Source organism: Accipiter gentilis, chromosome 5 (assembly GCF_929443795.1).
Source record: "Accipiter gentilis chromosome 5, bAccGen1.1, whole genome shotgun sequence".
Taxonomy (NCBI): domain Eukaryota; kingdom Metazoa; phylum Chordata; class Aves; order Accipitriformes; family Accipitridae; genus Astur; species Astur gentilis.
This window is the reverse complement of record NC_064884.1, coordinates 40919826-41033376: the sequence shown is the minus strand read 5'-3', so window position 1 is coordinate 41033376 and position 113551 is coordinate 40919826. Positions and strand designations below refer to the sequence as shown.

General features: G+C 51.6%; 15 protein-coding genes and 1 pseudogene across 20 annotated transcripts; 8 read left to right on the top strand and 8 right to left on the bottom strand.

Annotated features, from left to right (window-relative positions):
* The first annotated feature begins 4687 nt into the window (after nucleotides 1-4687).
* On the top strand, nucleotides 4688-21754 carry GOSR2 (golgi SNAP receptor complex member 2). 3 transcript variants are annotated; one of them, XM_049801367.1, is made up of 8 exons: nucleotides 4697-4777; nucleotides 4977-5089; nucleotides 6835-6846; nucleotides 7347-7411; nucleotides 10102-10210; nucleotides 11292-11424; nucleotides 14232-14372; nucleotides 18453-21754. In XM_049801367.1, the coding sequence occupies exons 1-8, from the start codon at nucleotides 4697-4699 to the stop codon at nucleotides 18612-18614; spliced, it is 816 nt and encodes a 271-aa protein (XP_049657324.1). In that variant the 3' UTR covers nucleotides 18615-21754. The 3 variants fall into 3 exon arrangements, with proteins under 3 accessions (XP_049657322.1, XP_049657323.1, XP_049657324.1); XM_049801365.1 differs by lacking the exons at nucleotides 4977-5089; nucleotides 6835-6846 and having other exon boundaries at nucleotides 4688-4777; XM_049801366.1 differs by lacking the exons at nucleotides 4977-5089; nucleotides 6835-6846; nucleotides 14232-14372 and having other exon boundaries at nucleotides 4693-4777.
* LOC126038905 (gametocyte-specific factor 1-like) lies at nucleotides 11483-37505 on the bottom strand. 4 transcript variants are annotated; one of them, XM_049801370.1, is made up of 7 exons: nucleotides 37433-37505; nucleotides 35470-35567; nucleotides 33107-33233; nucleotides 32032-32118; nucleotides 31513-31573; nucleotides 30442-30530; nucleotides 11483-11522 (listed from the first exon to the last, which is right to left on the bottom strand). In XM_049801370.1, exons 1-7 carry the CDS (start codon nucleotides 37452-37454, stop codon nucleotides 11512-11514), a joined length of 495 nt encoding a protein of 164 aa, XP_049657327.1. In that variant the 5' UTR covers nucleotides 37455-37505; the 3' UTR covers nucleotides 11483-11511. The 4 variants fall into 4 exon arrangements, with proteins under 4 accessions (XP_049657327.1, XP_049657329.1, XP_049657328.1 ...); XM_049801372.1 differs by lacking the exon at nucleotides 11483-11522 and adding an exon at nucleotides 28146-28740; XM_049801371.1 differs by lacking the exon at nucleotides 11483-11522 and adding an exon at nucleotides 28146-28736.
* Nucleotides 37506-42696: 5191 nt separating this feature from the next.
* LOC126038923 (feather beta keratin-like) lies at nucleotides 42697-43270 on the bottom strand. Its single transcript, XM_049801375.1, has 2 exons — nucleotides 43172-43270; nucleotides 42697-43023 (listed from the first exon to the last, which is right to left on the bottom strand). Exons 1-2 carry the CDS (start codon nucleotides 43268-43270, stop codon nucleotides 42697-42699), a joined length of 426 nt encoding a protein of 141 aa, XP_049657332.1.
* A 2518-nt stretch (nucleotides 43271-45788) lies between these two features.
* Nucleotides 45789-46633, top strand: LOC126038922 (feather beta keratin-like; annotated as a pseudogene).
* A 4666-nt stretch (nucleotides 46634-51299) lies between these two features.
* LOC126038948 (feather keratin 1-like) lies at nucleotides 51300-52073 on the bottom strand. The gene is made up of 2 exons (XM_049801407.1): nucleotides 52002-52073; nucleotides 51300-51608 (listed from the first exon to the last, which is right to left on the bottom strand). Exon 2 carries the CDS (start codon nucleotides 51603-51605, stop codon nucleotides 51300-51302), a length of 306 nt encoding a protein of 101 aa, XP_049657364.1. The 5' UTR covers nucleotides 51606-51608; nucleotides 52002-52073.
* A 5286-nt stretch (nucleotides 52074-57359) lies between these two features.
* On the top strand, nucleotides 57360-58021 carry LOC126038947 (feather keratin 1-like). Its single transcript, XM_049801406.1, has 2 exons — nucleotides 57360-57431; nucleotides 57713-58021. Exon 2 carries the CDS (start codon nucleotides 57716-57718, stop codon nucleotides 58019-58021), a length of 306 nt encoding a protein of 101 aa, XP_049657363.1. The 5' UTR covers nucleotides 57360-57431; nucleotides 57713-57715.
* Nucleotides 58022-62398: 4377 nt separating this feature from the next.
* Nucleotides 62399-63172, bottom strand: LOC126038946 (feather keratin 1-like). The gene is made up of 2 exons (XM_049801404.1): nucleotides 63101-63172; nucleotides 62399-62707 (listed from the first exon to the last, which is right to left on the bottom strand). Exon 2 carries the CDS (start codon nucleotides 62702-62704, stop codon nucleotides 62399-62401), a length of 306 nt encoding a protein of 101 aa, XP_049657361.1. The 5' UTR covers nucleotides 62705-62707; nucleotides 63101-63172.
* Nucleotides 63173-68469: 5297 nt separating this feature from the next.
* Nucleotides 68470-69131, top strand: LOC126038945 (feather keratin 1-like). Its single transcript, XM_049801403.1, has 2 exons — nucleotides 68470-68541; nucleotides 68823-69131. The coding sequence occupies exon 2, from the start codon at nucleotides 68826-68828 to the stop codon at nucleotides 69129-69131; it is 306 nt and encodes a 101-aa protein (XP_049657360.1). The 5' UTR covers nucleotides 68470-68541; nucleotides 68823-68825.
* A 4370-nt stretch (nucleotides 69132-73501) lies between these two features.
* Nucleotides 73502-74163, bottom strand: LOC126038944 (feather keratin 1-like). The gene is made up of 2 exons (XM_049801402.1): nucleotides 74092-74163; nucleotides 73502-73810 (listed from the first exon to the last, which is right to left on the bottom strand). The coding sequence occupies exon 2, from the start codon at nucleotides 73805-73807 to the stop codon at nucleotides 73502-73504; it is 306 nt and encodes a 101-aa protein (XP_049657359.1). The 5' UTR covers nucleotides 73808-73810; nucleotides 74092-74163.
* Nucleotides 74164-79463: 5300 nt separating this feature from the next.
* On the top strand, nucleotides 79464-80237 carry LOC126038942 (feather keratin 1-like). The gene is made up of 2 exons (XM_049801400.1): nucleotides 79464-79535; nucleotides 79929-80237. The coding sequence occupies exon 2, from the start codon at nucleotides 79932-79934 to the stop codon at nucleotides 80235-80237; it is 306 nt and encodes a 101-aa protein (XP_049657357.1). The 5' UTR covers nucleotides 79464-79535; nucleotides 79929-79931.
* Nucleotides 80238-84026: 3789 nt separating this feature from the next.
* On the bottom strand, nucleotides 84027-84688 carry LOC126038941 (feather keratin 1-like). Its single transcript, XM_049801399.1, has 2 exons — nucleotides 84617-84688; nucleotides 84027-84335 (listed from the first exon to the last, which is right to left on the bottom strand). Exon 2 carries the CDS (start codon nucleotides 84330-84332, stop codon nucleotides 84027-84029), a length of 306 nt encoding a protein of 101 aa, XP_049657356.1. The 5' UTR covers nucleotides 84333-84335; nucleotides 84617-84688.
* Nucleotides 84689-89985: 5297 nt separating this feature from the next.
* LOC126038940 (feather keratin 1-like) lies at nucleotides 89986-90647 on the top strand. Its single transcript, XM_049801398.1, has 2 exons — nucleotides 89986-90057; nucleotides 90339-90647. Exon 2 carries the CDS (start codon nucleotides 90342-90344, stop codon nucleotides 90645-90647), a length of 306 nt encoding a protein of 101 aa, XP_049657355.1. The 5' UTR covers nucleotides 89986-90057; nucleotides 90339-90341.
* Nucleotides 90648-95029: 4382 nt separating this feature from the next.
* On the bottom strand, nucleotides 95030-95691 carry LOC126038939 (feather keratin 1-like). Its single transcript, XM_049801396.1, has 2 exons — nucleotides 95620-95691; nucleotides 95030-95338 (listed from the first exon to the last, which is right to left on the bottom strand). Exon 2 carries the CDS (start codon nucleotides 95333-95335, stop codon nucleotides 95030-95032), a length of 306 nt encoding a protein of 101 aa, XP_049657353.1. The 5' UTR covers nucleotides 95336-95338; nucleotides 95620-95691.
* Nucleotides 95692-100987: 5296 nt separating this feature from the next.
* LOC126038938 (feather keratin 1-like) lies at nucleotides 100988-101761 on the top strand. The gene is made up of 2 exons (XM_049801395.1): nucleotides 100988-101059; nucleotides 101453-101761. Exon 2 carries the CDS (start codon nucleotides 101456-101458, stop codon nucleotides 101759-101761), a length of 306 nt encoding a protein of 101 aa, XP_049657352.1. The 5' UTR covers nucleotides 100988-101059; nucleotides 101453-101455.
* Nucleotides 101762-105550: 3789 nt separating this feature from the next.
* Nucleotides 105551-106212, bottom strand: LOC126038937 (feather keratin 1-like). Its single transcript, XM_049801394.1, has 2 exons — nucleotides 106141-106212; nucleotides 105551-105859 (listed from the first exon to the last, which is right to left on the bottom strand). The coding sequence occupies exon 2, from the start codon at nucleotides 105854-105856 to the stop codon at nucleotides 105551-105553; it is 306 nt and encodes a 101-aa protein (XP_049657351.1). The 5' UTR covers nucleotides 105857-105859; nucleotides 106141-106212.
* Nucleotides 106213-111513: 5301 nt separating this feature from the next.
* Nucleotides 111514-112287, top strand: LOC126038935 (feather keratin 1-like). The gene is made up of 2 exons (XM_049801393.1): nucleotides 111514-111585; nucleotides 111979-112287. The coding sequence occupies exon 2, from the start codon at nucleotides 111982-111984 to the stop codon at nucleotides 112285-112287; it is 306 nt and encodes a 101-aa protein (XP_049657350.1). The 5' UTR covers nucleotides 111514-111585; nucleotides 111979-111981.
* Nucleotides 112288-113551: the final 1264 nt, after the last annotated feature.

Genomic DNA, 113551 nt, shown 5'->3' with positions numbered 1-113551 from the left:
AAAGAAGGTGCAATGTGTCTTTAAAAACCTTACTGCCCAGGAAGACCTGGGTCCAGCACATCACCCAACAGTCCAAGAAATTTGATAGATGAGTCGCCGACATTCTTGTCGTGTCTTCTGTACTCTTTTTCTCCACTTCCACAGCCTCAGAATGCTGAGAGGCGTGCTGTGAGGTCTGGCTTGTGTAAGGGAGTCTGTCAGAGCTGGGACATGCAGCCCCATGGCCTGCAGCTGGACTAAGTGAGGAGTCTCCATCAAGCATTCATCTAAATGTCTTGCCTCTGCAGCATGCCCTCAGGTTCGGCACTCCTTTGTTTTTAAAGCCACAGTTATTAGTATCAAGAAAGCATGCAAAGAGCTGGGGAATACTTTGTGTGCCCAAAAAAGAGAGGGAAGGAGGGAGAGAGGAGGGGGGAAGAGTGTTTCTACGCCTGTTGGGATCATGCTTAGAGAAACAGGGAGAGACACATTATTACTGTCTGTTTTTTGGGGGAGAGAACAAAGTCCTGTAGCTGTGAAGGGAAAACAGGCTGGTGCAGGCAGAACAAAGGAGACCCTATAAGGATCCAGCTTTCCCTTTGGTGCTGCAAGGCTTTAAACTACAAGCCAGAGAGCAATGGGGAATGCACCGATGGGGGTTTGAACGCTGCTGTTGAATGCTCATCATGTCTGTAGATTGTTTGATAGAGAAAATCCCCACAGTTGGCTTGGGGTTTCTAAGAGAGCAGTGAATATGAAATCCTTTTTCTCCAGTAGGTGCTACACAGGAATGACCTGGGGACACATTAGACAGTGATAAGTGACTCTCTCCATCCCCTTTTATCCTGTTTACAATACAGAGGCTTTCCTTGAACAAAACACTTTTTTTTTTACTCTCCATGCTCCTGGCTGTTGTGTCTAAACGAGCCAATTTGCTGAAGGACTCCTCCTGGAAGGACTTGAAGTCTAACAAGAACCGATGCTTGGTTGCAGCATGTTGTTTCGGGCAAAAATCAATTTCTTCACAAAAGAACAGAAATTCATTCTTGTATTTCAGTGCTTGCCACTTCATCAAAACTCTTGTGATACTTCTTAAAGCCCTGGCCAGGAGGGAAATCCCTGCATCTATTTTCATTCAACCTCTCTATTTCCAGAAAGTGTTTGAAAACAGTGTATAAAGACTCAGATAAGGGAGAGCAAAGAATGAGGACTGAATGTATTTGTTACTGCTGCAGTTAATGTTTTTTATTGATATGCTATTTATTCTTAGACTGATGTGTTTCTGTGGCTTGACTTACTATTAGACATCAAGGGAATAATCTTTTGCCAGAGACCTGGCTTGCTGCATGGCAGGGCAGAGCAAACAAAGAAAGTTTCATGCATCATCTGAGATGCAAGGGATGGATCCACAGGAACAAGAATCTCTCATTTTTTAGAGATATGTAGTTATTTCACTCATTTATATCTGTACGATGCTCAGTGACTTGTTCTTCTGTTACTAGACTGCATTCTTCAGGTGCACACCCTGTAAATGAGCAACAGCAGAAAAAACCAACACTTTGGAGACTGTTCCAGTCTCAAGGTTTCACATTTTGCCCAGTGTCACATAAGAAGGTGTCTGCCTTAAGCTTCCCCACCTCTTAAAAAAATTTCTTATCTTTCCTCCAATGCTTGCTGTCCTTCAGTATCTTGAATTTTTGCTGTAAAGTTATTTAGGCTTTGCCTAAGTGAAGAAAAGTGCAGAATAGGTCTGAGGTTGCTGAAGACAGCTTATGATTTAAAACATTGTGTTTAACTGTATTAGAGCATTTTATTTGGATGGACCCAGTTTACCACATTATTCTTTGTAATAGAGAGGGTTTCTCTCTATACCACAAGTGGGACAGGTAGCATGGACCCAGAAAAGGGTAGTAGCAGCCCAACATCAGGGATAATTCAAAGCTTGAGGAACAAGCGTAAAATGACAATGTTTAAGAGAGGGAAGAAAGAGTGGAGAAGGAAAGAGCTGAGTGCTTACCATGAGGGCAGAGGCTACTCCTACTAACTTTTAAATGACTGATCTTGTGGTACTAAGTTGAACGCTTTACAGAATACATATTTTTCCCAATCAAGCTCTTATTAGTATCAAGCGGTGCTTCTTGACAAGAACTATTTTCCATTAAAGTACACTGACAAGAATGAGTTATAGCCCTAATTTTAGCTTTTTACTCAATCAATTTTTGTATCTGTATTTCTAATGTCCTCGTGCCCTCACTAACATCTACCCTTTTTTGATAATCCACCTTCTCCTTGATTATCCCATACATTAAAAGGTTGCAGGAGTTCAGGTGGCTCAGCAGACTATGACCATAAAGCACGTCAGGTTTTGTGGTCCAGAACATATAAGAAAGGGTTGTGGCTTCAACTGCCACTGATTATCTGGTCAAAACAACTATGTGCAGATGAATTAACTGAAAGCAGTCTTTCATACAACCCCAGAGCAAGACCTAAACTACCAGCCCTGTGAAAAATGACAGAGGAACCTGCTGTTACACAATGAACGGGTGATAACCTGGTGTAGGGAATTTGGTGGATCTGAAGGTAAAGGGAAAACCCAGGACTATTAGGAAAACAAAGTTATTTGCACAATGGATGCCCTGAGCTGACCATGACCACTTGTGAACAAGACTTTGGGGTTAAAGTAGTTCTATGAAAATGAAAGACTGAATGGGACAGCTAGGCAAGGTTCAGAGAAGATGGTGTTGTGATTTAAACCCAGCCAGCAGCTAAGGACCATGCAGCCGCATGCAGCCGCTCGCTCGCTCCTCCCCCCTCCCAGTGGGATGGGGAGCAGAATAGGAAAAAAAAGTAAAACTTGTGGGTTGAGGTAAGAATGGTTTCATAACTAAAATAAAATAAAGTACAATAATAACAATAACAATAAAAAGGAATGTATCAAAAGATAGAGAAATAAAACCCAAGAAAAGACAAGTGATGCATAATGCAATTGCTCCCCACCCACTGACTGATGCCCGAGCAGCGATCTGCCCCTTCCGGCCAACTCCCCCCAGTTTATATACTGAGCATGATGTTCTATGGTATGGAATATCCCTTTGGCTAGTTCGGATCAGCTGTCCCAGCCATGCTCCCCTTCAGCTTCTTGTACATCTGCTCACTGGCAGAGCATGGTAAACTGAAAAATCTTTAACTTAGGATAAGCACTCCTTAGCAACAACTAAGACATCAGTGTGTTATCAACATTATTCTCACACTAAATCCAAACCACAGCACTATACCAGCTACTAGGAAGAAAATTAACTCTATCCCAGCTGGAAGCAGGACAGATGGTAATGATGATCAAAGAGCTGGAACAGCTATTTTAGAAGAGATGTCTAGGTGTAGAATTCATCTTACTTTTTGCTCCGTATCTGCATGCCCATGTGTGCTAGTCACCTAGACTTCTAGAGGTGACCTGACTTCTAGAGACCCCACTGGGAGTACTGTGTTCAGCTCTGGGACCCTCAGCATAAGACAAGGACCTCCTCAGGTGGATCCAGGGGAGGGCCAAGAAGATGATCAGGGGGCTGGACCACCTCCCCTGTAAGGACAGGCTGTGAGAGAGCTGGGCTTGTTTAGCCTGGAGAAGAGAAGGCTCTAGGGAGACCTTACAGCAGCCTTCTAGTAGTTAAAGGGGGCCTACAGGAAAGATGAGGAGGGACTCTTTATCAGGGAATGTAGTGATAGGACAAGGGGTAATGGTTTTTAACTGACAGAGGGCAGGTTTAGATTGGACACTTGGAAGAAATTCTTCACCATGAGGGTGGTGAGGCACTGGAACAGGTTGCCCAGAGAGGCTGTGGATGCCCCATCCCTGGCAGTGTTGAACAGGTTGGATGGGGCTTTGAGCAACCTGGTGTAGTGGAAGGTGTCCCTGCCCATGGCAGGGGGTTGGGACTGGATGATCTTTAAGGTCCCTTCCAAGCCAAACCATTCCGTGATTCTATGAAGTGGAAGCAGTTCGTATGACCAAAGGCAGCTGTCTCAGCTGACATCACCGACCACGGTGGGAATCTCAAGTAACTACTTTGCAGTGTGCATACCCGGCAGGCTCACGGACTGGTTTGGGTTAGAAAGGACCTTTAGAGATCACCCAGTCCAACCCCCTGCCATGGGCAGGGACACCTTCCACTAGACCAGGTTGCTCAAAGCCCCATCCAGCCTGGCCTGGGACACTTCCAGGGATGGGGCATCCACAGCTTCTCTGACAGTCACAGAAAGGTTTGGATGCCCCTCAGACCCCCACAGGCGGATGGTCCCTCTCTCCTGACAGCCCTGGGCTTGGGAGACATCACCGGGGCGGGGGAGGGGGGGGGGGGGCTGCGGGGTCAAGCGAGGAAAGGCGAGCAGGGGACAAGTGCCCGCTTCACCCGGCCACCGCTGGAAACCCGGCCGCTGCCAGGCCGAGGACAAAGCCACGGAACCCTGCCTGCACGGCCCGCCAGGCTGGGATCTAACGTTGCACACAGACCACCCGCCCCCCACCTCCCCGGCCGCCCCCGCCCCGACGCCCCGCGGATGGGCGGCGGCGGGACGGCGATCCGGCAGCGCCCCCTGGCGGCCACGCATGCCGCTGCGAGGGGCGCAGGCGCAGGAAAAGTGGGGGGGTGTGTGTGGGGGGGAAGCGTGTGTCCGCGTATGCGCGGCCGGCGGAAGCGGAAGTCGGCGGGGCCGGAAGTGGATGGCGGCGACGTGGGTCGGTGGAGCGGAGGCGGGCGGGTCGCGCTGCCGTCATGGAGGGGCTCTACCACCAGACCAACAAGTACGTGAGGCGAGGCGACGTGGGGCGGGCGGCGTGGTAGCGGGACGTAACCCCCGAGGACCCGCGGGACGACTGGTGCGGGGCAGGGTCTGAGGGCGGGCACCCGGCCTGCGGGCCAGCGCCCTTTCAGCGCCCTTTAAAAGCTTTTTTCCTCATAAAAATTCTCGTTTTCCACCCCGGCGCGTTGCCGTGAGGACAGTGCTTCAGCAGCAGAAGGAAGCAAAAGCCTGTCCCTCCGGGCTGGCCGTGTGTCTGTCCGGAGTCCCAGCCTGCTGTTAGCCACGTCAGTCCGAAAGCAAGCAAAGCCTGCTCGCCTCGGGGTTTTAAAGTACAAGGTTGCACAAGATTTCACTGAAAACAAGTGATGCTATTTTGTTAAATGTACTTACCTTTAAGGCATACTAGTTTAGTAGCATTTTTGTGGCAGTGGGGGTTTGAGATGGCTAGCAGACTCAGTTTAAATCACCTCGGGAAACGGGTGACTCCTTGATGATAAAAACCACTCAGTTTCACAGATAATGCTAATTTGCTGAGGTAGAAGTGGTATGAAAAGTACAAAATAAGGCAAAAATCTTGCAGCTCTGTGTGATACAGATAACTCGTGGGAAAGAGACCAAAGGAAGCAGTTAATGGAAATATTCCAAATTTCTGCAGAAATGGGTTTCTTCATTGAGCTCTGTTGAAGGAGGTAGTGCGGTAAGAGAATTTCATTGAATAGTGATATAGAACGACGCTGTAGGGAGAAGCATGAAATCCTGCCTGGCCTTGGACACATCCAGCAGGGATGGGGCATCCACAGCTTCTCTGGGGATCATATTCACTGAGCTGTGTTTCTGCTGCAGTTTGTTGTCAGTCTGCGGATACTCTGGATTTTCAAACTCTCTTCCCACCTTTTCCCCAGACTTGCTCTGTTTTCTGGCATGGGAAGAGTCCTGGTGAGCGTGAAGTAGTTTTTCTGATCCAGTTGCACATGATCTAATTTGGCTTCTACACCTGGGTTTCTAAACAGGCGCTTTAAGAGCATTTCAAGAGCAATGTGAGTCTCAAGCTGTCTTGGGTGTCCTAGAGAAATTGATTGGAAAGAAAACTATAAAACAAGTATGGGTTGCAAGATACTGGGTTTTGAATTGATTCTCTAGTTTATTCCAAGTAATGTGGTACTTATGACATACTTGATGATCTCTTTAGGAGCGCAGTATTGTGATTTGGAAGGTAGCCCTGATAGTTATTAAAAAAATCTCATAATAACTGAAGAATAAATATTTTATTACTCTGTAAGGTAAGTTGGTTTCAGAGATCTGGCTTCATAAACATTTGTGCTGTAGTTATCAAATGATACATATACCAGAAAAAGAATCACTAATGTGACCAAAATTATGATCTCTTAAATATATTTTTGAAAAAAGGAAATTATATTTTTGTAATTTTTTAAGCGTATTTCTTGAAGTCTGAATCCCAGCTGCGGTGAGATTGTTCACACCAAGTATGGCCAAAGGTCCATCTGTCCCAATGTGTGTTTAGCATTGCTTAACTGCAGATCTCTAGGAAAGACAGTAAGAAACGGGCAAATGTATGTGATACTTTCGTTGAATATTGTCCCAATCTCCCAGAAATGTGAGGCTTGGGGGCTTCTTGAAACAGAGGAATGTAACAACCATCAGTGTTTGGTTGTTTTTTTTTGTTTTCCTTTGCCACTGCTTGCCCAGCAACAGTAGTTCCTTCTCTTTGATTTTAAGCTTTAAATTCATTTGATGCCTCTGTAATTCATATGTTGTAAGAGGCAGTGAAAATCATTCCTTATTCACCTTCTCCTGTGCCATTTATGCTCTAGGGTATCTCTCTGCTATCACTTCCAGTCCAGACTGAACAACTTTCTTGTATAAAAGCTGTTCTGTACTTTTCATAATCTTTATTGTCCTTCTCTGAGCCTTTGCCAGTGCTTCTGTTGTCTTTTTGAGAAGGGAAGGGCAAATTCTGTGCTTAGTTTTGAAGATGTGTACTACCCATTTATGCAGTGACATAAAAGTATGGTGTCTCATCAGTACTCTTGACTTTAGCGGTGCACTTAAGTAGATCTATTACTAAGGTCTCACTTGTACCAACTCTCCTCCCAGTCAGGTCTTCCCTCTGCTATGCTCACCACTTGTGAGTTCCCAGTGTGAATCTGAAATCTCCATGGTTGTCTTGGAGGAGGTAGATCTTAGTGGCTTTCAGCATGCCAGGTGTGCGGCATGGGGGAGAGCCCCAGTTCAGGTTATAAATACAAAAAGGGAGCTAGAACTGGATTGGAAATCTCTGAAGAAGTAAAAACCCTTTCACCTTGATTTTTGTTTTTAAACTGAAAGTTATTTTGTAGATGCATATTCAGTGAAAGCACGGCTTTCTTCATACTGAAAAATTGGGTGTTTTTTTGTGTTCAGTGATGGGTTGTCTGCACTGAATAGCATGTAGCTGATCTTATTCTGTTCTAAAAAGTACTTAAAAGAAGCTGAAAATTGAGGTATTGAAAAATGATTTGATTTTATAGCTGTTAACTGATTTCTCCTGTTAATTTACTGTCATTTGATAGGCAAGTCCATGAGGTCCAGTCTTATATGGGGCGCCTGGAGACTTCAGACAAAGAGTCAGTACACTGTAAGTAATTAATTAGTGAGAAAAGTCCCACTCCAGTACTGATTTTATTTAGCTTGCATCTTTAACCTTGTATGGTTTATCATTGTATTTACAATCATTATTGGAACAAATTTGGCTCTTCAGTCATTGTGATCGACTGTTGAGATGCATCATCAATTTGGAATGCATTAAAGTTATTTTACTGTTTGACTTCAGTAGGGTGATGTTTTGTATGAAGGACAGTGGAAAAGACAGAACTCGCTGTCAGGGTATGCTGTGGAGGCCTTCAACATAAACAGGTTAAAAAAACGCACGCTGATGCAGTTTTGGAGGTGTAGTGAACACATTGATGTGGACAGAACTGCAAATTTGGAACATCACTGGGCTAGTTTGTTAAAAGCTCAAAAAGCTGAGAAATGTGGTTGTATATTCTGTCCTGTTATGTTGCTATTCCTTAAGCGTCCACTAATTGGCAGTCTTCCCCAAAAGATGCTTAGTCCAGTTTCTGGGGAAAATGCCGTGATTTGGTGTGCAGGAATTTAAGCAGGATGATTTTTATAGTTCTTGCTTGCATCAGAGTTGGAACCTGTAATTCCATCTGCTTATGAGAAATATGAGAATAACTAGGTCTGAAATTGCTTCAGTAAATTTGGACTATAACCCTGTGCTAATAAAATGACTGTAATAAAATGTTATGATATATTGTGGCAGGACTTTTTACCCCAGTGTGGAATTGGCAAATGTATTTTGGACCTGTGTTTGAAGCCTTAATTCCTGTTTGAGTAATTGCTAATGGACCTCATCAGGAACTTCTGAAGGGAAAGGACACTGCAATGGCTGGATAAATTTATGCACACATTGATTGACTTCTGTTACCTTAAATATATTCGTGAAGCACGACTTCACTGTAGAAATGGCTGTGATAAGTTTCCTATCAAAATAACGACTTGTCTACTGGTTGTGTTATCTGTGGTGGTTGTACTACTCCCAGTACAATGGCAGACTTCCCAGACTGCTGTTCACTGGACGTAGTTTTGGAACCTCTTGAAAATTAGCAGAATTTGCCATCTTGCCTCTGCTACTTGAGACCATTTCAAGAGATAAGATTATGTACCATCTTATGTAGTCAATAAATGAACATAGTCTCTCTCTCTCTATAGATACAGGTATGTGCTCTAGATGTTAGTGTATATTTTAGGATTTATGGAAAAGGATTATCTTCTGGTTGAAGAGCAGGAATAGGAGCCAGGAAATCAAACTTCCTGTTGCAGCTTTCCTTTTCCAACTTGAGGCAAATAATCCCTTCTTGCTCAGAAAAGCCAAAGGTGACTAAGATAGTAATACTATTGTTTGGACTAGCAAAAGCTAATGTAATTGTCTGTCTGCTCTCCTCATTGCTTTTCTGTTAAGTTTAGCTGTACTAAATGATGGTGAAATGAATTAGGACAATTTGATTTGTGCCTGTATACGTGGGTTAATTACTCTTTGATTGTGTGAGATCAAAGGGCAAAGAGAAGGGGTTGTATGTGCTGTTTGCTTTTCTGGGTTCTGCTGAATGCGATTTTCTGGAAAGTCCTGAAGTACCGTGGAGTAGTTAGCAGTTGGTTAATAATGCTTTTCTGTATACCTCTTTAGTCTAAATGCAAAATAAGAACAAATGGTGTCTGTAGAATTTGGCGATTATTTATATCAGTTCTGACCGTGGCAGTCTGAGACTTCAGGACTGTCTTTGTGGCTGCACAGACATGACGGTGCTTCTGTCCTCTAATAATCAGCCTGTGGACATGCTTTGGAGGGTGCTTACCTTCAGCCTTACAGCTCACCTTCTTTAAACACAAGAATGTCAGATGATGAATAGTGCTCATGTCTTTTGCCCTTCTGTGCAGTTCTTTAATTTGTGAAATGCTGGGTTATGACATGGTTAGAAAATGTGGTTGTCAGATGAGGAAGGGCGTTGTGGCTTGTACTGAGTTTTGCTATATGACTACAGTAACTGAAAGTGTAGGATTGTCTTTCCCCAGTTGTGTCAGTTTCCCACCTCATTAAAGTACATGTGTTTGTGTTGTGTACTATTGCCCCTCTACTATGCCTATGCAGATTATCAGAAGAAATTGCAATGTAGATGATTACAGAGGCAATTATTTTGTGGCCTTGTTTTCCCACTTGCAAGGGCTTCAGCCCTGTCTTGGCCATGTCTTTCTGAGCTGCTTGTTCAGTCTGCCAGTTCCTGTCAACTCTGAATCCTTCCTATTCTCCTTCAACCTTTGCTGCTCTGGTTATGGAATATGTATATTAACTCTGTGTTAACAGTTTTCCGAGGTTTAAATTGCCATTGTTGTGAGAATCATATTGGCTATTAGCTTGTGTAAGCAAATCCTGCTGAGGGAACAGGAAGGGGCTGCAGGGGGGAATGTGGGAGCTTTAAATCCTAATACATGTGCTGATAGGGAAAGAGGCTCAGGTGTCTTGAAAGAGCAGGGGCTTTCCTAGCTCCCTTCTCAGAGGAGGAGGGAAAGGCAAGTGTCTCAAATTACTGAGTTAAAGAAGTGGCTTTTCATGATACCTGTAGTTCTCAGTTATGATTTTTTTCATCCAGTAAGGATCTGCATGGGTCAGGTTTTAAATACTGGTTTGAATGCTTTTGAGCTTTTACCTTCACTCAGATTGCAGTTCTTTAATTCAAATCAAATCACATTTTTATTTCCTTGCAGTAGTAGAAAATGAGATTCAGGCAAGAATAGACAATATATTCAGCAACTTGGAACGTCTGGAAATCCTGTCCAGCAAAGAACCTCCCAGTAAGCGACAGAATGCTAAACTGTAAGTTCATCATCTTTGATATGATAATGTGCTGTAATCTTTGTAATTATTTTTATTAAATTTATTGAAGCCCTTTGCCTTTTGAGTGAGACTTTATACTTTGCATAACTTATCTCTGTGCTCTACAGTAGCAAAATTGGGGGACAGAGGCAAAATCACTTCCTTGCATTTAACCACAGACTGGTGATGGAGCTGGATTCATGGCTTTGTTCTGAGATGAGCAGAACATGGCACTTCAAGGCTTAAAAAAATTTCTACTCTCTATGGCGTTTGCTTTTAATGCCATTTGTGGAGGTAAGGGGTAAAATTACTTCAGCTGATGTCATTTTCTCTGGATCATCTTCCTAGTTGTTGGTGACTAAAATAAGGAGGTTTCTAAAGTTAACACTGGTTTGAACAGGAGGTTGGACCAGAGACCTCAGGACTTCTGTTCTAATTTATTCTGTAACTCTACTATTAACATTTAGTCCCAAAATGCCTTTGTAGATACTAGGAGTAGATTTCATGTCACCTGTATTAAAGAGGTCAGTACCTGAAATAGTCATCAAATATTTAATCAGATGTAATGGAGTTCTGGATGTTATTTTTTTTAGCCTAATGGAGATGTCTCCTGTATAGTTCACTGAGTTTTAAACTCCTTTTAATAAAAACTCAAACTTAAGAACATGGTGCTAATTAATGGAACTTGAAAGCTTAATCTTTTATGTGCATGAGGGTCATAAAATAGAAACTGTGCAAATCCTACCATCTTTCCAAATCTGTGTTAGATGAGGAATATATATATATATATATATATAAAAAAAATTCCTGAAGAGACTAGTCATGGGATAGCGTGTCCATGACAGCTCAAGAATTCTGCTACACATTCTGTCATTAACCTCCAGTTAAATAATCACCTGTTTAGTAGAAAAACGAGGCACGGAAGATCTAAGTCTGGAATATGGGCCTAACACTGAATGTCCTTACCTTCTAGGTAGAACCCATCATTTTTATTGTTTGTCACTGTTAATTTATAATGCTCCATTGTTCATATAAAAAACACCATCCCTGGGAATGTCTTCCTGTTGTTGGTCCTTTCTAGCCGAGTTGACCAGCTGAAGTACGATGTTCAGCATCTGCAGACAGCTCTGAGGAACTTTCAACATCGCCGCTACATCCGGGAGCAGCAGGAGCGACAGCGAGAAGAGTTGCTTGCACGTACATTCACTACAAATGTAAATATATTCTTTGTTTTAGATCTCTGTGTTCCAGAAGCCACAGTCTTTCAGAGAAGTTTCAGGCAAGATGTAGGCATGACTCTCTTAGATTGCTGCTGTGAGATGTAAACAGAGTAAAGATAGAAAAGAACAATAATACGTGTTAAAAAAGTACAACACTCTTGTGAGGAAAAGTTGGGTTAATAAGAGGCAGTAGTAAAAGACTCCAGAAACTGTTGCTCATATTTTATCCAGTGCAGTTCTACCTGACTATGTAGCAGTTTCAGAAGGGTGAATGAGGTACGTACTGAGGTATACATTTTACTTGGATTTGTCTCAAATGTCTCTGTCAAATCCTGAGATTTGTAAAAGCTAGATGTTTGGCTTTTGTACACTCTGCTGTCAGTAGATGTCAGCAAGCTTTAATTTGTCTTAATATAAATCACACAGCTGGCAAAAACCCCCTTGCTTTTTATCTATAAATGACTCAAAAGTTTTTAATAACAGGAATGTGTTTCCACCTGTTCTTGTTAATTCTTAGTTCCTCTACTGGGAAGTCACCCCAGTGCAAATTTCTAGAGGAATTTTACTCTGAATAAAGTAGGTTTGCTTTCAGATTTCACTTTTCTGTAACTCAAAAGCTAGTCTTTGTTGTTGTTGTTGTTAAAGGCATGTAACCTAACATTCATTATTTGTGTTGTCATTCATTGTTAATGGCAAGGAGGAATAAGCAGTCCTCTTGAGATTTGGGAAGTTCAATGTACTTTTCAAAGCCTGACATAAAGATGACATCTAGCATTTTATTGGCTATTTTGAAATTATAAGCAAGACTTGAAAGGAACACTGAAATTTGAAACCTGATTTGTTTTCAAAACACTGTGGTGTTCCTCTGCATATATGGAGAACTTTTCCTGTAGGAAAACTTGTTGTCCAGAAATAAAACCTGTATAAATGGAATGGTTTTGAAGAGCAGTAGCAGGCTTGCAAATGCAAAATAAATAGAAAATTGGTTTTTTTTCTCCTTTAGATCTTGAAAGGTGTCTCAAGATGAAAAAAGAAAAATATGATTATTTTGTATTTCTTTTACCTCATTACAAAAATGTGACTTGTAAAGTAGAATGACCCTTTAATAGGAAAAGGATGATTTATTTGTCAGTTATTGGCCTGTTTTGGTTAGAAGTTTACACAGTTTCTATTTTTATACTACCCTATTCTATTAAATAGAAATGTCAGCTGAGCATGTAAGCATCCTGAATAAATCTGTAACATAACAGCTTTTGAAAGCTCTAGCAGTTTTCTGAACTTTTTGCTTAACTCAAAGATAAATGTGGTCTTTATCTTTAAAACCTTCCCTTGTACCATTCTAGAGAAAATCACTAACAGCAAATGAAAGATATGATGCCATCTAGTCTTTCTGTGAGGAGGGTCAAAAATCTACTTCAATATTTTTCTTGCTGCCTTGTGGTGTATAAAAAAAATCTTACAAGCTCCTCGTATAGGAAATGGATTCCTTGCTGATTGGAAGTTTAATAAATATCTGAAATAATAGCCCTTCAGATGCAAATCCAAGTGCTTCTGCTCTGCAAACTCATTGAAGACGAGACACTTGTTTAAACCTTAGTGCTTCATTAACATTTGATCAAAGAGATGTATATGCTGTCATGGCTTCTTCATCCAGTAACTTTGACCCTGCAACTGCTAACAGCTCTGTCCTTTATTCTTCATTCTTTTACAGCAAGCAGAACACCCACCTAGGCAGTACAAGATCTAACACTGGATCGTACATGTCATTCCCATAATAACTTTTTTTTTAAAAATAATCAGCAGAGTCTACTCAGAGCAAGTTTGGTATCGTTGCATGCATATAACCTACAGCTGACAGTCAGATGTAGGATATTAACCATCTTTGGCCCTAAATACGAATTCTGCATTTTGGTAGTTCTTGTTCTGAGTACATGAAAGCAGGTAAGCCAGTGTTTCCACACTTCCCTCTTATCAATATCATGATTCCTGTTCATAAAACAATGTAGGAGCTATGAGCTACTATCTTGACTCTCTGGAGGGAATGGTGTCCAGAGAAGATTAAACTGGAGGCCTTGGAAAGATAAAAGTGATCACATCCTCTGACCTCTTGTGCAATCCAGATTACAGAATTTTATCCAGTTATTTCCATTTCAAGACTCATAGTTTCTAATTGAGCTAATGCATCTTTTCTGGAAAAACATTATTTTTTCATTTTTTTTTTTTTTAGATAAGGCTTTGGGTGTTGAGTGAGTCAGACCTTCAGGGAACTAGGTTCATGTCTGCTGTCGCTATCGGAAATTTGCATCATGTTGTAAATTAACAGAATGTCATCTCCCCGACATTGTGTTTTGCAGGCCTTTTGTAGCTTAGAAATCTGATAGTAAATCTTTCAAAAGTCTTTCACTTGCAATGATCAAATGACTCCATGTTAAACATCTTCTGTTAGTTTTGATGTTCTCTCTTGTAATACCCTTTCCAACATATATCATAAACTGAGATGATAAAAAATTCTCCACTTTTAATCTGACTTTTTATCCTTCATGATCTAATTGCAGTTGAACAGCTGATCAGCTTTGCCTTTTGGCTTGCTTCCTGTAGGCTTCTCTAAATTACTTTTTTCACTCAAATATTAATGTTGTGTTTAATATCCTTATAAAAAAAATATGTTTAAAATGTAATCCTTCAAGTCCTGTGAAGTTTTTGCCACGTTTATTTCTGCATGTTCTTTTTCTGGATCTAACTATGTATGGGCAGTATGAGTAAGTAGGCAAGGTAACCAAGACCCTGCATTTCCCCTACAGGACTCTGACACCACCATACCGATCGACGAAACATTACAGTTTAATGAATCCCTCCAGAATGCCCATCGTGGCATGGATGATCTTATTGGCAGTGGGACCAACATCCTTCAGGGGCTGAGGGACCAGAGAGTGACATTAAAGGTGGGGGCATCATTTTTTACCAAAAAGACCCCACATTTTTCTGTGTTTATGATGACCAGGCTAAGTAAAATCAATACATGAGTTTGTTTCAGTACACTGCTTTGAGCTGAGAATGCTGGGAAAGGCCCAAATTCCATTTTAACTAAACCTGAAATCTTTACATTTTATCATCTTACTGGGACTATCTTTAAGCTCTTTTTGTGGCTGGATGGCCTAGCAGTCTTCACCTGCATGGTAGTTAGTATCTGGAGTGCTGAATGTTATGTTTTGTTCCCTTATGGGTGTTTTTTGTTTGTTTGTTTGGGTGTATTTTGTTCAAGTGAAGAATGGGAAGTAATGGCTAGCTCACAGATAGATAACTGATTCAGATGAACATGACTCAGAGCAATCACAAAGCTGGTGTAAAGTACTTGTGTTTAAGATTAGTAATAAAGATAATACTCTCTCAGGTCTAAGGCACCTCAGCAATATATCCTTCCCTGAATACTGTTAATGACGGCTGTATTTCTTCATGTCTCTTAATAACAAATATTTGTCTTTTCTTTTAAAGACTGTTCAAAGTGATGTTAAATTTTGAGCGAATAGCTCAAAGATACAAAAAGTTTTTTAATAAGAAGTGTGTGTTGGGGGAAAGCTAGATTGCTGAAAAATGTGGGGAAATCCCTACTTCTGTTCCATTCATCTTCTGATGGGGATAAGTATTGTTGTCTATTTTGTGATATTGCTTTGTTTTGGGATGTATCTGCCAGAGGATTTAAGCATTTTTAATTGCTAACATAAATCCTTGCATTTGGTCAGATGAATCGCACCTTAAACTCCATTGATTGTAGACTAGGGTTTCACTGGCTATAAAGGCAGTTCAGCCAGCTTGTATACAGACAGCTGAACTGTACATATGTATGGGTTTCACTCTTAAAGTGCATGGGCATTTTGCCGGGGCAACTTGTACCTGTGGTACCCATTTCCTGGGAGTTACTAGAGCTGAGTGTCTTCACAGGGCAGAGTTGCTAGGTGCTTATTTTAATCCTAATGTCTTGTTGCAATTCATAAGCCAGGTACTTCCTATCCTGATCACGGAGGTCCAGGCTACCTGGTATTCCCAAAGCACAGGACCACCACAGGGTACAATGACAGAAAGCAGTGTTGTAACTCCTTTTCTACTCTGTAGTCTGGTGATCAGTACCTGCACTCACAAAAGTTACATGGATGCATTAAAGCAGAGTTTGAAGTTGAGTTCTTTCCTCTCTGAGGTGAAGGATAGCTTCTTGGTTAAGGTTACTTGTTCACTGACCTAGTGAATATATATTTCTTTTCAGGCAAAGTCAGTTACTGGAAAAACTTTGAATAAGATGTAGCTACTCAGTGTGGTAGTTAAGCATTCATTTAAGAGATATGTGGTAGCTGAGTAGTCTAGCTGTATGACTATTGGGTAGAAGGAGGGATTCTGCTACCATCTCATGAAGAAAAGGAAGGACTAGTTATTAGTGCCAGGAGAGGATTCAGGGTTGTGAATGCTTTTTGGAAAAAGTAGCTTCCTTCAAGTTCCTACATCCTTGCGGTTATACACATCTGTCCTCTGTGTTTAGCACTGGATAGCTTTGGTGGCTGCTCACATTGGCTTGGGTCATCCAGTCATTAAAGTGCACGAGTGTACCTGTGCTTCACACAGGGAATTTGACTTGTTGATTCTACAAGACGGTAAGTCACTGATTCAAGGTAATCTCTGATGAGTGACTGAAGCACTTGGTTTCTGGGGGTTCCTGAGAAGGAAGTGCGTACATCACAAGTTAGGAGAACTTAACCACAGTTGGCAAATATGATAAAGGAACAGGACCTGCTGCCTCAAAGACATTGAGAGGAAATACTGTTTTGTGTTATAGTCCATGGTCCTGTCTTGCTGCTTTTGCTAGTTAGATTGCAGTAATGTGACTGGATTTCTATTAGATTATGATGGGCCTTCTGCAAATGTAGGCATGCCTTGTCTTAGCTGACAAATTGTAGCAAGTTAAGCATATTTCGGGTCAGGATTGTAATAGCAAAGTTGTTAGTGTGTCTCTGCCCACTCCTCCTGATAGTCTGTTCTTTTGGGAGCATCATGTTCTTATGTTTTCAAGAGGATATTTCTTCTTGCTCAGAGATGAGGAAACATCTGCTCATATTCCTCTTCCCCTTAGGTTAGCTTTTTTTACACTATCAAAGACTTTGCCTGTTTACAAATCTGCCAGAAGCAGCTAGCATAGAGACAACTTAAAAGGTAAATGAGTTCATTTGGAAGCATGTTATTCTGTGTAACTTCTTGGGTATTGGAATATAAACAGACAGGTATGAACCAAGTATTCCCAAATTGTCACAGGTCTTTAGCTGTTCTAGTTGTACAGTTTGTTCCATGGACTGCAAGAATTGAAGAGTCTTCACTTTTCCTATTGTTTGCTTTCATTTTAAAGATTCATATTCGGTTTCTCTTCTCCAAGCAAGGTTTTCTTTTGTTCTGAAGTCGTGTGAAAAGATTGCTGCAGAGACAGGAACAGTGCTGAACTAGAAAGCATAGTATCCAGGGGTTTAATGTGAGGTGTATGAAATGAAGGTGAAAAATGTGATTATGTTTTCCTAGCAGAGACATAACCTGATTTCAGCAAAGGGCCTGAATACCTACACAGCCTTATACAGAAGAAACTGATTATCTAATTTGGTATTGCAAATCTGTCTGGTTTATGGATTAAGAAACTGTTCGTGCATGTATGTCTAATACAGTTGATATAAATTCTGTCCTCAGCTTTTCTGATCTTGGGTTTATATTCAGAACAATTCCAAGATTTCACCTTTTTATTCTTCTTAGACCAAAGATACAGTGGACTGTGAGAACAGAAGCTAAAGTTTTTATTTTAAAGTTAGAGCATGGTAGTAGAGCATTGTGCTATTGACCTTGCTCAGAGAAGAAATAACTTAAGTCTTACAGCTTTCTGAAGCAGGGTATTCTGTTAAGGACTTGGACCGAGAAGTCATTTTGAGAGATTAAGTTCATTATCATTGCCATAGCGTGACAAGGCTACTTTCTAGCAGTACCTGTCTTCGTGCAAACATAGGTGTGATGGAGGCTGGTCCTGGCCAGCATATCTCTGATTGCATGCTGTGAGCTGAGCAGTGGTGCTCAGTGCAGCATCTCTGCCTGCCCATCAGTAATGTTACCCATTTGTCTAGCTTATCTAGAAAGGTCCTTCTCGCCTACCTGTACTATCGTGACTCTGTAGCCATGAATTCTCTCCCTTCTTCCCAGATGGGACAATACCCAGCTCTGAACTGTGCCCAGAGTACATCTATGTGCTTGTATTTCATACAGTTCCCTTTGACTATTGCCCTGAAATAAAGTAGCAATATTCCTGCGGCACAGCAGTAGTGACTCCCCCAGCTCAATTCTGGTACCTCCAGTTCTGCAGCTCACTGTGTTTAACTGTCACGTACTTACTGCTGATGCGGTAACTGGTGGGATCAGCAGTGAAACAAAACTGAGGTGTGGGCCTGCCTGCAGTACATCTGCTAGCAGTCTTTGTTCAGTGCCTTTCTCCGGAAGGATTTCTTGAAATTGCATTAATTACACTTCTATATGTCTTTCATTGCACTCTACCATTAGCCTTACAAGTTTCTGGACTTCCTTTTCAATCTGTTGTTGGTTATGAACTGTACTTCAGTGGGAGGGAAGTTCTGCAAGAAAGGTTGTCTGATCAAGAAGCTTCAAGCTCTTGTTAGGCTGTATATCTGAAAAAGAACCAGAAAAGCTCTTAATGCCTCTGTAGGGAGTGCATTTTCTCTGAGCCACTCTTTATGATGTCTCTGTCTGGACAGATTGTTTTGTATCTTTAACCACATTCCTGTTCATGTACGTGAATGAATTAGTCTCATCATCCACCTATTTCCAGGGTCCTGTGGCCATCTGCTCTTAAATTGTAGGAACTGTTGGCTGATAGCAAGTTCCCTTGATCAGAATTCATCACTTGCCACCCATGATGAAATATTCCTGGGCTGTGGAGTAAGAAGTGTTGGACCATGACATTAATTGTTTCTTTGCTGTCTTTTTATTCTTAGGGTACTCACAAGAAGATCCTGGATGTTGCCAACATGTTGGGCTTATCCAATACAGTAATGCGGCTGATAGAGAAGCGAGCCTTTCAAGATAAATACTTCATGATTGGGGGAATGATTTTGACTTGTGTAATTATGTTTCTCGTCGTACAGTATCTGACATGAGCTGCTGAAGTATTGCCAGAAGAGATTGTCTTTTGGAGCAAGATGGACTGTCCTCCAAACTGTACTTCCCTCTGAGTGCTGCTTTGGATGAGCCCCTCCTGTGAACTTCAGTTTACAAATCACACTCAGACACATGTTATGTGGAAAGCATGTAGGGAAACAAATTCTTCTGGGGATGCTGTAGTTGAGAATGGCCCTATAAAAATAACCCTAGCCTTTACTGCTCTCACCTTATTGTCTGCAGGTTTAAGAATCTGGTTAAATAGGAGGCAGAACTGAAAATTTTGCCCAGCTGTACTGCAAGGTAGGAGTGTCTTTTTGGGTAGATAGGGATAAGAGGATGCAAAGGCAGAGCATAAGACATAGTGAGCCTTTCCTGTGCTAGCTAGAAGTGACCCTGATCACTGTATTTTGCAATGAAAGAATGCCACTGAGGAGAATTTCACATTGTGGGCACACTCCTGCAGTGTAAGTGTGCAAAAAAGAGGTGGGAAGTGAAAGGTTCCCATCTGCAAACTCACTGTTTTGCTTGGAGGGAGAAGGATTTGGGGAGAAGGGTCTTAAAGCATAGTTACAACCTCAGCTAACTTTTTTGTTTACACCTACAGTATTAACCCAAATCTTCCCATTTTAGGCTGAAATGCTTCTCATCTTATCTGAGGTATGTTTTGGTACCTTTTTATGCCCCGCTGCTTCCAAGTGGAAGCTGAATGCTGTACTTCTGCCCGCTTTCAGTCAGATGCACATCAGGCCTGTGTTATCTCACTGTGCCTAGTGCCAAATCCAGCCTCTGAAAACTGGAAGACTGACATTTTTAATGCTAATGCACATCACATTTTTGTGAGTTGTGTTCATTTTCTGAGGTGGTTGGTTGGGATTTTGTGGTCTGTAGCTGGTATTTTTTTAATCGACCAGGCAAGTCCTCACTGTGCTCAGATTCAGATTTGTGATTTTTACGTTCGTAGAGCTGGAATGGGGTCTCTGCTGTTCTTTACATGCAGAATAACGGTGGGATCAGGGCAACAGACCTTTCTCTTCAAATCAGTTGTCGTCAGAAGAGTTCCCTGAAGTTACGTGCCTTGGGATGTTAAATAAACATCCATCACCCTTGGGAAGGGTGTTCTTTGTGTTTTCTTTGTACCTGCAAAGTTACTGTGAAAGACATTCTTGTACGTTCTCGTACGTATCACCTCACAGATGATAGCCAACTTACATGTATCTCCTTGGTTGTAGGTATCTATCCACATTTAAACAATCACAGTTATGAAATGCCTTGTTTAAATATGGTACTCCTTTCCCTGCAGACTCAGGGGGTCTCTGTTAGAATGGCCATCCTGAGATTTTGGGCATCATCCGTTTCAATCAGCCTTCAGATACATTCCCATCCCAATTTGTCTAAAAGTCTGGAGCATTTCCAGATGTCTGACAGTGGCACAGAAGTGTCATATTCAGATGATGTGGCATAATACTGGCAATTCCTTCATTTTTTTCTGTCTGGAATGGTTGTGGATCTCTTAATTAGTAACAGATTACAAGTTCTGCATTCTATCTTTGCTGCAATAAGCTTTGCTTTTATTATGTAGCCTGTTGCAAACTTTTGAGAAATGGTATTAATAACTGTAAAAAATGAATTTCAGTTAACCTGGGCAAGTGAAACAGGCTTTAGCCGTGCTTGTTTACACTTGCATAACTGAACTATTGACTGACCTGTGTGCTGTGGCAGAGCAGATGAGAGTACCCAATTTGATCAGCTGTCACAGGCCAGTCAACTTCATGCCTGGAACCCAGAGCAAGAGAAGAGTTAGCAGTCGGAGCGCTACCTGGCTGCACTGCAGACACAGGGGTGGAGACCAAGATGCTGTCACTGCTTGGATAATTCTATTGGGTGGTTCAGCAGAAGAAAGCAGGAAAGCCTCAATGTTTGTTGGATATCTAGTGTGCTGCACGCCTGCTGTCTGTCTGTTTTGTGCTTAACGTGTTTGATGCTTCTGAATTGTTTTGTGCTCTTTGTGTTCAGTCTGCTAGGCTTTCCCAAGGAAACACATTAGCAGACAAAGTACAGAATCGGTTTTCATTTGAGCCCGAGGGGCTAGGGAATTGAAAGGAAGAGAGGAAGTCTGCAGTGATAGATCATCTGTCTTCCTGTATCTTTAAATCTTAACTCTAAATTTACCTTAAATTTATTGTAAATACGAAGTCTGATAGATTTGGCATTCTATGCACTTGCAAGATGATAATCTATGAGATCAGTTGGGTACCTTGTCAGGGATCCCTGGAAAATCTTTTTCTCTTCTCAGAAACTGGTCCAATTCCACATTAATTTTACAACTTTATGGTTTAGTGTTTAAAGAATGTCATTTGGTGGTGTTTGAAGTTTATATAGTTGTGATCTGGTGTAGCGGGATTTGTCTTATACCAAGGTGAGACTCTAGCCAATTTGTTTCCTTTTTTGGCTTGTGGCAGGAGCCATAAAATAATTGGAACTGGATTTTTTTTTCTGTTTTTGAGACAAGCTTGGCATTTTAATACGTATTTCTCTGTTCATTTAATTTGCCCTTTTAGAGTATCCTTGTTCTTGTGTAGGCTAATTTCCCTCTTGTAAGCAAAGTGTCCTTGGTATTTAGTATGTCTAAAGGTGAGATGTGGGGCTTGAAGGAATCACTTAGGTAATGATTTGATGATGTGCAAGTTCAGACAAATTTCTACTACATGTTAAGTCCAGAATTATTTACAAGAGTATCTGTGCTATCTCAGACGGTTAGTGTACAATCCTCAAAGCCTCTATCATTACAGTGTGCCACATTAGGAGCACAGGTAGGATCAAGTTCCCTGCTAACATGAAATGGGACAGAGCTGAAACCCTGGGTGGCTTTACATGTTGCTGCTACGGCTCTCTGTAAAGTTTCCTTTCTTACTAAGACTATATTTCCTTCAACAGAGCTGTTTTGCCTCTGAACAGCTGTGGCACAGCAAATGTTTCAGCTGTTGGATGAACTCTCTCACGAGAGGACACTGTGGAAATTAACTTGCCTCTGGAAAAAAACTTATAACCAGTATTTTATATGTAAAGGGGCAAGGGTGGGACATGATGTGATTCATGTGATGTGTTATGTGAATAAAGATTTTTCAACCAAAATGAAGTTTTTTACCTTGACTAACATGTAAGGTGCCCAAGTACTTAAGCTGGACAAATCCAATATTGTAATACTGAGGCAGGTAAGGCAGAAGGCTGGCTTGGCCAAACAGGGAACCCCTGCCTGAGCTCAGATCTGAAAAGGAAGCTCACAGAAAGCAGAAGCAGGGGTCAGCTACCCTGGAGGAAGAGATAGATGTTGCTCAAGGGTCAAAGCCAAAGCTCAGCTGGCATTGAAACTAGCGAGGGATAAGACAGGCTTGTATAGGTGCATTGGTAGCAAAAGGAACCAAAGCTCCCACCCAAAGGGAAGGGGACACTGCAGGAGGCAGCTGGGTGACCGTCTTTCCCCCTGCAGTCTCTCCCACTGTTTGCCCACACAGGAAGGTGTGTGGTGGCAGATGCCCCATCAGAGGGGGAAGCAGTGCCACAAGGGGAGCGGACTGGCTCTTCAGGCTTCCACGAAGTGGGGGAGTGTGAAGCAGATGGAGACATGCAGGGAGCCATAAAGTCCTGCCTACCAAGGGAGAAAGTGTGCAATGAGGAGGAAGGAGATGGGAAACATGGGGTGGATTTTCTTCCCAGTTCACTGAGAATGGATGGAGAGAGAAGGCGGCACCAGCAGGGAGACGGTTGCAGGGATGTTGTGGAGTGGCCCAGTCTGTGTTTCAGTAGGAAGTGGGTCCCACCACACTGTGGGGTTGGAACGTGGGGGGCGAGTGTGTGTGCTGGCTCCAGACCAGGCTCTCCCAGTGATGGATCTCACTGGTCAGACTGGTGATGGGACACAGGCTTGTACTGCCCTGGAACTGGTGCTGGCTCAGAAGGGTGGTAGAAATGGTGGTGGTGGTCTCTGCTGGCTGGGTGGTGGAACAGGAGTGTGGGGGCAGCTGGGGTGGCGGGGAGCTGGTTGCAGGTGGGAGCTATGCTTCTGGGAAGACACCCAGGACCTCAGCATGCTCTGCAGGCTCCCTCTGGCACTGCAGAGACCTTCCTCTCTCCTGCCCCTCTACCTGCTAATAATGCAGGTGGTGGGAGCTGGAGTCGTGGTGACCTCCACAACTTACTTTCTAGGTTCTAATTAAGGATAGCAAAGGAAGAACTTGGAGGGCAAAATGTGGCTGTTGATAAAGAGATCATGAATTTAAAATGTGAGACCAAGGGGTTAGCTTACCTTTCTTTTGCAATTATGTTTTGTTTTGTAGTAATTCAAGTTCCCCACAGCTACAAAACACTTATTAAATCAGAAAATATCCAGCAAAGAATGCAAAAAGTTAGAAAGTCATCCAGTGATGTAGGTATAAACTAGATACATAGATCAGATCAGCCTTTGGCAGTCTGCTGAGCCAGGTCTTCACAGTTTACCTTCTAGGGTGGTCCCCTGAAGGACTTCACTATGATAAGCAGCAGCTTAAGCCTAGAAATAGCATTGTTGCTTCAGCAGTGTGCTTTAAGGTGTGACTGCATGTGTAGAAGACATCTAGGAGGGTATAAAACAAGGTAAAATTTTTGAAACAAAGAGACCAAGTGCAGTCAGTATTTTAGCAGTTAAAAAGAGTGAAATGTCTAATGTAATAGGCAGATTGGAGGGAGAGATAATTAAGACATTATGATTGGGTGGGATGGAATTAACTTAGAAGGAAGATAGTAGAGATAAGTACTAGAGGATGTTTATACTTATCTAGTAACCACAGCTTAATATGTATGGCTATATATGTATACTGCTTCCAAATGTTAACCCTATAAGGCATGATTACAACAGATAGGTGTTAAAAATCATCACTGTTAGCCTAAAACAAAAACCACAGGTAGTGGTAACACTACCCATGACTATAGTAACGATATTGAATGTCTGAACTGTAGAAGAAAAATTTCTCTTCATAACTTAATCTAAAGGTGATGGTATCATGTTTTCACAGTAACACCGTGTAACAATTTTAATAGTTGCTCTGCAGAGGGTGCTCCTGCCTTGCTCTGTTTTGTCTTGCCCAAGGCCTGTGGGTGCTGAAGCCTTTCCCTGTACACAGCCCCCCACCTTCCCCAGCCCAACTTCAGCTCTCCCTGTACCCAGCAAGCACCAGCTGCTGCAGTCCTGGGTGGATTCTTGGCAGCAACCTGCCCTCTTCCTCCCCAGGCAATCATTTAGCTCTTGTTCTACCACTCTTGGTTATCTTTGTACCTTGATTGAGGGAGGTGAAAAGCTAAGAGGAAAAGAGAGGAGGGAGACCGTCATAAAATGGTGACAGGGGACCAGAGAACAGTAAGTGATCTCAACGTTCTGGAAACACGCAGTAGAAATTACAACCAGGCTAGATTTCAAATGGTATCACTCGCAAAATACAGGGCAGGTATATTATCAGACATCAGTTGTGCTGGACATACCTAGTAAAGAGAGTGCTGCTGCCCTTGGCCATCATGGTATCTCCAGAGTAATTCAGGTGCTGGCTTGGTGCATCCCCTCCTTATGGGCAGGGAGGAGGGCAAGGCCAGCCTGGCCAGTGGCAGGTGGGAAGAGCCCTACAGAAATCCTTAGGGACTTTGTTTGTCTGGAGAGCCTGGGATCCCTCCTGGTTTGGGGACAGGCCTCTGGGATGTGTGTGCAAGTGCCTGTCTACCTCTGGAGCCCAAGTGGCAGGGGCTAGCTGGGAGCAACAGGCATGGCTGCCTGTGCAGCAGGTGATATCTCTGATCCCAGTGGCTCACAGCAGCACTCCCGGCATAGGCACATCACAGCAGCAAGGATGAGGCATGATGGCCATGGTCCTTCCCATGGTGACCTGTGCACTCCAGGGAACAGGACAGCTGCCAGGAGGCACCCAGACATTGGCAGGGCTGGGAACCCTGTGTAGGAAGGTTCTTCCTGGACACTGGATAGGAGGTGGATGGGCCCTTTCAATCTACCTGCTCTGGCACAAGCATGTCAGGGCTGCATAAGGAGACACGTCATCTGCATGGTTTGGCTAATGCTTCGAAAGAAATATGCTCAGCTCTGCAGCTGTGTGGGCAGTCCAGACAGCCACTGCTTTCATTTCCAGCCTATTGCTGAGTGAGCACTTGTAAATGATCTCCAGGCTGAAACCATGCTTTTGGTTTTATGAGTTATAACCTCAACTTAAAGCCAGGAAAGGGGAAATGACTTCTTAAATGTGGTTTGGTTGTAAAGTTGAGATCTGGGGGCAGAGCCTGATCTGCCAGAAAAAGGAGACTTTGTGCCGCCTTCAGTAACCCCAGGCAGTCTTACCTGCTGGAACCTGAAGTTCAGAAGCAGGAGGTGGTTCCCTGAGGAGTTAAAGGAAACACCACATGCAACTCATCAGTGTTACTCAGGCTGAACTACTGCTGCAGTGTGAGGGGTATACCTAGAACACAAAGGCTGTAGTCTGGAGAGTCTCTGGACAGCCTGGTCCCCACCACCACCCAGCTCTTCTCCTCCAGCCTTCCTGACCACAGCACAAAGGAGCTGGACACTGAACTCCAAAGGCAAAACAACATGAGGAGCTTGTTCACCTTCCAGAACAAGTGTGAAGGGGCATTTTCGCAGCTAGTGTTTCCTTGCCCCACAAGATACCTCTGTTCCCTTCTCTCTCTCCCACCTCTAGCACTTTAATTGTAAACACCCCCATGATGGAAAGTCTTTCTTACTCCCTCTCTTTCTCTCACTCTCCTCCCTTTTGCACTGGGTAGTAGCCAATATAGTTCAGGACCCTGTATTTATGTGTGATGATTAGGTTACAAGAGTGACTAAGCAGGATTTAACTGATCAGATTCAAAGCTGCTTATTCACAGTACCAAGGATCCCTGCCCCCTTTGATGGGGGGACACTGGACAGTGCTGGTCTCCTGGCTTTCAGCTGGGATCAAATGCAACTACCCCAAATCCCCATTAGCTGAAAGTCAGCACTGAGGAAAGAGCACAGTCTGAACTGCTGGGGAAGGGTGAGACAGGGGAGTGTGTTTTTCCAGGGCTATACCACTGGATGTGAACCATGCATATGGACACACCGCAGGTGTGACTTCATCTCTGTGGGACTACAGGCACCCTGTGTTCATCTCTAGATCATGGGGAAAGTGGAGAGGAACAAAAGGAGAAAGGGGTGCCACTAGCTGTGACCAGAGAATTGTGTGGATTTCTGGAGTCAGCAACAAAGGACCCAGAGACCTCAGCAGTGCAAATCACTGAGTGCCAGAAGGGCAGTCTGAAAGAACTAAGGCCATCCATCCAGACCTTGACCCTGAAAAGACGTGCAGCTGAAGGCAGAACTCCCCCTTCTTCCCCCAACAGAGTGAAGTGAAAAATAAACAAATCTGTGTGCGGGCTTGGCTTTGGCCATGTGAGTGGGGAGGAAAGGGGCTTAGCCTTCCTCAGTGCTCTGGAACTGGTGGGAGGAGAGGGGAGGCAGGAGAAAGGACACTTCTTTCCTGTGCCAGTAGACTGCAGCTCTGCTGAAGGAAAGCCAGTGCTGTATCCTGCAGATAAAAACAGCAGGGACAGTGTCGGAGGTGGCAGAAAGCCCTGCTCCTGATGCCCTTACTCCAGCTGGTGGCCAAGCAGAGAAGAGCTGGGCATCCTAGACCAGACCACCAAGGCACAGTCTGACGCAGCAAGCATCCAGCAAGCAAGGTTCCCCACAGGAGGAACTGTAGGGAGCTGGCTGCACTGACCAGATCACAGCCCACAGGGAACACAGAGCCCACGAGGGGGAAGAGACCTGGTTTTCCACTGACCCACGTAGGCCTGTGCACCTTGCTGTGCTCCAGCCCCAGTGGGGCACAGCAATAGCATGGGGGTGTCCTGCAGCGCAAGCTCAGCCCTTCAGTGGGAGGAAGTCTGTGCAGCACCATACAGCGAGATGCAGGGACAAAGCAGAGCCCTAGACATCTGTGGGTCCAGGAGCTGCACCAACAGCGTGAATTACCACTGAGGAGAGCTGCTGCCCCTCTGTGGCTGGGTGCAAATCAGGGGTCAGGAGACCCACCAGACACCACATAGGGCTGGGGACACCAGGAGAAACAACAAGGAACTCCAGGGTGCCCAGGGTCTCCAACACAGAGGAATCTGTGCATAAAGGTAAATGCTGCCTCCTATCCTCCCTCCTGAGTCACCAGTAACAACTGCAGATCCAACCATTTCTATCCCAAATTTCCATAGGCATTTCTAGTCAGACCAGTCCTATTGCCACAGACCTGGTAGCTCAGTCAAGGCAGAAATGGCCCAGCAGGCAGGGTGCACCCACAGGAGTGCTCAGAGTGAGGACAGGCACTGTTGAGCTACCAAAAAACGGGCTGGGAGAGAGTCACACAGGCATATGCTCCAAACCCCTCCCTAGCAGGCCAAAAGGGGCTGATATTTCCCCTACATCCCACCAGCTTCCCCTGGCATGGGACACATTCAGCCTCTAGGGAAGGGGGTGAAGGCTCCAGCACTGCAGAGCCTGCCCATCATGAGAGAGACTGAGGATTTAACACAGGAATATGTGGCTGTGGCCACAGTGATAGTCACATGAAAGTCCTTGCTCTGTCATCTTGGAGTAGGTGCCATTTCGCATACTTTTTAAAATATTCCTTGTCCTGTGGTAAATACAAAACAGTCAGAGGGAGCCAACAGCCCAGTGATAGATGATACTGGGATTTTAATTAGTCATAATTCTGGAGGAGGGTCATCTTTGTGTTTTACATCCTTACAGCCTGTTAATCTCATTCCCAAATCACTGCAGGGAACAGTAAAATGATGGGTTTCCTGCTCTTCACAGGCAGTGGCACGTGCAGGACGTGCTTGAGAAAGTTGCCTAGAAGAGTATGGGATTTCAGATCTCAGAGCTCTGTCATGTGTTGGCTGCACCTACCCTACAAGACAAACCCACTTCTTGTGGGATAGGGATAACCCCCGATTATTGTGGCCAGGGGATGTTTTGAAGTCACAGCCATGACCTTCCAAGTCCATCTAGTCCTTCCAGGAAGGCAGGGCTATTGGAGAACAGTGCTCTCCTAAGACTCACCCTGACAAAGAGCTGGGGCCTGAGACAATGTGCCTCCTGCACTCAAAGCTCACCTCCTCTGCAGTGCAGACCAAGTGGCGAGACCCAACAAAAAGCAGGTAGTTACTGCACTAAGTACTGCCAGTCTTTCACCAACTGGCCATTAAATGAGCTTAGGATAATGGGGACCAATTATGGCATCTATCTGTAAAATTATAATGGTCTGGGCCACAAATCCTGCTACTACAGTCAAACCAGAAACAAACAGCTGACATTTGTCACCACTTTCATTCAAAGTGACCAAAATGTAATCAAATAAATGTTGAGTGGAGGGCTTACTGCATAAGCATTTACTTACTCAACAGAACAAGAATATAACAAATCACTGCAGATGTCTTTTAGAAATATAAAATAGGTCCAGGAGTATTCATAACCTTTTTATTCTAAATTGCCAACAAGAACCTTGACAGAACTGAACTTTAAAACAATCCTAATTTTGCATATTCTAGTCAACGTATTATTTTACATGGGTAGTAATACAGATGGTAAAAATACAGTATTTTGAGGAACATTCTTTTCAAAATGTAAAAGGCATTAATTTCTTTCTAGACAAATACTATGTCTGGTTTCTTAATGCTTTGTGTTTGTATATTTAGATGACATTTTGTACATTGCATCCATTTTTAACAATATACTGCTGGATCCACACATTTATACAGTCCCAAGCGTATTTTTAGTGATTTAAACCATTCCTGGCTTCTCCCTCCCCACCCCTCCAACAAAGAACAGTTACATTAGAGCTCTCAAACATGTTTTAAGTGTTAGAAAACTACAAAACCCTAATGGAAACTAGACAAGTATTTAAGTGTACTCTTTAAACTTCACCTGTTTGGTATTACGCATATTGTAAGGAATTCACAGAGGATTCCCCATTGTTGTATGACTTGAAGCACCATGCACCCATGTGACAAAGTTAACGTTTAAGGCTTGAAGCTGCAAAGGTGTGATCAGGATGCTTTCTAGGAAGAAAGACATAAGTGTCTGTAAATGACAATGTATTTTAAAACCCAAACTGTCCACTTTACATACCCTATGTGCACAAACTCAGATGCTGACAAGATAAAAAGCAAAAAGTGCATGCACAGAAAAAATACTTATAGGTTTGGCTGATCCAGATGATTTTAATGAAACATTATGCTGTGGGAAGTCTCAGCTTCTTTATAGGCTGGAGAAACTCTCAGAACTTACTTTATGCAATCCAGGCTGTAAGAGGCCCTCAAATATCCACACACTTGTTTTAAAGCATCAAGCTAAGGGACAAGATTTTAGTTGTATGTGCAACCCTCCATGCTGTTCCGTTTCCCACTATCACCTCTCTGATTAGGAACCTAATCAGACCTTACCTCCTCTACTTAAAAATCACCCTCCTTCCCCACCCTAGCCTCTTAAAACCCATCACCACTTCAGAAGAGTTCTCCTGCTGTTTCCAAATCTTGGAGCAAATAGAACAACTTCACAGATCATCATTGCTGCCATTTGACAACTGAACCAAGAGGCTTGCTAATTCCTGTGGTTTTTACTGTTAACTACTCACTGCTGTCTGAGGAGGGAAGGAGTTGGTGCTGTGTAAAATTATCAGTCCATTTACTCAATAACAGTAACAAAGATCACCACATGAAGATGAGGGCAACTTATGAAACAAATGCTTGGGAAAAAGACTTGGCAACCAAGGATGGTTTTACAAACTCAAATGTTGCAAAAACATGTCATGCAGCAACAGGCAAATCTACAGAGTCCTGCCATCAGGTCCAGAGAATATCTGCCATCTGCAGGAGCTATATGGTCCTAGAAAGGGAGCCATTTAGTGCTGGGGGGAACGAACTTCCAGGGGGAAGAGATGCTAATACTCCAAACTCTGAAAAGGGCAAGACACATTTTTTGCACAAGATGGAGAAAAATACAAGAATTTCCTCCATTCCCCCAAGTGAGAGTGGCCTTTGCTGAAACAGCACTTGTCACCTTGGCAACAAGGCTTATCTACAAATGACATTTCAGTTTGGTTTGGCAGATTTGGCCTGACATTATGGCAATTGCGCAGTTATTGCTTGTGCAGAAGCCATGCCTGCAGAGCCCTGAGAGTACTGTGTTTAGTTGCTCCAAGTGAGAAACAAGACAGTCATTCCCCAATGCACTTTTAAGCTTTTGCTTTGCTGCTAATGGCAAATAAACTTCAACACAGGAAGCTCCCTCCCTCTCTCCCACCTCCAGATGTAATTTGATAGTTTTCTTCCCCAGTAGTGCTGGTTTAATCAGCCCTAGTTTTACCTTTGCTCTGACTTAGCTGCGTCTGACAGTGAGCAGAGTTGCACAAAGCAAGGAAATAATTTGGTTTAAGTCTGGGGGAGGGTGGGGGGTGAAAGGGGTTAGTGTAGATAGTGTGGAAGGACTTGTTTAGAGACACAGAGCCAAAGTGGCTGGGGAGTAGGGCTGCTCAAACTGGACCACTGTAATGAAGGCCTGTCAAGAATATGAAATAAACAATACAGAGGATGCTCCAAGCACCAGATTCCCTAAGAAGCTGCTCTCAAGGAGGCAGGTGGTATATACTACCCTTCCTGTCCATGCAGCAGTGGCCAAAAAGCACTGCTGCAGCCAGTGATTTCAGCAACTGCCTCCATCTACAGAAGTCACAGTGCCAAAAGCACATGCACAGTACTTACATCCTTTCCATGATATGGCGTATGGCAAGGACTCAGGAGCACGTACTCTTGAAGGCAAGCAATTCTTTTGTTCAAAGGTGGTACTGGAACTGAAAGACTTTGGTTACTTCTGACAAATGCACTTGCTCAAATTTATGCATTCTACTACAGCATGGAGGAGAGCAGAGACATAAGGGCATGGTACTTTGCCACTCGGAGGTGGTGGTGCTTAGAAGAGCTATATATGCTCTAAACATGAGAAAGTTTTCCCGAAAGCGTAACAAGTGAAACCAGATAGCACTGTTGTCACCCCCTTATGGAAGGAGAGGTATACCGTGGTTGAGCTCATACAGAACTGCAGAGCTGTCAAGTACAGGACTGTTGCTGCATATGGGCTTAGACAAACCTTAAAACATGCTCTGGTAACTCTGGTGGTGCCATCACATCTTGTATACAGCCTGCAATCATGACCCACTATCAGATCAATGAAACCAGTCAAGGCAGCTCCATCCAGTTCACAGCTGGCCATTAAGCACCTTACTCCCCCAAAACCAAACTGTGATTATGCTTTGCAAAGGGCAAGAAGGGGAGATTTCTGCTAACATAGGACCCTAATGCCAGCACATCTGCCAAGTCTAAGGTGACAGTATGTCACAAGGGACTGCTAGCTAATCATTACCTCAACAGAAGCTCAGTAACTGTTTGAAAAGGCTCCAGAGGGAAGCACCTGGCCACATCTCCAAAGTCAGCATAAAGGCTCAGCACCTTTCTCCCCTGCACATTGGCCAGACATTCAGCAGGAACTGAATACAGGCCACTGGCAGGAGGAGCACCCTGCCACATGCATACAAGAGCAGAGAGCATATGTGTTCCTAAAGGCTTCCTTCTCTTATATGGGCCACTCATACAAGAAAGCAAGTAACACTGAAGCAGCACCCTAAGAACATTCACTGTTAATTAGTAGCCCTCCTCCCAGGGTTTGTACAGCAGCAAACTCAGCCCATCTCCAGCCATGGAGACTGGGTTGGGAGCAGAGTGCAATACTCCTCTATACAAAACATTGTTGTAAGGAATCAAACTTGTATTCGCTACCTGTTTATGCCAGAGTTGGTCATGCCCCAAACAAAAGGGGAATCTGACTGCTCCAATGACTCTGCAAAAGGAAACAGATGTTGTGGCTCAGAACTAAGAAACTCCAGCAACCACCATCAGATCAGGAATATGTCTGTCATATTTTTACATGTTCAAGAGGGAGTAAAAATTCATCTAACGATGAACGTGTCTGCTTCACTGTCATTTAGCTGAGGAACATAAAAGTTATCATGTTTCCATTGCTATCATTGCGCATAAGGTACAAAAGCTTATATGGGAAGGAGCAGATGCTTGGAAATGTATCTCCATGACAGTTATGGCAGGCGTGTTGAATAGTTCTCTAAACCAAGAAAAGCCTGCTGGGTGGAGAGGTGCACATTTTTAGGAATGCGCATAAGCAAGGTGTCCTACAAGTGAGACCTAAGCGAACAGCATCTCTGGACTCACACTGTCCCAAGTGGAGTTGAAGGACAGGACCAGGGAGAAGGCAGCAATGTGGCAGATTGGGAAGTTCCTCACCTGTTTCCCAGTCTTCATCACATGGAGGTGCCTGCCACATGCTCGCAGCATTCATCTGTTCCCTCTGGAAGCCAGAGGACTGATTCACTTCAGAAAGAGAGAAAACTCAGTGACTAGCAGTCAGTCCTGCTTCAGAGGCATTAAATGCTTTGGGTCAAGCTGTAAAACATCTCTTGGCTTTAGAGAAAACCTTGCACAACGCAAACAGGTTAGGTACGCCTGGGAGCCAGGTATTAATCTGAATTCACCTTTTTCAATGAACAGGAAAAGACTCTGCCCCCTGGAACTTTGCAGCAGGAATGCTTGAGTGAAGAAGAAAACTGCTTACATGAATGTAGGCATCGCTGCTAGCCTCAGCACAACTTTGCAGAAGATAGAAAACTATGTATCTGCTCTGTAATGCGGCAATAGCTAAAGAGCCACTGCAGGGGATGGAAAAGACACTGCATAGCACAGGATGCCTTCTGAAGTATTTTGGGGGTTTTGGACAGCACTCCTCCCACCTTGTCTCACTGGGCAGGAGACTGAAATCTTAATTGTATGGCAGACGAAGCATGTGCAGCAGCAGAGCAGCCTGGAAGAGGAGCTGCCCCATCTCTTGGTGGGAGTAAACTATTCAGGTTTCCCTGGAGGAGAACAGCTGCAGGAGTTTCCATAGCTTAGACACCTCTTTGGTGGAAATCAACTTTTCACATAACATCAGTGGTCAAGCCTCAACAAAGGGAGATCAGCTCTACAAAAATAAGGGCCTGTCCTTCTGGTAATTAAAGCATCCCAGCTCCTGCTGGAGGCACTTCAACATGCACAGTCTAGCTAGGGTATAACCTTTTTATTCAACAAGCCTGGTAACAAAACATGTGCAAGGCCTACCAGGAACATCTGCAATGTTCTTCTGAACCTACTCAATAAATCAAAGCAAGTAAGACTCAAGTTTCCCCAAAGCTGCTGTGTCACACAAAACTATAGACAATAATTTGACTCCCACTTTTTGGTTATTCTATGAGCTATCCTTACAAACAGGAGACTGCAGTCCCCAGGATGAACATACAACTTGGATCATGGGTGGTTCTCTTACCTATATCTTGCTCAATGAATCCTTTATCGTTGCACTTCATTATATGATCGCTGAGGTCAGCTTGAGGAACTAGATGGCGAGCATTGAAGGGGCATGTAGCCAATTCCTTTGCAACCTCAGGGTAGCTCTAGGCAAGGGAAAACCAAAATCACGTGCCATATCTCTCAAGTTCACTTATCTCTTGCTAATCCATAGAAAAATCCCCCAAGGATATTATGTGATGTTGCTTTTAAAAAAAGACTAAACAAGGAACGGCAATATATTGTTCAGACACTTAGTAAAAATGCAACGGGAAACTAACAGGACTGTTCTTTAAAACACAATTCACTGAGAAACTGAGCCACCCTTGAGTTGACTGAAATGAAACAACCTCAGCTAAACTCCTCACAATTTGCTACAACACTGGCAATATGGCTGCATGGTTTAAAGCACAGATGAAACTACTTTAAAAACAATATGGGACGGATGTTAGGCAAATATAAACCATTCAGATGTTTTTTAAATAAGTAGGCACAAAGGCAGAGAAATTCCTTAAACCTTTCAAAACAGCTAGGGAGTTGGCAGCATTCCACCTGCAGACTTTGGTGCTATAGGATTACTATTCAAGTAAAAATTTATCACAGGTTCTACTGGCAGTGCTCAGCTGTTACTATGGTAAATTAGTCCACTCCTTGCAAATGATACAGCCTTTACCACAAAAAAGCACAACTTTGCCACTGTACCAGTGCCTGCCTGGTTCTGGCTGATGCAGCTCTGCTGGTCAGGGATCAGACTTGCACCTGAGGTAGACGCAGAGGCAGAAGTGCCTCATACAGACATTGCTCACTACTGCTGATATGTGACCATAGCTTAGGCTGCAGGCATATCCAAGGCAGTTGCCATTACCCGGTCTATACAGCCAGGGTTGCTGTGTCCTCATGTGTCCATCATTTGCTTCATCTAGGTTAAGCAAGCTGTTCTGTCCACATAGCAGAAGCTTCTCAATACTAACGCAGTTCAAGCTGAGAGGACTCAACTTGCACTGCTTGCAGTGTCCCCATTTATGTGGCAGGGCTGCATTCTGCACAAAGCTGTGGGAAGCTGAGGCAGGTGGAAGCATTTAATTGAATTTTATGCATAGGGCACACAAAGGAAATTCAACAAACCACCAAGCAAGGACAATCTCCACCCAGATGCTTGCTACTGCAGATAATGACACAGTGGCATCTTCAGATGGATCAGATGACAATCCCCAAGCCCTTCTTCTGCTAATTACTTACAGACACCAACTGTGTCTGATTGGTGATCACTATCTCACCTCATCCTCCTAAGTAGGTAAGCTTGCCAAAACTGTCTGGTCATCAGTTATGCAACGCAAGGACAAAACCAGCATGGTTAAAAGTTTACTTGCTAACACTGTTCATCTAGCTCACATGCACATTCTTGCCAAAATCTGCAGAGGGTCAACAAGGATAATTTCAGTGCTTTTGAATGTGGGACAGATGGATGTACTTGCCACTTAGTTCTGCCCACCACTTTCACTAGTTACTTATTATTTTTTAAGGCTCTAGCACCACCAAAATTAATTGTTTATAAGTACTGACACCAAGACACACACCTTACAACTGTGCCTTAACTGGAAGGCACAGCACTGTTATACTATTTTAAAAACACATTGGCAAACTTATTGGTAAACTTAGAGGGACAATTGGGTTTTAAAAGGTCTCAGCAAAAACCCAAAGCTCAGCCAGATGCTAGCCCTTGACAGATTTAAAGAAAACAAACCATAAGGACAACAGAGGAGAATAGAAGAAGGAATGCTTCCTATTAAATTATTTTTATTCAAATTCTGGATAAAAGATGGAGAGGGGAAAAAACCTCCCCCATATGTGCTGAGCCCAGGATGTGCAGTTTCTGCCAGATACACATTAAATAATTAGCAAAACAAAACAAAAAAACCACTGCTATGCAGCTGCATTTCTAGCACTTAAAAGAATGAATTGCAACATCACAACACTCCTACTCTGACTAGCCAGAAGGGGTGCACATAACACGGACTGAGTTCTCTCTTCAACTTAAAGTGGAAAAATATATCTGACTTCCTTGTGAGCTGCTGGAAGAGACCAGAATTTCCTCCCTGACCTACCCATGGAGACTTTCCATCTCCTTTCAACACAGCCACACTAGTCTTGGGTTAATTAACATGTACTTGAAGCTATTACTAAACAAATAATAAAGTTATATGAAATAAAGGCTAAACAAGGGTATTTGTCAGGAACTTACTCCAGCCAGCCAGAAAATGCAACAAGAATTAGAACGTGCACGTCGTATTTACGTGCACAGAATTACTCCCATTCAGTGCCTTGTTTGGCAGTCCAGCTTACCTTCCTACACTTTACAAGGTGATAGGGAAACCGACAGGCTCTGATTCGATGATGTTTATTATATGGACATTGTATTAATCTCTCTGGATCCAAAACATCTAGTAGAACAGAAGAACAAAGAGAGAGAAAAAAAACCCCTAGTTAGAAAGACAAGATCTAGCACCACTAACACAGCAAAGTGGGAAAAAAACATACCACCACATCATGGCTGTGATCTTAGGGAGTCAAACCAGTTGTTCTTAGTTTGAAACCATTAATTAAGGCAGGCACCTGTTTTGCATAAGCAGATTCATGTTGAAGTTTCTGGTGACTGGGATGTTAGTCAAAACAGAGAACAGTCAGTAGCGCTCAGCATAATAACTCTTTAAGCTACCATATTAGGTAGGTAACCACACTTACTCAAAATGAATGAAGACAGTACTTTTCCAGCTATCTTAGAGGAGAATCAGTGGAATGATGACACACCTACCAGCGCTTTCAGGAGCATTGTCAGTCTGAACCAAATCTTTTTTGACCAACAGCTAGATTTGCTGGGGGAAGAATGCCAGGCAATTTAGTTTCATTTCTGAGGAAGCAGAGTGGCTGACGTGATGCATGTGACTTCTAAATGAAATTTTTCATAAGTCATGCAATTATTTAGGAGCTGAGGAGCTACTAAACCAGCTAAACCACTTCAGAATCTAGGCACTGAACAGTGAAGCAGCATGAATGCATGCATATATGATACAATTTTTTAATCTATCTATAGATAAAATATATTAAAATATGAATACTAATGTCTCTATTGAAAAACCACATTTCCATGTTCTCAATGAGGAAGAGAGGCAGCCAGAAGGAGACACAGGTCCCCTCTGCTGCCTGTAGGTCTGTTTGTGGGGTGCACACCAGGGAGACAGACCAGGCTGCTTTCATCCTTTCTGCTCTGCCACTCCTTTTAAAGCACAGGCTTTTAGCACATTTCAGATCTGATGACACAGTAGCTTAAACAGATCTAAGTATGGTCTGCTGCTGTTTAGCCTCTCCCCTGCCATCACATGCCCTTCTCTTACACATGCAGTGGTGCCCAGTTGTCTCAACAGCCAGGTCAGGGAGCTATATCAGCCCACAGGCTGACAGCTAGTTAGGATGTTGTTCCACAAGTCACTATGAGCAGACTTCATGCTGTGAGCCACTAGGAAGGAAGGACAGACCTAATCCTTCTTTCCACCTCAGCTCTGCAGTGCTGCTGCTATCAGCTCTGCCACCTGTGAGCACCTCTCACCTCCAGGAGCCAGTTCCTGTCATTAGAACAGCTGAAAACTAAAGACTCGATCATTAAGAAGGATTGACAAACTTTGTACTGATTCAGCTGCCCCAGGAAGAGCAATCAGAAGTAGTTTCTCTCCACGACCTGGTTCACCACAAGATCATACCAACTGCATTACCAGTAAAAGGACGGAGACAGAGACAAGTACCAGAGAAAGAGGAAATACCTAAAATAACAATACATAAAAGAGCAAACACAAAAAAATCACAGGACCTGGCTTGATCAGGTAAGCAGTTAACACAGGGCTGCAATGAGCAAAGCCTCCACAGCACCACAGCAATGCCGTGTGCAAATGAGATCCCTGCCCCTAGCCATACTGCATGCAAACACAAATCCACAACAATCCTAAAAATGTAAGTCTGGAGTCAGATGAGAAAACAGCTACAGGCAGGAGCAACACTTTAACCAAATTAAGTCACTTTATTCAGATACTTCCTAAAGGCCTGACCCCATCCACACCAGAAACACACCCGGTGTGGCCACCACATATAACATTGGCCTAGTTAAAATAATCAACAACCCACTGGAGCCTGCTTGGCTTGGACACAGAGAGCACAGAGACAGACACAGCCCTACTGCCGCCGGGCCGGGGCCTGCCCGCAACCGGACGGCGGCCGCCTTTCCCTTCTCCCTGCGAGGCCCCACCCCGAGCCTCACCGAAGTCATCCTCCAGCTCCATGGCGGAGAAGGACTCCGCAGAGCGCTAGGCCTCCGAAGATCACCGGGACCGGGACTGAGGTGACCGCTACTCCTCCGGTAGCGGTGGCCGCGTGCCGCTCAGCACCTTTGCGCCTGCGCGGCTGTTTCCTAGCAACCGCCCCCTCCCTGCGCCAGGCCCCTCTCCCGCTGTGGAGCGGTTGCCGCGGCAACGCCGCGGCCTGGGTCTCTGTCGGGCGCCATCTTGCCAGGCTTTGGCCGTGCGGCGGAGCCTGGTTCCTCCAGACCAAACCACGCCTCGAGTAACGCCGGCCTGGCGCCAGGGCCCTCCTTGCCACCGGCACCCAAGCTGGGGACTGAAAATTCGAACCTCCTTCCCAGGGTAGGGAGAGTGTGTCCCTGCCCTGAAAGTCTTACAAGAGGCTGCTGCTGAGAGGGAGCTGGAAGGCAGCTGAGGGCATGGTGGAGCTATGCACTGTGCAGCCGTGGTGGGTGGCCTGACCTGCTGGGCTGTTTCCAGATGTTTGGAGCAGGGCAATTTGGTTACCCTGCTTGATTTCTGCTCCCACGGGTCTACCTCGAAGGCTCAGCAAAGAGACGGCTTTGAACAAAGACCATGTTTTTACACACTGCTCTGAGGCACATGCGATGCCGGAGGAAAAAACCAGAGGTTTTACTGTCAAATGAAATCAGAGATCCCTGCTGCTTCCTCTCCCTGCACTGCTGGGTTATAAAACACTTTTGCCTCATGATTGCCTCATTTTGCAACCAAAATATAAATGTTCAGTGGATGTAGAAATGAACAGAGAGGTGCTTTGCCAAAGCAGAAGGCTGGCAATGCAGGGACCTGGATTCTGCAAACCACCCCCCAGATCCCTTCAGCTGCAGGATGGGGGTGCAGCCCAGTGGTTAGAGCACAGCATCTGCCTGAGTGCTGGCTTGTGTGGACTACACTCAAGAACAGGTCTCAGGTCTGCCTGTGCTGCTGTGGAGTGGGACACACAGGCCTGGAGAGCATGGATGTGCACAGAAGATGGCTGGTTACAGGATTTGTGAGTTCCCCAGGGGCACAGATGTCCTCTGATCCATGAGGGGATCCCTGCCCTGATGATACATACTGCTTGTCAGGGATGAGGGAAAGAAACCTGAATGGAAGAAGAGGTATGTTTTCCACTGCAGCATGGTCTTAGCTTCTCCCACCAGTCTCCCCTTTTTCCAGGGCAAGAAGAGACAACCAACACCTGAAAAGAGTTTGCTGCTCTTTGGAGGTCAGTGTAGACTCCACTGTGTTGCTCCATTGCCAAGTTTCCTGGTAAAAACAGGGCAAGAGCATCACAACATGGTGGCACAGAACTCATACATTCTCATCAACTATGCAGACTTTGATACTGTCCACAAAGCATTTCTAGAGCAATTTGGCTTCCAGGGCTGCATCTCTGCCATGACCTTTCACTGGTTCCAATGGGGCTCTGAGCTGGAAAGCCCCTCTCAGAGGGACAAATTTGTAGCTAGTTCAGGTGAATGTAGGACCCATGGATTGAAGACATATCTATGGAAATGCCTGCTGTTAGGCTGAGACTCTGGCTCCCTTACGCTGCCCACTCTGACACAACGAACCCTCCCTAGAGACGTTGTGAAATCTCTCCAGGAGCCCTGGACAATCAAGGGGTCACATCACTGCCCAAAGCAAGTGGTTGGTCTCCCAGGATCCCAGCGGGGTGCCCCCAGCTCTTTTCTCCTGTGCATATGAATTTGCAAGGGAGATTTTCAACTGAGACACATCCCCATCTTGGCTCCTCTTGGGCCCTAGGAAGACTCCTGCCACTGTCTCTCCTCAGCACTGTCAGAGCCTGATAAGCTCCCCTAGAGCTGCAGGATCTGGAGTCCCTGCTGAAGGTAAGTCACTGCTGCACTGATGCTAAGGCCTACTGAAGCCATTGTTTACTTTCTGGCTGACTGTCCCCTCCAGGCTTGCATTGCTGAGATGCCTTTTCATCTTCCATTTGGTTGTCCCTGAGAAAACAAACTTCTCTACCCCAGGTTGTCTGACTGCAGCAAATCTGTAGATGCCAAGTTAGGGGACAGAGCTACTCTGGTCAGGTACAAGTACTTCAGGACAAAGGGCAAACCAAGAGATTACAGAGTTTACAGAGAAAGTTGACTTATGCTTGCGCTGCTGGGTAAGTCACATACACTGAATATTTTTACTGCATAGTTCTGCTGGCATTCATCATGCTGTGAAGATGATACATGACAGTGATATTCATGATTACTGCTCTGCCATATGCTGCACCAACACACAAGCCTGGCCAGCATCATGGTCAGCATTTTCTTAGAAAACTTGCTTTGCATTGGTATGTCCTCTTACACATCCCCACTCCATCTGAAGTGAATTCCTATTGCAGCTGAACAGGTTTTCTCAGTAGTGAGACAGGCAAGGGATGGGAGGGTGGATGGCATCTGATTTAGAACCCAGGTAGTTTTTCTGCAAGGAAAACAACACTTTTTAATTTTCTCCCTCTAAATGAGATTTTGGGAACCATTTGCTGTAGAGCTGAAAACATTCTCTTCTCCATCATTCTGCCTCTACTTCTATCCTCCCTGGACAGTATATGTTCACAGCTCACGTCTCCTCAATGCAGTAGCCCTTTCTTGGAACTGACTTCAAATGAGGAGACTCATATGGAAGTGAGCAAAAGGAACTGACCTTCAACCCTCTGATTTCCCTGAGGGGAAGAAGATACACTAGAGGGTTTCTCACTGTTTTAGTTAGAAGTTACTAAACAAGGTTTTCTGGCATTAGGTCCTGCCCTGCCTAATTTAATTCCAGGAGGTAGCTGAAGACTTACCAATGCTCTCTGGTAGCAGCAACTGCAGAATCATCTTAAGGCTCAAGAGTCAGTGTGTTTATAGAATCATAACAGTAGATCAGGATAACAGTGTAGGCTTCTTTTGAAAGGAAATACAACAGACATTTACAAGCACAGAGAGGCTTGCCTCTTCCTGTCCTTTTATCTGCAAAAATATGTAAAATCTTAAACTGTTTCCAGGAGCCTGAGATGGACTAAATCTGTCAAAGGACTGAGATGTCTCCCTCAGATGCATACATGATCCCTCCCTCCCTGCATACATGATCTTGCAGTGGCGTATTTCTCATCTGCACTAATGCAGATCATAAACCAACTCCGACCATTACATAAACCCATGGGTTTACACACAGGAATGACCCTTTTTATCCTCATTTCCAGAATGTTCCCCACTCAAGGAATGATTGACATGTGTCTTGGATGCCTGTCCTGAGCTGTCTCTTGGGCTGCAGAATCTAAAGCTGATACAAGGTCATTGCTGATACAAGGATGGGCTATGCTGCCTTCTCAAAGTGACTGGGAGAACTGACAGGAAACCATTTCTTCACAGTCACAGGTCACTCGGTGACAGAGCACACATGACTTCTGCAAAACTCACCCTGAGCAGCAATGCATCTTGCCTTGCCTTCTCCTTTCTTGTTTCCACATTTGATCTTCACCTTTTTTTCCTGAAGAAAAGGCAAGCAGAAGGCAAAGCAGCTCCTTGGCTCCTTGCTTGCTGACAGTCTGTCCCAACAAGCCCTGAAGTGCTGAATACTATGTGCTGCTCTCCAACCATGGGGATAGTGAAAAGACTCTCCCAAATTCAGGGGTACGTGTTGTGAATTTCAAGAGATGTCATTAGCATGGCCAGTCTTCTGGCAAGGAAGCTGAGCCATGTGTGTCTGTTCCCTTCTTAGACTGATTAGCACCTGCCCCCACAGCAGACCCTGCCCCACGTGGGAAGATCTCTCCAGTGGGGGGCATGTTTATATTGATGTAGTTCTCCAGCAGAACACATTTTCCTGACTTGCTTTTGAGCTTTTGTTTGCAAGGGGCTGGAAGATGTGTGTGGAGAAAGTTGGTAGTGTCTTTGCTACCAAGCCAACTGCCAATTAGGGCTCTGGGAGGTTCCTGCATCATCATGCTCAGGAATGTTCTGAAGCAGTTTAGCAGCTCCCCTTCCTCAGCTGCAACCCTCTGTGCAGTCTGCTGGTGACAGCACTGCTGTGGAGAGCTTCCAGATTCCACTTAAAGAATGATTGGTCACAACCCCCTGCCTCTCTCCTTGCCCTCAGTGTCTCTCCAGAAACTTTCCCCAGGAAACCCACAGTATAGATGGAATTAGGAGGATAAAGTGCACTGTGAGCCTGTTCACCTCATTCTCATTCCTGCTATTCTGTGGGAACATTTTCTATGTGAGCCTTTCCCCCCAAGCACAGCAGCATTCAGAGCAAAAGGAATTCCCTTTCCTCCCTTCCTCAAGACCTTGTGGGGCTGCTGCCCTCCCAGGGCCTTCCACAGCCCATGCTTCTCAACCAAGCTTGGGAGTGGCCACACACCCCTTCTGCACCACAGGCACTGAGGCCAAGAGGGAATTTCTGGGCAGAGGCTCAACAAAACTGGGACTGGTAGCCAGGGGCTCTGGAGGAGTGATGGATGCCTTCCACACCTGCAAGTGACAGTGCCTGAGGGTGGACCACTGCACTGTGTTCCACCCTCCCCTCCTTTGGGAATGGTGAAGGCTTTCCATGTGCCCCATGCACCCCTAGCTTCCACAGAGGAACATCGTTCCTCTGGACTGCATGTATCTGGAGTGTCCACAGAGAGATGGACCACACAGTGATGGTTAACAATCATTGCATTAAGAAACACTGCACAACCATCTCCCAAACCACCTCCCAGAAACACCCCTGAGCAACATCTCTCTCCTTCGGCATCTTAGGAGAGCATCTGCAGGGGAAAGGATGACACAGAGGCATGGACTGGGATGCAGCAGAACTTTAATGAATAAAAAGAGGTATACAAGATTGGTCTGCGTGGAGGCCTCAGTGCAGGGCACACCAGGGGCATAAAGGAGTTTGCACCCCATGGCTGTGGTGGAAATCCTTCCAGGTGTCCATCTGCCTGCCCCACAGAGGGTGCAGGGTCAGCAGGTCTTCCCTAGGCTGGCTTTGTGGTGCTCACAGCCCAGAGGAGCACAAGAGAACACGGAGACGGGAGGGAAAGGAGACAGCGCAAGAGGGGAAAGGCAGGCAAGGGCTGTGCTTCCTCAGAGCTGAGGCTGGCCCCATCCTTTTGCAAGGACTGCTGGGGTTGCTCAGCCTGTCTGAAAGCAACAAGCCGGTGCTCTGTCCCCAGTGCGGTACTATCTCCTGGGTCCCTAGTGGCCTTTGTCCAGGGCCATCACCAGCAGCTTTAGCAGGGGAGGCACCTCCTGCCACAGTAGCGGCTGCCAAAGCCAGAGAGACCAAAGCCCCCGGAGGAGATGGGCACTCCCTCAGAGCTGAGGATGCTGCCAACGGCAGCGGAGGTGGAGGATCCCACGGCGGTGTTCTGTGGGAAGGAGCTGAGGATGGGGCCGGGCAGGGTCACCACCACAGCAGGGGGCTCGATGACAACGGTGGAGTCCTGGCACTGCCTGACACAGGGCTCATTGCAGCTGTTGGCCAGCGGGGTCGGGCCACAGGGCTGGCATGGCAGGCACTGGTTGTAGCAGGACATGTCTTGGGTCCGGACGTGTACCTTGGAGAGAGGGAAGAGTGAGGCAGAGCATGAGGGTTGGGTGAGGAGCAGCCTGTCACCCCACCATGAGGGAGGCAAGGCACATGCTGTGTGGGGAGCTGAATGCTTCTCAGAGGAGTGAAAGGAAGGGAAAGGTCTTCAGACTCACCTGATCCTCAAGGAGAAAGAGGTGAAAGAAGTGGATGAAAGACTGGGTATTTGCTCTGGCTTTTATACTGCTCCAGCACCGCCCCAGGTGCGCAGTCATGCTATATACAGGCAGTAATTTTCCAACAGACTCTCTAATTGAAGTCATCCCAGCCAATGGCACAGGCTCTTTTCATTTTCCACAGTTCAATGCTTTCATATTGTGATTTATGCCATGGCCATTTCCCTTTGAGTCTCCTTTCAAGTGCTGAGGTGAGACACCCAAGGGTTTTCAGGTCAGGAATGCATCATGATGGGCTGTAGACCTGACCCAGTTGCTGGATAGAGGTCCAGTGGAGGCAAGTACAATGGCCTGAGATTTTCCTGTAGGGTTGTTTGTCACTCTGTTCAAAATAAGGGGTCCAGCATGCTCTGGTGGTCTCTGGTCTACTTTCTGGTGAGTGGGCTGCTCTGCTCATTTTGCATCTCCTCCTCCTCCTGATGCTCTTGCTTTTGGGACAAATCTGCCAGTCTGTTTTGCTATTTCCTCTCTCTGAGCAATCACTTGGGGTCTCCAGACAATGCCTTCAGCATATTAGGGTTATTTTTCTGTCCAATCTATGTGCAAACAACATCTGTATAACTTCACATATATGCATGCGTGCATATATATATTTTCCAACTTGTGTGTCCGTATTCATTCTTGTATCAAAAGAATTTGTTTTCCCTAAAATCTGGGCATATATGCATGCTTAAATATCTGTATACACACAGGTGTGCATGAGCACCTATTTGTGTGTCGCTGCATATGTCTCCTGCTCACGAGGAGATGGGCTGGTCATGACAGGGGCACTCTCCACTCCTCTGTACAGGAGCACCACAGAGCGGCAGGTTCCACAGGCCAAAAGGAACCCAGTGGCAGCTGAACAGCAATGGCATGGACCTGGTGGAGACCTGCCCTGGATCCTGGCACTGAAACACAACCCCTGTCTCCTGAGCTGTCCTTTTTATGCTCCTCCAAAGCTTACACTCTGCAACTGCAGATTTCAAAGTCTAGCAAGGACAGTTTCACACCAGTTTGGAAACACAGTTTAATTCAGTGTATCAACATTCAAAGTGTCTTAGCATGACTGTCAGTCACACTCCCTGCCTCTCCAGGTCAGGATATGTCTTCTCCTCCTGGTGTTAAGGAGTTCAGAACAATGGGGTTAGCTTTATGTATAGGGAGAAAAGCCAGGAAATCCTGCCCACCTCATGAAAGGCACTCCTGAGTGAATTTGCTTCTGTTGCAGCGTTAACAGTGTCTGGGATGGGACATGGGCCCCTTGTGTCCATGTTAAAGCCATGGGCACCTCTGCAGCTAATTGATGTGACACTGAGTCAGGCAGGGGCTGAGACCTTGAGTCACTACCAAACACAAGGACAGATGACCTACTGTCACTGTGCTTTGAGAGGAAGGACAGACCATCTAGGCTGCAAAGGGAGAGCCAAACAGCTGATAACTCATTTGGTCTTCAGCCACACAGAGCTTTTATGTCCCACACTGAAATCCTATTCTGCCAGGAACTGCCTGGGAGGGAAGGATTGTCTGATTCATGGCAACATTCCCCAAACGCTGCTGCTATCCTACGAGGAGTGTCAGGAGAAAAACTCTTTCCCTCAGAGACTGTTGGCAGTGAAGGAAAGGCACTGCAGGAGAAGAGGAAATGCTCTCCCTATTGAGAACTGCTTCTGCAAGAAACTTCTTTGCGTTTCACTTTGGGCTCTTCCTCTCAATAACCTTCTTCCTCTCTTCCAACCAGGCTTTCCATATCTCTAATCACAGCACAGTGGTGCTTGCTGGTGGGGAATGGGGTGTGCAATAGCAGAGACAAATTCTCTACCTGTGACTGAATCCCCTCTTGCCCCATTCTTCTATGGCCCCTGAACACCTCTGGGCATATTTCTGCCCATACCACCTTCACCTTGACACCGGTAAGAAGCATTGGCTTCGGGCTGCTGAGAGGCTCCAAGAGGCAGGCTCTCACTCTGCTGATTCCATTCCAAAGACATTTTATCCAGTCCCTGAGATATGGAAGTGGGAATCCTGTCACTTCTGGGTGCTACAGCCACTTAGATGTCCCAGGCTGTGTTGCACACCTAGAGAGAGACCAGAGAGGAGAGGAGGCCAAGAAAGGGGGGAAATTTCTCCTCAAACCAAGCAGTATAAGGAGAAACAGAGCTGAAACCAGGAGCACAGCCCACCAGCCTCAGGAGTGACAACCACTGACTGTCAGAATGAGCTGGGACAGAGGGAGAGACGACAGAGCAAGTACTTGCGCATGAGAACCTGTGGGTATACAGCTGAGGACTGCAACACTTGGAGCACCTGGGACCCTTCCTGAAAAAAGAATTGCAAATGAGACCACTGAGGTGTCCCAAGCTGGCGTCCCCTGCCTGCATGGGACCTCTTCAGCACTTGAGTTCTGTCCTCAGCTCTGTTGTGTTCCTGCCCTGGAAGTCCTTGGGCCTCTTATTCCACCATTTGACAGGAGCTTCTCTGGCATAAAGGGCATTTCAGAAATGAGGAAATGAAAAGAAGGCAATAAAGGAAACCAAATTAAAAGCTGTGTGATTAGGAAGGGTAGTCTCCATTTAAGATGAGTCTCTTGGAAAATTACTGCCTGTGCAGAGACAGCCTCAGAGCATGGGGTGGTGCAAGAACAGTATAAAAGTAAACCCAAAGCCTTGTTCTCTCATCCACTTCTCTCGCCTTGCTCTCCTTGGGAACCAGGTGAGTCTGCAGCCCTTTCAGCTTCTTATCCTTCGCCAGGCTGAGGTCTTACATCAATGGACACCTCAGCCGATGCCTGCTCTATCACGCCACAGCAGGACTTGAAGGTCCTTGTCATAGAAGTAGGAAGGAGGCAGAAGGTGTGGCATGGACAGACATTTGGTCTTGGCTGAGGTGTCTCCTGAACTATGGGCTAGGTGGGGACCTCCCTGGGCTTGGCTGCTCTTGGCAGGGCACTTTTGGTCTGAGGGGAAGAAGCCCATGGTTCTCCCTACAGAAGCTCCAGCTCTTTGACCAGCATGTGCCTTGGCTCTGTCATGGTGGGGTGACAGGATTCTCCTCACCCAACCCTCATGCTCTGCCTCACTCTTCCCTCTCTCCAAGGTGCACCTCCGGACCCAAGACATGTCCTGCTACAACCAGTGTCTGCCATGCCAGCCCTGTGGCCCGACCCCGCTGGCCAACAGCTGCAATGAGCCCTGTGTCAGGCAGTGCCAGGACTCCACCGTTGTCATCGAGCCCCCTGCTGTGGTGGTGACCCTGCCCGGCCCCATCCTCAGCTCCTTCCCACAGAACACTGCCGTGGGATCCTCCACCTCCGCTGCCGTTGGCAGCATTCTCAGCTCTGAGGGAGTGCCCATCTCCTCCGGGGGCTTTGGCCTCTCTGGCTTTGGCAGCCGCTACTGTGGCAGGAGGTGCCTCCCCTGCTAAAGCTGCTGGCGATGGCCCTGGGCAAGGCCACCAGGGACCCAGGAGATGGTACCGCACTGGGGACGGAGCATTGGCTTGTTGCTTTCAGACAGGCTGAGCAACCCCAGCAGCCCTTGCAAAAGGATGGGGCCAGCCTCAGCTCTGAGGAAGCACAGCCCTTGCCTGCCTTTCCCCTCTTGCGCTGTCTCCTTTCCCTCCCGTCTCCATGTTCTCTTGTGCTCCCCTGGGCTGTGAGCACCACAAAGCCAGCCTAGGGAAGACCTGCTGACCCTGCACCCTCTGTGGGGCAGGCAGATGGACACCTGGAAGGATTTCCGCCGCAGCCATGGGGTGCAGACTCCTTTATGCCCCTGGTGTGCCCTGCACTGAGGCCTCCACGCAGACCAATCTTGTATACCTCTTTTTATTCATTAAAGTTCTGCTGCATCCCAGTCCATGCCTCTGTGTCATCCTTTCCCCTGCAGATGCTGTCCTGAGATCATAGAATCGTAGAATCATTTAGGTTTGAAAAGACCTTCATGATCATCAAGTCCAACCATCATCCATGCCCACCAAACCATGTTCTGGAGTACCTCGTCTACACGCTTTTTGAATATCTCCAGGGATGGTGACTCAACCACTTCCCTGGGCAGCCTATTCCAATGCCTGACAACCCCCTCAGTAAAGAAATTTTTCCTAATATCCAATGTAAATCTCCCTTGCCACAACTTGAAGCCATTTCCTCTCATCCCATCTCCACCCAGCTGACAGAAGAGACCAGTACCCACCTCACTACAACCTCCCTTCAGGTAGTTGTAGAGAGCTATAAGGTCTCCCTTCATCCTCCTCTTCTCCAGACTAAACAGCCCCAGCTCCCTCAGCCGCTCCTCGTAAGTCTTATGCTCCAGGCCCCTCACTAACTCGGTTGCCCTTCTCTGGACATACTCCAGCAATTCAATGTCTTTCCTGTAGTGAGGGACCCAAAACTGAACACAGTACTCGAGATGTGGCCTCACCAGTGCCGAATACAGGGGAACAATCACCTCCCTGCTCCTGCTGGCCACACTATTTCTGATAGAGGCCAGGATGCCATTGACCTTCTTGGCCGTCTGGGCACACTGCTGGCTCATATTCAGCCGGCTGTTGACCTACACCCCCAGGTCCTTCTCTGCCGGGCAGCTTTCCAGCCACTGTTCCCCAAGCCTGTAGCCCTGCACGGGGTCGCCATGACCCAACTGCAGGACCCAGCACTTGTCGAACTTCATACAATTGGCCTCAGCCCATCGATCCAACCTGTCCAGATCTCTCTGTAGAGCCTTCCTACCCTCAAGCAGATTGACCCTGCCTCCCAACTTGGTGTCTCCTGCAAACTTGCTGAGGGTGCACTCAATCCCCTCATCCAAATCATTGATAAAGATATTAAACAGAATGAGGCCCAACACCGAGCCCTGGGGAACACCACTTGTGACCTGCTGTCAGCTGGATTTCACCCCATTCACCATAACCCTCTGGGCTCGTCCATCCAGCCAGTTTTTCACCTAGCAAAGAGTACATTTGTCCAAGCCATGAGACGCCAGCTTCTCAAGGAGTATGCCATGAGAGACAGTGTCAAAGGCCTTGCTAAAGTCAAGGTAGATAACATCCACAGCCTTTGCCTCATCCACTAGGCGGGTCACCTGGTCCTAGAAGATCAGGTTGGTCAAGCAGGACCTGCATTTCGTAAAGCCATGATGAATGGGCCTGATCCCTTGCTTGTCCTGGACTTGCCGTGTGAGTGCTCTCAAGACAAACCGTTCCATAATCTTCCCTGGTACTGAGGTCAGGCTGACAGGCCAGTAGTTCCCTGGTTCCTCCCTCCGACCCTCCTTGTAAATGGGAGTCACACTGGCAAGCCTCCAGTCCTCCCCTGTTGACCAGGATTGCTGATAGATAATAGAGAGTGGCTTGGCAAGGACCTCCGCCAGTTCCCTCAGTGCTCTTGGATGGATCCCATCTGGTCCCATAGACTTGTGAGTGTCCAGGTGGCGTAGTATGTTACTAACTATTTTCTCCTGGATTAAGGGGGGTATATTCTGCTCTTCATCCTCGCCTTCCAGTTCAGGGGGTGGAGTACCCTGAGGATAACTGGTATCCCTGTTAAAGATTGAGGCAAAGAAGGCATTAAGTACCTCAGCCTTTTCCTCATCTCTGTTGGCTATGTTCCCTTCTGTATCCATTAAAGGATAGATATTCTCCTTGGGATTCTTTTTACTGTTAACTTATTTGTAAAAACATTTTTTTGTTGTCCCATACAATAGTGGCCAGATTTAGTTCTAGCTGAGCTTTTGCTTTTCTAATTTCCTCTCTGTATGATCTAACAAGAACCCTGTACTCCTCCCAAGTTGCCTGCTCTTTCTTCCAGAGATGATAAACTCTCCTTTTTCTCTTGACTCCTAGCAAAACCTCCCTGTTCAGCCAGACTGGTCGTTTTCCTCAGCGGTTCCACTTGCAGCACATGGGAATAGCCTGGTCCTGAGCCATTAAGATTTCCTTGTTAAAGAATGTCCATCCCTCCTGGACCCCTTTGCCCTTCAGGACCATCTCCCAAGGGACTCTATCAACCAGTGCCTTGAAGAGGCCAAAGTTTGCCGTCCAGAAGCCCATAGCGGTGGTTTTGCTAACCCCCTTCCTTGCCTCACCAAGAATTCAGAATTCTATCATTTCATGGTCGCTAAGCCCAAGACAGCCTCTGACCATCACACCTACCACCAGTCCTTCCCTGTTTGTAAACAGTAGATCTAGCAAGGCTCCTCCCCTGGTTGGCTTACCTACAAGCTGTATCAGGAAGTTATCTTCCACACACTCCAGGAACCTCCTACATTGTTTACTCTCTGCTGTGTTGTATTTCCAGCAGATGTCTGAAGAGTTGAATTCCCTCACGAGAACAAGGGCACACGATTCTGAGATGCCCAAAGAGACAGCTGTTGCTCACGGGTGGTTCTGGGAGTGGTTTTTTTGGCATGGTTACGCAGTTGTTATTAACACGTAAAGTGAAAGACTGTCTTTCCAAAGTAGCTGTCCTTCGCAGACTGGCTGGGCATCAGTCTGCTGGTGCTAGGTGGTGGGTGATTGCCTTTGCATCACTTGGGTTTTTTTCTCTTTTTTTCCCTTCCCCACTTAAACTGTCCTGATCTTGACCCCAAGGGTTTTTTGGAGTCTTTCTCTTCCAATTCTTGCCCCATCCCACTCGGACAGCAGACGGAGAAAACAGCTAGTGAGTGCTTAGTGCTGGTTGAGGTCAACAGACCACACAGGCCCATAGGCAGCGCATGTCCTGCTTGCCCTGCTCCTTCGCTGTCTCTGCCCAGGGCTTCCTGGGAAAGTTTCTGGAGACAGGGAGGCAGGGAGAGACTCAGGGCAGGAAGAGAGGCAGCGGGTGTGGGCTGAGCGTCTCAAAGGGCTGTCTGGGAGCTCTCCAAAGCGGTGCGGTGACCAGCAGCAAAGGCTGCAGAAAGACTTGGCAGCTGAGAAAGGGGAGCTGCTGAACTGCTGCAGGACACCGCTGGGCAAGATGATACATGTCCACCCAGAGCCCTTATCAGCAGCTAAACTTGGTAGCAAGCGGCCCTGTCTCTCCACACGTGCTTCTACCCCTGGCAAGCAGCAGCCCAAAAGCGGGGCCAGGGGAAGGTGCTCTTGCAGTAACGCCATCAAAACGGGTGCCACTCCCACCACTGTTCCTGCACACCGAGGACTGTCACCACCAACAGCCTGGGCTATATGAGCAGGAGCATAGCCAGGAGATCAATGGGAGCGACAAGCCCACTCTGCTCAGCGCTCTCCTGACAGCGTGTAGAAAGCTGTGTTGAGTTTTGGGCTGCAAAGCAAGGAAGACCTTGAGCAAGTGGAGCGAGTTCAGCGGAGGGTGGCCAGGATGGTGAGAGGGCCTGAGCACTTGGCTGGGGAGGAGAGGCTGAGGGTGCAGGGCTTGCTGAGCGTGGAGAAGAGAATGCTTTGCTGGGAGCCCTAAAATCAGCTTTGGAGTAGCTATGGTCATTAGACTGCATCAGGTCATGCTATCCAGCCTCAGATAGGCAGGGAAGTTCAGAAAGCAGAGGGTCAACCTGAGCAGGACTAAGCGTCTTCAGTGCAAGCCTGTGTTGATAATCACGGCACAAGCATCCCCAACAACCCCCACCAAGAACCACCCCCGAGCAACATCTCTCTCCCTGGGCATCTTGAGACAGCATCTGGAGAGGAAAGGATGAGACGAAGGCATGGGCTGGGATGCAGCAGAACTTTAATGAGTCAAAAGAGGGAAACGATGTCAATCTCGGTCAAAGACGACAGAGCACCAGGGGCAGAAAAGAATCTGTGCCCCATGGTTGTGCCGGAGATGCTGCCAAGTGTCCATCTGCCTGCCCCACAGAGGGTGCAGGGTCAGCAGGTCTTCCCTAGGCTGGCTTTGTGGTGCTCACAGCCCAGGGGAGCACAAGAGAACACGGAGACGGGAGGGAAAGGAGACAGCGCAAGAGGGGAAAGGCAGGCAAGGGCTGTGCTTCCTCAGAGCTGAGGCTGGCCCCGTCCTTTTGCAAGGGCTGCTGGGGTTGCTCAGCCTGTCTGAAAGCAACGAGCCGATGCTCTGTCCCCAGTGCAGTACCGTCTCCTGGGTCCCTGGTGGCCTTGCCCAGGGCCATCGCCAGCAGCTTTAGCAGGGGAGGCACCTCCTGCCACAGTAGCGGCTGCCAAAGCCGGAGAGGCCAAAGCCCCCGGAGGAGATGGGCACTCCCTCAGAGCTGAGGATGCTGCCAACGGCAGCGGAGGTGGAGGATCCCACGGCGGTGTTCTGTGGGAAGGAGCTGAGGATGGGGCCGGGCAGGGTCACCACCACGGGGGAGGGCTGGATGACGACGGTGGAGTCCTGGCACTGCCTGACACAGGGCTCATTGCAGCTGTTGGCCAGCGGGGTCGGGCCGCAGGGCTGGCAGGGCAGGCACTGGTTGTAGCAGGACATGTCGTGGGTCCGGAGGTGCACCTGGGGGAAAGGGCAGGGGGAAGCAGAGCAGGGGAGATGGGTGAGGAGCAGCCTGTCACCCCACCGCAAGGGAGCCAAATCACACACTGGAGGCGAGAGCCAGAGGTGCTGTAGAGATGTTCACAGGTTCCTCCTTCCCCTCATCCCAAAAGAGCCCTGCCAGGAGCGACTAAGCCCAGGGAGGTCCCCGCCTAGCCCATGGCTCAATAGACACCCCAGCCAAGACCCAAGCACTCTCCATGCCGTAAATTCTGCCCCCTTCCCTCTCCCATGGCAAGCAGCTCTAAGACCCAGCACGGCACAAAGAGGCAGGTATGTGCTGAGAAATGACAGAGGAGGAGGCCGAGTAGGAGGAGAAAGGGCTCCAGACTCACCTTGTTCCCAAGGAGATGGAGGCGACAGGAGCGGATGAGAGAGAGAGGAGAAGGGCCCACTTTTATACTGCTCCTGCACCGCCCCAGGCTCACAGTCACTGCGCACGGGCAGTAATTTTCCAACAGATTCACCTCCAAAGCAAAATATCCTACCTAATGGCACAGGTTGTGTTTTGCTTTCCGTCAACGCTGCCATTTCGCTTCCTCATTTCTGACACACCCATGAGGCCACAGAGGTTCCTGTCAAATACCAGGATGAGAGGCCCAAGGATCTCCTGGGCAGGAACACAGCAGTACAGGCAGGAGATGTGCCCCCGTGTGCTGGAAGGGTCCATGCCGATAGGGGACATCGGTCTGGGGAAATCTGGTGACCTTGTTTACAAACCTCCTTGCATGCGTGCATATCCTCCCGCAAATGCAGTCCTCCTCTGGGTGCCCAAAGGCTCCTGTGACTGAGGACATGCCGCATCCTTCTCCCACCCTGACTGCCTCCACGCTCGCTCCAGCAGCCACTGGTCATTGACCCAACTGGCAGGTGGGCTACCCTACTGTTTTCAAGTGCCTTCACCCAAGGAAAGCTTCTCCTTCTGGGGAGACATTTGACAGTTTGTTTGGCAAAGTCGTCCCCTCTCATGGCAGCCTCTGGGGCTCACCCCCCCAGCGCTGTCAGCAGGCTTGCGGAAGGAAAACTTTGCCCTCCCGCACCACCCGATTCCTCAACAAGCCCTGTGGAGTTGGGTCCGTCCTCACAAACAAAGGGATGTGTTGGGGCTCAGGACAGCGCCTCGTTCCTCCCACTCTCCACCATGCACTTTGGTCGCACGCTTTGGACACTGACCTGCAGGAGACACAGGCCTGGCCACTTTTCCAAAACACACTGACCATCCTGCGACCACCCGCGAGCTGTGGGAGTGCTGGCAAGAAAGTCATGCTGAGGGCAATGGCCCTCCAGTGTCTCCCTGGAGCTGTGTACTTGGGCACACGCCCAGTGCTCGGACATGGTTTTCCAGGGGCAGGGATGGAACCGCCCTGCCTGCAGGGGAATTCAGCCCTGCATGGGACATGGCCCGCAGACAGCACGCGCTCCCAGCTTGGCCTCACGCCAAGAGGCTGACAGACGGCCAACCCAAAATTAGAGCGTGACTCGCCATGGGTAGGGAGAGTCTATCCCAGGCAGCTTGGCTAGTGAAGGCATTCCCTTGCCCTCCTGCGGCGCGTCCCAGCTGCCTCCGTGGCTGCAGGGCAGGGAAGTGCATCACCTCCTTGATGTAGTCTGAGAGCTGGTTTTGCACCCAGGGCCCTTCTGAGCACATCCCCTCCCTCAGCATCCCCAGGTGCATAGCACTGCGGGGTCCTGCCAGCCCTCGCTCGTTGGGGAACTGGGGGAAGTTTCCCTACATCTCCAGCGGTGCTGGGTTGTGCTGCAAGCTGAGGAGGCCTGTGGGGCATGGGAAGGAAGGCATGCTGAAGCACTAATGCCATGAGAGGACATATTGCCGGGGACCCAGGGAAGAGTCCCAGCTGCTGGGGACATGTTTTTGGCAACCCTTTCTTTCCCTCCACAGAGCATTCCGGAGAGCTCCTCACCACAGCCCAGTCTCTTTGGCCAGGAAGATGAGGCCTGTCCGTCCACCCTCCATGCCTCTCCCCAAGGCTGACCCTGCCCCCGCCGGCAGATCTGCCCAGAGGAGGTTCAAGGGCTCTAAGATCGTAGCATAGTTCAGTCCCCCATCTGCACTTAAGCAAGAGGTTCTTCCCTTCCCGGTGCAGGACTTGCCATCTGACCTTCCTGAGGGCAATGAGGCTCCTGCGGCCCAGTCCTCCAGCTGGTCTACCTCTCCCCTGACAGCACTGCTGCCCTGGAGCACGTCACCTGGCTTCTATGGGTTGCCTTTTCTTAGGCGGTCCTTGATTTGAAGCCCACCCACTGCTGGGAGGGCCCTGCCTCCTTCCTTCAACTCTTTCAGAGGGCACATTGGCCCGGGAGAACTTGTACATAACGAGTGACAGAGAGAAGGCCTGGGCTCCCCCCAGACTGCTCTCTGTCCACTCTTCAGGAAATCAGCCGCCCCAGTCAGAAGTGGGCCCGCTTCTTCCTCCGTCACTCTGTGGCTACTCTTGCAGGTGTCGATCTTGCTCTTGATGCTTGCTGCCTGTTGCTCTTCACGTCCCTTGCAAGGCTCAAGGCACGCTGAGCTTTGACTTTCCTAACAGCATCCCAACATGCCTAGGAGTTATTTCCAAATTCCTCCTTTGCAGCTCGTCCCTCCTTACAACTCAGGACGCTGCCTTTTGACGATGGTGCTCTGCCTTGAGTACCCCCCTTAGCCAGAGCTGGTCTGCCGAGACATCTGTTTGTTTTCCTGTGCACTGGGCTGGAGCATTCTTGCGCTTGGACCATGAGGTGCCTAAGGCACTGCCAGCTCTTCTGAGCTCTTTTGTGCTTCACAGCTGCCTCCGCGGCATCCGACCTACCAGCTGCCTGGCTAGGCCAAAGTCAGCGTGCCTGAAGTCCAGGGGCCGTACTCTGCTCCTCGCTTTCCTCCCTGCCATCAGGTCGTGAACTCCACTGCTTCTCAGGTGTGACAACCACGCCTGCCCTTGATTCCAATGTTCCCAACCAGTTCTTCCCTCTGTGGGGCAGCTGTGCAGCACCCGTCTTTTGCCCATGACAGAATCGCAGGATCGCTGAGGTTGGAAGGGACCTCTGGAGATCGTCTAGTCCAACCGCCCCTGCTCAAAGCACGGTCAGCCTTTGGAGGATGCTCAGGGCCAAGTCCTGTCAAGCTCTGCATACCTACAAGGATGGAGAAACCACAACGTGTCCGTGGCAACCCCATCCAGTACGTGACCACCCTCACACTAACAAAGTCTTTTCTTATGTTTTTGTGGGATTTCCCATAGTTCAATATGTGCCTATCACCTCTTGCCCCTTCACCGCATAGGACTCAGGACAGTCTGACTCTATGTTCTTGACTCCCTCCCATCAGCTCCTTTATGCATTGCTAAGAGGCGTGCCGCGGGGCCTTCACTCCTCCAGGCTGAACAACCCCACCTCTCACAGCCCCTCCTGCCTCAGGGGCTCCAGTTGCTTCGTGGGCTCTGTGACCCTTTGCCGGACTCGTGCAAGTATGGCGTGTAGTTTGAGTTTGTGTGGAGGGTTTTAGTAGCGGGCGAGGAGCTGCAGGGTTGGCTCCCATGAGAAGCTCCTAGATGATTCCCCAGCTCCAAGGTGTACCCACCTCTGACCAAGGCCGACCCAATCAGTGATGGTGGTAGTGCCTCTGGGATAACATATTTAAGAAGGGGAACCAACAGTGGGGGAGGAGATTGGAATGTGAGAGAAACCCTGTGCAGATACCAAGGTCAGTGAAGAAGGAGGGGGAGGAGGTGACGGCCCTGCGGCCCATGGTGAGACAGCAGGCTGTCCCCCTGCAGCCCGTGGAGGTGAGTGGGGAAGCAGATGCCCACTTGCAGCCCGTGGAGATCCCAATGCTGGAGCAGTTGGATGCCCCCGAAGATGGCCGTGACTCCATGGGAAAGCCCACGCTGCAGCAGCCTGTGACTGAAGAAACGACCCATGCCCGAGAAGTTCGTGAAGGACTGCAGCCCGTGTTAGACTCAACTGGAGAAGTTTGCGAAGCACTCTCTCCTGTGGGAGGGACCCCACGCTGGAGCAGGGGAAGAGTGTGAGGAGTCCTCCCCCCGCAGAGGAAGGACCGGCAGAGACATATGTGTGGCAAACTGACTGCAACGCCCATTCCCCGTCCCCCTGTGCTGCGGGGGTGGACGTAGAGAAAACCGGGAGTGGAGTTGAGCCGGGAAGGAGGGAGGGGTGGGGGGAAGATGTTCTAAGGTTTGGGTTTACTTCTCAGTATGCTTGTTTTGGTTTGATTTGTAGTAAGTGAAATTGATGTTGTTTCTTCCCCAAGTTGAGCCTGTCTTTTGCCCGTGACCGTAAGCGGCGAGTGATCCCTCCCTCTCCTTGTCTCGACCCACGAGCTTTTCTTTATATTTTCTCCTCATCCCACCGGGGCCACGGCACGGGCGGAGTGAGCGAGCGGCTTCGTGCTGCTTTGATACCGACTGAGCTTGAACCACGACACCGTGCATCTCTCACACCGGGGAACCACAAACTCGACGCTCTTTGCGGCAGTTGTGGTCTCAGCACTGTTGAGCAGAGAAGAGGGATCACCTTCCGTGACCTGATGGCAAACCCCTTCCTAATGCAGCCCAGGATGCTTTCAAATGCCATTTCTGCAAGGGTGCAGGCCTGCCTCACGGTGTCCAGCGGGACCCACGTCCTCCGCTGCAAAGCTGTTTGGCAGCCCATCGGCCCCAGCCTGTAGTAGTGCAGGAGGTTCTTCCTCCCCCACTGCAGGACTTTGCAGAAAGGGGCTTAAACGTTATTGGCCCCAGGCTGGGCCCCTGCAGTGCACCAGGAGTGAGTGTCTGCCAGCTGGACTTGGTGCTGCTCATCACAACCCTTGCAGTCCAGCAGCCATGCCAGATTTCAATCCCCTGCACTGCCCTCTTCCCCAGCCCGTATTTCGTTAGTTGGTCTCTCAGGATTGTGTCCTGGTTTCGGCTGGAATAAAGTTAATTTTCTTCCCGGCAGCTGGTATAGTGTTGTGGTTTGGATTTGGGATGACCGATAATGGTGATAACGCACTGGTGTCTCCGTCGTTGCTAAGCAGTGCTTATACTAAGTATGCTGCTGACCTACCTGGAAGAAGACTTTCTTGTTGCCCTCCACGTGCTTTGCCTGATTCAACGCCAGGCGGGCTTTGATTTTGCTAACACCAACCCCGCATACGCAGACAGCCTGGCAAATGTCCTCCCCAGAGCAAAGGGCATCGAGAGGAAGACAGCCGAAACCTTTGGCACGGCCTGGCTGCCTGGAGATGCCACAGCTAGTGACCGCTGGAGCGAGCTGAGAGAGAGGGAGGAGAGAGAAGCACGTGGCATGTCCTTAGAAAGAGCAGCCTTTGGGTGCTCTGCTGACGTGTGCAGCAGCAGGCAGAGCCGGGCCTCTTCCTGCAAAGGGAGTTGCAATCAATCGCACTTCACTGCCCCAAGCCAAGATCCCCTGCCTGCACAGGACCCCTCCAGCACGTGGGAGGCATCTTCTGCCCAAATTGACGCAGCCCTGCCCGGGATATCCTTGGGAGTCTCCTGCCGGCACATGAAAGGAGCCTGCATGGCAGACCAAGCAAGTCAGAAATGAGGAAGCGAAATGGCAGCGTTGACGGAAACAAAAACACCACCTGTGCCATTAGGTAGGATATTTTGCTTTGGAGGTGAGTCTGTTGGAAAATTACTGCCCGCGTGCAGTGACTGTGGGCCTGGGGCGGTGCAGGAGCAGTATAAAAGTGGGCCCTTCTCCTCTCTCTCTCATCCACTCCTCTCGCCTCCATCTCCTTGGGAAAAAGGTGAGTACGAAGGCCTAATTCCAACTCCGCATCCTCCTCCAGGATTTCTCAGCACACATCCTATCTCATGCTGGGTCGTGGGGCTACTTAATCATGGGAGAGGGAAGGGGGCTGAAAGTGTGGCATGGAGAGAGGCTGGGGTTTGGCTGAGGTGAGCTATGGGCTCTTGCCTCCAGCTCGTGGCTTGTCTCCCTCGTGGTGGGGTGACAGGCTGCTCCTCACCCATCTCCCCTGCTCTGTTTCCCCCTGCCCTTTCCCCCAGGTGCACCTCCGGACCCACGACATGTCCTGCTACAACCAGTGCCTGCCATGCCAGCCCTGCGGCCCGACCCCGCTGGCCAACAGCTGCAATGAGCCCTGTGTCAGGCAGTGCCAGGACTCCACCGTCGTCATCCAGCCCTCCCCCGTGGTGGTGACCCTGCCCGGCCCCATCCTCAGCTCCTTCCCACAGAACACCGCCGTGGGATCCTCCACCTCCGCTGCCGTTGGCAGCATCCTCAGCTCTGAGGGAGTGCCCATCTCCTCCGGGGGCTTTGGCCTCTCCGGCTTTGGCAGCCGCTACTGCGGCAGGAGGTGCCTCCCCTGCTAAAGCTGCTGGCGATGGCCCTGGGCAAGGCCACCAGGGACCCAGGAGATGGTACTGCACTGGGGACGGAGCATCGGCTCGTTGCTTTCAGACAGGCTGAGCAACCCCAGCAGCCCTTGCAAAAGGATGGGGCCAGCCTCAGCTCTGAGGAAGCACAGCCCTTGCCTGCCTTTCCCCTCTTGCGCTGTCTCCTTTCCCTCCCGTCTCCGTGTTCTCTTGTGCTCCCCTGGGCTGTGAGCACCACAAAGCCAGCCTAGGGAAGACCTGCTGACCCTGCACCCTCTGTGGGGCAGGCAGATGGACACTTGGCAGCATCTCCGGCACAACCATGGGGCACAGATTCTTTTCTGCCCCTGGTGCTCCCTGCACTGGGTCTTTGACTCAGAACAACCCCATCTCTCTCTTTTGACTCATTAAAGTTCTGCTGCATCCCATCCCATGTCTCGTTGTCATCCTTTCCCCTATAGACACTCTCCCATGATGCCCAGGGAGAGAGATGTGGCTTATTGTTGTTTCTGGGAAGGGGTTGTTGGGGGTGAATGGGCAGTGATTGGTAACAGCATTATATAGGTTCTACTTGGGATGGAGTTTAATTTTCACCATATTAGCCGTCCTACTGGTTCTTGGTAGTTGTAGCTAAAATGGTGTTGATAACACGTAAATGTGTTCTTTTTGCTGGTCAGTGTTTGCACAGCAGCAACCCTTTCTCTCCAACTCCTTCTCCAAAAGGCCAGTAGGCTGCGGGTGGGCAAGAGGTTGGGAGGAGACATAGCCAGGACAGCTGACCAAGACTGAACAAAGGGATAGTCCACACCCTATGACATCATATGCAGCAATAAACACTAAGAGAAAGGAGAAAGCGGGGTGGGGGTGGGGTCGGGGGCGGGGGCAGCAGGGAGGCATTCATTATTAAGTTGTTTGTCTTTCCAGCAACTGCTAAGCGTACTGTAACTCTGCTTCCCAGGAGTGCCTGGACATCACCTGCTGATGGGAAGTAGAGACTAAATCTTTTTGCACGCTTTGCTTTTCTTCATTAAACTACCCATATCTCAACTCCGGTTTTTTTTCATCTTATTTTGCCCGCCCTTTCTTGATGAGGAAGGAGAGTGGTAGAACACCTTGGTGGGCAGCTGGTGGCCAGACAATATCAAGTCACCACGGTCTTGTTGGTGCTTAACATGGGGCTCAAGACAATGGCAGTTTTGAACTGAGCATGCTATAGCTGTAGTAGTTACTAATTGTCTGGCCTCTGTGCAGGTCAGGGAGTTTGCTTGCTGCACTACTTATCTCTTTATTTGGCTGAGCTTGGGAACTTGTTAATAGAACCAAAGGCCATGTGGTTTGCCCTGGCATTCATGCCCTTACTGTGCTGGGAGAGCTGTCTTGTGGAGAGGATGAGGGAATACACCTCCCTCTTCCCATCTGGGACTGATGTGGGTTGTTTTGTTGTGCAGGCTCCCGAGGTCCTTGTCCACCCTTACGTGAGGTGTTTAATACTACTAATTAACCTGTTGGCCTACTATGGCTTTTGTGGCATCTGGTGTCATGCTGGCAAAAGAAGAGACAACTTTTGGGTGAGGCAACAGTGAAACACGCCCTGCCATGGCCGGTCCCTGGGGGGCAGCTTTTAGCACTGTATTGGAGCTTGACCTGTGCCTATCGAGCCACGATTCAGTATTATCAGAGGACAGTGGTTAAGACAGGGACCCAAACTACCTCTGCAAATGTCACGATTCAGCCAGGGATCCAAACTACATGTAAGAACGTGGTAGTTGAGGCAGAGACCCAAAACACATCTGAGAACACCAGATATAGAGACACAAACACCACCTACAGTAATCGCTCCAGTAGTGAAAAAGAAATAGTGGACAAGGAGGTGAATGGGTCCATATCATTGATTAGTAAGGGAGTGGGGAGGAGGCAGAGTCTGACTGGGAAGCCAGTCCTTCAGCAAAGAAATGGAGGAAGATGTGAGAGAAATCACTCAGTCACTCAAGAGATGGAAAGTACCTCATCCCCGACCTCAAGAGAACTTTGAGAGATGTGTAAAGATTACAGGCACCTGCCAGGTGAGTGGATTACTGCCTGGCAACTCCAAAGCTGGGAGAGTGGGGCCAACAGTCAGGAATTGGAAGGTAAGGAAGCTCAGCAGATGAGATACCTCGCTAGGGACTGGGGAGTTGACAGTGGAATTGGAAAAGAGGCAATGAATTGCAGTCTCTGGAGGTGTCTCCTGTCCAGTGTGAGGGCAAGATATCTGTTCAAGCGTCGTGGTTTAACCCCAGCCAGCAAACAAGCACCATGCAACCATTTGCCTACTCCCTACTCCCCGCAGTGGGATGGGGAGAGAATCAGAAAGAAAAAAAGTAAAACTCATGGGTTGAGATAAGAACAGTTTAAGAGGACAGAAAGGAAGAAACTAATAATGATAATAATAACAGTGCCAATAATAATAATAATAATAATAATAATAATAATAAAAAAAGGGTTGGAATCTACAAGTGATGCACAATGCAATTGCTCACCACCCACCAACTGACGCCCAGTTAATTTCCGAGCGGAGATCCCCCTAGCCCCACTACTGCCAGTTTATATACTAGACGTGACGTCCCATGGTATGGAATACCCTGTTAGCCAGTTTGGATCAGCTGTCCTGGCTGTGTCCCCTCCCAACGTCTTGTGCCCCTCCAGCCTTCTTGCTGGCTGGGCCTGAGAAGCTGAAAAATCCTTGAGTTAGTCTAAACATTACTTAGCAACAACTGAAAACATCAGTGTGTTATCAACATTTGTCTCATACTGAACCCAAACCACAGCACTATACTAGCTACTAGGAAGACAATTAACTCTATCCCAGCTGAAACCAGGACATCAAGGAAGATCTTGTGATTTAGCAAGGAAGGTCGACTGCTGTTTAGGAAGGCATCGAGTACCTGAGAGAATTAGTGGTGCTGGAATTCATCTATGGTGACCTCGATGACAACAGGGTCTCCAAATGTCTAGATAATGCCCTGTGTATACGGGCCATGTGAGAAAGTTTGTCCAGAATGCACCAGTGTCACATTCTAACAGCTTGGCAGCAACATATTGCCCAGATCTTGATACAGCAACTGTGGAGAGAGCATCTTCCTGCCTCTGAAATTTTGAAGAAAATCTCTCTCCCTTCCTGTCCCCACAGGCCAGCACCTCAGCTTTGAGGGGTGCCCCATGGAGCCAGGTCTCTCCCACCATGGTCAGTGGGAAAGGGACCCCCAAGACCATGCTGTGTGGCCCTCTCTGGGTCCTCCTGCATGACTGGGAGAGGACTGAGGAAATGGGATGGTGAGTCCACCTTTAAGCTGGAAGCCTGTGTATGCAAACTGAGGGGCAAGACAGCTGCTAAGGAGGAGCTGTGTAAGAAGGCTGTCAGTTTAGTTGCCCCATCATGGGGGGCAATAAAGGAGAAGTGTTTGAGAAGGGGAAAAGAACAATTCCAATTCTTCTGAAAGGTGGATTGGGCATAAAAAAAAGCAAGGTCAAAGGACCTGCACAGGAGATGCAGTTCTTGGGAGTAAAAAGGCAGGGTGGATGTTGTCACATCACCATGGATGTGATCAATACAATAAAACTGTACCCTCACCAATCTGCGGGCAAGACAATGTTAACCCACCACAAGAAAGATTTTTAACCGGCTCTGCATGGTCCTTCCCTCTGTGAACACTGAAGCAGCAATGGTGAGGAGAGCATTGCCCTGGGGAAGCTTGGGGTGCATTAGGCACATGGGGAGCCTTCACCATTCCCAAAGGCAGGGGAGGGTGAACCCGTGCATAACTATGCATACTCAATGCAAGCCTGTGTCACTGCACAACCATCCTCAAGAACACCTTCCCAGAAGCATCCCCGAGGAACAACTCTCTCCCTGGGCATCTTGGGAGAGATTTTCCAGGGGAAAAGATGACACAGAGGCATGGGCTGGGATGCAGCAGAACTTTAATGAGTCAAAAGAGGGAGATGGGGTTGTTCTGAGTCAAAGACCCAGTGCAGGGAGCACCAGGGGCAGAAAAGAATCTGTGCCCCATGGTTGTGCCGGAGATGCTGCCAAGTGTCCATCTGCCTGCCCCACAGAGGGTGCAGGGTCAGCAGGTCTTCCCTAGGCTGGCTTTGTGGTGCTCACAGCCCAGGGGAGCACAAGAGAACACGGAGACGGGAGGGAAAGGAGGCAGTGCAAGAGGGGAAAGGCAGGCAAGGGCTGTGCTTCCTCAGAGCTGAGGCTGGCCCCGTCCTTTTGCAAGGGCTGCTGGGGTTGCTCAGCCTGTCTGAAAGCAACGAGCCGATGCTCTGTCCCCAGTGCAGTACCGTCTCCTGGGTCCCTGGTGGCCTTGCCCAGGGCCATCGCCAGCAGCTTTAGCAGGGGAGGCACCTCCTGCCGCAGTAGCGGCTGCCAAAGCCGGAGAGGCCAAAGCCCCCGGAGGAGATGGGCACTCCCTCAGAGCTGAGGATGCTGCCAACAGCAGCGGAGGTGGAGGATCCCACGGCGGTGTTCTGTGGGAAGGAGCTGAGGATGGGGCCGGGCAGGGTCACCACCACGGGGGAGGGCTGGATGACGACGGTGGAGTCCTGGCACTGCCTGACACAGGGCTCATTGCAGCTGTTGGCCAGCGGGGTCGGGCCGCAGGGCTGGCAGGGCAGGCACTGGTTGTAGCAGGACATGTCGTAGGTCCGGAGGTGCACCTGGGGGAAAGGGCAGGGGGAAGCAGAGCAGGGGAGATGGGTGAGGAGCAGCCTGTCACCCCACCGCAAGGGAGCCAAATCACACACTGGAGGCGAGAGACAGAGGTGCTGTAGAGATGTTCACAGGTTGCTCCTTCTCCTCATCCCAGAAGAGCCCTGCCAGGAGCGACTAAGCCCAGGGAGGTCCCCGCCTAGCCCATGGCTCAATGGACACCCCAGCCAAGACCCAACCACTCTCCATGCCGTAACTTCTACCCCCTTCCCTCTCCCATGGCAAGCAGCTCTAAGACCCAGCACGGCACAAAGAGGCAGGTATGTGCTGAGAAATGACAGAGGAGGAGGCCGAGTAGGAGGAGAAAGGGCTCCAGACTCACCTTGTTCCCAAGGAGATGGAGGCGACAGGAGCGGATGAGAGAGAGAGGAGAAGGGCCCACTTTTATACTGCTCCTGCACCGCCCCAGGCTCACAGTCACTGCGCACGGGCAGTAATTTTCCAACAGATTCACCTCCAAAGCAAAATACCCTACCTAATGGCACAGGTTGTGTTTTGCTTTCCGTCAACGCTGCCATTTCGCTTCCTCATTTCTGACACACCCATGAGGCCACAGAGGTTCCTGTCAAATACCAGGATGAGAGGCCCAAGGATCTCCTGGGCAGGAACACAGCAGTACAGGCAGGAGATGTGCCCCCGTGTGCTGGAAGGGTCCATGCCGATAGGGGACATCGGTCTGGGGAAATCTGGTGACCTTGTTTACAACCCTCCTTGCATGTGTGCATATCCTCCCGCCAATGCAGTCCTCCTCTGGGTGCCCAAAGGCTCCTGTGACTGAGGACATGCCGCACCCTTCTCCCACCCTGACTGCCTCCACGCTCGCTCCAGCAGCCACTGGTCATTGACCCAACTGGCAGGTGGGCTACCCTACTGTTTTCAAGTGCCTTCACCCAAGGAAAGCTTCTCCTTCTGGGGAGACATTTGACAGTTTGTTTGGCAAAGTCGTCCCCTCTCATGGCAGCCTCTGGGGCTCACCCCCCCAGCGCTGTCAGCAGGCTTGCGGAAGGAAAACTTTGCCCTCCCGCACCACCCGATTCCTCAACAAGCCCTGTGGAGTCGGGTCCGTCCTCACAAACAAATGGGTGTGTTGGGGCTCAGGACAGCGCCTTGTTCCTCCCACTCTCCACCATGCACTTTGGTCGCACGCTTTAGAAACTGACCTGCAGGAGACACAGGCCTGGCCACTTTTCCAAAACACACTGACCATACTGCGACCACCCCCGAGCTGTGGGAGTGCTGGCAAGAAGGTCATGCTGAGGGCAATGGCCCTCCAGCGTCTCCCTGGAGCTGTGTACTTGGGCACAAGCCCAGTGCTCGGACATGGTTTTCCAGGGGCAGGGATGGAACCGCCCTGCCTGCAGGGGAATTCAGCCCTGCATGGGACATGGCCCGCAGACAGCACGCGCTCCCAGCTTGGCCTCACGCCAAGAGGCTGACACACGGTCAACCCAAAATTAGAGCGTGACTCGCCATGGGTAGGGAGAGTCTATCCCAGGCAGCTTGGCTAGTGAAGGCATTCCCTTGCCCTCCTGCGGCGCGTCCCAGCTGCCTCCGTGGCTGCAGGGCAGGGAAGTGCATCACCTCCTTGATGTAGTCTGAGAGCTGGTTTTGCACCCAGGGCCCTTCTGAGCACATCCCCTCCCTCAGCATCCCCAGGTGCATAGCACTGCGGGGTCCTGCCAGCCCTCGCTCGTTGGGGAACTGGGGGAAGTTTCCCTACATCTCCAGCGGTGCTGGGTTGTGCTGCAAGCTGAGGAGGCCTGTGGGGCATGGGAAGCAAGGCATGCTGAAGCACTAATGCCATGAGAGGACATATTGCCGGGGACCCAGGGAAGAGTCCCAGCTGCTGTGGACATGTTTTTGGCAACCCTTTCTTTCCCTCCACGGAGCATTCCGGAGAGCTTCTCGCCACAGCCCAGTCTCTTTGGCCAGGAAGATGAGGCCTGTCCGTCCACCCTCCATGCCTCTCCCCAAGGCTGACCCTGCCCCCGCCGGCAGATCTGCCCAGAGGAGGTTCAAGGGCTCTAAAGTAGCATAGTTCAGTCCCCCGTCTGCACTTAAGCAAGAGGTTCTTCCCTTCCCGGTGCAGGACTTGCCATCTGACCTTCCTGAGGGCAATGAGGCTCCTGCGGCCCAGCCCTCCAGCTGGTCTACCTCTCCCCTGACAGCACTGCTGCCCTGGAGCACGTCACCTGGCTTCTATGGGTTGCCTTTTCTCAGGCGGTCCTTGATTTGAAGCCCACCCACTGCTGGGAGGGCCCTGCCTCCTTCCTTCAACTCTTTCAGAGGGCACATTGGCCCGGGAGAACTTGTACATAACGAGTGACAGAGAGAAGGCCTGGGCTCCCCCCAGACTGCTCTCTGTCCACTCTTCAGGAAATCAGCCGCCCCAGTCAGAAGTGGGCCCGCTTCTTCCTCCGTCACTCTGTGGCTACTCTTGCAGGTGTTGATCTTGCTCTTGATGCTTGCTGCCTGTTGCTCTTCACGTCCCTTGCAAGGCTCAAGGCACGCTGAGCTTTGACTTTCCTAATAGCATCCCAACATGCCTAGGAGTTATTTCCAAATTCCTCCTTTGCAGCTCGTCCCTCCTTACAACTCAGGACGCTGCCTTTTGACGATGGTGCTCTGCCTTGAGTACCCCCCTTAGCCAGAGCTGGTCTGCCGAGACATCTGTTTGTTTTCCTGTGCACTGGGCTGGAGCATTCTTGCGCTTGGACCATGAGGTGCCTAAGGCACTGCCAGCTCTTCTGAGCTCTTTTGTGCTTCACAGCTGCCTCCGCGGCATCCGACCTACCAGCTGCCTGGCTAGGCCAAAGTCAGCGTGCCTGAAGTCCAGGGGCCGTACTCTGCTCCTCGCTTTCCTCCCTGCCATCAGGTCGTGAACTCCACTGCTTCTCAGGTGTGACAACCACGCCTGCCCTTGATTCCAATGTTCCCAACCAGTTCTTCCCTCTGTGGGGCAGCTGTGCAGCACCCGTCTTTTGCCCATGACAGAATCGCAGGATCGCTGAGGTTGGAAGGGACCTCTGGAGATCGTCTAGTCCAACCGCCCCTGCTCAAAGCACGGTCAGCCTTTGGAGGATGCTCAGGGCCAAGTCCTGTCAAGCTCTGCATACCTACAAGGATGGAGAAACCACAACGTGTCCGTGGCAACCCCATCCAGTACGTGACCACCCTCACACTAACAAAGTCTTTTCTTATGTTTTTGTGGGATTTCCCATAGTTCAATATGTGCCTATCACCTCTTGCCCCTTCACCGCATAGGACTCAGGACAGTCTGACTCTATGTTCTTGACTCCCTCCCATCAGCTCCTTTACGCATTGCTAAGAGGCGTGCCGCGGGGCCTTCGCTCCTCCAGGCTGAACAACCCCACCTCTCACAGCCCCTCCTGCCTCAGGGGCTCCAGTTGCTTCGTGGGCTCCGTGACCCTTTGCCGGACTCGTGCAAGTATGGCGTGTAGTTTGGGTTTGTGTGGAGGGTTTTAGTAGCGGGGGAGGGGCTGCAGGGTTGGCTCCCATGAGAAGCTCCTAGATGATTCCCCAGCCCCAAGGTGGCCCCGCCTCTGACCAAGGCCGACCCAATCAGTGATGGTGGTAGCGCCTCTGGGATAACATATTTAAGAAGGGGAACCTACAGTGGGGGAGGAGATTGGAATGTGAGAGAAACCCCTGTGCAGATACCAAGGTCAGTGAAAAAGGAGGGGGAGGAGGTGACAGCCCTGCGGCCCATGGTAAGACAGCAGGCTGTCCCCCTGCAGCACGTGGAGGTGAGTGGGGAAGCAGATGCCCACTTGCAGCCCGTGGAGATCCCAATGCTGGAGCAGTTGGATGCCCCCGAACATGGCCGTGACTCCATGGGAAAGCCCACGCTGCAGCAGCCTGTGACTGAAGATCAGTCCGCGGAAATGACCCATGCCCGAGAAGTTCGTGAAGGACTGCAGCCCGTGTTAGACTCAACTGGAGAAGTTTGCGAAGTACTCTCTCCCGTGGGAGGGACCCCACGCTGGAGCAGGGGAAGAGTGTGAGGAGTCCTCCCCCCGCAGAGGAATGACCGGCAGAGACATATGTGTGGCAAACTGACTGCAACGCCCATTCCCCGTCCCCCTGTGCCGCGGGGATAGGACGTAGAGAAAACCGGGAGCGGAGTTGAGCCGGGAAGGAGGGAGGGGTGGGGGGAAGACGTTCTAAGGTTTGGGTTTACTTCTCAGTATGCTTGTTTTGGTTTGATTTGTAGTAAGTGAAATTGATGTTGTTTCTTCCCCAAGTTGAGCCTGTCTTTTGCCCGTGACCGTAAGCGGCGAGTGATCCCTCCCTCTCCTTGTCTCGACCCACGAGCTTTTCTTTATATTTTCTCCTCATCCCACCGGGGCCACGGCACGGGCGGAGTGAGCGAGCGGCTTCGTGCTGCTTTGATACCGACTGAGCTTGAACCACGACACCGTGCATCTCTCACACCGGGGAGCCACAAACTCGACGCTCTTTGCGGCAGTTGTGGTCTCAGCACTGTTGAGCAGAGAAGAGGGATCACCTTCCGTGACCTGATGGCAAACCCCTTCCTAATGCAGCCCAGGATGCTTTCAAATGCCATTTCTGCAAGGGTGCAGGCCTGCCTCACGGTGTCCAGCGGGACCCACGTCCTCCGCTGCAAAGCTGTTTGGCAGCCCATCGGCCCCAGCCTGTAGTAGTGCAGGAGGTTCTTCCTCCCCCACTGCAGGACTTTGCAGAAAGGGGCTTAAACGTTATTGGCCCCAGGCTGGGCCCCTGCAGTGCACCAGGAGTGAGTGTCTGCCAGCTGGACTTGGTGCTGCTCATCACAACCCTTGCAGTCCAGCAGCCATGCCAGATTTCAATCCCCTGCACTGCCCTCTTCCCCAGCCCGTATTTCGTTAGTTGGTCTCTCAGGATTGTGTCCTGGTTTCGGCTGGAATAAAGTTAATTTTCTTCCCGGCAGCTGGTATAGTGCTGTGGTTTGGATTTGGGATGACCGATAATGGTGATAACGCACTGGTGTCTCCGTCGTTGCTAAGCAGTGCTTATACTAAGTATGCTGCTGACCTACCTGGAAGAAGACTTTCTTGTTGCCCTCCACGTGCTTTGCCTGATTCAACGCCAGGCGGGCTTTGATTTTGCTAACACCAACCCCGCATACGCAGACAGCCTGGCAAATGTCCTCCCCAGAGCAAAGGGCATCGAGAGGAAGACAGCCGAAACCTTTGGCACGGCCTGGCTGCCTGGAGATGCCACAGCTAGTGACCGCTGGAGCGAGCTGAGAGAGAGGGAGGAGAGAGAAGCACGTGGCACGTCCTTAGAAAGAGCAGCCTTTGGGTGCTCTGCTGACGTGTGCAGCGGCAGGCAGAGCCGGGCCTCTTCCTGCAAAGGGAGTTGCAATCAATCGCACTTCACTGCCCCAAGCCAAGATCCCCTGCCTGCACAGGACCCCTCCAGCACGTGGGAGGCATCTTCTGCCCAAATTGACGCAGCCCTGCCCGGGATATCCTTGGGAGTCTCCTGCCGGCACATGAAAGGAGCCTGCATGGCAGACCAAGCAAGTCAGAAATGAGGAAGCGAAATGGCAGCGTTGACGGAAACAAAAACACCACCTGTGCCATTAGGTAGGATATTTTGCTTTGGAGGTGAGTCTGTTGGAAAATTACTGCCCGCGTGCAGTGACTGTGGGCCTGGGGCGGTGCAGGAGCAGTATAAAAGTGGGCCCTTCTCCTCTCTCTCTCATCCACTCCTCTCGCCTCCATCTCCTTGGGAAAAAGGTGAGTACGAAGGCCTAACTCCTACTCCGCATCCTCCTCCAGGATTTCTCAGCACACATCCTATCTCATGCTGGGTTGTGGGGCTACTTAATCATGGGAGAGGGAAGGGGGCTGAAAGTGTGGCATGGAGAGAGGCTGGGGTTTGGCTGAGGTGAGCTATGGGCTCTTGCCTCCAGCTCGTGGCTTGTCTCCCTCGTGGTGGGGTGACAGGCTGCTCCTCACCCATCTCCCCTGCTCTGTTTCCCCCTGCCCTTTCCCCCAGGTGCACCTCCGGACCCACGACATGTCCTGCTACAACCAGTGCCTGCCCTGCCAGCCCTGCGGCCCGACCCCGCTGGCCAACAGCTGCAATGAGCCCTGTGTCAGGCAGTGCCAGGACTCCACCGTCGTCATCCAGCCCTCCCCCGTGGTGGTGACCCTGCCCGGCCCCATCCTCAGCTCCTTCCCACAGAACACCGCCGTGGGATCCTCCACCTCTGCTGCTGTTGGCAGCATCCTCAGCTCTGAGGGAGTGCCCATCTCCTCCGGGGGCTTTGGCCTCTCCGGCTTTGGCAGCCGCTACTGCGGCAGGAGGTGCCTCCCCTGCTAAAGCTGCTGGCGATGGCCCTGGGCAAGGCCACCAGGGACCCAGGAGACGGTACCGCACTGGGGACAGAGCATCGGCTCGTTGCTTTCAGACAGGCTGAGCAACCGCAGCAGCCCTTGCAAAAGGACGGGGCCAGCCTCAGTTCTGAGGAAGCACAGCCCTTGCCTGCCTTTCCCCTCTTGCGCTGTCTCCTTTCCCTCCCGTCTCCGTGTTCTCTTGTGCTCCCCTGGGCTGTGAGCACCACAAAGCCAGCCTAGGGAAGACCTGCTGACCCTGCACCCTCTGTGGGGCAGGCAGATGGACACTTGGCAGCATCTCCGGCACAACCATGGGGCACAGATTCTTTTCTGCCCCTGGTGCTCCCTGCACTGGGTCTTTGACTCAGAACAACCCCATCTCCCTCTTTTGACTCATTAAAGTTCTGCTGCATCCCAGCCCATGCCTCTGTGTCATCTTTTCCCCTGAAAAATCTCTCCCAAGATGCCCAGGGAGAGAAATGTTCCTCGGGGATGCTTCTGGGAAGGTGTTCTTGAGGATGGTTGTGCAGTGACACAGGCTTGCATTGAGTATGCATAGTTATGCACGGGGTCACCCTCCCCTGCCTTTGGGAATGGTGAAGGCTCCCCATGTGCCTAATGCACCCCAAGCTTCCCCAGGGCAATGCTCTCCTCACCATTGCTGCTTCAGTGTTCACAGAGGGAAGGACCATGCAGAGCCGGTTAAAAATCTTTCTTGTGGTGGGTTAACATTGTCTTGCCCGCAGATTGGTGAGGGTACAGTTTTTATTGTATTGATCACATCCATGGTGATGTGACAACATCCACCCTGCCTTTTTACTCCCAAGAACTGCATCTCCTGTGCAGGTCCTTTGACCTTGCTTTTTTTTATGCCCAATCCACCTTTCAGAAGAATTGGAATTGTTCTTTTCCCCTTCTCAAACACTTCTCCTTTATTGCCCCCCATGATGGGGCAACTAAACTGACAGCCTTCTTACACAGCTCCTCCTTAGCAGCTGTCTTGCCCCTCAGTTTGCATACACAGGCTTCCAGCTTAAAGGTGGACTCACCATCCCATTTCCTCAGTCCTCTCCCAGTCATGCAGGAGGACCCAGAGAGGGCCACACAGCATGGTCTTGGGGGTCCCTTTCCCACTGACCATGGTGGGAGAGACCTGGCTCCATGGGGCACCCCTCAAAGCTGAGGTGCTGGCCTGTGGGGACAGGAAGGGAGAGAGATTTTCTTCAAAATTTCAGAGGCAGGAAGATGCTCTCTCCACAGTTGCTGTATCAAGATCTGGGCAATATGTTGCTGCCAAGCTGTTAGAATGTGACACTGGTGCATTCTGGACAAACTTTCTCACATGGCCCGTATACACAGGGCATTATCTAGACATTTGGAGACCCTGTTGTCATCGAGGTCACCATAGATGAATTCCAGCACCACTAATTCTCTCAGGTACTCGATGCCTTCCTAAACAGCAGTCGACCTTCCTTGCTAAATCACAAGATCTTCCTTGATGTCCTGGTTTCAGCTGGGATAGAGTTAATTGTCTTCCTAGTAGCTAGTATAGTGCTGTGGTTTGGGTTCAGTATGAGACAATTGTTGATAACACACTGATGTTTTCAGTTGTTGCTAAGTAATGTTTAGACTAACTCAAGGATTTTTCAGCTTCTCAGGCCCAGCCAGCAAGAAGGCTGGAGGGGCACAAGACGTTGGGAGGGGACACAGCCAGGACAGCTGATCCAAACTGGCTAACAGGGTATTCCATACCATGGGACGTCACGTCTAGTATATAAACTGGCAGTAGTGGGGCTAGGGGGATCTCCGCTCGGAAATTAACTGGGCGTCAGTTGGTGGGTGGTGAGCAATTGCATTGTGCATCACTTGTAGATTCCAACCCTTTTTTTATTATTATTATTATTATTATTATTATTATTATTGGCACTGTTATTATTATCATTATTAGTTTCTTCCTTTCTGTCCTCTTAAACTGTTCTTATCTCAACCCATGAGTTTTACTTTTTTTCTTTCTGATTCTCTCCCCATCCCACTGCGGGGAGTAGGGAGTAGGCAAATGGTTGCATGGTGCTTGTTTGCTGGCTGGGGTTAAACCACGACGCTTGAACAGATATCTTGCCCTCACACTTGACAGGAGACACCTCCAGAGACTGCAATTCATTGCCTCTTTTCCAATTCCACTGTCAACTCCCCAGTCCCTAGCGAGGTATCTCATCTGCTGAGCTTCCTTACCTTCCAATTCCTGACTGTTGGCCCCACTCTCCCAGCTTTGGAGTTGCCAGGCAGTAATCCACTCACCTGGCAGGTGCCTGTAATCTTTACACATCTCTCAAAGTTCTCTTGAGGTCGGGGATGAGGTACTTTCCATCTCTTGAGTGACTGAGTGATTTCTCTCACATCTTCCTCCATTTCTTTGCTGAAGGACTGGCTTCCCAGTCAGACTCTGCCTCCTCCCCACTCCCTTACTAATCAATGATATGGACCCATTCACCTCCTTGTCCACTATTTCTTTTTCACTACTGGAGCGATTACTGTTTGTGTCCCTATATCTGGTGTTCTCAGATGTGTTTTGGGTCTCTGCCTCAACTACCACGTTCTTACATGTAGTTTGGATCCCTGGCTGAATCGTGACATTTGCAGAGGTAGTTTGGGTCCCTGTCTTAACCACTGTCCTCTGATAATACTGAATCGTGGCTCGATAGGCACAGGTCAAGCTCCAATACAGTGCTAAAAGCTGCCCCCCAGGGACCGGCCACAGCAGGGCGTGTTTCACTGTTGCCTCACCCAAAAGTTGTCTCTTCTTTTGCCAGCATGACACCAGATGCCACAAAAGCCATAGTAGGCCAACAGTGTGAATTAGTAGTATTAAACACCTCACGTAAGGGTGGACAAGGACCTCGGGAGCCTGCACAACAAAACAACCCACATCAGTCCCAGATGGGAAGAGGGAGGTGTATTCCCTCATCCTCTCCACAAGACAGCTCTCCCAGCACAGTAAGGGCATGAATGCCAGGGCAAACCACATGGCCTTTGGTTCTATTAACAAGTTCCCAAGCTCAGCCAAATAAAGAGATAAGTAGTGCAGCAAGCAAACTCCCTGACCTGCACAGAGGCCAGACAATTAGTAACTACTGCAGCTATAGCATGCTCAGTTCAAAACTGCCATTGTCTTGAGCCCCATGTTAAGCACCAACAAGACCGTGGTGACTTGATATTGTCTGGCCACCAGCTGCCCACCAAGGTGTTCTACCACTCTCCTTCCTCATCAAGAAAGGGCGGGCAAAATAAGATGAAAAAAAACCGGAGTTGAGATATGGGTAGTTTAATGAAGAAAAGCAAAGCGTGCAAAAAGATTTAGTCTCTACTTCCCATCAGCAGGTGATGTCCAGGCACTCCTGGGAAGCAGAGTTACAGTACGCTTAGCAGTTGCTGGAAAGACAAACAACTTAATAATGAATGCCTCCCTGCTGCCCCCGCCCCCGACCCCACCCCCACCCCACTTTCTCCTTTCTCTTAGTGTTTATTGCTGCATATGATGTCATAGGGTGTGGACTATCCCTTTGTTCAGTCTTGGTCAGCTGTCCTGGCTATGTGTCCTCCCAACCTCTTGCCCACCCGCAGCCTACTGGCCTTTTGGAGAAGGAGTTGGAGAGAAAGGGTTGCTGCTGTGCAAACACTGACCAGCAAAAAGAACACATTTACGTGTTATCAACACCATTTTAGCTACAACTACCAAGAACCAGTAGGACGGCTAATATGGTGAAAATTAAACTCCATCCCAAGTAGAACCTATATAATGCTGTTACCAATCACTGCCCATTCACCCCCAACAACCCCTTCCCAGAAACAACAATGAGCCACATCTCTCTCCCTGGGCATCATGGGAGAGTGTCTATAGGGGAAAGGATGACAACGAGACATGGGATGGGATGCAGCAGAACTTTAATGAGTCAAAAGAGAGAGATGGGGTTGTTCTGAGTCAAAGACCCAGTGCAGGGAGCACCAGGGGCAGAAAAGAATCTGTGCCCCATGGTTGTGCCGGAGATGCTGCCAAGTGTCCATCTGCCTGCCCCACAGAGGGTGCAGGGTCAGCAGGTCTTCCCTAGGCTGGCTTTGTGGTGCTCACAGCCCAGGGGAGCACAAGAGAACACGGAGATGGGAGGGAAAGGAGACAGCGCAAGAGGGGAAAGGCAGGCAAGGGCTGTGCTTCCTCAGAGCTGAGGCTGGCCCCATCCTTTTGCAAGGGCTGCTGGGGTTGCTCAGCCTGTCTGAAAGCAACGAGCCGATGCTCCGTCCCCAGTGCAGTACCATCTCCTGGGTCCCTGGTGGCCTTGCCCAGGGCCATCGCTAGCAGCTTTAGCAGGGGAGGCACCTCCTGCCGCAGTAGCGGCTGCCAAAGCCGGAGAGGCCAAAGCCCCCGGAGGAGATGGGCACTCCCTCAGAGCTGAGGATGCTGCCAACGGCAGCGGAGGTGGAGGATCCCACGGCGGTGTTCTGTGGGAAGGAGCTGAGGATGGGGCCGGGCAGGGTCACCACCACGGGGGAGGGCTGGATGACGACGGTGGAGTCCTGGCACTGCCTGACACAGGGCTCATTGCAGCTGTTGGCCAGCGGGGTCGGGCCGCAGGGCTGGCAGGGCAGGCACTGGTTGTAGCAGGACATGTCGTGGGTCCGGAGGTGCACCTGGGGGAAAGGGCAGGGGGAAGCAGAGCAGGGGAGATGGGTGAGGAGCAGCCTGTCACCCCACCACGAGGGAGACAAGCCACGAGCTGGAGGCAAGAGCCCATAGCTCACCTCAGCCAAACCCCAGCCTCTCTCCATGCCACACTTTCAGCCCCCTTCCCTCTCCCATGATTAAGTAGCCCCACGACCCAGCATGAGATAGGATGTGTGCTGAGAAATCCTGGAGGAGGATGCGGAGTAGGAGTTAGGCCTTCGTACTCACCTTTTTCCCAAGGAGATGGAGGCGAGAGGAGTGGATGAGAGAGAGAGGAGAAGGGCCCACTTTTATACTGCTCCTGCACCGCCCCAGGCCCACAGTCACTGCACGCGGGCAGTAATTTTCCAACAGACTCACCTCCAAAGCAAAATATCCTACCTAATGGCACAGGTGGTGTTTTTGTTTCCGTCAACGCTGCCATTTCGCTTCCTCATTTCTGACTTGCTTGGTCTGCCATGCAGGCTCCTTTCATGTGCCGGCAGGAGACTCCCAAGGATATCCCGGGCAGGGCTGCGTCAATTTGGGCAGAAGATGCCTCCCACGTGCTGGAGGGGTCCTGTGCAGGCAGGGGATCTTGGCTTGGGGCAGTGAAGTGCGATTGATTGCAACTCCCTTTGCAGGAAGAGGCCCGGCTCTGCCTGCCGCTGCACACGTCAGCAGAGCACCCAAAGGCTGCTCTTTCTAAGGACGTGCCACGTGCTTCTCTCTCCTCCCTCTCTCTCAGCTCGCTCCAGCGGTCACTAGCTGTGGCATCTCCAGGCAGCCAGGCCGTGCCAAAGGTTTCGGCTGTCTTCCTCTCGATGCCCTTTGCTCTGGGGAGGACATTTGCCAGGCTGTCTGCGTATGCGGGGTTGGTGTTAGCAAAATCAAAGCCCGCCTGGCGTTGAATCAGGCAAAGCACGTGGAGGGCAACAAGAAAGTCTTCTTCCAGGTAGGTCAGCAGCATACTTAGTATAAGCACTGCTTAGCAACGACGGAGACACCAGTGCGTTATCACCATTATCGGTCATCCCAAATCCAAACCACAGCACTATACCAGCTGCCGGGAAGAAAATTAACTTTATTCCAGCCGAAACCAGGACACAATCCTGAGAGACCAACTAACGAAATACGGGCTGGGGAAGAGGGCAGTGCAGGGGATTGAAATCTGGCATGGCTGCTGGACTGCAAGGGTTGTGATGAGCAGCACCAAGTCCAGCTGGCAGACACTCACTCCTGGTGCACTGCAGGGGCCCAGCCTGGGGCCAATAACGTTTAAGCCCCTTTCTGCAAAGTCCTGCAGTGGGGGAGGAAGAACCTCCTGCACTACTACAGGCTGGGGCTGATGGGCTGCCAAACAGCTTTGCAGCGGAGGACGTGGGTCCCGCTGGACACCGTGAGGCAGGCCTGCACCCTTGCAGAAATGGCATTTGAAAGCATCCTGGGCTGCATTAGGAAGGGGTTTGCCATCAGGTCACGGAAGGTGATCCCTCTTCTCTGCTCAACAGTGCTGAGACCACAACTGCCGCAAAGAGCGTCGAGTTTGTGGCTCCCCGGTGTGAGAGATGCACGGTGTCGTGGTTCAAGCTCAGTCGGTATCAAAGCAGCACGAAGCCGCTCGCTCACTCCGCCCGTGCCGTGGCCCCGGTGGGATGAGGAGAAAATATAAAGAAAAGCTCGTGGGTCGAGACAAGGAGAGGGAGGGATCACTCGCCGCTTACGGTCACGGGCAAAAGACAGGCTCAACTTGCGGAAGAAACAACATCAATTTCACTTACTACAAATCAAACCAAAACAAGCATACTGAGAAGTAAACCCAAACCTTAGAACGTCTTCCCCCCACCCCTCCCTCCTTCCCGGCTCAACTCCGCTCCCGGTTTTCTCTACGTCCTCCCCCCGCGGCACAGGGGGACGGGGAATGGGCGTTGCAGTCAGTTCGCCACACATATGTCTCTGCCGGTCATTCCTCTGCGGGGGGAGGACTCCTCACACTCTTCCCCTGCTCCAGCGTGGGGTCCCTCCCACGGGAGAGAGTACTTCGCAAACTTCTCCAGTTGAGTCTAACACGGGCTGCAGTCCTTCACGAACTTCTCGGGCATGGGTCGTTTCCGCGGACTGATCTTCAGTCACAGGCTGCTGCAGCGTGGGCTTTCCCATGGAGTCACGGCCATCTTTGGGGGCATCCAACTGCTCCAGCATTGGGAACTCCACGGGCTGCAAGTGGGCATCTGCTTCCCCACTCACCTCCACGGGCTGCAGGGGGACAGCCTGCCGTCTCACCATGGGCCGCAGGGCCGTCACCTCCTCCCCCTCCTTCTTCACTGACCTTGGTATCTGCACAGGGGTTTCTCTCACATTCCAATCTCCTCCCCCACTGTAGGTTCCCCTTCTTAAATATGTTATCCCAGAGGCGCTACCACCATCACTGATTGGGTCGGCCTTGGTCAGAGGCGGGGCCACCTTGGGGCTGGGGAATCATCTAGGAGCTTCTCATGGGAGCCAACCCTGCAGCCCCTCCCCCGCTACTAAAACCCTCCACACAAACCCAAACTACACGCCATACTTGCACGAGTCCGGCAAAGGGTTACGGAGCCCACGAAGCAACTGGAGCCCCTGAGGCAGGAGGGGCTGTGAGAGGTGGGGTTGTTCAGCCTGGAGGAGCGAAGGCCCCGCGGCACGCCTCTTAGCAATGCGTAAAGGAGCTGATGGGAGGGAGTCAAGAACATAGAGTCAGACTGTCCTGAGTCCTATGCGGTGAAGGGGCAAGAGGTGATAGGCACATATTGAACTATGGGAAATCCCACAAAAACATAAGAAAAGACTTTGTTAGTGTGAGGGTGGTCACGTACTGGATGGGGTTGCCACGGACACGTTGTGGTTTCTCCATCCTTGTAGGTATGCAGAGCTTGACAGGACTTGGCCCTGAGCATCCTCCAAAGGCTGACCGTGCTTTGAGCAGGGGCGGTTGGACTAGACGATCTCCAGAGGTCCCTTCCAACCTCAGCGATCCTGCGATTCTGTCATGGGCAAAAGACGGGTGCTGCACAGCTGCCCCACAGAGGGAAGAACTGGTTGGGAACATTGGAATCAAGGGCAGGCGTGGTTGTCACACCTGAGAAGCAGTGGAGTTCACGACCTGATGGCAGGGAGGAAAGCGAGGAGCAGAGTACGGCCCCTGGACTTCAGGCACGCTGACTTTGGCCTAGCCAGGCAGCTGGTAGGTCGGATGCCGCGGAGGCAGCTGTGAAGCACAAAAGAGCTCAGAAGAGCTGGCAGTGCCTTAGGCACCTCATGGTCCAAGCGCAAGAATGCTCCAGCCCAGTGCACAGGAAAACAAACAGATGTCTCGGCAGACCAGCTCTGGCTAAGGGGGGTACTCAAGGCAGAGCACCATCGTCAAAAGGCAGCGTCCTGAGTTGTAAGGAGGGACGAGCTGCAAAGGAGGAATTTGGAAATAATTCCTAGGCATGTGGGGATGCTGTTAGGAAAGTCAAAGCTCAGCGTGCCTTGAGTCTTGCAAGGGACATGAAGAGCAACAGGCAGCAAGCATCAAGAGCAAGATCGACACCTGCAAGAGTAGCCGCAGAGTGACGGAGGAAGAAGCGGGCCCACTTCTGACTGGGGCGGCTGATTTCCTGAAGAGTGGACAGAGAGCAGTCTGGGGGGAGCCCAGGCCTTCTCTCTGTCACTCGTTATGTACAAGTTCTCCTGGGCCAATGTGCCCTCTGAAAGAGTTGAAGGAAGGAGGCAGGGCCCTCCCAGCAGTGGGTGGGCTTCAAATCAAGGACCGCCTGAGAAAAGGCAACCCATAGAAGCCAGGTGACGTGCTCCAGGGCAGCAGTGCTGTCAGGGGAGAGGTAGACCAGCTGGAGGACTGGGCCGCCGGAGCCTCATGGCCCTCAGGAAGGTCAGATGGCAAGTCCTGCACCGGGAAGGGAAGCACCTCTTGCTTAAGTGCAGATGGGGGACTGAACTATGCTACGATCTTAGAGCCCTTGAACCTCCTCTGGGCAGATCTGCCGGCGGGGGCAGGGTCAGCCTTGGGGAGAGGCATGGGCGGTGGACAGACAGGCCTCATCTTCCTGGCCAAAGAGACTGGGCTGTGGCGAGAAGCTCTCCGGAATGCTCCGTGGAGGGAAAGAAAGGGTTGCCAAAAACATGTCCCCAGCAGCTGGGACTCTTCCCTGGGTCCCCGGCAATATGTCCTCTCATGGCATTAGTGCTTCAGCATGCCTTCCTTCCCATGCCCCACAGGCCTCCTCAGCTTGCAGCACAACCCAGCACCGCTGGAGATGTAGGGAAACTTCCCCCAGTTCCCCAACGAGCGAGGGCTGGCAGGACCCCGCAGTGCTATGCACCTGGGGATGCTGAGGGAGGGGATGTGCTCAGAAGGGCCCTGGGTGCAAAACCAGCTCTCAGACTACATCAAGGAGGTGATGCACTTCCCTGCCCTGCAGCCACGGAGGCAGCTGGGACGCGCCGCAGGAGGGCAAGGGAATGCCTTCACTAGCCAAGCTGCCTGGGATAGACTCTCCCTACCCATGGCGAGTCACGCTCTAATTTTGGGTTGGCCGTCTGTCAGCCTCTTGGCGTGAGGCCAAGCTGGGAGCGCGTGCTGTCTGCGGGCCATGTCCCATGCAGGGCTGAATTCCCCTGCAGGCAGGGCGGTTCCATCCCTGCCCCTGGAAAACCATGTCCGAGCACTGGGCTTGTGCCCAAGTACACAGCTCCAGGGAGACACTGGAGGGCCATTGCCCTCAGCATGACCTTCTTGCCAGCACTCCCACAGCTCGGGGGTGGTCGCAGGATGGTCAGTGTGTTTTGGAAAAGTGGCCAGGCCTGTGTCTCCTGCAGGTCAGTGTCCAAAGCGTGCGACCAAAGTGCATGGTGGAGAGTGGGAGGAACAAGGCGCTGTCCTGAGCCCCAACACACCCATTTGTTTGTGAGGACGGACCTGACTCCACAGGGCTTGTTGAGGAATCGGGTGGTGCGGGAGGGCAAAGTTTTCCTTCCGCAAGCCTGCTGACAGCGCTGGGGGGGTGAGCCCCAGAGGCTGCCATGAGAGGGGACGACTTTGCCAAACAAACTGTCAAATGTCTCCCCAGAAGGAGAAGCTTTCCTTGGGTGAAGGCACTTGAAAACAGTAGGGTAGCCCACCTGCCAGTTGGGTCAATGACCAGTGGCTGCTGGAGCGAGCGTGGAGGCAGTCAGGGTGGGAGAAGGGTGCGGCATGTCCTCAGTCACAGGAGCCTTTGGGCACCCAGAGGAGGACTGCATTTGCGGGAGGATATGCACGCATGCAAGGAGGGTTGTAAACAAGGTCACCAGATTTCCCCAGACCGATGTCCCCTATCGGCATGGACCCTTCCAGCACACGGGGGCACATCTCCTGCCTGTACTGCTGTGTTCCTGCCCAGGAGATCCTTGGGCCTCTCATCCTGGTATTTGACAGGAACCTCTGTGGCCTCATGGGTGTGTCAGAAATGAGGAAGCGAAATGGCAGCGTTGACGGAAAGCAAAACACAACCTGTGCCATTAGGTAGGGTATTTTGCTTTGGAGGTGAATCTGTTGGAAAATTACTGCCCGTGCGCAGTGACTGTGAGCCTGGGGCGGTGCAGGAGCAGTATAAAAGTGGGCCCTTCTCCTCTCTCTCTCATCCGCTCCTGTCGCCTCCATCTCCTTGGGAACAAGGTGAGTCTGGAGCCCTTTCTCCTCCTACTCGGCCTCCTCCTCTGTCATTTCTCAGCACATACCAGCCTCTTTGTGCCGTGCTGGGTCTTAGAGCTGCTTGCCATGGGAGAGGGAAGGGGGTAGAAGTTACGGCATGGAGAGTGGTTGGGTCTTGGCTGGGGTGTCCATTGAGCCATGGGCTAGGCGGGGACCTCCCTGGGCTTAGTCGCTCCTGGCAGGGCTCTTCTGGGATGAGGGGAAGGAGAAACCTGTGAACATCTCTACAGCACCTCTGGCTCTCGCCTCCAGTGTGTGATTTGGCTCCCTTGCGGTGGGGTGACAGGCTGCTCCTCACCCATCTCCCCTGCTCTGCTTCCCCCTGCCCTTTCCCCCAGGTGCACCTCCGGACCCACGACATGTCCTGCTACAACCAGTGCCTGCCCTGCCAGCCCTGCGGCCCGACCCCGCTGGCCAACAGCTGCAATGAGCCCTGTGTCAGGCAGTGCCAGGACTCCACCGTCGTCATCCAGCCCTCCCCCGTGGTGGTGACCCTGCCCGGCCCCATCCTCAGCTCCTTCCCACAGAACACCGCCGTGGGATCCTCCACCTCCGCTGCTGTTGGCAGCATCCTCAGCTCTGAGGGAGTGCCCATCTCCTCCGGGGGCTTTGGCCTCTCCGGCTTTGGCAGCCGCTACTGCGGCAGGAGGTGCCTCCCCTGCTAAAGCTGCTGGCGATGGCCCTGGGCAAGGCCACCAGGGACCCAGGAGATGGTACTGCACTGGGGACGGAGCATCGGCTCGTTGCTTTCAGACAGGCTGAGCAACCCCAGCAGCCCTTGCAAAAGGACGGGGCCAGCCTCAGCTCTGAGGAAGCACAGCCCTTGCCTGCCTTTCCCCTCTTGCGCTGTCTCCTTTCCCTCCCGTCTCCATGTTCTCTTGTGCTCCCCTGGGCTGTGAGCACCACAAAGCCAGCCTAGGGAAGACCTGCTGACCCTGCACCCTCTGTGGGGCAGGCAGATGGACACTTGGCAGCATCTCCGGCACAACCATGGGGCACAGATTCTTTTCTGCCCCTGGTGCTCTGTCGTCTTTGACCGAGATTGACATCGTTTCCCTCTTTTGACTCATTAAAGTTCTGCTGCATCCCAGCCCATGCCTTCGTCTCATCCTTTCCTCTCCAGATGCTGTCTCAAGATGCCCAGGGAGAGAGATGTTGCTCGGGGGTGGTTCTTGGTGGGGGTTGTTGGGGATGCTTGTGCCGTGATTATCAACACAGGCTTGCACTGAAGACGCTTAGTCCTGCTCAGGTTGACCCTCTGCTTTCTGAACTTCCCTGCCTATCTGAGGCTGGATAGCATGACCTGATGCAGTCTAATGACCATAGCTACTCCAAAGCTGATTTTAGGGCTCCCAGCAAAGCATTCTCTTCTCCACGCTCAGCAAGCCCTGCACCCTCAGCCTCTCCTCCCCAGCCAAGTGCTCAGGCCCTCTCACCATCCTGGCCACCCTCCGCTGAACTCGCTCCACTTGCTCAAGGTCTTCCTTGCTTTGCAGCCCAAAACTCAACACAGCTTTCTACACGCTGTCAGGAGAGCGCTGAGCAGAGTGGGCTTGTCGCTCCCATTGATCTCCTGGCTATGCTCCTGCTCATATAGCCCAGGCTGTTGGTGGTGACAGTCCTCGGTGTGCAGGAACAGTGGTGGGAGTCGCACCCGTTTTGATGGCGTTACTGCAAGAGCACCTTCCCCTGGCCCCGCTTTTGGGCTGCTGCTTGCCAGGGGTAGAAGCACGTGTGGAGAGACAGGGCCGCTTGCTACCAAGTTTAGCTGCTGATAAGGGCTCTGGGTGGACATGTATCATCTTGCCCAGCGGTGTCCTGCAGCAGTTCAGCAGCTCCCCTTTCTCAGCTGCCGAGTCTTTCTGCAGCCTTTGCTGCTGGTCACCGCACCGCTTTGGAGAGCTCCCAGACAGCCCTTTGAGACGCTCAGCCCACACCCGCTGCCTCTCTTCCTGCCCTGAGTCTCTCCCTGCCTCCATGTCTCCAGAAACTTTCCCAGGAAGCCCTGGGCAGAGAGAGCGAAGGAGCAGGGCAAGCAGGACATGCGCTGCCTATGGGCCTGTGTGGTCTGTTGACCTCAACCAGCACTAAGCACTCACTAGCTGTTTTCTCCGTCTGCTGTCCGAGTGGGATGGGGCAAGAATTGGAAGAGAAAGACTCCAAAAAACCCTTGGGGTCAAGATCAGGACAGTTTAAGTGGGGAAGGGAAAAAAAGAGAAAAAAACCCAAGTGATGCAAAGGCAATCACCCACCACCTAGCACCAGCAGACTGATGCCCAGCCAGTCTGCGAAGGACAGCTACTTTGGAAAGACCGCCCACCGTTTCATTGCTGAGCATGATGTTATATGGCACGGAGTAGCCCTTTGGTCAATTCAGGTCAGCTGTCCTGACTGTGTCCCCTCTCGGCTGCTTGCCCACCGCTAGCCTTCACTGCAGGGGTGCAGACTAGGAAAGAGGGACGGCCTTGAAGCTGTGCAAGCGCTGCAGTGTTATCTGCACTGGTTTACACTTGCATTTAAAACACAGCACCACAGAGACTGCTATGAAGGAAATTACCTCCATCCCAGCCAGCGCCAGTACGGCCTGGTTCCCCCATTCCCTCTCCTATTGTCCTCTGGGGCCATTTTTGTACTCGAGCCTCCTCCCGCGGAACAGCGGCAGCCAGGCCAAGAGGAATTGCCGCCCCTCGTCTCGCCTCTCTTCTTCTCCCCTCTTGTCCGCTTCCCAGGAGCCTGTGGGGCTGCTGCCCTCCCAGGGCCTTCCACAGTCCAGGCTCCTCGGCTGAGGTCAAGCAGTGTCCATGTGCCCCTTCCGCAGCACGTGCACTGAGGCCAAGAGGACACGTCTGGGCAGAGGCTCAGCAAAGCCGGGCCTGCTGGCCAGGGGCTCTGGTGGAGTCATGGATGCCTTCCTCACCTGCAATTGGCAGTGCCCCAAGGGCACTTTGGCTGCATCCAAGGAGTTATAGTCAACAGCTCAATCTCCAAGTGGAAACCAGCGACGAGTGGTGTCCTTCAGGGGTCTATACTATTTCATACCTTCATCAATGACATAGATAGCGGGACTGACTGCACCCTCAGCAAGTTTGTGCGTGACACCAAGCTGAGGGGTGCAACTGTTACGCTTGAGGGGAGGCATGCAATCCAGAGGGATCTTGACATGCGTGAGGAATGGTCCCATGTGAAACTCAGGAACTTCAACAAGGCCAAGTGCAAGGGCCTGCGCCTGCATTGGGGCAATCCCCTGCATCAACTATATCAATACAGACTGGAGGATGAATGGTGGAGAGCAGCCCCGCAGAGAAGGACTCTGGGGTACTGGAGGCTAGAAGAATTGGACATGAGCCAGCAATGGGCGCTTGCCACCCAGAAAGCCACTCGTGGCCTGGGCTGCACAATAAGAAGTGTGGCGAAGCAGTCTGAGGGTGGTGATTCTCTGCTTTTAGTCTGCTCTCGTTAGACCCCACCTGGAGCAATACGGCCAGCCTGGGGTCCCCAGTACAAAAAAGACAGGGACCTCTTAGAGCAGCTCCAGAGATGGACTGCAAAAATGGTAAGGGGGCTATATCACCCCTCTTATGAAGAAAGGCTGAGGGAGTTGGGGCTGCTCAGCCCGGAGCAGAGAAGGCTATGGGGAGACCTTATTGCAGCCTCTCCAGATATAAAGGGGACTCGCAAGAAAGTCGGAGAGGGACTTTTTATCAAGGCCCGTAGCGATAGGACAAGGAGCAACAGTTTTAAACTGAAATAGGGTAGATGTGGATTGGACAAAAGGAAGAATTTTATCATGATGAAGGTGGTGAGACAGTGGAAAAGGTTGCCCAGAGAATGATGGGATGCCCCATCATTGGAAGTGTTCAAAGACGGGTTCAACGGAACTTTGAGTAACGTGACCTAGTGACAGATGTCCCTGCCCATGGCAGCGGGGTTCGACTGGATGATCTTTCAAGGTGTCTTCCAACCACAACCATTCTCTGATTCTACGGTAAGATGGTTCTACGATAAGGCAGCGCACTGCACTGTGTCCCTCCCTTTGAGAATGCGAAGGTTAGGATGGGTTCTCCTGGGCTCTCCTGGGAAGCTAGTGCGTATGTCTTGTCAAAGCCACGTTCCCTCCTGACTACTTGCATCACAGCGTTGAGTTCACTGAGGAAAACCAAAAGGTGTGCACAACAAAGTCGACGGTAGCCACTGAACTATGTTGGGTAATTCTATCCCAGTCCAAAGAGGCATACTCGATGCAAGCCTCTGTTGACAATCAGTGCAAAACCATCCCCAACAACCCCCTCCCAGAACCACTCCTGAGCAACAGCTCTCCACCTGGCCATCTTGGGAGAGCATCGGCAGGGGAAAGGATGACACAGAGGCAGGGGCTGTGATGCAGAAGAACTTTAATGAGTCAAAAGAGGGAAACGAGGTCGATCCAAGCGGAGGCCTCAGTGCAGGGAGCAGCTTTAGCAGGGGAGGCACCTCCTGCCGCAGTAGCGGCTGCCAAAGCCGGAGAGGCCAAAGCCCCCGGAGGAGATGGGCACTCCCTCAGAGCTGAGGATGCTGCCAACGGCAGCGGAGGTGGAGGATCCCACGGCGGTGTTCTGTGGGAAGGAGCTGAGGATGGGGCCGGGCAGGGTCACCACCACGGGGGAGGGCTGGATGACGACGGTGGAGTCCTGGCACTGCCTGACACAGGGCTCATTGCAGCTGTTGGCCAGCGGGGTCGGGCCGCAGGGCTGGCAGGGCAGGCACTGGTTGTAGCAGGACATGTCGTGGGTCCGGAGGTGCACCTGGGGGAAAGGGCAGGGGGAAGCAGAGCAGGGGAGATGGGTGAGGAGCAGCCTGTCACCCCACCACGAGGGAGACAAGCCACGAGCTGGAGGCAAGAGCCCATAGCTCACCTCAGCCAAACCCCAGCCTCTCTCCATGCCACACTTTCAGCCCCCTTCCCTCTCCCATGATTAAGTAGCCCCACGACCCAGCATGAGATAGGATGTGTGCTGAGAAATCCTGGAGGAGGATGCGGAGTAGGAGTTAGGCCTTCGTACTCACCTTTTTCCCAAGGAGATGGAGGCGAGAGGAGTGGATGAGAGAGAGAGGAGAAGGGCCCACTTTTATACTGCTCCTGCACCGCCCCAGGCCCACAGTCACTGCACGCGGGCAGTAATTTTCCAACAGACTCACCTCCAAAGCAAAATATCCTACCTAATGGCACAGGTGGTGTTTTTGTTTCCGTCAACGCTGCCATTTCGCTTCCTCATTTCTGACTTGCTTGGTCTGCCATGCAGGCTCCTTTCATGTGCCGGCAGGAGACTCCCAAGGATATCCCGGGCAGGGCTGCGTCAATTTGGGCAGAAGATGCCTCCCACGTGCTGGAGGGGTCCTGTGCAGGCAGGGGATCTTGGCTTGGGGCAGTGAAGTGCGATTGATTGCAACTCCCTTTGCAGGAAGAGGCCCGGCTCTGCCTGCCGCTGCACACGTCAGCAGAGCACCCAAAGGCTGCTCTTTCTAAGGACGTGCCACGTGCTTCTCTCTCCTCCCTCTCTCTCAGCTCGCTCCAGCGGTCACTAGCTGTGGCATCTCCAGGCAGCCAGGCCGTGCCAAAGGTTTCGGCTGTCTTCCTCTCGATGCCCTTTGCTCTGGGGAGGACATTTGCCAGGCTGTCTGCGTATGCGGGGTTGGTGTTAGCAAAATCAAAGCCCGCCTGGCGTTGAATCAGGCAAAGCACGTGGAGGGCAACAAGAAAGTCTTCTTCCAGGTAGGTCAGCAGCATACTTAGTATAAGCACTGCTTAGCAACGACGGAGACACCAGTGCGTTATCACCATTATCGGTCATCCCAAATCCAAACCACAGCACTATACCAGCTGCCGGGAAGAAAATTAACTTTATTCCAGCCGAAACCAGGACACAATCCTGAGAGACCAACTAACGAAATACGGGCTGGGGAAGAGGGCAGTGCAGGGGATTGAAATCTGGCATGGCTGCTGGACTGCAAGGGTTGTGATGAGCAGCACCAAGTCCAGCTGGCAGACACTCACTCCTGGTGCACTGCAGGGGCCCAGCCTGGGGCCAATAACGTTTAAGCCCCTTTCTGCAAAGTCCTGCAGTGGGGGAGGAAGAACCTCCTGCACTACTACAGGCTGGGGCCGATGGGCTGCCAAACAGCTTTGCAGCGGAGGACGTGGGTCCCGCTGGACACCGTGAGGCAGGCCTGCACCCTTGCAGAAATGGCATTTGAAAGCATCCTGGGCTGCATTAGGAAGGGGTTTGCCATCAGGTCACGGAAGGTGATCCCTCTTCTCTGCTCAACAGTGCTGAGACCACAACTGCCGCAAAGAGCGTCGAGTTTTTGGCTCCCCGGTGTGAGAGATGCACGGTGTCGTGGTTCAAGCTCAGTCGGTATCAAAGCAGCACGAAGCCGCTCGCTCACTCCGCCCGTGCCGTGGCCCCGGTGGGATGAGGAGAAAATATAAAGAAAAGCTCGTGGGTCGAGACATGGAGAGGGAGGGATCACTCGCCGCTTACGGTCACGGGCAAAAGACAGGCTCAACTTGGGGAAGAAACAACATCAATTTCACTTACTACAAATCAAACCAAAACAAGCATACTGAGAAGTAAACCCAAACCTTAGAACGTCTTCCCCCCACCCCTCCCTCCTTCCCGGCTCAATTCCGCTCCCGGTTTTCTCTACGTCCTCCCCCCGCGGCACAGGGGGACGGGGAATGGGCGTTGCAGTCAGTTCGCCACACATATGTCTCTGCCGGTCCTTCCTCTGCGGGGGGAGGACTCCTCACACTCTTCCCCTGCTCCAGCGTGGGGTCCCTCCCACGGGAGAGAGTACTTCGCAAACTTCTCCAGTTGAGTCTAACACGGGCTGCAGTCCTTCACGAACTTCTCGGGCATGGGTCGTTTCCGCGGACTGATCTTCAGTCACAGGCTGCTGCAGCGTGGGCTTTCCCATGGAGTCACGGCCATCTTTGGGGGCATCCAACTGCTCCAGCATTGGGAACTCCACGGGCTGCAAGTGGGCATCTGCTTCCCCACTCACCTCCACGGGCTGCAGGGGGACAGCCTGCCGTCTCACCATGGGCCGCAGGGCCGTCACCTCCTCCCCCTCCTTCTTCACTGACCTTGGTATCTGCACAGGGGTTTCTCTCACATTCCAATCTCCTCCCCCACTGTAGGTTCCCCTTCTTAAATATGTTATCCCAGAGGCGCTACCACCATCACTGATTGGGTCGGCCTTGGTCAGAGGCGGGGCCACCTTGGGGCTGGGGAATCATCTAGGAGCTTCTCATGGGAGCCAACCCTGCAGCCCCTCCCCCGCTACTAAAACCCTCCACACAAACCCAAACTACACGCCATACTTGCACGAGTCCGGCAAAGGGTCACGGAGCCCACGAAGCAACTGGAGCCCCTGAGGCAGGAGGGGCTGTGAGAGGTGGGGTTGTTCAGCCTGGAGGAGCGAAGGCCCCGCGGCACGCCTCTTAGCAATGCGTAAAGGAGCTGATGGGAGGGAGTCAAGAACATAGAGTCAGACTGTCCTGAGTCCTATGCGGTGAAGGGGCAAGAGGTGATAGGCACATATTGAACTATGGGAAATCCCACAAAAACATAAGAAAAGACTTTGTTAGTGTGAGGGTGGTCACGTACTGGATGGGGTTGCCACGGACACGTTGTGGTTTCTCCATCCTTGTAGGTATGCAGAGCTTGACAGGACTTGGCCCTGAGCATCCTCCAAAGGCTGACCGTGCTTTGAGCAGGGGCGGTTGGACTAGACGATCTCCAGAGGTCCCTTCCAACCTCAGCGATCCTGCGATTCTGTCATGGGCAAAAGACGGGTGCTGCACAGCTGCCCCACAGAGGGAAGAACTGGCTGGGAACATTGGAATCAAGGGCAGGCGTGGTTGTCACACCTGAGAAGCAGTGGAGTTCACGACCTGATGGCAGGGAGGAAAGCGAGGAGCAGAGTACGGCCCCTGGACTTCAGGCACGCTGACTTTGGCCTAGCCAGGCAGCTGGTAGGTCGGATGCCGCGGAGGCAGCTGTGAAGCACAAAAGAGCTCAGAAGAGCTGGCAGTGCCTTAGGCACCTCATGGTCCAAGCGCAAGAATGCTCCAGCCCAGTGCACAGGAAAACAAACAGATGTCTCGGCAGACCAGCTCTGGCTAAGGGGGGTACTCAAGGCAGAGCACCATCGTCAAAAGGCAGCGTCCTGAGTTGTAAGGAGGGACGAGCTGCAAAGGAGGAATTTGGAAATAACTCCTAGGCATGTTGGGATGCTGTTAGGAAAGTCAAAGCTCAGCGTGCCTTGAGCCTTGCAAGGGACATGAAGAGCAACAGGCAGCAAGCATCAAGAGCAAGATCGACACCTGCAAGAGTAGCCGCAGAGTGACGGAGGAAGAAGCGGGCCCACTTCTGACTGGGGCGGCTGATTTCCTGAAGAGTGGACAGAGAGCAGTCTGGGGGGAGCCCAGGCCTTCTCTCTGTCACTCGTTATGTACAAGTTCTCCCGGGCCGATGTGCCCTCTGAAAGAGTTGAAGGAAGGAGGCAGGGCCCTCCCAGCAGTGGGTGGGCTTCAAATCAAGGACCGCCTGAGAAAAGGCAACCCATAGAAGCCAGGTGACGTGCTCCAGGGCAGCAGTGCTGTCAGGGGAGAGGTAGACCAGCTGGAGGGCTGGGCCGCAGGAGCCTCATTGCCCTCAGGAAGGTCAGATGGCAAGTCCTGCACCGGGAAGGGAAGAACCTCTTGCTTAAGTGCAGACGGGGGACTGAACTATGCTACTTTAGAGCCCTTGAACCTCCTCTGGGCAGATCTGCCGGCGGGGGCAGGGTCAGCCTTGGGGAGAGGCATGGAGGGTGGACGGACAGGCCTCATCTTCCTGGCCAAAGAGACTGGGCTGTGGCGAGAAGCTCTCCGGAATGCTCCGTGGAGGGAAAGAAAGGGTTGCCAAAAACATGTCCCCAGCAGCTGGGACTCTTCCCTGGGTCCCCGGCAATATGTCCTCTCATGGCATTAGTGCTTCAGCATGCCTTCCTTCCCATGCCCCACAGGCCTCCTCAGCTTGCAGCACAACCCAGCACCGCTGGAGATGTAGGGAAACTTCCCCCAGTTCCCCAACGAGCGAGGGCTGGCAGGACCCCGCAGTGCTATGCACCTGGGGATGCTGAGGGAGGGGATGTGCTCAGAAGGGCCCTGGGTGCAAAACCAGCTCTCAGACTACATCAAGGAGGTGATGCACTTCCCTGCCCTGCAGCCACGGAGGCAGCTGGGACGCGCCGCAGGAGGGCAAGGGAATGCCTTCACTAGCCAAGCTGCCTGGGATAGACTCTCCCTACCCATGGCGAGTCACGCTCTAATTTTGGGTTGACCGTGTGTCAGCCTCTTGGCGTGAGGCCAAGCTGGGAGCGCGTGCTGTCTGCGGGCCGTGTCCCATGCAGGGCTGAATTCCCCTGCAGGCAGGGCGGTTCCATCCCTGCCCCTGGAAAACCATGTCCGAGCACTGGGCTTGTGCCCAAGTACACAGCTCCAGGGAGACGCTGGAGGGCCATTGCCCTCAGCATGACCTTCTTGCCAGCACTCCCACAGCTCGGGGGTGGTCGCAGGATGGTCAGTGTGTTTTGGAAAAGTGGCCAGGCCTGTGTCTCCTGCAGGTCAGTGTCCAAAGCGTGCGACCAAAGTGCATGGTGGAGAGTGGGAGGAACAAGGCGCTGTCCTGAGCCCCAACACATCCCTTTGTTTGTGAGGACGGACCCGACTCCACAGGGCTTGTTGAGGAATCGGGTGGTGCGGGAGGGCAAAGTTTTCCTTCCGCAAGCCTGCTGACAGCGCTGGGGGGGTGAGCCCCAGAGGCTGTCATGAGAGGGGACGACTTTGCCAAACAAACTGTCAAATGTCTCCCCAGAAGGAGAAGCTTTCCTTGGGTGAAGGCACTTGAAAACAGTAGGGTAGCCCACCTGCCAGTTGGGTCAATGACCAGTGGCTGCTGGAGCTAGCGTGGAGGCAGTCAGGGTGGGAGAAGGATGCGGCATGTCCTCAGTCACAGGAGCCTTTGGGCACCCAGAGGAGGACTGCATTTGCGGGAGGATATGCACGCATGCAAGGAGGTTTGTAAACAAGGTCACCAGATTTCCCCAGACCGATGTCCCCTATCGGCATGGACCCTTCCAGCACACGGGGGCACATCTCCTGCCTGTACTGCTGTGTTCCTGCCCAGGAGATCCTTGGGCCTCTCATCCTGGTATTTGACAGGAACCTCTGTGGCCTCATGGGTGTGTCAGAAATGAGGAAGCGAAATGGCAGCGTTGACGGAAAGCAAAACACAACCTGTGCCATTAGGTAGGATATTTTGCTTTGGAGGTGAGTCTGTTGGAAAATTACTGCCCGCGTGCAGTGACTGTGGGCCTGGGGCAGTGCAGGAGCAGCATAAAAGTGGGCCCTTCTCCTCTCTCTCTCATCCACTCCTCTCGCCTCCATCTCCTTGGGAAAAAGGTGAGTACGAAGGCCTAACTCCTACTCCGCATCCTCCTCCAGGATTTCTCAGCACACATCCTATCTCATGCTGGGTCGTGGGGCTACTTAATCATGGGAGAGGGAAGGGGGCTGAAAGTGTGGCATGGAGAGAGGCTGGGGTTTGGCTGAGGTGAGCTATGGGCTCTTGCCTCCAGCTCGTGGCTTGTCTCCCTCGTGGTGGGGTGACAGGCTGCTCCTCACCCATCTCCCCTGCTCTGCTTCCCCCTGCCCTTTCCCCCAGGTGCACCTCCGGACCCACGACATGTCCTGCTACAACCAGTGCCTGCCCTGCCAGCCCTGCGGCCCGACCCCGCTGGCCAACAGCTGCAATGAGCCCTGTGTCAGGCAGTGCCAGGACTCCACCGTCGTCATCCAGCCCTCCCCCGTGGTGGTGACCCTGCCCGGCCCCATCCTCAGCTCCTTCCCACAGAACACCGCCGTGGGATCCTCCACCTCCGCTGCCGTTGGCAGCATCCTCAGCTCTGAGGGAGTGCCCATCTCCTCCGGGGGCTTTGGCCTCTCCGGCTTTGGCAGCCGCTACTGCGGCAGGAGGTGCCTCCCCTGCTAAAGCTGCTGGCGATGGCCCTGGGCAAGGCCACCAGGGACCCAGGAGATGGTACCGCACTGGGGACGGAGCATCGGCTCGTTGCTTTCAGACAGGCTGAGCAACCCCAGCAGCCCTTGCAAAAGGACTGGGCCAGCCTCAGCTCTGAGGAAGCACAGCCCTTGCCTGCCTTTCCCCTCTTGCGCTGTCTCCTTTCCCTCCCGTCTCCGTGTTCTCTTGTGCTCCCCTGGGCTGTGAGCACCACAAAGCCAGCCTAGGGAAGACCTGCTGACCCTGCACCCTCTGTGGGGCAGGCAGATGGACACTTGGCAGCATCTCCGGCACAACCATGGGGCACAGATTCTTTTCTGCCCCTGGTGCTCCCTGCACTGGGTCTTTGACTCAGAACAACCCCATCTCCCTCTTTTGACTCATTAAAGTTCTGCTGCATCCCAGCCCATGCCTCTGTGTCATCTTTTCCCCTGGAAAATCTCTCCCAAGAAGCCCAGGGAGAGAGTTGTTCCTCGGGGATGCTTCTGGGAAGGTGTTCTTGAGGATGGTTGTGCAGTGACACAGGCTTGCATTGAGTATGCATAGTTATGCACGGGGTCACCCTCCCCTGCCTTTGGGAATGGTGAAGGCTCCCCATGTGCCTAATGCACCCCAAGCTTCCCCAGGGCAATGCTCTCCTCACCATTGCTGCTTCAGTGTTCACAGAGGGAAGGACCATGCAGAGCCGGTTAAAAATCTTTCTTGTGGTGGGTTAACATTGTCTTGCCCGCAGATTGGTGAGGGTACAGTTTTTATTGTATTGATCACATCCATGGTGATGTGACAACATCCACCCTGCCTTTTTACTCCCAAGAACTGCATCTCCTGTGCAGGTCCTTTGACCTTGCTTCTTTTTATGCCCAATCCACCTTTCAGAAGAATTGGAATTGTTCTTTTCCCCTTCTCAAACACTTCTCCTTTATTGCCCCCCATGATGGGGCAACTAAACTGACAGCCTTCTTACACAGCTCCTCCTTAGCAGCTGTCTTGCCCCTCAGTTTGCATACACAGGCTTCCAGCTTAAAGGTGGACTCACCATCCCATTTCCTCAGTCCTCTCCCAGTCATGCAGGAGGACCCAGAGAGGGCCACACAGCATGGTCTTGGGGGTCCCTTTCCCACTGACCATGGTGGGAGAGACCTGGCTCCATGGGGCACCCCTCAAAGCTGAGGTGCTGGCCTGTGGGGACAGGAAGGGAGAGAGATTTTCTTCAAAATTTCAGAGGCAGGAAGATGCTCTCTCCACAGTTGCTGTATCAAGATCTGGGCAATATGTTGCTGCCAAGCTGTTAGAATATGACACTGGTGCATTCTGGACAAACTTTCTCACATGGCCCATATACACAGGGCATTATCTAGACATTTGGAGACCCTGTTGTCATCGAGGTCACCATAGATGAATTCCAGCACCACTAATTCTCTCAGGTACTCGATGCCTTCCTAAACAGCAGTCGACCTTCCTTGCTAAATCACAAGATCTTCCTTGATGTCCTGGTTTCAGCTGGGATAGAGTTAATTGTCTTCCTAGTAGCTAGTATAGTGCTGTGGTTTGGGTTCAGTATGAGACAAATGTTGATAACACACTGATGTTTTCAGTTGTTGCTAAGTAATGTTTAGACTAACTCAAGGATTTTTCAGCTTCTCAGGCCCAGCCAGCAAGAAGGCTGGAGGGGCACAAGACGTTGGGAGGGGACACAGCCAGGACAGCTGATCCAAACTGGCTAACAGGGTATTCCATACCATGGGACGTCACGTCTAGTATATAAACTGGCAGTAGTGGGGCTAGGGGGATCTCCGCTCGGAAATTAACTGGGCGTCAGTTGGTGGGTGGTGAGCAATTGCATTGTGCATCACTTGTAGATTCCAACCCTTTTTTTATTATTATTATTATTATTATTATTATTATTATTATTGGCACTGTTATTATTATCATTATTAGTTTCTTCCTTTCTGTCCTCTTAAACTGTTCTTATCTCAACCCATGAGTTTTACTTTTTTTCTTTCGGATTCTCTCCCCATCCCACTGCGGGGAGTAGGGAGTAGGCAAATGGTTGCATGGTGCTTGTTTGCTGGCTGGGGTTAAACCACGACGCTTGAACAGATATCTTGCCCTCACACTTGACAGGAGACACCTCCAGAGACTGCAATTCATTGCCTCTTTTCCAATTCCACTGTCAACTCCCCAGTCCCTAGCGAGGTATCTCATCTGCTGAGCTTCCTTACCTTCCAATTCCTGACTGTTGGCCCCACTCTCCCAGCTTTGGAGTTGCCAGGCAGTAATCCACTCACCTGGCAGGTGCCTGTAATCTTTACACATCTCTCAAAGTTCTCTTGAGGTCGGGGATGAGGTACTTTCCATCTCTTGAGTGACTGAGTGATTTCTCTCACATCTTCCTCCATTTCTTTGCTGAAGGACTGGCTTCCCAGTCAGACTCTGCCTCCTCCCCACTCCCTTACTAATCAATGATATGGACCCATTCACCTCCTTGTCCACTATTTCTTTTTCACTACTGGAGCGATTACTGTAGGTGGTGTTTGTGTCCCTATATCTGGTGTTCTCAGATGTGTTTTGGGTCTCTGCCTCAACTACCACGTTCTTACATGTAGTTTGGATCCCTGGCTGAATCGTGACATTTGCAGAGGTAGTTTGGGTCCCTGTCTTAACCACTGTCCTCTGATAATACTGAATCGTGGCTCGATAGGCACAGGTCAAGCTCCAATACAGTGCTAAAAGCTGCCCCCCAGGGACCGGCCACGGCAGGGCGTGTTTCACTGTTGCCTCACCCAAAAGTTGTCTCTTCTTTTGCCAGCATGACAGCAGATGCCACAAAAGCCATAGTAGGCCAACAGTGTTAATTAGTAGTATTAAACACCTCACGTAAGGGTGGACAAGGACCTCGGGAGCCTGCACAACAAAACAACCCACATCAGTCCCAGATGGGAAGAGGGAGGTGTATTCCCTCATCCTCTCCACAAGACAGCTCTCCCAGCACAGTAAGGGCATGAATGCCAGGGCAAACCACATGGCCTTTGGTTCTATTAACAAGTTCCCAAGCTCAGCCAAATAAAGAGATAAGTAGTGCAGCAAGCAAACTCCCTGACCTGCACAGAGGCCAGACAATTAGTAACTACTACAGCTATAGCATGCTCAGTTCAAAACTGCCATTGTCTTGAGCCCCATGTTAAGTACCAACAAGACCGTGGTGACTTGACATTGTCTGGCCACCAGCTGCCCACCAAGGTGTTCTACCACTCTCCTTCCTCATCAAGAAAGGGCGGGCAAAATAAGATGAAAAAAAACCGGAGTTGAGATATGGGTAGTTTAATGAAGAAAAGCAAAGCGTGCAAAAAGATTTAGTCTCTACTTCCCGTCAGCAGGTGATGTCCAGGCACTCCTGGGAAGCAGAGTTACAGTACACTTAGCAGTTGCTCGAAAGACAAACAACTTAATAATGAATGCCTCCCTGCTGCCCCCGCCCCCACCCCCACCCCCACCCCACTTTCTCCTTTCTCTTAGTGTTTATTGCTGCATATGATGTCATAGGGTGTGGACTATCCCTTTGTTCAGTCTTGGTCAGCTGTCCTGGCTATGTCTCCTCCCAACCTCTTGCCCACCCGCAGCCTACTGGCCTTTTGGAGAAGGAGTTGGAGAGAAAGGGTTGCTGCTGTGCAAACACTGACCAGCAAAAAGAACACATTTACGTGTTATCAACACCATTTTAGCTACAACTACCAAGAACCAGTAGGACGGCTAATATGGTGAAAATTAAACTCCATCCCAAGTAGAACCTATACAATGCTGTTACCAATCACTGCCCATTCACCCCCAACAACCCCTTCCCAGAAACAACAATGAGCCACATCTCTCTCCCTGGGCATCATGGGAGAGTGTCTATAGGGGAAAGGATGACAATGAGATATGGGATGGGATGCAGCAGAACTTTAATGAGTCAAAAGAGGGAGATGGGGCCGGTCTCAATCAAGGACCCAGTGCAGGGAGCACCAGGGGCAGAAAAGAATCTGTGCCCCATGGTTGTGCCGGAGATGCTGCCAAGTGTCCATCTGCCTGCCCCACAGAGGGTGCAGGGTCAGCAGGTCTTCCCTAGGCTGGCTTTGTGGTGCTCACAGCCCAGGGGAGCACAAGAGAACACGGAGGCGGGAGGGAAAGGAGACAGCGCAAGAGGGGAAAGGCAGGCAAGGGCTGTGCTTCCTCAGAGCTGAGGCTGGCCCAGTCCTTTTGCAAGGGCTGCTGGGGTTGCTCAGCCTGTCTGAAAGCAACAAGCTGATGCTCCGTCCCCAGTGCGGTACCATCTCCTGGGTCCCTGGTGGCCTTGCCCAGGGCCATCGCCAGCAGCTTTAGCAGGGGAGGCACCTCCTGCCGCAGTAGCGGCTGCCAAAGCCGGAGAGGCCAAAGCCCCCGGAGGAGATGGGCACTCCCTCAGAGCTGAGGATGCTGCCAACGGCAGCGGAGGTGGAGGATCCCACGGCGGTGTTCTGTGGGAAGGAGCTGAGGATGGGGCCGGGCAGGGTCACCACCACGGGGGAGGGCTGGATGACGACGGTGGAGTCCTGGCACTGCCTGACACAGGGCTCATTGCAGCTGTTGGCCAGCGGGGTCGGGCCGCAGGGCTGGCAGGGCAGGCACTGGTTGTAGCAGGACATGTCGTGGGTCCGGAGGTGCACCTGGGGGAAAGGGCAGGGGGAAGCAGAGCAGGGGAGATGGGTGAGGAGCAGCCTGTCACCCCACCACGAGGGAGACAAGCCACGAGCTGGAGGCAAGAGCCCATAGCTCACCTCAGCCAAACCCCAGCCTCTCTCCATGCCACACTTTCAGCCCCCTTCCCTCTCCCATGATTAAGTAGCCCCACGACCCAGCATGAGATAGGATGTGTGCTGAGAAATCCTGGAGGAGGATGCGGAGTAGGAGTTAGGCCTTCGTACTCACCTTTTTCCCAAGGAGATGGAGGCGAGAGGAGTGGATGAGAGAGAGAGGAGAAGGGCCCACTTTTATACTGCTCCTGCACCGCCCCAGGCCCACAGTCACTGCACGCGGGCAGTAATTTTCCAACAGACTCACCTCCAAAGCAAAATATCCTACCTAATGGCACAGGTGGTGTTTTTGTTTCCGTCAACGCTGCCATTTCGCTTCCTCATTTCTGACTTGCTTGGTCTGCCATGCAGGCTCCTTTCATGTGCCGGCAGGAGACTCCCAAGGATATCCCGGGCAGGGCTGCGTCAATTTGGGCAGAAGATGCCTCCCACGTGCTGGAGGGGTCCTGTGCAGGCAGGGGATCTTGGCTTGGGGCAGTGAAGTGCGATTGATTGCAACTCCCTTTGCAGGAAGAGGCCCGGCTCTGCCTGCCGCTGCACACGTCAGCAGAGCACCCAAAGGCTGCTCTTTCTAAGGACGTGCCACGTGCTTCTCTCTCCTCCCTCTCTCTCAGCTCGCTCCAGCGGTCACTAGCTGTGGCATCTCCAGGCAGCCAGGCCGTGCCAAAGGTTTCGGCTGTCTTCCTCTCGATGCCCTTTGCTCTGGGGAGGACATTTGCCAGGCTGTCTGCGTATGCGGGGTTGGTGTTAGCAAAATCAAAGCCCGCCTGGCGTTGAATCAGGCAAAGCACGTGGAGGGCAACAAGAAAGTCTTCTTCCAGGTAGGTCAGCAGCATACTTAGTATAAGCACTGCTTAGCAACGACGGAGACACCAGTGCGTTATCACCATTATCGTCATCCCAAATCCAAACCACAGCACTATACCAGCTGCCGGGAAGAAAATTAACTTTATTCCAGCCGAAACCAGGACACAATCCTGAGAGACCAACTAACGAAATACGGGCTGGGGAAGAGGGCAGTGCAGGGGATTGAAATCTGGCATGGCTGCTGGACTGCAAGGGTTGTGATGAGCAGCACCAAGTCCAGCTGGCAGACACTCACTCCTGGTGCACTGCAGGGGCCCAGCCTGGGGCCAATAACGTTTAAGCCCCTTTCTGCAAAGTCCTGCAGTGGGGGAGGAAGAACCTCCTGCACTACTACAGGCTGGGGCCGATGGGCTGCCAAACAGCTTTGCAGCGGAGGACGTGGGTCCCGCTGGACACCGTGAGGCAGGCCTGCACCCTTGCAGAAATGGCATTTGAAAGCATCCTGGGCTGCATTAGGAAGGGGTTTGCCATCAGGTCACGGAAGGTGATCCCTCTTCTCTGCTCAACAGTGCTGAGACCACAACTGCCGCAAAGAGCGTCGAGTTTGTGGCTCCCCGGTGTGAGAGATGCACGGTGTCGTGGTTCAAGCTCAGTCGGTATCAAAGCAGCACGAAGCCGCTCGCTCACTCCGCCCGTGCCGTGGCCCCGGTGGGATGAGGAGAAAATATAAAGAAAAGCTCGTGGGTCGAGACATGGAGAGGGAGGGATCACTCGCCGCTTACGGTCACGGGCAAAAGACAGGCTCAACTTGGGGAAGAAACAACATCAATTTCACTTACTACAAATCAAACCAAAACAAGCATACTGAGAAGTAAACCCAAACCTTAGAACGTCTTCCCCCCACCCCTCCCTCCTTCCCGGCTCAACTCCGCTCCCGGTTTTCTCTACGTCCTCCCCCCGCGGCACAGGGGGACGGGGAATGGGCGTTGCAGTCAGTTCGCCACACATATGTCTCTGCCGGTCATTCCTCTGCGGGGGGAGGACTCCTCACACTCTTCCCCTGCTCCAGCGTGGGGTCCCTCCCACGGGAGAGAGTACTTCGCAAACTTCTCCAGTTGAGTCTAACACGGGCTGCAGTCCTTCACGAACTTCTCGGGCATGGGTCGTTTCCGCGGACTGATCTTCAGTCACAGGCTGCTGCAGCGTGGGCTTTCCCATGGAGTCACGGCCATCTTTGGGGGCATCCAACTGCTCCAGCATTGGGAACTCCACGGGCTGCAAGTGGGCATCTGCTTCCCCACTCACCTCCACGGGCTGCAGGGGGACAGCCTGCCGTCTCACCATGGGCCGCAGGGCCGTCACCTCCTCCCCCTCCTTCTTCACTGACCTTGGTATCTGCACAGGGGTTTCTCTCACATTCCAATCTCCTCCCCCACTGTAGGTTCCCCTTCTTAAATATGTTATCCCAGAGGCGCTACCACCATCACTGATTGGGTCGGCCTTGGTCAGAGGCGGGGCCACCTTGGGGCTGGGGAATCATCTAGGAGCTTCTCATGGGAGCCAACCCTGCAGCCCCTCCCCCGCTACTAAAACCCTCCACACAAACCCAAACTACACGCCATACTTGCACGAGTCCGGCAAAGGGTCACGGAGCCCACGAAGCAACTGGAGCCCCTGAGGCAGGAGGGGCTGTGAGAGGTGGGGTTGTTCAGCCTGGAGGAGCGAAGGCCCCGCGGCACGCCTCTTAGCAATGCGTAAAGGAGCTGATGGGAGGGAGTCAAGAACATAGAGTCAGACTGTCCTGAGTCCTATGCGGTGAAGGGGCAAGAGGTGATAGGCACATATTGAACTATGGGAAATCCCACAAAAACATAAGAAAAGACTTTGTTAGTGTGAGGGTGGTCACGTACTGGATGGGGTTGCCACGGACACGTTGTGGTTTCTCCATCCTTGTAGGTATGCAGAGCTTGACAGGACTTGGCCCTGAGCATCCTCCAAAGGCTGACCGTGCTTTGAGCAGGGGCGGTTGGACTAGACGATCTCCAGAGGTCCCTTCCAACCTCAGCGATCCTGCGATTCTGTCATGGGCAAAAGACGGGTGCTGCACAGCTGCCCCACAGAGGGAAGAACTGGTTGGGAACATTGGAATCAAGGGCAGGCGTGGTTGTCACACCTGAGAAGCAGTGGAGTTCACGACCTGATGGCAGGGAGGAAAGCGAGGAGCAGAGTACGGCCCCTGGACTTCAGGCACGCTGACTTTGGCCTAGCCAGGCAGCTGGTAGGTCGGATGCCGCGGAGGCAGCTGTGAAGCACAAAAGAGCTCAGAAGAGCTGGCAGTGCCTTAGGCACCTCATGGTCCAAGCGCAAGAATGCTCCAGCCCAGTGCACAGGAAAACAAACAGATGTCTCGGCAGACCAGCTCTGGCTAAGGGGGGTACTCAAGGCAGAGCACCATCGTCAAAAGGCAGCGTCCTGAGTTGTAAGGAGGGACGAGCTGCAAAGGAGGAATTTGGAAATAACTCCTAGGCATGTTGGGATGCTGTTAGGAAAGTCAAAGCTCAGCGTGCCTTGAGCCTTGCAAGGGACGTGAAGAGCAACAGGCAGCAAGCATCAAGAGCAAGATCAACGCCTGCAAGAGTAGCCACAGAGTGACGGAGGAAGAAGCGGGCCCACTTCTGACTGGGGCGGCTGATTTCCTGAAGAGTGGACAGAGAGCAGTCTGGGGGGAGCCCAGGCCTTCTCTCTGTCACTCGTTATGTACAAGTTCTCCCGGGCCAGTGTGCCCTCTGAAAGAGTTGAAGGAAGGAGGCAGGGCCCTCCCAGCAGTGGGTGGGCTTCAAATCAAGGACCGCCTGAGAAAAGGCAACCCATAGAAGCCAGGTGACGTGCTCCAGGGCAGCAGTGCTGTCAGGGGAGAGGTAGACCAGCTGGAGGGCTGGGCCGCAGGAGCCTCATGGCCCTCAGGAAGGTCAGATGGCAAGTCCTGCACCGGGAAGGGAAGAACCTCTTGCTTAAGTGCAGACGGGGGACTGAACTATGCTACTTTAGAGCCCTTGAAACTCCTCTGGGCAGATCTGCCGGCGGGGGCAGGGTCAGCCTTGGGGAGAGGCATGGAGGGTGGACGGACAGGCCTCATCTTCCTGGCCAAAGAGACTGGGCTGTGGCGAGAAGCTCTCCGGAATGCTCCGTGGAGGGAAAGAAAGGGTTGCCAAAAACATGTCCCCAGCAGCTGGGACTCTTCCCTGGGTCCCCGGCAATATGTCCTCTCATGGCATTAGTGCTTCAGCATGCCTTCCTTCCCATGCCCCACAGGCCTCCTCAGCTTGCAGCACAACCCAGCACCGCTGGAGATGTAGGGAAACTTCCCCCAGTTCCCCAACGAGCGAGGGCTGGCAGGACCCCGCAGTGCTATGCACCTGGGGATGCTGAGGGAGGGGATGTGCTCAGAAGGGCCCTGGGTGCAAAACCAGCTCTCAGACTACATCAAGGAGGTGATGCACTTCCCTGCCCTGCAGCCACGGAGGCAGCTGGGACGCGCCGCAGGAGGGCAAGGGAATGCCTTCACTAGCCAAGCTGCCTGGGATAGACTCTCCCTACCCATGGCGAGTCACGCTCTAATTTTGGGTTGACCGTGTGTCAGCCTCTTGGCGTGAGGCCAAGCTGGGAGCGCGTGCTGTCTGCGGGCCATGTCCCATGCAGGGCTGAATTCCCCTGCAGGCAGGGCGGTTCCATCCCTGCCCCTGGAAAACCATGTCCGAGCACTGGGCTTGTGCCCAAGTACACAGCTCCAGGGAGACGCTGGAGGGCCATTGCCCTCAGCATGACCTTCTTGCCAGCACTCCCACAGCTTGGGGGTGGTCGCAGGATGGTCAGTGTGTTTTGGAAAAGTGGCCAGGCCTGTGTCTCCTGCAGGTCAGTGTCCAAAGCGTGCGACCAAAGTGCATGGTGGAGAGTGGGAGGAACGAGGCGCTGTCCTGAGCCCCAACACATCCCTTTGTTTGTGAGGACGGACCCGACTCCACAGGGCTTGTTGAGGAATCGGGTGGTGCGGGAGGGCAAAGTTTTCCTTCCGCAAGCCTGCTGACAGCGCTGGGGGGGTGAGCCCCAGAGGCTGTCATGAGAGGGGACGACTTTGCCAAACAAACTGTCAAATGTCTCCCCAGAAGGAGAAGCTTTCCTTGGGTGAAGGCACTTGAAAACAGTAGGGTAGCCCACCTGCCAGTTGGGTCAATGACCAGTGGCTGCTGGAGCTAGCGTGGAGGCAGTCAGGGTGGGAGAAGGATGCGGCACGTCCTCAGTCACAGGAGCCTTTGGGCACCCAGAGGAGGACTGCATTGGCGGGAGGATATGCACGCATGCAAGGAGGTTTGTAAACAAGGTCACCAGATTTCCCCAGACCGATGTCCCCTATCGGCATGGACCCTTCCAGCACACGGGGGCACATCTCCTGCCTGTACTGCTGTGTTCCTGCCCAGGAGATCCTTGGGCCTCTCATCCTGGTATTTGACAGGAACCTCTGTGGCCTCATGGGTGTGTCAGAAATGAGGAAGCGAAATGGCAGCGTTGACGGAAAGCAAAACACAACCTGTGCCATTAGGTAGGATATTTTGCTTTGGAGGTGAATCTGTTGGAAAATTACTGCCCGTGCGCAGTGACTGTGAGCCTGGGGCGGTGCAGGAGCAGTATAAAAGTGGGCCCTTCTCCTCTCTCTCTCATCCGCTCCTGTCGCCTCCATCTCCTTGGGAACAAGGTGAGTCTGGAGCCCTTTCTCCTCCTACTCGGCCTCCTCCTCTGTCATTTCTCAGCACATACCTGCCTCTTTGTGCCGTGCTGGGTCTTAGAGCTGCTTGCCATGGGAGAGGGAAGGGGGTAGAAGTTACGGCATGGAGAGTGCTTGGGTCTTGGCTGGGGTGTCTATTGAGCCATGGGCTAGGCGGGGACCTCCCTGGGCTTAGTCGCTCCTGGCAGGGCTCTTTTGGGATGAGGGGAAGGAGGAACCTGTGAACATCTCTACAGCACCTCTGGCTCTCGCCTCCAGTGTGTGATTTGGCTCCCTTGCGGTGGGGTGACAGGCTGCTCCTCACCCATCTCCCCTGCTCTGCTTCCCCCTGCCCTTTCCCCCAGGTGCACCTCCGGACCCACGACATGTCCTGCTACAACCAGTGCCTGCCCTGCCAGCCCTGCGGCCCGACCCCGCTGGCCAACAGCTGCAATGAGCCCTGTGTCAGGCAGTGCCAGGACTCCACCGTCGTCATCCAGCCCTCCCCCGTGGTGGTGACCCTGCCCGGCCCCATCCTCAGCTCCTTCCCACAGAACACCGCCGTGGGATCCTCCACCTCCGCTGCCGTTGGCAGCATCCTCAGCTCTGAGGGAGTGCCCATCTCCTCCGGGGGCTTTGGCCTCTCCGGCTTTGGCAGCCGCTACTGTGGCAGGAGGTGCCTCCCCTGCTAAAGCTGCTGGCGATGGCCCTGGGCAAGGCCACCAGGGACCCAGGAGACGGTACTGCACTGGGGACAGAGCATCGGCTCGTTGCTTTCAGACAGGCTGAGCAACCCCAGCAGCCCTTGCAAAAGGACGGGGCCAGCCTCAGCTCTGAGGAAGCACAGCCCTTGCCTGCCTTTCCCCTCTTGCGCTGTCTCCTTTCCCTCCCGTCTCCATGTTCTCTTGTGCTCCCCTGGGCTGTGAGCACCACAAAGCCAGCCTAGGGAAGACCTGCTGACCCTGCACCCTCTGTGGGGCAGGCAGATGGACACTTGGCAGCATCTCCGGCACAACCATGGGGCACAGATTCTTTTCTGCCCCTGGTGCTCTGTCGTCTTTGACCGAGATTGACATCGTTTCCCTCTTTTGACTCATTAAAGTTCTGCTGCATCCCAGCCCATGCCTTCGTCTCATCCTTTCCTCTCCAGATGCTGTCTCAAGATGCCCAGGGAGAGAGATGTTGCTCGGGGGTGGTTCTTGGTGGGGGTTGTTGGGGATGCTTGTGCCGTGATTATCAACACAGGCTTGCACTGAAGACGCTTAGTCCTGCTCAGGTTGACCCTCTGCTTTCTGAACTTCCCTGCCTATCTGAGGCTGGATAGCATGACCTGATGCAGTCTAATGACCATAGCTACTCCAAAGCTGATTTTAGGGCTCCCAGCAAAGCATTCTCTTCTCCACGCTCAGCAAGCCCTGCACCCTCAGCCTCTCCTCCCCAGCCAAGTGCTCAGGCCCTCTCACCATCCTGGCCACCCTCCGCTGAACTCGCTCCACTTGCTCAAGGTCTTCCTTGCTTTGCAGCCCAAAACTCAACACAGCTTTCTACACGCTGTCAGGAGAGCGCTGAGCAGAGTGGGCTTGTCGCTCCCATTGATCTCCTGGCTATGCTCCTGCTCATATAGCCCAGGCTGTTGGTGGTGACAGTCCTCGGTGTGCAGGAACAGTGGTGGGAGTGGCACCCGTTTTGATGGCGTTACTGCAAGAGCACCTTCCCCTGGCCCCGCTTTTGGGCTGCTGCTTGCCAGGGGTAGAAGCACGTGTGGAGAGACAGGGCCGCTTGCTACCAAGTTTAGCTGCTGATAAGGGCTCTGGGTGGACATGTATCATCTTGCCCAGCGGTGTCCTGCAGCAGTTCAGCAGCTCCCCTTTCTCAGCTGCCGAGTCTTTCTGCAGCCTTTGCTGCTGGTCACCGCACCGCTTTGGAGAGCTCCCAGACAGCCCTTTGAGACGCTCAGCCCACACCCGCTGCCTCTCTTCCTGCCCTGAGTCTCTCCCTGCCTCCCTGTCTCCAGAAACTTTCCCAGGAAGCCCTGGGCAGAGAGAGCGAAGGAGCAGGGCAAGCAGGACATGCGCTGCCTATGGGCCTGTGTGGTCTGTTGACCTCAACCAGCACTAAGCACTCACTAGCTGTTTTCTCCGTCTGCTGTCCGAGTGGGATGGGGCAAGAATTGGAAGAGAAAGACTCCAAAAAACCCTTGGGGTCAAGATCAGGACAGTTTAAGTGGGGAAGGGAAAAAAAGAGAAAAAAACCCAAGTGATGCAAAGGCAATCACCCACCACCTAGCACCAGCAGACTGATGCCCAGCCAGTCTGCGAAGGACAGCTACTTTGGAAAGACCGCCCACCGTTTCATTGCTGAGCATGATGTTATATGGCACGGAGTAGCCCTTTGGTCAATTCAGGTCAGCTGTCCTGACTGTGTCCCCTCTCGGCTGCTTGCCCACCGCTAGCCTTCACTGCAGGGGTGCAGACTAGGAAAGAGGGACGGCCTTGAAGCTGTGCAAGCGCTGCAGTGTTATCTGCACTGGTTTACACTTGCATTTAAAACACAGCACCACAGAGACTGCTATGAAGGAAATTACCTCCATCCCAGCCAGCGCCAGTACGGCCTGGTTCCCCCATTCCCTCTCCTATTGTCCTCTGGGGCCATTTTTGTACTCGAGCCTCCTCCCGCGGAACAGCGGCAGCCAGGCCAAGAGGAATTGCCGCCCCTCGTCTCGCCTCTCTTCTTCTCCCCTCTTGTCCGCTTCCCAGGAGCCTGTGGGGCTGCTGCCCTCCCAGGGCCTTCCACAGTCCAGGCTCCTCGGCTGAGGTCAAGCAGTGTCCATGTGCCCCTTCCGCAGCACGTGCACTGAGGCCAAGAGGACACGTCTGGGCAGAGGCTCAGCAAAGCCGGGCCTGCTGGCCAGGGGCTCTGGTGGAGTCATGGATGCCTTCCTCACCTGCAATTGGCAGTGCCCCAAGGGCACTTTGGCTGCATCCAAGGAGTTATAGTCAACAGCTCAATCTCCAAGTGGAAACCAGCGACGAGTGGTGTCCTTCAGGGGTCTATACTATTTCATACCTTCATCAATGACATAGATAGCGGGACTGACTGCACCCTCAGCAAGTTTGTGCGTGACACCAAGCTGAGGGGTGCAACTGTTACGCTTGAGGGGAGGCATGCAATCCAGAGGGATCTTGACATGCGTGAGGAATGGTCCCATGTGAAACTCAGGAACTTCAACAAGGCCAAGTGCAAGGGCCTGCGCCTGCGTTGGGGCAATCCCCTGCATCAACTATATCAATACAGACTGGAGGATGAATGGTGGAGAGCAGCCCCGCAGAGAAGGACTCTGGGGTACTGGAGGCTAGAAGAATTGGACATGAGCCAGCAATGGGCGCTTGCCACCCAGAAAGCCACTCGTGGCCTGGGCTGCACAATAAGAAGTGTGGCGAAGCAGTCTGAGGGTGGTGATTCTCTGCTTTTAGTCTGCTCTCGTTAGACCCCACCTGGAGCAATACGGCCAGCCTGGGGTCCCCAGTACAAAAAAGACAGGGACCTCTTAGAGCAGCTCCAGAGATGGACTGCAAAAATGGTAAGGGGGCTATATCACCCCTCTTATGAAGAAAGGCTGAGGGAGTTGGGGCTGCTCAGCCCGGAGCAGAGAAGGCTATGGGGAGACCTTATTGCAGCCTCTCCAGATATAAAGGGGACTCGCAAGAAAGTCGGAGAGGGACTTTTTATCAAGGCCCGTAGCGATAGGACAAGGAGCAACAGTTTTAAACTGAAATAGGGTAGATGTGGATTGGACAAAAGGAAGAATTTTATCATGATGAAGGTGGTGAGACAGTGGAAAAGGTTGCCCAGAGAATGATGGGATGCCCCATCATTGGAAGTGTTCAAAGACGGGTTCAACGGAACTTTGAGTAACGTGATCTAGTGACAGATGTCCCTGCCCATGGCAGCGGGGTTCGACTGGATGATCTTTCAAGGTGTCTTCCAACCACAACCATTCTCTGATTCTACGGTAAGATGGTTCTACGATAAGGCAGCGCACTGCACTGTGTCCCTCCCTTTGAGAATGCGAAGGTTAGGATGGGTTCTCCTGGGCTCTCCTGGGAAGCTAGTGCGTATGTCTTGTCAAAGCCACGTTCCCTCCTGACTACTTGCATCACAGCGTTGAGTTCACTGAGGAAAACCAAAAGGTGTGCACAACAAAGTCGACGGTAGCCACTGAACTATGTTGGGTAATTCTATCCCAGTCCAAAGAGGCATACTCGATGCAAGCCTCTGTTGACAATCAGTGCAAAACCATCCCCTACAACCCCCTCCCAGAACCACTCCTGAGCAACAGCTCTCCACCTGGCCATCTTGGGAGAGCATCGGCAGGGGAAAGGATGACACAGAGGCAGGGGCTGTGATGCAGAAGAACTTTAATGAGTCAAAAGAGGGAAACGAGGTCGATCCAAGCGGAGGCCTCAGTGCAGGGAGCAGCTTTAGCAGGGGAGGCACCTCCTGCCGCAGTAGCGGCTGCCAAAGCCGGAGAGGCCAAAGCCCCCGGAGGAGATGGGCACTCCCTCAGAGCTGAGGATGCTGCCAACGGCAGCGGAGGTGGAGGATCCCACGGCGGTGTTCTGTGGGAAGGAGCTGAGGATGGGGCCGGGCAGGGTCACCACCACGGGGGAGGGCTGGATGACGACGGTGGAGTCCTGGCACTGCCTGACACAGGGCTCATTGCAGCTGTTGGCCAGCGGGGTCGGGCCGCAGGGCTGGCAGGGCAGGCACTGGTTGTAGCAGGACATGTCGTGGGTCTGGAGGTGCACCTGGGGGAAAGGGCAGGGGGAAGCAGAGCAGGGGAGATGGGTGAGGAGCAGCCTGTCACCCCACCACGAGGGAGACAAGCCACGAGCTGGAGGCAAGAGCCCATAGCTCACCTCAGCCAAACCCCAGCCTCTCTCCATGCCACACTTTCAGCCCCCTTCCCTCTCCCATGATTAAGTAGCCCCACGACCCAGCATGAGATAGGATGTGTGCTGAGAAATCCTGGAGGAGGATGCGGAGTAGGAGTTAGGCCTTCGTACTCACCTTTTTCCCAAGGAGATGGAGGCGAGAGGAGTGGATGAGAGAGAGAGGAGAAGGGCCCACTTTTATACTGCTCCTGCACCGCCCCAGGCCCACAGTCACTGCACGCGGGCAGTAATTTTCCAACAGACTCACCTCCAAAGCAAAATATCCTACCTAATGGCACAGGTGGTGTTTTTGTTTCCGTCAACGCTGCCATTTCGCTTCCTCATTTCTGACTTGCTTGGTCTGCCACGCAGGCTCCTTTCATGTGCCGGCAGGAGACTCCCAAGGATATCCCGGGCAGGGCTGTGTCAATTTGGGCAGAAGATGCCTCCCACGTGCTGGAGGGGTCCTGTGCAGGCAGGGGATCTTGGCTTGGGGCAGTGAAGTGCGATTGATTGCAACTCCCTTTGCAGGAAGAGGCCCGGCTCTGCCTGCCGCTGCACACGTCAGCAGAGCACCCAAAGGCTGCTCTTTCTAAGGACGTGCCACGTGCTTCTCTCTCCTCCCTCTCTCTCAGCTCGCTCCAGCGGTCACTAGCTGTGGCATCTCCAGGCAGCCAGGCCGTGCCAAAGGTTTCGGCTGTCTTCCTCTCGATGCCCTTTGCTCTGGGGAGGACATTTGCCAGGCTGTCTGCGTATGCGGGGTTGGTGTTAGCAAAATCAAAGCCCGCCTGGCGTTGAATCAGGCAAAGCACGTGGAGGGCAACAAGAAAGTCTTCTTCCAGGTAGGTCAGCAGCATACTTAGTATAAGCACTGCTTAGCAACGACGGAGACACCAGTGCGTTATCACCATTATCGGTCATCCCAAATCCAAACCACAGCACTATACCAGCTGCCGGGAAGAAAATTAACTTTATTCCAGCCGAAACCAGGACACAATCCTGAGAGACCAACTAACGAAATACGGGCTGGGGAAGAGGGCAGTGCAGGGGATTGAAATCTGGCATGGCTGCTGGACTGCAAGGGTTGTGATGAGCAGCACCAAGTCCAGCTGGCAGACACTCACTCCTGGTGCACTGCAGGGGCCCAGCCTGGGGCCAATAACGTTTAAGCCCCTTTCTGCAAAGTCCTGCAGTGGGGGAGGAAGAACCTCCTGCACTACTACAGGCTGGGGCCGATGGGCTGCCAAACAGCTTTGCAGCGGAGGACGTGGGTCCCGCTGGACACCGTGAGGCAGGCCTGCACCCTTGCAGAAATGGCATTTGAAAGCATCCTGGGCTGCATTAGGAAGGGGTTTGCCATCAGGTCACGGAAGGTGATCCCTCTTCTCTGCTCAACAGTGCTGAGACCACAACTGCCGCAAAGAGCGTCGAGTTTGTGGCTCCCCGGTGTGAGAGATGCACGGTGTCGTGGTTCAAGCTCAGTCGGTATCAAAGCAGCACGAAGCCGCTCGCTCACTCCGCCCGTGCCGTGGCCCCGGTGGGATGAGGAGAAAATATAAAGAAAAGCTCGTGGGTCGAGACATGGAGAGGGAGGGATCACTCGCCGCTTACGGTCACGGGCAAAAGACAGGCTCAACTTGGGGAAGAAACAACATCAATTTCACTTACTACAAATCAAACCAAAACAAGCATACTGAGAAGTAAACCCAAACCTTAGAACGTCTTCCCCCCACCCCTCCCTCCTTCCCGGCTCAACTCCGCTCCCGGTTTTCTCTACGTCCTCCCCCCGCGGCACAGGGGGACGGGGAATGGGCGTTGCAGTCAGTTCGCCACACATATGTCTCTGCCGGTCATTCCTCTGCGGGGGGAGGACTCCTCACACTCTTCCCCTGCTCCAGCGTGGGGTCCCTCCCACGGGAGAGAGTACTTCGCAAACTTCTCCAGTTGAGTCTAACACGGGCTGCAGTCCTTCACGAACTTCTCGGGCATGGGTCGTTTCCGCGGACTGATCTTCAGTCACAGGCTGCTGCAGCGTGGGCTTTCCCATGGAGTCACGGCCATCTTTGGGGGCATCCAACTGCTCCAGCATTGGGAACTCCACGGGCTGCAAGTGGGCATCTGCTTCCCCACTCACCTCCACGGGCTGCAGGGGGACAGCCTGCCGTCTCACCATGGGCCGCAGGGCCGTCACCTCCTCCCCCTCCTTCTTCACTGACCTTGGTATCTGCACAGGGGTTTCTCTCACATTCCAATCTCCTCCCCCACTGTAGGTTCCCCTTCTTAAATATGTTATCCCAGAGGCGCTACCACCATCACTGATTGGGTCGGCCTTGGTCAGAGGCGGGGCCACCTTGGGGCTGGGGAATCATCTAGGAGCTTCTCATGGGAGCCAACCCTGCAGCCCCTCCCCCGCTACTAAAACCCTCCACACAAACCCAAACTACACGCCATACTTGCACGAGTCCGGCAAAGGGTCACAGAGCCCACGAAGCAACTGGAGCCCCTGAGGCAGGAGGGGCTGTGAGAGGTGGGGTTGTTCAGCCTGGAGGAGCGAAGGCCCCGCGGCACGCCTCTTAGCAATGCGTAAAGGAGCTGATGGGAGGGAGTCAAGAACATAGAGTCAGACTGTCCTGAGTCCTATGCGGTGAAGGGGCAAGAGGTGATAGGCACATATTGAACTATGGGAAATCCCACAAAAACATAAGAAAAGACTTTGTTAGTGTGAGGGTGGTCACGTACTGGATGGGGTTGCCACGGACACGTTGTGGTTTCTCCATCCTTGTAGGTATGCAGAGCTTGACAGGACTTGGCCCTGAGCATCCTCCAAAGGCTGACCGTGCTTTGAGCAGGGGCGGTTGGACTAGACGATCTCCAGAGGTCCCTTCCAACCTCAGCGATCCTGCGATTCTGTCATGGGCAAAAGACGGGTGCTGCACAGCTGCCCCACAGAGGGAAGAACTGGTTGGGAACATTGGAATCAAGGGCAGGCGTGGTTGTCACACCTGAGAAGCAGTGGAGTTCACGACCTGATGGCAGGGAGGAAAGCGAGGAGCAGAGTACGGCCCCTGGACTTCAGGCACGCTGACTTTGGCCTAGCCAGGCAGCTGGTAGGTCGGATGCCGCGGAGGCAGCTGTGAAGCACAAAAGAGCTCAGAAGAGCTGGCAGTGCCTTAGGCACCTCATGGTCCAAGCGCAAGAATGCTCCAGCCCAGTGCACAGGAAAACAAACAGATGTCTCGGCAGACCAGCTCTGGCTAAGGGGGGTACTCAAGGCAGAGCACCATCGTCAAAAGGCAGCGTCCTGAGTTGTAAGGAGGGACGAGCTGCAAAGGAGGAATTTGGAAATAACTCCTAGGCATGTTGGGATGCTGTTAGGAAAGTCAAAGCTCAGCGTGCCTTGAGCCTTGCAAGGGACATGAAGAGCAACAGGCAGCAAGCATCAAGAGCAAGATCGACACCTGCAAGAGTAGCCGCAGAGTGACGGAGGAAGAAGCGGGCCCACTTCTGACTGGGGCGGCTGATTTCCTGAAGAGTGGACAGAGAGCAGTCTGGGGGGAGCCCAGGCCTTCTCTCTGTCACTCGTTATGTACAAGTTCTCCTGGGCCGATGTGCCCTCTGAAAGAGTTGAAGGAAGGAGGCAGGGCCCTCCCAGCAGTGGGTGGGCTTCAAATCAAGGACCGCCTGAGAAAAGGCAACCCATAGAAGCCAGGTGACGTGCTCCAGGGCAGCAGTGCTGTCAGGGGAGAGGTAGACCAGCTGGAGGGCTGGGCCGCAGGAGCCTCATGGCCCTCAGGAAGGTCAGATGGCAAGTCCTGCACCGGGAAGGGAAGAACCTCTTGCTTAAGTGCAGACGGGGGACTGAACTATGCTACTTTAGAGCCCTTGAACCTCCTCTGGGCAGATCTGCCGGCGGGGGCAGGGTCAGCCTTGGGGAGAGGCATGGAGGGTGGACGGACAGGCCTCATCTTCCTGGCCAAAGAGACTGGGCTGTGGCGAGAAGCTCTCCGGAATGCTCCGTGGAGGGAAAGAAAGGGTTGCCAAAAACATGTCCCCAGCAGCTGGGACTCTTCCCTGGGTCCCCGGCAATATGTCCTCTCATGGCATTAGTGCTTCAGCATGCCTTCCTTCCCATGCCCCACAGGCCTCCTCAGCTTGCAGCACAACCCAGCACCGCTGGAGATGTAGGGAAACTTCCCCCAGTTCCCCAACGAGCGAGGGCTGGCAGGACCCCGCAGTGCTATGCACCTGGGGATGCTGAGGGAGGGGATGTGCTCAGAAGGGCCCTGGGTGCAAAACCAGCTCTCAGACTACATCAAGGAGGTGATGCACTTCCCTGCCCTGCAGCCACGGAGGCAGCTGGGACGCGCCGCAGGAGGGCAAGGGAATGCCTTCAGTAGCTAAGCTGCCTGGGATAGACTCTCCCTACCCATGGCGAGTCACGCTCTAATTTTGGGTTGACCGTGTGTCAGCCTCTTGGCGTGAGGCCAAGCTGGGAGCGCGTGCTGTCTGCGGGCCATGTCCCATGCAGGGCTGAATTCCCCTGCAGGCAGGGCGGTTCCATCCCTGCCCCTGGAAAACCATGTCCGAGCACTGGGCTTGTGCCCAAGTACACAGCTCCAGGGAGACGCTGGAGGGCCATTGCCCTCAGCGTGACCTTCTTGCCAGCACTCCCACAGCTCGGGGGTGGTCGCAGGATGGTCAGTGTGTTTTGGAAAAGTGGCCAGGCTTGTGTCTCCTGCAGGTCAGTGTCCAAAGCGTGCGACCAAAGTGCATGGTGGAGAGTGGGAGGAACAAGGCGCTGTCCTGAGCCCCAACACACCCATTTGTTTGTGAGGACGGACCTGACTCCACAGGCCTTGTTGAGGAATCGGGTGGTGCGGGAGGGCAAAGTTTTCCTTCCGCAAGCCTGCTGACAGCGCTGGGGGGGTGAGCCCCAGAGGCTGCCATGAGAGGGGACGACTTTGCCAAACAAACAAACTGTCAAATGTCTCCCCAGAAGGAGAAGCATTCCTTGGGTGAAGGCACTTGAAAACAGTAGGGTAGCCCACATGCCAGTTGGGTCAATGACCAGTGACTGCTGGAGCGAGCGTGGAGGCAGTCAGGGTGGGAGAAGGATGCGGCATGTCCTCAGTCACAGGAGCCTTTGGGCACCCAGAGGAGGACTGCATTGGCGGGAGGATATGCACACATGCAAGGAGGGTTGTAAACAAGGTCACCAGATTTCCCCAGACCGATGTCCCCTATCGGCATGGACCCTTCCAGCACACGGGGGCACATCTCCTGCCTGTACTGCTGTGTTCCTGCCCAGGAGATCCTTGGGCCTCTCATCCTGGTATTTGACAGGAACCTCTGTGGCCTCATGGGTGTGTCAGAAATGAGGAAGCGAAATGGCAGCGTTGACGGAAAGCAAAACACAACCTGTGCCATTAGGTAGGATATTTTGCTTTGGAGGTGAATCTGTTGGAAAATTACTGCCCGTGCGCAGTGACTGTGAGCCTGGGGCGGTGCAGGAGCAGTATAAAAGTGGGCCCTTCTCCTCTCTCTCTCATCCGCTCCTGTCGCCTCCATCTCCTTGGGAACAAGGTGAGTCTGGAGCCCTTTCTCCTCCTACTCGGCCTCCTCCTCTGTCATTTCTCAGCACATACCAGCCTCTTTGTGCCGTGCTGGGTCTTAGAGCTGCTTGCCATGGGAGAGGGAAGGGGGTAGAAGTTACGGCATGGAGAGTGGTTGGGTCTTGGCTGGGGTGTCCATTGAGCCATGGGCTAGGCGGGGACCTCCCTGGGCTTAGTCGCTCCTGGGAGGGCTCTTTTGGGATGAGGGGAACGAGGAACCTGTGAACATCTCTACAGCACCTCTGGCTCTCGCCTCCAGTGTGTGATTTGGCTCCCTTGCGGTGGGGTGACAGGCTGCTCCTCACCCATCTTCCCTGCTCTGCTTCCCCCTGCCCTTTCCCCCAGGTGCACCTCCGGACCCACGACATGTCCTGCTACAACCAGTGCCTGCCCTGCCAGCCCTGCGGCCCGACCCCGCTGGCCAACAGCTGCAATGAGCCCTGTGTCAGGCAGTGCCAGGACTCCACCGTCGTCATCCAGCCCTCCCCCGTGGTGGTGACCCTGCCCGGCCCCATCCTCAGCTCCTTCCCACAGAACACCGCCGTGGGATCCTCCACCTCCGCTGCCGTTGGCAGCATCCTCAGCTCTGAGGGAGTGCCCATCTCCTCCGGGGGCTTTGGCCTCTCCGGCTTTGGCAGCCGCTACTGCGGCAGGAGGTGCCTCCCCTGCTAAAGCTGCTGGCGATGGCCCTGGGCAAGGCCACCAGGGACCCAGGAGACGGTACTGCACTGGGGACAGAGCATCGGCTCGTTGCTTTCAGACAGGCTGAGCAACCCCAGCAGCCCTTGCAAAAGGACGGGGCCAGCCTCAGCTCTGAGGAAGCACAGCCCTTGCCTGCCTTTCCCCTCTTGCGCTGTCTCCTTTCCCTCCCGTCTCCGTGTTCTCTTGTGCTCCCCTGGGCTGTGAGCACCACAAAGCCAGCCTAGGGAAGACCTGCTGACCCTGCACCCTCTGTGGGGCAGGCAGATGGACACTTGGCAGCATCTCCGGCACAACCATGGGGCACAGATTCTTTTCTGCCCCTGGTGCTCTGTCGTCTTTGACCGAGATTGACATCGTTTCCCTCTTTTGACTCATTAAAGTTCTGCTGCATCCCAGCCCATGCCTTCGTCTCATCCTTTCCTCTCCAGATGCTGTCTCAAGATGCCCAGGGAGAGAGATGTTGCTCGGGGGTGGTTCTTGGTGGGGGTTGTTGGGGATGCTTGTGCCGTGATTATCAACACAGGCTTGCACTGAAGACGCTTAGTCCTGCTCAGGTTGACCCTCTGCTTTCTGAACTTCCCTGCCTATCTGAGGCTGGATAGCATGACCTGATGCAGTCTAATGACCATAGCTACTCCAAAGCTGATTTTAGGGCTCCCAGCAAAGCATTCTCTTCTCCACGCTCAGCAAGCCCTGCACCCTCAGCCTCTCCTCCCCTGCCAAGTGCTCAGGCCCTCTCACCATCCTGGCCACCCTCCGCTGAACTCGCTCCACTTGCTCAAGGTCTTCCTTGCTTTGCAGCCCAAAACTCAACACAGCTTTCTACACGCTGTCAGGAGAGCGCTGAGCAGAGTGGGCTTGTCGCTCCCATTGATCTCCTGGCTATGCTCCTGCTCATATAGCCCAGGCTGTTGGTGGTGACAGTCCTCGGTGTGCAGGAACAGTGGTGGGAGTGGCACCCGTTTTGATGGCGTTACTGCAAGAGCACCTTCCCCTGGCCCCGCTTTTGGGCTGCTGCTTGCCAGGGGTAGAAGCACGTGTGGAGAGACAGGGCCGCTTGCTACCAAGTTTAGCTGCTGATAAGGGCTCTGGGTGGACATGTATCATCTTGCCCAGCGGTGTCCTGCAGCAGTTCAGCAGCTCCCCTTTCTCAGCTGCCGAGTCTTTCTGCAGCCTTTGCTGCTGGTCACCGCACCGCTTTGGAGAGCTCCCAGACAGCCCTTTGAGACGCTCA

Excerpts from the sequence above, each read along its gene's own strand:
- GOSR2 (XM_049801367.1), top strand. The coding sequence starts at position 4,697 with ATGGCGGCGACGTGGGTCGGTGGAGCGGAGGCGGGCGGGTCGCGCTGC. Across the intron at positions 10,211-11,291 it reads AAGCGACAGAATGCTAAACT|CCGAGTTGACCAGCTGAAGT; the intron begins GTAAGTTCATCA and ends GGTCCTTTCTAG. Across the intron at positions 11,425-14,231 it reads CACGTACATTCACTACAAAT|GACTCTGACACCACCATACC; the intron begins GTAAATATATTC and ends TTTCCCCTACAG.
- LOC126038905 (XM_049801369.1), bottom strand. The coding sequence starts at position 37,454 with ATGGAGCTGGAGGATGACTTCG. Across the intron at positions 33,234-35,469 it reads ACCTTGTAAAGTGTAGGAAG|AGCTACCCTGAGGTTGCAAA; the intron begins GTAAGCTGGACT and ends TCCCTTGCCTAG. Across the intron at positions 30,531-31,512 it reads ACCAACTCTGGCATAAACAG|TTCCAGTACCACCTTTGAAC; the intron begins GTAGCGAATACA and ends AAAGTCTTTCAG.
- LOC126038923 (XM_049801375.1), bottom strand. The coding sequence starts at position 43,270 with ATGACTGCGCACCTGGGGCGGTGCTGGAGCAGTATAAAAGCCAGAGCA. Across the intron at positions 43,024-43,171 it reads TCTTTCTCCTTGAGGATCAG|GTACACGTCCGGACCCAAGA; the intron begins GTGAGTCTGAAG and ends CCTCTCTCCAAG.
- LOC126038948 (XM_049801407.1), bottom strand. The coding sequence starts at position 51,605 with ATGTCCTGCTACAACCAGTGCCTGCCCTGCCAGCCCTGCGGCCCGACC.
- LOC126038947 (XM_049801406.1), top strand. The coding sequence starts at position 57,716 with ATGTCCTGCTACAACCAGTGCCTGCCATGCCAGCCCTGCGGCCCGACC.
- LOC126038946 (XM_049801404.1), bottom strand. The coding sequence starts at position 62,704 with ATGTCCTGCTACAACCAGTGCCTGCCCTGCCAGCCCTGCGGCCCGACC.
- LOC126038945 (XM_049801403.1), top strand. The coding sequence starts at position 68,826 with ATGTCCTGCTACAACCAGTGCCTGCCCTGCCAGCCCTGCGGCCCGACC.
- LOC126038944 (XM_049801402.1), bottom strand. The coding sequence starts at position 73,807 with ATGTCCTGCTACAACCAGTGCCTGCCCTGCCAGCCCTGCGGCCCGACC.
- LOC126038942 (XM_049801400.1), top strand. The coding sequence starts at position 79,932 with ATGTCCTGCTACAACCAGTGCCTGCCCTGCCAGCCCTGCGGCCCGACC.
- LOC126038941 (XM_049801399.1), bottom strand. The coding sequence starts at position 84,332 with ATGTCCTGCTACAACCAGTGCCTGCCCTGCCAGCCCTGCGGCCCGACC.
- LOC126038940 (XM_049801398.1), top strand. The coding sequence starts at position 90,342 with ATGTCCTGCTACAACCAGTGCCTGCCCTGCCAGCCCTGCGGCCCGACC.
- LOC126038939 (XM_049801396.1), bottom strand. The coding sequence starts at position 95,335 with ATGTCCTGCTACAACCAGTGCCTGCCCTGCCAGCCCTGCGGCCCGACC.
- LOC126038938 (XM_049801395.1), top strand. The coding sequence starts at position 101,456 with ATGTCCTGCTACAACCAGTGCCTGCCCTGCCAGCCCTGCGGCCCGACC.
- LOC126038937 (XM_049801394.1), bottom strand. The coding sequence starts at position 105,856 with ATGTCCTGCTACAACCAGTGCCTGCCCTGCCAGCCCTGCGGCCCGACC.
- LOC126038935 (XM_049801393.1), top strand. The coding sequence starts at position 111,982 with ATGTCCTGCTACAACCAGTGCCTGCCCTGCCAGCCCTGCGGCCCGACC.